A 124,360-nucleotide genomic window follows, 5' to 3' on the forward strand; every position below is an offset into this window, starting at 1 on the left:
GAGCCAGTCAAGGGCAAGAAACTTGAAAATCCTCCTTCTCCCTGCTTGGCTGTTTCTTTTTGCTTCACTGTTTCCATTCTGTTCCGACCACGAAGCATGGCCTCTTGAACAGCGTGGGAGCCCACTAGAGAGAGAAGGTGAGACCAAAGGAGGGGAGCAGGCCCGGCCAGGGAGGGTGCACCCGAAGCGGGTTCCCAACAGGAAAGAAGAGAACATCAGGGAGATTTTCAGAGAGAACGAGTGAAGATTTGAATGTAGATCTGAATACAGTTTAAAACAGCCTCCAACCACTTCTACATATAAGTCAAAGCCACTGCAGCTGGCAGCCCTGGCAGCCCAGCCGACAGCCGGCATATTTGGGGGTTGATGTGAATCTTTATCATTGCCAATCTCATTCTGACTGGCTTTGCAGAGCCATCCCATGGTTTGATTGGCAGGACAGTAGAGTCCCTTATCATCCAAATACATCGAGGGGGTGTGCGTGAGCGTGCGTGTGCATACACAAATGGAGAAGATGGAAATCCAGTCCATTCAGATTCGGCCTTCAACGTTATTTTACTTTAGTTGGTGGAACAAGGTTCATTTCTTTATTTCTTTAATTTTCATTTTTTGTTTTTGTTTTGTTGTGACAAATGTGACACAGCCTTGAAAGCAACAGTATGCTGAAGATGAGGCGTGGGATGTCATGGAAGTTGGGGTGTGTGACCCCCGGATGGCTCTGCGTATCTCCTTCTCATATACGTATCTCTGCCCACAGGTCTCTGGGCCTGGGCACGTCTTCTGCTTTTCCCTCTGTATTACTTCTCTTGTGAACCATCTGTCTCCTTCTATTTCTCTCCTCTGTTTTTCGCCACTTTTCCCCCACACTTTCCTGTTCTTTTCTTCCCATTCATGTATTCAAAGTGGGACTGACTGCCAGCCACTGTATATCGTCTCCAGAAATTATAAAACTCCCCCTCCCCGCAACTCTGAATCCAGTAGCTTTTTCATGCAGGCACTTCGATTGATCTTATTTTCAAAAGTCAGTGACATTTGAGGAGAAAGAAAATGTTTTGACCATTTTCCTGACCTGTGATGGAGTTTTCTAGGGATATACATCATATCAATCCTCTGTTAGTCTACACAGAATCTTGATACCCTTCAAGGCCAGTTAAACGTAAGTTGATAAAAGGAGAACTAGAGCTCTCAGGCATAGAGAGAAATGAGACAATAATTTCTGTAAAAATGGAACATTTAATTAAGCTGCTTTTAAACTTTTAAAAACATTTTCAAACATAAAACACATGGCTCTGTAAAGCATGGAACAGGAACTGCAAATGTGCATTTTTTTCAAATCTATAAACAAGGCTTTTCAATCTTAAAACAATTCAGACTTGTGCCTGGGACGCTTGCTGATTTATTTCTCAGAAAACAGATGTCCAAAGGGCCTTAGCCCTGAGTACTTCCAGAATCCTGAACACAGTGAAGCCCCCATGATCACCTTGCAGGTAGTTGGTACTAAATACATGTGGGTTCAAATTCATTAGAGAAAAGTAAATATGCTGGAAATTACTTTTCCCCTGGAATATGACGCTATTGCACTTTCTAAGAATCTCTCAAGTGCCTATAACTACTGAAGGCCTCATGTTTCACACCAATAATTCCAGTGTAGTGGGAAACTCAGAAGACAGGAGGGAAGACAGTATTCATTATTAATGAAAGGACCGTGCCCTCTAAGGAAACACAGTGCACTTAATGTTCAGCTACCTCATCTTTCCATCAATAAATCCATGCTCCCTAATTGTTTATGGCATCCCTTGGTAGGCTCACTGCAGAGGATGACTGCTAATTAACAAACACACTTTGGCCCTAATTAAGCTGCCCTTTCCTGTCTATGATCTTACTTCAATATAAATGAAGACTGTTCCTGCTTTATTTTACTCCCATTATAGAACTGAATTCCAGATTAATTTGCTTAAAGCATGATCCAATTAGGCTTCATTTAACTAACGAAATGTACATATTTTGTATTTTAAATAAGGACGGGAGTTCACTTAAAAGATTAATTTCTATTTTGCCTCCGCCTTCTGCTGCCACTTCTTAGCTGGCGGTCCATGAGGGTACGGCTTGCTAGGGCTGCAGTAACAAAATGCCACAGATCGCATGGCTTACACAACAGAAATTTGTTTTCTTAGAGTTTTGAAGGCTAGAAGGTCAAGATCAAGGTGTTTGGCAGGGCTGGTTTCTTCTGAAGCCTTTCTCCTTGGCTTATAGGGGGTCTTCTCTCCCTGTGTCTTCACACCATCTTCCCTCTCTGCGTATCTGTGTGAAAATCCCCTCTTCTCATAAGGCCCCTGGTCGGAGTGGATTAGAGCCCACCCAAATGGACTCATTTTAGCATAATCACCCCTTTCAAGGCCCTTTCTCCAAATACAATCATATCCTGAGGTACAGAGGTTAGGGATTCAACATATCATTTTGAGGGAACACAATTCAGCTCACAACAGGGAAGAAGAGGTGGCATTTCCAAGGGGAGGGAGTAGAGTGTGAGGGTAAGGGCACCACTTCTGGTTCAGACCATCTGCGTTCAGATCTTGGCTTCCCCATCGGCCCCCTATGTGACCTTGGGCAAGTCACTTAAGTTCTCTGCCCTTCAGTTCTTTCATCTATGAAATGGGTTAATAATCATGCCTATCTCAGAGGGCTTTTATAAAGATTAAATAAGTGCTTTATACTTTTGAAAGCCCTCTGTAAAATTGTTTGTATAATTATTTCAAGTTTTTTTCTTACAATGTTTGAAAAGTGCTTATACATTTTTCTCATGGGGAAACGAATGCTGTGTCAATATACCATAAAAATGTGAAGAACATCTTGAGGTTAGTGAATTGAGATGATTATCTTTTTAATTTATTTTATAATCATAATTTTCTTTTATACTTAAAACATAATGACCCTTGCATTAGGGCATGAAGTGGACTTGGGCCATATGTCACAGATTTCAGTCAAGACTATACCCTGCCACCCTCCTCGCCTCTGCCTTATATCTCCTCCCTCACTGAACCAAAGGCAGGTTGCACTTGCATGCCTGGTTATACCTGAGCAAACCTGGTCGAAGATCAGGGGTTCCAAATTCAGATGTCTGCATTCATTTTCATAACAAAATCCCAGTTCTGGACCAATGTCCTTCTTCCTGCCATACACTGGTACCTAAATATTTCTGGAGAAAATCTGATGACCCTGTGGGCTGGTTCCACTAAAATATCATGGTATCCAGCCTCTCCTGGGCCCTCTGCACCCCTGAATCTTTTTCTTTATCCCTGGTCCACACTGTCCCCCATCCTTCTACGTAGCTATTCCCCACTCTAACCTCACATTCAGTACTGTAACCATGACAACTTTCATATTTTTCACAGGGAATATAGTGGTTCTAGCAATACCAACCTGTGTAATTCCACACACCCCATGTTGAATCTCTCCTCTGGGCGTGTGCTCTTGCACAAGGGAATGCCTTTTTTCCTCCTAGGCTCCTCTGCATTGGTCTGACTTACATTTATTTTTCTTTGAAGATTTGGCTCAAACATGGCATCCTCTTCTCCAAAGCCTCCTTCAATCAGCATTCCCACCTGCTCTCAGCTGGGCTGTGTCCCTCCTTGGTGCTTCCATCACACCCTGTGCACGTCTCTAGCTCTGTCTTTATGACATTGCTGTGCCATTATCTATTGATGAAGCCATCTCTCCCAATAGACCGAATTCCTTGTGGTAAGCAGCCCCTTGTGTTCATTACTGATTTGCACTGTCCAGTATAGTAGATATCCCCAATGTCCTATCTTTCCTCCATTCCACAGACTGTATTGAAATCATTCGTATGTGGAGCTCCTAAGAGACAGGTCAGAATCATACTCGTTTTCCCTCCTGGGTCAGTTGGGGTTCTTAGCTGCGTGGGACAACATCTATTTGTGTTGATTTAAGTAGACAAGGATTTTGCTAAAAGCAATTGGATAGGTCGCTGAACCAGTAGGAAGATCAGAAAGTTGAGCTTGGAAACAGGTGTGAAGAACGGACATTAAAAGCAGCTATGGCCACATCCAAAGCCACACTACGAAATAGGCCACTTGACACCAAAATGCCCTGCTTTCCCACTGGCATTGCCAGTTGCTAGAAACTGTTGCAGCATCTGCCATAGCCCTCCCCCTTAGTGGATGAGCCACCCTCCCTATTCCTTCCTGCTTCCTTTGAGCCCTCTCGGCTCCCAGATCACCCTGCGGTACATGCCTCTGGTTGGCTAAGCCTCAAAGTACCAATACTCTGAGTGCAGGAGAAACTGGGAAGGTGAGTTGTTGATGTTTTCAGCCTGGTCAGAGAAGGTGGGGAAATTTCTCAAATAAGGAAGGTGAATCAGATAATGGTGGCCAGAAAAAAATGACAAATATCTACTACAGATCCCTCAAGATTAGCACAACCTGGCAAATGGTAAGTGCTAAGTAAAGGCAGATAAAAAGTAAAGTATGAATGAATTTCTTCTGTGTTTCTAGAAACCCACATTGCCAAGGAAATCTTGACCTGGTCTTACAGTCTATATTTTTGAGGAGGAAGAGACAAGCAGGGAAAGGATGGGAGAAAATGAGTAACATGTGTGGAGTGCTGGGATGTGCTGGGCACTGTGCAGTCACATCAGATAAGTTCCTGCTGGTGATATGACCCTCACTACAATGCGATGTGCAAGAGGCAGGGGCCAACCGTGGCTGTATTATCATCCTCAGGGCCTAGCACAATGCTGGCACACAGCAGGTCTTGATAAATATTTGTTGGTGTTGAGCAGGCCTACAGAGGAGACACTCTGCCATTTTGTGGATGTTCGGATTAAGTACTCTGGCAGTCACAAAGCCAGAGAGCAGCAGCTTGTCCAGCACCCAATCCCATGCTCCTTTCATCATCACACCGCAGTGGATGCTAAACTATGGGTCAGCCAGTATGCAGGCTATTGGGAGGAGTGGCATCAGCAACATGGCAGCTTAAGATGTCTCTCATTATTGTCCCCTTTAGCATCTTACATTTGGCACTATCCACAGACGGAAGGGCTTCTGTGGGGGATGTGGGGCCCAGCGTCATACACCAAGGGACCCGGGAGAGTCTCCCCCACCCGTGCATTGGGCAATCGGCAGACAGACCCTAGTATGGGTGGTGGGACTGCCAGCAGCCTGTAAACTGGCTCCAACTCCTTTCAGCTTGCCGTAGTCCAGGAGCACCTGGAAAATGCTGACTTGGGCAGCCACCCCAGACAAGGGAGACTGTGTGGAAGTCCAAGTGTCCAGAGAAGAAGTTCCAGCACTCTGTTGGAGCAAAAACAAAACAAAAACAAAAACCAAGAAAAGAAAAAGAGTTTGCATGCATTTGAGTGGGTAAGAGGAATTTGGCCCACATTACCCTTCCCTGCTAAGACAGCACAGCTTAAAGAAAGAGGAGGCCAAGGATCCTTCCCTTGGGAGATAGGGAGAGCAGTGAGTGAGCACCTGGGATGGGCTGGGGCAGTGGGCACAATAAATGAAAGGGATTAGAAGCATAAACTTCCAATTATAAAATGAGTAAGCCATGGTGATGTAATGCATGGCAGAGTGAATACAGTCAGTAATATTGTAATAACTTTGGTGACAGATGGTAACTAGACTTATTGTGGGGATCATTTCATAATGTAAAAAAAGAAAAAAAACAATCTGATTAAAAAATGGCCAGAGGAACAGAATAGATATTTTTCCAAAGAAGACACACAAATGGCCACAAGTACATGAAAAGGTGTTCAACATCACTAATCATCAGGGAAATGCAAATCAAAACCATAATGAGATATCATTTCACATCTGTTAGAATGGCTGTTCTCAAAAAGGCAAGAAATAAATGTTGGCGAGGATGTGGAGAAAAAGGAACATTTGTGCACTATTGGCAGGAATGTAAATTGGTTCAGCCACTGTAGAAAACAGTACGGAGGTTCCTCAAAAAATTAAAAAATTAAAAATCCATATGATCCAGCAATTCCACTTGGGTATACACCAGAGGAAATGAGAACAGAATCTTGGAGCGATATCTGCGTTCTTCACTGCAGCATTATTCAAAATAGCCAAGATATGGAAACAACCAAAATGTCCATCAACAGAGGAATGGATAAAGATGTAAGATGTTATATGTATATATAAAATGATGTAAGATGTTTATACATATAGTGGAATGTTTTTTGGCCATGAGGAAGGAGGACATCCTGCTGTTTGTGACAACATGGATAGATATTTGAGGGCATTACACTGAGATAAGGCGGACAGAGAAAGACAAATATTGTAATGGTATTCCTTATATGTGAAATCTAAAAAATCTGAACTCATAGAAATAGGGAGTTGAATGGTGGTCACCAGGGGCTGGGGGGCTGGGTGAATTGGAGAGATGTCGGTCAAAAGGTACAAACTTGCAGTAAGAAGATGAATAAATTCTAGAGATCTAATGCACAGCATGATGATTAATAACACTGTATTCGATACTTGAAAGTTGCTAAGAGACTAGATCTTAATTGTTCTCATCATAAAAAAGAAGTCATAATTATACGACATGATGGAGGTGTTAGCTAGAGGTACAGTGGCAATCTTATTGCAATATATCAATTATCCAACCAACATGCTATACGTTTTAAACTTATACAACATTATATGTCAATTATATCTCAATAAAATATGCAAGCTATTGCTCGTGTGAAATTCTGGGAATTTTTTTAAGCTTCTGATTAGCGAAATCTTTCTGAGGATCTTGTGGAATTGGAACCTGACTGCTTGCTCCCCACCTCCCAAAGAAATGACATTATTAAGTGCATATTCTTTCAGGTTATAGGCTTTTTTGAAATGGATTCTGATCTCATGGCTCACAGGGTTTCAAAGCTCAGTTCCGTCCTGGCTTTTTAGGTAGGCATTTTCAGAGTCTTCAGAAGACGGAGCAGGTTTTCTGTAATGACCAAATGGCGTGCCCCTTGCGTCACCGTCGCCAGTCTCCTGACTCACTACTCACTTGGCCTGTATTGCTGGAAGCGCCCAAGTGAGACTGGGTTTGGAAGGCATGTTTTCATCACCAGAGTTGAATGCACGCAAGCCTCAGCCTTCGCTGGACATTTTACACGGTCCAGCCTTTTTAGTTCCTCTCTCAGAGAAGCTTCATGCCCCCTAGTGGTGTGAGCAGCAGGAAGAACAAGCTGGCCTAGATTCCCTTGTTAGAGCCATCATTGTGCAGAGCAAGCAAGTGCACGAAACCAACCAAAACCGCCCCCCCCCACTACCACCCAGCACGGTTGTCCAGGGCCCAGCAATTGAAAACGTTTTAATGAGGGAAATTTCTCCATGGACAAAAAAAGTATTTGCGCACATTTGATGAAAATAAAAAGGCAACTTTGGCCGGGCTGCGCCTTGCCATCCATATGTGGACGGTGCCCGGAGTCCCACACGCTGTGAATGGCCTCGCCCGGCGCGGCGCGGTACAGCCCCCTTGCGGTGTTCCCGCATCTCCCGAGGTGCTGAGCCAAGGCCAGGCCATTGAGGGTTTCCCTGCTTCGGGGTGGGCTTGGAGAGGAAAGGACACCCGCTCTCAGCCAGGCACTGTTGCCACAGCTCAGTGACCATCAGGAAAGGGCTGTGCCATGCTTTTCTTCCTGAAAGCCCACAACTCAGTGGGAGATGACTTTGGCCTGGCCCTGATACAGTCACGTTTCTTGTGGGAGCTGTCCTGATACAGTTGATGGCTTTGAAATCGAATAGTTCCTCCCCCACCAGATACCACTGGTTAGCTGTGTGCTCGTGAAAAATTAACATAGTCCCTCTGATCATGTGTCATCTGTAACAGGGTTAATGATACCTTTCTCACCGAATTCCTGTGAGAACTAAATATCTATCTATCTATCTATCTATCTATCTATCTATCTATCTATCTATCTATCTATCTCATATAGACTCACACACATATATAAAGTGTCTAATATTATGCCTAACACCTAGTAGGTGCTCGATGCCAGGCAGTTACTTCATCCCCCCACATCTGCACGATCGTATATGCTCTTCTCAGATCTCCGTGCTAGAGCAGATAGCAGTCCGTACACGTCATCGGTGGGACCCCATCAACATTCCTGCAGTCTGCATGTATGGCTCTTGCTCCACAGAGGGACAAGTAACCAGACTCAGTTCACCTTCTTACGAAATTTCTTAGGTCTATTTTTTTTTAATTCCAGTATAGTTAAATGCAGCGTTATATTAGCTTCCGGTATACAATATGGTGATTTAACAATTCTATATACTACTCAGTACTCATCGTGGTAAGTGTGCTCTTAATCCCCTTTATCAGGTCTAAATTTGTATTTGGCAGGCTTTTGTTTTGATTTGTTTTGAAACGACAATGGAGATCTGAGGCTTGGGATTTCTTCTGTAATCCTGCCTTGGTAGGACACAATCTCATTTTTCTGTGGCGAATATGAGTTGCCCTTAACACCCTAAGATTCTTATCTGACCCAGACTCCCAAGTTCCCGTCACTGGCTAAAAAGAAGTTAGAATTGGTTGTGGGTGCAAAACGGGTTGGGAGTGGTGACAGCAGGCCCTGCAGTGAGGAGGGGACCTACTAGAGTCAGTGCCCAGCTGCTCTGGCCACATGCTCTCCAGCATCCTGTGCAAAGCTGCCAGCTAGCCCACACCCAGAGGGTTCTCTCCACGGACGCACACCGACCTCAGGATCCTGACAGGTCTCCCGCGGACAGAGCACAGGGGAGGTGGGCTGCCTGCTGCCCATTATACTTGCGCCTCTGCCTCAAGTTTTTCTGTTCAACTTTTGGTCCTGGAATTCTAAATCCATCTGTACTTGGAAGGCAGGGCAATTTCCTAGAATCAACAGAGCAGTTTCTGAAAACCGTTTCTCATAATTATGCAAGCTGACAACGAAGAGTGTGGTTAGTACCATGACATGCACTACATATATCCCTTAGATGTGATGATGAAATCAATTACGAAAATATTTTTAAACACCTCACAATTGACCTTTGTAATGAAATGCATCCTATTTTTGTCAGGTGCTTTCCCTAAGTTGTGCCTAACTACCCCCAAGTGTCCTGGCTCGAAGGAGAAGGCAGCCTCCTGTGTGCCGTCAACACTAGCGAACAAACACTGGGGAGGAAAAAAAGAGCGGCAGAAATGTGGAAATGTAGAATAAATGGTCATTTTTCTCTCAAGTGTCTTAAGTGTCTCATTCAATAAGTATTTATTCGACATCCACTATGTGCCCGGCACTCTTCTAAAATACTGCGGGCCCATCAGTGAGTAAGAGACAAAACCCCTGCTTCCCTCATGGAGCGTGCATGCTAGTGAGGGAGGACGGTGCCATGCTGAGCCATATCGGAGCCCAGGGCAAAGGAGAAATCAGTAACGTTGATCCTGCCTTTAGTGTTATACACAACTAATGAATCATCGAGCCTTACATCGAAAACCGGGGAGGTACTGTATGGTGACTAACATAATAAAAAATCATTATAAAAAAAATGTTGCTATTTTGCTCATATCATGGATTTTTTTTTTTTGCATTTTCATTTTTTTAAAATACTGCATCAAAATATTTACCTTGGTTATTTTTTTGGTGTCCCTTAAATGTTGTGCCTGAGCAAATCTCACTCCCCTCATCAGCCCTGGCCATGAGACGGATGCAGGTAAGAAGCATGGTAGGGTCTGAAGGGCACCACCCACATTTCCCCTTCCGGACCTCTGTATGCAATGTCTCCAGCTGCTGAGAGTAATGACCCCTCACAGCTGAATCCCTGCCCCCCAGAGAGGCCAAATGACAATGCTCACCCGTCAGAAGCAAGGTGAGAGCGGGTACTTCAGTGAGCCCCAAGTCAGAGCCGCAGGCAGAGAGACAGATGCACAGAGAGCTGGGGAAAGGGCTGGAGTCCCTAGATGCAGGATCAGTCTGTGCCAGTGATTCTCAAAGTGTGGTCCCTGACCAGCGGCATCAGCATCACCTGAAAATTTGTTAGAAACATCAATTCTCATGCTCCAGTCCAGACCTCCTTGATGAGAAACTCTGGGGATGGGGACCAGCCATCTACAGTGTCACAAGGCCTCCAGGTGATTGTGATGCGCTGATCTGTACAGTCAAGAGAAAGGATCACAAGGACGCTAAAGGCAGCTATGCCAACAAGAAGTCAAAATTTTTTGACAAGCTTTGGATCTGAACTAATTTTTGGACTCAGAGCCCACCAACTGAAGAAAGGCCCTGTCCTCAGGAAGAAGTACCCTGCAACACCTTGGCATGTCTGCATGACAATGACTACCCCAGTCCTTCCCTAAAGGGACCAACAGATACTTACCTGGGTAACCATACCCTGAGGAAAGGAAATAGCCCAGGATTTTCAGAACTGTTGGACAACAGGTCTTAGCTGACAGTGGGAACCGGTATGATACAAATCATGGTTCTCTGGCGGAGGAGACGTGTATGGGGGCCAGATAATAACTGGACTCACGGCCCAGGATCACCTCACAGTGGGTCTAGTCAGTCCAGGGACCAACCCGTGGTTGTGTCCCTGGTCCTTGATTATTGAAATAGTTCTTGGAAGTTGACAGAATGCCCACATGCATACATTGGTTCTTGGCCTGTGAACAAAAGCTCTCATAGTGGGGAAGGACAGGTGGGAGGCTCTGAAGCTTCCCCCGTACCCCTCCTGTGGGCAAGACTGAAAATTACAAACATCCCAAGGCAAATAGCAGAAATTAGTGCCATCCTTAAAGACTTAAAGGAAGCAGAGGGATAGTTCCCATTGTATCTCTATTTAACTCATCAGTCTGGCCCCGACACAAATGAGCTCCTGGAAGATATCAGCAGCGTATCCCAAGCTCCGTCAGCGAGCAGTGCCGATTGTAGCTGTTGTGGTACGATCTACAGCCACCGCCCCCCCCACCCGCAGCTGATCTAGAGACCTGAAACTCATGGTCTCTTTCTTCTACTATCCGTTCTAGATTTCCCTCACCCTTGGTTAGCACCTGTGACAGGCTATACAATAAATGAGTAAATGATATAGTATGTTAATGATGAAAATGCTATGGAAAATTGGGTAAGGGGAGAAATGTTTTGCAGTTTTGCATAGGATATGGTAGGCTTCACTGAAATCACATTTGAACAAAATCTTGAAGAAGGTGAGGGCGACCATCTTCAGGGGATGGGCACTCCACAGATAGCGCAGTAAGGGAAAAGGCCAGGAGGCTGGTTCATGTCTGGAGAATTACAGGAACAGCAAGGTTTGTGGTAGCATGTGGCCACATGTGTAGGGCTTTAGAGGTCATTATTTTTTTTAAAGATTTTTTATTTTATTTATTTATTTGAAAGAGGGAGAGAGAACAAGCAGGGGGGCAGGGCAGGGGAGAGGGAGAAGCAGGGAGCCCGATGCAGGACTCAATTCCAGGACCCTGGGATCATGACCTGAGCCGAAGTCAGACACTTAACCGACTGAGCCATCGAGGCGCCCCTAGAGGTCATTATTATAAGTATGATTTTGGCTTTTACCCGCAATGGGATGCGGAGCTACTGGAGAGTCTGGGGTTAAGAGTTATCATGATCTGACTGTATTGATTAACAGGACTGCTCTGATTACGGTGCTGAGAACAGCCTGTAGAGAGTCAAGGAGGGTAGCAAGGCAAGAGACAATAGTGGCTTGGATGGGGGGGTGGTGTGGATAGCAGCAAATTTGGCGAGAAGTGTCTAGATTCTGGATATATTTTTAATAGAGAGTCCATAGGATTTGCCGATAGGTGGGGTGTGAGATACAAGAGAAAGTAAATTGTCAAGTGGTTGACCCAAGCATTGGAAGGCTAGAGTATTCATTTAATCTACCAAGATGGATAAATTTGGGCAAGGAGCAAGTTAGGGGATAAGATCAGGAGTATAATTTGGAACACGTTGAGGTTCAGATGTCCTTTAGATAACCAAGGAGATATACTGAATAGCAGTTTGATCCTGGCATCTGGAGCTCAGGAAAAGCATCATCAGCTAATAGGTAGGTTCTGAGAGCGCTAAGATTCCATGAAAATAACACACATAGAAAAGAGCCCCAGGCCACTCAACATTAAAGGTCTGCAAGAAGAGGAGGAACTGGGTAAGTTGCAAAAAGGCTGAGGCTGGAAGAGGTTAGTAAGGAAAACCACAGACATGTGCTGTCCAGGAGGACAAGTGACAAAGGATTTCAGGGAGGGGAGAGAAATCAGCTCCATCAAATCAAGTAAGTTCAGGACAGAGAATGAGCAATGAAGGTCACCTTGATAAGGGGGCTTAGATGCAGTGATGAGTCCAAAAATTTCACCGGAGCAGGCTCAGCAGAAGGGATGAGACCTGGAGATGGGGGAATAGACAACTCTCTCAGAAAGTTTTTGCTAAGAGGGGAAACACAGACATAGTGAGGAAATAGGGTCATGTGAGGTGTTCTTGTGTTTTTTTGAACCAATGGTGGAAATGATACAGTAGGGAGGGGGCCTGGGGAGGAGTGCTGGGGCCGTGTCCAGAAGACGCAGGAGGGGTGGGATCTGGCACATGGGCGGAAGGGCATAGCAGTGTGGACAGTCCCTCTGTCACAGCGGAGAGAAGATGGTGCGTGTGCTGGCAAAGGCGTACGGATGCTGCAGGTGGACTAAGAGCATGGCAAAGCGAGGAGTTTCTTCTGGGTGATACTTTCCTCTCTCATTTTAGGAATTAATATAGGCATCGCATCACTAACTACTGTGAAAGGATTTCAGTCTAAAGTGGCAAGGAGGATATGAAATGGAGAATCTCATTCAAGTGCCTCAGAAGAACGGAACTTAAGAACCGAGGGCCTGATTTCCTGGAAATGCCTGATTTACAGAAGACAGCTTTACCTTCTGACCAGGGAACATCTGCCAAGTCTCTCCCCATCCTCAAGCCAATGACCTTACTTTTTGAACTCTGCCTGGATGTCCCTCTCTTTGTACTCCTTGCCCATAAATACAGCCATCCCAAACCCTCACCAGACTCCCTGGGGCTTGCAATAGCATGCGTTTTCCAACTTGCAATTCCTCTGCTATTTCCAAGTAAACTAGGTTTCTGGTAATTCAAGATTGCCTCAGTTTACCTTTTCATTTAAGCTGGCACTAAAAATGTAACTTTGGTCAGCTTATTTAGTATCTCTAGGCTACAGTTACCTAATTTATGAAACGTGAACAATACTACCTATGTTAGAGAATGCTGGGAGTATTAAATGAGTTAATAATAAATACTTTCATCTGAATATTGAAAAGTGCTTAAGGCATAACTAGCACATAGTAAGCAATCTAAATAGATAACTTTAACCTTGTATCAACAGATATTTTTAATGGAGCAATAAAAAGTGAGGGGAGTTGAGATGCTCCAGAACCTAATCTTTCAAATAGGGTACGTTAAAGACAGTCTTTAAAAAAACTACTTTGGGGTGCCTGGCTGGCTTGGTTGAGAGAACATGCAACTGTTGATATCGGGGTCGTGAGTTCAAGCCCCATGTTGGATGCAGAGATTAAATAAATAGACTTAAAAAGAAAGAAAAATAACATTCTGTAAAAAAAGAAACAAACATCTCTTCTTTAAAAAAATTACTTAAATGTCTGAGCTTTTCCCCCATTTGTAAAAGTGGGTATCACCTGAATTATGAATAGTATTGATGTGAAAATCAAGTGTCATATATTAAATGTTTTGAAAAGTAAGTACTAATATTATGATGATTGATACTGTTATGTTGTAATTAAAATTTCATCAGGGCAAGTAAGTACTTAAAACCAATTTAGAAAAATTTCAATTGCTATGAATTTAATTTTGGCTCAGTTTCCTTGAAATTTAGTTTATTGTAGTATTTTTGGGGAAAATTATTATAACATTCACATATCTAATTATAATGAAATTAAAATTTCACAGCTTTTGTAATCTTCATGAACACATAATGATATTGGAAGAAAAACAACTGGACAGTGTCTGGCAGCTGACTTTCCATTCAAGGATGGATTGTGTTATATAGATACTTTACGTTTTTCCATCCTTACTAGTTCTTAGGGGCAAAGTCTGTTAAATAAAGGAGTCTCTCCAGGGGTTTACTGTGCTCCAGGCAACAGTGTCATCCCCCTTTCACACTGAGTCCTCTCAAAGGCAGCAAATCAAAGGTGTCTGATGTGCCGGAGCCCTCAAGGCAGCTTTGGGTTTCCCTTCTTACAAAGCAGTTTGATTTTCCAACAATAATAAAATAAGATCATTAAAGATCAATGTTATGTGAATCCTCAACTTAAAGTTATCCTGGACTATCTGTAATTCTAGAAGGACTAAAGTAGGCCTAAGACACACGTATCTTCCTCCCATCACAGTGGATCTACTCCCTGCCTTGTTGGCAATTATGAAGTAGAACATTTGGAAAATGTTAACGTATATGTAAACTGCAGAGATTATTCCTAAAGAATAGTTTCAGAGTAATATCCTTCACATACTCCCATCTATTTTGGTTTCCGTCCAAGTGTTTCTAAAACCTTTAATAGTTAGGTTGAGAAATTGATGCACAGGAAAATGGAAGCTTGATAATCGGTGACACAGCAAACAGCCCCCTCTGTGGCCGGCAGCCTGAACTGCACTTCCATCACACCCAGACTGGTTTGCAATCCTTGGAAAAGCCCTGGCTGTTGTCAGGTCAGGAATTTACATGGCTCTCTTAGGAAAGACAATCCAAGTACCTTTAGAGACATGCTGTCTCAACTCAGTAACTGTAATAGAAACAACGAAGGTTATAGAATCATAGAACCTATAACCCCAAGCCCTGTGAAGACAGAAGTGTGCCAGACTGGCCCACCCGGGCCTCCCAGCCCATTGCTGGAGACTGACCCCGCCCGCAGCTCTGGGGGCTGTGCTGGCACCAGGTGGCGGCTCACTCCCACACCCTCCACATTCTCTTGAACCAACTGAACACTGACTCCGAATCTGTAAGGTGAAGATGGGTGAATCGTCTGGAAAGATCAGAAAAAGGCACAGCTGGGAGCCAGGCCCCAAGGTAGATCAAAATCTATAAGGCACCTGGAGCACAGTAATCCCGAGTTAGCACAGAAAACAGGGCCGCAGAGAGGGACAGTAAATGGGTGCACTCTCACCAAGAGAAGCAGAGACGCGGGACCCTGAGGACCCCAGAGAGGCTGAGAGAACTTTCCAGTTCTAGGATCACGTAGCCTGGTTAGACTTTGTTTCCTGCCCTTAATGAGATTCCCCGCTACACTCTTACAGGGAACCTTTTTTTTTTTTTTTTACGATTATTTGTTTATTTATTTGAGAGAGAGAAAGAGAGAGAGTGGGCAGGAATCGGGGAGTAGAGGGGAGGGAGAAAGAATCTCAAGCAGACTCCACACCCAGCACAAGCCCAACTCGGGGTCGATCCCAGGATCAAGAAACCACCATCTGAATGGAAACCAGGAGTTGGGCCTTCAACCAACTGCACCACCCAGGCACCCTCTCACTGAACCTTTTATTTCAGTTAGCCTCTGAAGTTTTCCCTTTCTGTAACTCAGTAATACCCAAATCAGAAATGCCTAATCCTCTGCTTCTATGGAACGATCCTTGAAGACAGCACGGTCACATTGCCGGCTAGTGATCATTCAGTTCTAGAATCCGATTTGCCTGATTCCCAATTTGCTAGGCTATCTGGTCTCCTTTATGTATCAGTAGGCACTGAAAAAGTTAGATCTCAAGTATTAAGCAATATTTCAATACCGGCTTGCTTTATTATGACAGTCTTAAACCATGATAGCCCCCACATAAAAATGCACCTGGTACAAATGTTTGACTTCCAGTGGCTCAACTTGGCCAAAGCTTAATTAAGGTTCTAACCATATGCAGAGAAGAGTGGCCTAAAAACCATTTGTGCTCACAAGCTAAACAACTCATACCCTAATTCTTGGGGACATCAGGCCCAGTGTGTATATCCTATTTCCCTTCTGGGACTGTATCCTGAATCAGCATATTTACATAGACACATCAACAATTTAGTTAAGCCTAACATAACGTTTCTGTCAAGTTCACTTTAAAGTATTAAGTACAATATTTAATACATGATTAATACTAATATTTAATACAAATAGTACATTTAGATGCATTTTTAAGCCTTTAAGAGGAGAGAGAGTGGAAGCGATAGAAAACAACAGAAAAGTGCGTCATAGGGAGCAATTACCACAGCTTCCTGTATAGGTCTTCTGAGGAACAGTGAAGGTCATGTGTGGGCAATGGCTCCCCATATACCTGGGGGGCTAGGGCACTTGTCGCATGGGACATGGACGGCAAAACCCCTATTGGAGTGAGTACTTATATGTGAGCCAGGAGCCTTCTTTTATCCTTCTTGAATGTTAACAATATGGAAAGCAGACATGGAAGAGGTGATTCTGAACACTGAGGAATATGCAGCGGCCTAGCCTGCCACACTCTGAGTTTGTTAAATTTGGAACTAGGCTGTCTGATAAACTGCATCTGAAAAGTTAACCTGGCCGCAGGTAGTCCCTAGTGACCTAGACTTCAGTGTAGGTTGGTTCTGAATTCCTAAGTGTTGTGGATTGGCTAAAAGTGAGTTCTAGGTCTCCTCTTTGTGGTTGACCTAAGATTTTCTCTAGAATTGGTCTTCCAGTCATTCTATCAGCCAGGTGGGTTTAGCACTTGAGGAAGGTATTAGAAGTACAGTGTTTGTTAGAATTAAAATTCTTCAACCAAGAGTAGATATCTAATATTAAAGTTTTGGTATACCTTCAGAATAAGTTTAAAGTTTAAATTAAGCCGAACAGTTTAAGGTTATCAGAATAATAAGCTTATTCTGTCTGTATCTCTAAGAAACACTAAAAATTACATAATAAAATCCCTATCATAAATTTTAGACTATCACATATACATTGAAGACACTACCTTTTACAGTGTCAGAAAACTCATTTCTTTTATATAATTATAATAGAGTTAAAATTCTGGTTGGGGTCTCACAAAGAAAATTAGGTATAATTTTTATTGTGTTTAAATAATTTTTCATTATTGGGGCACCTGGGCGGTTCAGTTAGGGTTAAGTGTCGGACTCTTGATTTCAGCTCAGGTCATGATCTCAGGGTTGTGGGATCCACCCCTGCGTGGGCTCTGTACTCACCCTGGGGTCTGCTTGAGATTCTCTCTCTCCCTCTCCATCTGTCCTTCTACCCCCCTTTCTCTCTCTCTCAAATAAATAAATCTTTAAAAAAATAATTTTGCATTATTAAAATGATTTCAAGGACTTCACTGGCCTGAAATAAAAATATTCTGACATGTTGATTCAGAATTAAAGGTTACTCTTACACTTTCCTTTTTTGACCAGAAATATGATTTTTGAGACTGTACTTATTTCCCCCAGGATGCCTATGTGCTTCTTTGGTACACGCTAAATACCACATAGGAGAAAGTCTTGTGAAATCACATAATGTAAGAAAAGCAGGACACAGCAGAATAAAATGTGACCTCAGGACATTAGTCATTTTCAGATCTGAAACTACTACAGGGAGCCAACAGCAGCAGTAGTCCTCCTGCCCACGGCTGACTCCCCTGTGCATCCTTGAGATGGTGAGTTTGGCCTGTAATACCAACAGCCCGGAAAGGGAATAGATTGTCTTAGGGGGTAACTGATTCTAAGACTTGAGGCAGGAAAAATATCAAAATGTGTCTGGAGCATGCTGTTGTTTTCAGATACTATGGCTACTTTTAGAAATGTCAGAGTCCTGAAAGGACATTAGCATCAACATAATGGGACTTCCTATTGATCAAGTTGTGAGACTTTGACCATCAAATACAAGCACAGCAAGGTAGTCATAACAAAATGTAGACTGTGATGCAAGTTTAAATTGTTTAGTAAGTAGGGGAGTGTTCATATTGAGTATTTTATTTTTTAAAAGATTCTATTTATTTGAGAGAGAGAGAGTGCACAAGTTGGGGGGAGGGGCAGAGGGAGAGGGAGAAGCAGACTCCCCATTGAGCAGGGAGCCTGATGCAATGCGGGGCTCAGGCTCGATCCCAGGACTCCAGGATCATGACCCAAGCCAAAGGCAGCCGCTTAACAGACTGAGTCACCCAGATGCCCCCATACTGAGTATTTTATTCCTTCTAATAATTTTGTCTGTTTACAATATTTATATATATAGTTATTTCCAACCACGTAAGCATCAAAGAAAAAATATATGGAACTAGGAATTTGGTCAAATGATCCTGGTAGAAGAAGGTACTAAAATAAAAAACAGGGTGGATTTATTAGCGTAAACAATAGGATGTAAGGTGAGCAAAAATAATAACCAGGTAGCAGCAGGTGGCACAGGGTGTCATATACAATAATTAAGGAAGAGAGACAATTCAACACCATATTTTAAAACATGAATTTAAATGTCCTGAAGAGATACGTTAACTACACAAACTAAATCCCTCATCACCAAGAAATGAAAGCTCTGGAATCAAGATTCCCAATAAGGAATATCGCCATTTTAAATAATGAAGACAGAACAGATCAAAATACCCGAATGACAAGCCAACAGGTTAGGTACTACCAGCCATCCAAAGATTAGTGCATCATAACTGCAAAAGATACCAAGTCTCAAAGACAAACATTTATAAGAAGACGAATTAAAAGCTTACCACAAAAACACCCCCACAAAAAACAGCTTGGCATGGTGACTCACGATTGAATTACCTCGGTCTACTATACAATCAGGCCAGACTATGTCTAGACCAAGATTCACCTGGTCAATAACCCAGATCCTCTCTTTCTCCCTCATTTCTGGCAGACCACTGAAACTCAGGGAAAGTACTAATACCGAGACTTTAGGAATAAATCACATTAAGAATCATATTATACTGGGAAGTTATTAAGTATGGAAATAACAAGAAATTACCTAAACCATGGTCCTAATGTTTTAGAATAGGTTGAAGTGAATGTGCAATAAAACATTTATAATCACTGTTTAAGGTGTTATTTCATAAGACTCATCCATACTAAATTTGTACTCACAGTTTAAAATTTTTCAGAAAATTTAATTAGTCAATTTTGCATTCAACGTTTAAATGTGCAATAAAACATTTATAATCACTGTTTAAGGTGTTATTTCATAAGACTCATCCATACTAAATTTGTACTCACAGTTTAAAATTTTTCAGAAAATTTAATTAGTCAATTTTGCATTCAACGTTTAAATGCTCAAGAAAATTTAGGGTTCCTTAATTTTTTTTTGGTATGAATTTAATGAAGGAATCCTTAAATGAAGTACATATAATTTTGGGTATTCTTCACATCTAAAAGTGCCTCAGACAATGAAAGCCTCTATTAATTATTACTTTAAAAATTCATAATTCAGAAGAGAAAGTCTATAATTATGGAATCCTAACAGCCCCTGCTAGAATCCAAAGGAAGAAGTGATTTCAAAAGGACTTAAGAAAGACAAAGCTTAAGTTGTCTATTTCTACCAAACAGTCATCATTTGCTTGGTTTTGAAGGACAAATGAATCATAACTTAGTAGGAATCACATTTCCATATTAACCACTTGGGTAGATGCCATGATATACGATTGAGATTACTGCACATTCTCCTTCTAACTACAGGATTTAAGTTGTGTTGAAGGTAGGTCCCCCAACGATACAAAGAATCTGAAACACAAAATGTTAGCTCAAGAAAACAGGGAAAACTCAAAAGGTCAATATTTGAGAAAGCTACAGTTAGACCAGCTGCGAGATCTTGAGGAATACCATGCAATTGTAAGGATGCCTCTCAAAGAAGGAAAAGCATTAGTCACATCTGATCTGACACATGAGAACAAACACAGAAATAATATTAGAAAAATCACATGATTTTGGCAAATCATAATAAATATTCACCACACTTTGCACATCTTAGGTGAAGGAAAAAAAGTAGGAAAAAAAACAGAAAGGAGTTAATCTAACTTGCTAGCTTTATGAGGGCTACCTTTCTGGCATCTGTTTCTGGGTGAAGGGGAGAAGCAATCTCAGGAAGACCCAACCCCTAATAAAAGAGAGAGAGAGAGAGAGAACAAAACCAACAAAAAACCAAACCCAAACAAACAGAAACATCTTTGGGAATACAAGTATTCCGTTTGCAAAATTAATTGCACAATGTCAATTAATTCAAGTGCTGGTATCACACTGCCCGGCATTGATTATACACCTTTGCAAGTCACCAAGATAAAACCTGTCAGGGGAGCTGGTATTCAGCATGGTACTCGATATGGCCAATAGTTCTGTACATGTATAAACACATGTCGATATCCCGAAGGTGCTGTGTGGGGTGGGGGAGGCTGAAATTTGACCAGAAAGCTTTTCATGATTATGGCTTCTTTCTCATTTCTTCATCCCAATCAAAATCCAATGCTTCATCATCTAGTTCTGATAAAGTAAAGAGAGATTTTTTGGAAAGAAGCAATCTCTCAGTGGACCCCTCCAGCTGAAAAGTTTTCCTTTTCCTGCCAAGCACTGTAGCTGCGGCCCCGGGAGGAGGGCTGGGGCCTCTCTCCCCCTGGTTCTTACTTTCAGGGGGAGGAGGGGATCCTGATTTGGATTCAGAGGAGGAAGTAAAGGAGAAGTTTGCCAATCTGGCTAATGTGCAAGCATGAACCTTGCTGCTTTTGTTACTACATGAGACCTCTTCCTTTCTTTGACAAGTAAGAAGAGAATGCCCAGTCTGTTTCCCAAGCTCAAATTCAGGCCAGGTAACTCTTCCTTCAGGGCCATGTTCACTTTTCTCTCTTGATCTGTCTTCCTCCGGTGCCTTCTGGGGCACCTCCTTTGCCTGACCCTGTGGCTGATTTGAGTTTCTGCTTCCTGAGGGGGAGGCCAACTTTTGTGGACCCTTCCCAGGCAGAGCTGCTTTTCTTCTCGCTCTCTGGAGAGTTCTAGGACTTGGAACTGCTACTCTGGTTGTGCCAGGAGACACAGGACTGTGGTCTTCAGGGGAGTGGGTCAGTTTTGACTTCTGTTTGAAAGTAAATTTTGCCAGTTTGGCCAGTGGGGGACCTGGACTCTCCACACTTCCAAGTTCAGGCTCTTCCACCTGAGTAAGGGGTTTCTGTCTCTTTCTTTTGGGAGTCTGCAATGTTCCTTCGGGGCCACGGACAGGACTGGACCGAGGATGAGAAGGGCCTGGCTGTAAAGGCACCTCAGCGGGGTTTCTGCACAACTCCTGGGCGCTGGCCTTGCGCAGCTGCTGCAGCTTCCTGGAGACGCGGTGAGTCAGCACCGAGTCTGGTTCGGCGGCAGACACCGCCGTCTCCGAAACGACTGCTGCCTTTTTTGCCTCTTTACCTTCAACACGGTCTGGCCTCCACGGAGCTTCTGTCTCTCCTGGTGCTGGAAGCTGTCCAGTTTCCAGTTTGCTCCTTTCGCCTGGCTCCCTCTTTTCTTTACCCTGAGATTTGTTCCTGAAGGTTTGCAAAGCCATTTTTCCCCCAGCTGTTTTGGGAGATACAGGCACAGCGTTTTTAGGTTCAAGCTGATGAGTTGCTATGGAGTCAAACCAGTCCAAACTGTCATCTTTGCTATTTTTGTGCTCAGCGGAATGTTTTCTATTTGTTGATCCGTTAGGCCCCTGATGGGATGGGGGATCAGGAAGTGGGCTTCCCTCAGGACTGCCTCCAGGAGAGGACGTCAGCATGCTAGAGTTCACTTCCTGCTGTGCCGACCAGATTCTGGACTTTGATGTTTCTCCTGGATCATTGTTTGAGGGTCCTGGGTTAGTCTCGGCCTCCACTGCCTGTGTCTGGGATTGGCGCACACTCTGATTCTGTAACCTGTAGCAGAGATAAATAAGGAAAACGAAGAGAAGAGAATTTGCTTTAACGTTTCCATTTCTTTAGCCTCCGAGACGCCATCTAAAGGGCTTGAGTCCAACATAACTCCAAGTTAATACCAAATATAGTCTCTTAGAGCAGCAGGAGGAAATCATCCTTTCTCATCAGTATAGAATTTAAGTGCTCTGATAATCATTTTAAAACTTAGTGAAACCAAGGAAATGAAGTAGCAGGCTTGTCTACTTTTAAGCTCTCCCTACAAGTCCATTTAAGTTACTTAAGACTGTTGGAAGGTCAGTGTAAAATGCTCATTCTTATCTCTCTTGTTAAATGTTCCCCTCCAAGACAGGCTTATCGCTACTTGCAGTGGCCAGTTGCGGATCAAGTGGTTGTTTCACAGCCGGTTTGCAGATCAGAAACAAAGTGGAAGAGCAGAAATTATGATCCCCTCACATCTCTTCACCTGAGTACTGGTGTTAGTGCACCTAAAAGTCACCTTCCTTGGGAGTAGAGACCGTGATTCCTCTGCGCTGTGGCTCACACTGCCCCTGGGGCATCACGCTCACGGCACACCGCCCCCAGGCAACTGGGACATCTTTCCTGCAAGGCTCAGCCCATTTTCTGACATGTGCTCTGGGCAGCTACTCTCCATCAGGCTGACACCGAGGTGAACCTACTGACCTCCCGGAATGAAGGATCTGATCGTGATAATCATTTTTTTTTAAATTTTATTTATTTATTTGACAGAGACAGCCAGCGAGAGAGGGAACACCAGCAGGGGGAGTGGGAGAGGAAGAAGCAGGCTCCCAGCGGAAGAGCCTGATGTGGGGCTCGATCCCAGAATGCTGGGATCACGCCCTGAGCCAAAGGCAGACGCTTAACGACTTCGCCACCCAGGCACCCCTGTGATAATCATTTTTAATCTTGGGGATATTAGAAACTGAAATAACGCCAGAGGACCAATTTGTAACAGAGATGGTAGTTTCTCAAAAGGAGGTCCTTCAGAAAGCCCTTCCTAACAACCCAGAAATAGCTTCTCAGTATAAGGGGCAACATGACCCAGCTTTCATGTGTTAAATTTGAAAAGGAATTAAACAAAAAAGCAGATGAGTAAATTATTCTAAGAATCATGTGTAATCATAGAAAAAGGCGTAGAAGAAAAGATATTAAATTTAAATGAATTTTAAATTTAAATATATTTAAATACATTACAATGTTAATGGTAGGCCTCTCTGGGAAATAAGATTATATGTGATTTTTGCTTTCTTAATTTATTACTGTTACTTTCCAAAATACTCTATAAAGAAAAGTATTACCTTTTATGATCAGGAAAAAAACCCACAAAAATTATTGTAAAAATACTGGGTTATATTCACTCACCCATAGATTTGGACACATCAATAGAGCAAAATCCATATTCATTGTAGTCATAACCAAATAAACAAAAAAAGAAATAGCTTTCAAAATTACTACTATCTAATATACATCAAATTGAGGTCAGGGATATTCATAATTGTTAAAGCTCCATAAAAATGTTCTAAAAGATAGGGAATTTTAAAGGGCTGTAGAATAATTTAGCCCTACCATTTTAGTCTAATTGTGACTTTGGGAATTAAATTCTTCCCGACATAAAATGTCTGCAGTTTTACTACACCTTCCTAAAACACAGCTTTTGGGCATTCTGTTTTCAGGTGAATACAATGGCCACCATTTGAGGCTGGCTGTCACTAGTAAGCATTTTCCAGAAGAAAAGTGTGATCAAAATACGAATAGTTGTTTTACTCACGTAGGACCCCTCTAAGGGTTAGAGAACTCTTTCCTAAGGGGATAAACCCATATTCTACTTGGGCTTGTCTCACATGGTAAGACTGGCTTTAGATGTGACTTGGAGGTCATTCACTTTCATTGCGGGGCACCTGGTTTTACAGCTTTGAGGATCAACACCCAGAACATGGCCCTGCATATCAAAGACGTCTATACCAGAAGAAAAGAATATGTGAAGGTAGAATCCTTTTTTTTAGATCATTACCTATTCTTCTTTCCCTCCAGGAGGGTCATTTTGAATTTGGTAAGTCCAACTGCTATTTTTCTATCACATAACACCGATTCTGAGCTTCATACTCCTTTCCTTCCTGAATCCAGCAATGACAGCTTCTGGTCCACGTGACCAGTTTCTGGTCAGTCAAAATGAGCAGCCTCTCCAAAAGCCAAGCCAGGCCCAGGGCAGGCCTGAAAAGGATCCGCTACATCAAACCATAAAAGAACCAAAGGAATAGCTTTCATCTCAACACCAGGCTCTGGATCATTAAAAAGCCAGACCAAAAGAAAAGGGGGTTGATTTTATACAAAGGGCAAGATTACTGCAGGCTGGCACCTGGTATTAGCAACACAAAGCTAGTCCCCACACTCCCCCAGGAAGGTTGTGCTGGCATTTCAGGAGTTTAAGAGACAATGCTACTGGATGAAGACAGTGAGTGAAAGGAGAAAAGCCAAGAAGAAAGTTCTCAGGGTTTTACTTATTCAGTCAACAGTTCCACTGCAGTCCCCAAATTCTCCTTCAGCAGCTGCCCTGCTTCCACATGTCTCCGCTCACCAGCCCCCAGCTTTGAGGTCGATGCCACCAGCCAGACTCAGGGCGGTTCTGAGCCGCTTGCACTGATCACGAAGATACCCAAATGGACACCCCTGCCGTTGCTCACTCGTGTTTCACAGGTACACACTCGGAAGTCTAGCTTTTTAGAAGCTCACGTATGCAGGGAGCATGCAAACATTAAAGAGGGGGCAAAAATTCTTTAGGTAATGCACGTGACGCATTCCTTCCCATGTGTCCACATTTTAACAAATCATTAGAAAGTGGCGTTTTGCAACATTGCTTTTGTCATTCTTGAGTTGTTACCCTATGGGATGAGAAACAGATTTTCCTCTTTAATAAAATACATCGTTCTCACTGGGGATTTTTTTTTTTAGTCTGTTAAATATGTAAAATTTTAAAAGTCATGACTTTGGGCATGGAGGGAAGGAAAATCATGATGCTGAAGGGAGGGTCAGATCTGTTGCTAATGAACCAAGAGGGCCTTTCCCAGGTGAAAGTCAGTACTAGTTATCTCGACTTCTCTAACTTTCCGCACATGCTAGCTTCCGCTGGCCTAAAAGCAGTCTGGGCCTCAGTCTTCTGTGATTTTCTTTCACCAGGGTTATATAAAGATCGAATATTCGTTACGCTTGGAAGAAAGCTTTAAAAACATTAAGAATAAAATTAAAATATTAATAAATACTAAGATTCTTTATGTAAACTCCCTTGCACATGTCCTTTCCTGGCAAGGAAAAATGATAAAGCCAAATTATTAAAATATTTTGTGTCTGGGTCTGGCCTGGGGTAGATCACTTTCCTGGAGTCCAATTTCTTCTTTCTTAACAGCATTCCCAGACATTTCTCTGAATAGCACTGCTCTACTTCTATTGAACCAAAGAAAAGAAGAGGAAGAAGTAGTGGCAGTAAACAGAATGAAGCCTATTTACCAAGATTTCTTGATTCCATGGAAACTGTGTGTCTTGAGTGTAAACTATGAGTCGCCAACCTTGGTGTTTCTCATGTAATTGGGGCCCAGGGGTATAAACTCAGTAAATTAATATACAGTTTGCTATATACAGGAAAGGACCAGCCGTTGTTCTCTATAAGGCTCACCAAACCAGCAAACCAAGGAAATGTAGCTATGGAAGGTGGTCTCCAAAGATGGCAGCCATCAATTCCCCCATTCTTGTATGTCTATGTCACTCCTCCCATCAAGAGGTGGTGTGTCTATGTCCCTCTACCTTGCATGGGGCCTGATCTTGTAACTTGCTCAGACCTATAAAATGTGGCAGAAATGATGTTGTACCAGTTCTAGCCCAGCTCGTAAGAGGCGTGCTGTTCTGTTGGAGCCTTAAGCTATTGAGAGCCCAGCCAGCCCCCGGCCATTTAAGCCATCCCAGCTAAGGCACCATACGTGTGAGGCAAGCTATTCTGGAAGTTCCAGTCCCACCTGGAACTCCCAGCTAAATGTAGGAGTGATCCCAGCCAACACAATGTGGAGTGGAGATAAGCGTTCCCACTGAGCCCTCCTGAATTTCTGACTCTCAGAAAAGTGAGCACTACAACGGTGGTGGTGGTGTTTTTTGTTTGTATTTTAAGCCACTGAGCTTTTCGGTAGTTGACTATACAGCAACAGATAACTGAGCCAATCCCCTACAGATATTACAGACAGATTTTTCCACTTAATTTCCACTTCCTTCGTTTCACTAAATGTCAAACAAGGATTTTCCATTATAAGCCTTTCTTGGATTTCTTTTCTCACCTTTCAAGTCTACTTAGCTCTTCCCTCAAGAGGTTGTGCAGCTCCAGCTTTTCCAGAATAAGCTCACACTGCCTCCGGTACTGCTGCAGAGGGTTTTCAGGAAAGGAAGTGTGGAGTGCATTCACACCTCCTAGCAGGGCACCTCCCTGCAGGGGCGAAGAAAATGGAAAATATTGGGGGGAGTCACCAGGTCAACCTGAAATGAGGAAGCACCTACTAGAGACCACTGCTCCCAAATCAGCTTTCTCCACCCCCATCTTGGGTATCAGAGTCACCTGGGGGCCTTTTACGAATTTCAGCAGTTCTCTCCCCCAATTCCTGGTAGCAAGCATTGCTCCAAGAAGCACACTGCCGCTAGTGAGACCATGAGCATCCACCAGATATGCGGAGGAAAAAAAAGAGTTGAGACCCACTACTGTACACCAGTGGGCAAAAGCAATGCTACTGATGCAAAGGATATTTCCATGACATTTTTTTCCCCTTCTTTTAAATGGTTTCCTTTGGATCTATATCTAGAAAATGATCATTTTTATAACTCATGATATGCTATAAACTGTCTTTTATTTTTTTACATGCTTATAATTAGGGTTCAAATATTAGGTGCAAAATACCCTCACCTGCATTGAGGATTCCATGACTGACACCGCTGTAACAGCATCTTCCAGAGTCACAGTGTCACGAAACATCAGGCGAGCATGAGCTAAGAAAATTATGAAGACAGAAATTCTTAATGAGTACTTGAGGTGATTTTTGTAATACTTTAACTCCCCTGAAAAATTATATTTAATGAATGAGCTACTAATAACAAATTCATTTTACTAAAACAAGCACAAAAGTCTCATTTCAACTAGCTTTAAAGTTGTTTCTCTAATAATGGGGCTAATCTTGCATAGCCCATGATGATTCTGGGTATTTATATGAAAAAGTACTCTGGGTTCCACAAAGAAAGGGGTTATAGAAGCATATATCTAATACTCAACAACTTTTAATCCTCATTCTCTTGTTCCTTATAGAAATTTACAATATCAAACTCATTTCTCATCTCTGGCACTTCTCTTTATCTGTGGGCTTTTCAAAACTACCAAACTCACCAGCCTGCATTTGGGGTACTTCTTGTCTTAATATTAGCTATAAATCCTTGACAAAGTGAAGTGCATTGGTTTTACAGAACTTTTTATTAAGCAGATATTCTGTCATCATATGATACATTCAGTTCAAGTGGAACTTTTTTTAGAGTTATTTTAACAAGAGCTAAGTGTAAAAGTCACTATTAGGAAAAAAGTCTTGAGATGCATGTTACTTGTATGTATACATGTAAGTCTCATGCCTTTGGGATGGGCTAGTTTCCTGTGTCAGTGGTGGGGTGCAAATGGTAATTAGTGAGGAAAAAAACAGAGATGCTATATAGGAAACAACTCTAAGCAAGAAAGTGTTCCACCCCAAATGCTAACAGACTGCCATTGAGAAACAAACATTAGTAAATAAGACTTTCTAAATGAATGATGTCACCAAGATTCCTCTTTCTTAATGATGCTACATTCTACTCCATACCCATAATCTGTCCCCAGAAGAAGTGGCTTCATGGCTCAGAGCCTTTACTTTTTAAGTGACTATGAGCACCTTAGAGTAGAGAGTCTTCCTTTTCATCTTTGAATTCATGGTGCCAAGCTCCATGCCTTGCACAGATTGGGCACCCAACAGAAGTATTATTTGTTGAATGAAATAAACCTTCTGCTAATCGGATCAAGCTTTCCAACAGGCGGATGGTGGTCCGGGCAGCGTTCCGGGAATCACTCTGCCTCTGCATCTGGTAGTACCGGAGAAGGACTTGATTACCCACGTCAGACAGCGTGGGCTGTAGATTCCTAATCAGGCAGAAGTAGGTTTTCATCTTTTCCATGCTCCAGAGCTTCTCTGATTTGCTTGGATAACCTGTATATATCAGGTGCTAGGTCAGTAATTTCTAAGAACAGGCAAACATCTCGCTTCAAGGGTTTTGATAAAGTTCTTACACTCATTTTAACAAAGATAACCTTCAGGTTTGTGGCCACTGAAGCCTAGATCTGACTCTGCACAGCATATAGCTCAAGAATAAGTAGCCATAGGATCTAAGCTCGACAAAGGTAAACTTCCTACAGGGGCTAAAATTATTCATAATAATTCTGGTCTGTCCTACAGTAATTGACATAGTATTTGACTAAATCTAATTTAAAGAGAAGCTTACATTTAGAGATTTCTGTTTCATAATTCAGTCCAGTTTTCTTTGCATGCAGCGCAAGAGGTGAGTGGTAATTACATATCATAAGGTTGCCCCCTTTCATCACAAAGAACATATTTACCGACTGTAATATCATCCATAGGCCCTTTTTCTTCTGCTCATTATTCTGGGTGGACTAACCGGCTCCTCTGACTGCCTTCTGTGCAAGCATCTCTCTAATGCCAATAAGGTAGGGTACCTTGGGTATTTACTTCAGTTTCTTCAAAGAGGATTTCATTTGGTCACGTCTACTTTTTCTTGGTCAACTTGAATGATTTATCTCCACGTACCTTTGTTTTCTAAGATAAAGGAGGAAATTATACGATCCCAGTCTTCATTCTTGGTATCAAGCAAAACCAGGATCAGATCAAATCGACTTAACAGGGGGCTGCCGAGGGCGATGTTCACAGACACGGACTCGTGGGGGTCATACTGGCCTTTGGGGTTAGTGGCTGCCAGGATGGTGGTCCTTGTGTTCAGCTTGCACACGAGGCTATTAAAAGAGATGGTATAATTCACTGACAGTTGAGATTCAAATAAAAAGCAAAATTAAACTTGTTAATAAAAAGGGGCTGCTCTTGTACCTTGAAAATCTAGAGAGACTTGTGTGAAAGAGGATGTGGAATGATACGAGGACATATCACAAACATCAAGCTCGAAAGAAGGACATTTACAGTAGTCTATCCTGAAGGGAAGTTATTATTGAATTAATACTTCTTATGCCCCTACTATGAGAGACCCCTCTGCTGGGTGCTAAGAAGTATACAAAATTAACTCAACATGGATACTGCTCTTAAGGAGCTTGTAATCTATGAGCTATAATGGTAAGAGAGGAAAGACTATGGTAAGTTCTACTTCCACTTCCAGGGGAAGTAAAGATGATGTATATTCATATATGTGGATGGAAGAGATGATTAGAGAAACATTACCAAGTAGATTTTGAACTGGACTCTTCGTAACATCTGGACTTTTTTTAAGTGGAGGGAGATAAGTGTGTGCATATACACATATCTATATGTATACACACACATAGATAGATGGATAGATAGATAGATAGATAGATGTATATGTGTATGTATATGCACACACACCTACATACAAATATACACACCTACATGCACACACATATTTGTGAGAGTGAAGGTGAGGGATAGGGGTGACTTAGGAGAACGGTAAGTGGTTGAAGCAAAAACTTCCTGTGTGCTCACTTCTTTTGGTTTTTCTAAAAGTGAAAGAAACAAGAGTCAGAAAGAGAAAGAGAGAGAGAGGGAAGGAGGGAGGGAGGGAAACAAAGGGAGGAAAAGAGGGGGAGGGGGAAAAGGAAATTGGGAAAAATAAGGACTGATTAGCATCATGTCTTCTGTTTGTTTTGAATATAGCTGACACAAAATGTTATATTAGTTTCAGGTGTATAACTTGAGTGATTTGACAAGTTTATACATTATTCTATGTTTACCACAAGTATAGCTATTACCTGTCCCATTACACAGCTACTACAGTATCATTGACTGTATTCCTTATGCTCTACTTTTTATTTCCATCACTTACTCATTCAAAACTGAACTCATTCCCTCTCCCTTTCACCTATTTTCCCCAAACTCCCATCCCCCCTTCCCTTTGGCAACCATCAGTTTGTTCTTTGTATTTATAGTTCTGATTCTGCTTCATTTTTTTTTAGATTTCATTTATGAGTGGAATCATATGGTATTTGTCTTTCTCAGCCTGACTTATTTTACTCAGCATAATATCCTCTAGGTCCATCCATGTTGTCTCAAATAGCATGATCTCATCCCTTTTTATGGTTGTGTAATATTCCTCCCCCACCCCGTGTGTGTGTGTGTGTGTGTGTGTGTGTGTGTGTGTGTGTGTGAGAGAGAGAGAGAGAGAGAGAAAGAGAGAGAGAAAGAGTGAGTTTGTGTGTATACACATCACATTTTCCTTACCCATTTGTCTAATGATGGACACTTAGGTTGCTTCCATGTCTTGGCTATTGTAAATAATGCTTCAATAAACATAAAAGTGCATATATCTTTTTGAGTTAGTGTTTTTGTTTTCCAAAGTGGAATTATTGGACCATATGGTATTTCTATTTTCAATTTTTTGAGGAACCTCCATACTGCTTTCTACAATGGTTATACCATAAATTTACATTCCCACTAACAGCGCATGAGTGTTCCTTTTTTCTCCATATCCTCACTAACATTTGTTGTTTCTTATCTTTTTGATTTTAGCCATTCTAACAGGTGGTATCTCACTATAGTTTTGATTTGCATCTGACATCAACAATAGCAAGACTTTCCTTTCTTCTTCTTCTTTTTAAAATAGATTTTATTTATTTATTTATTTATTTATTTATTTATTTATTTATTTGAAAGAGAGAGACAGAGTGTGTGTGCTTGCACAAGCAGGGAGGAGGGGCAGAAGTCAGACAAGGAGATTCCATGCTGAGCTCCCAAAGTGGGGCTCAATTTTAGGACCCTGAGATCATGACCTGAGCTGAAACCAAGATTTAGATGCTTAACCAACTGAGCCACCCAGGTGCCCCATATAGCAACATTTTTCTAGATATATCTTCTAAGACAAGGGAAGTAGAAGCAAAAATAAACTATTGGGAATACATCAAAATAAAAAGCTTCTTCACAGCAAAGGAAACCATCAAGAAAACAAAAGACAACTTACTGAACGGGAGAAGATGATTGTAAATGGTAACTTTAATAAGGGGTTAATATCCAAAATATATAAAGAACTTAAACAATTCAGCACCAAAAAAACCAAATAATCCAATTAAAAAAATGGGCAGAGGACCTGAACAGTTATTTTTCCAAAGAAGACATACAGACAGCCAATAGACACATGAAAAGCATCACGTTTTTACGGAGCGACAGTGAAGGGCAGACTGAGGAGGCCTGGGTGCCATGGGCAGGTTAGATGGGGAACACTGTGGCCAGGACCCATGGAGGAGGTGGGGCCATGGTAGGGGGAGAGGCACACGAGGCTTGAACAGAGCAGTGGCGCCATGGGTATGGCTCTGCCATAACTTAGAGACTGTTTTTAAACTTATTAATGATGGAAAGTCCCCAAAATAACATGGCATATTCATTAACAATAACAAACATAGATTGTTTTCTCTCTGTAAATTTGTACGCTCTCCATTCAATGGCCGTTTTTAGTTATAGCGCACGTCTGCCTCTCAGCAGTCACAGCCCGGTGACATCAGCAAACATGTGCTACATCTGTTAATGTCTGATCTATTTCCAGTTGGCTCTAGCGGTCAGCCCATGCCCTAAGACTGAAAAAGTCTGAGAATCTTTATTTGTGGTAAATGGCACAAGAAGACGCTCATCAAAGAACGACAAACAAGGCCCTAAATCCCCCTTTAAAACCCAATTCCCTTTTAAAAAATTACTGAAAGGGAAAAATTCTGAACAGATGGCCTATATCTTATAATTTATGTGCCAAAACGGCTTTGTAAAGGCAGTTGTTTAGAACTTGGAATCCAGTTTGCCAAAAAGAATGTAGTAAATTGTTCCTAACGAATCCCACAAAACATATTTAATCCATACTGAAGTGAGGCTGTTTGCATTTATCATACAGAAGGAATATTGCTGGAATACTGGCAATGAAACACAATACAACTGCATATAAAGTGATTTGTTAAAGAAATTATTTTTAGTGTGAGGTAAAATGGACTGTTCTTCCTCTCTGATCAATACACAATTTTAAGACATTTCCTGTGTGCAAAGGACTGGACTGAGAATTCGAGAAGGTACACGGAGGCCCCTGCCGTCAGTCAGTTTACAACAGAACTGCTGCAGGACAGGAGGCTCTACACGGCGCCTGCCAAGCAACGGACGATGGCATCCGTGTCAGCATCAGCACCGGCAAAGAGACACTGCTGCGGAGACCCCTGCGTGTCTATAAGGTGTATCATCTTAAAGCTATCCATGACGTGAAAAGAAAAATGAACAGAAAGAAGGTAGTGAATGATTCCTATTTGGGACAAAATGAAACAAACTTAAGGGAGGGGGCTAACGACAATTTATACGTGAAGAAAAAGGACAGCCTGATGGGCAGTGAGTGGAAATGTGAGCAATGAAAATAGAGGAGTGGTCATCTGAAAGACGGGAAGGCAGTACACAGGCCTGGTGGTTGCAGATCTGTGACGCAAACAAACATTACTGCACTTACAACTGAATGGGGTTTTAGAAAACGCAGAACACACGTACACAGTGGAATCCTGAGTACTTGGTGCGTAGTGGTGGCTCACTGAATAGCTACTGAATGAACTCACGAATTAGTGTAAGGTAATGGTCATTTTTCTAACCCCAGCAGGACCTCCACCTTCTTCCATAACAATAATAAAGGTAACTATCATATCTGTAATAGGAAGCATTGTGCTAGGCTTTATGTATACATACTCTCTCTAATATGCACGATCACCTGAAAGGTAGGTAGCATATCACCAACCTGGAAATACGGAAAGTAGAAGTTGAAAGATGTTAGTAACTCCCCCACAGGCGACAGAGAGCAGCAGAGCTGCCATTCAAACCCAGACCGGCCTGCTCCACAAGCAGTGCCCTTTTACCTGCAGACTGCCCCCCGCCCCCCGTGTACCATCTGAAACCATTCCTGTGGTTGGAAAGAACCTGCCTGATGCTTTAGGTATTCACTGACTTGCCTTATCTTTTTCCTACTCAATTCGGTCCTCCTTGAAGGACTGTGACTTATTGTTATCTTCACATGCTTGTCACATATTAAATGCTCATAAACGTTCACTAAATACATGACAAATAAAAAATAAATCTTTACTTAGTTCAGTATTTCTAAAATGCAATGCCATTCTATACTTACAGGCTTCAACAGTCATAAGATAATCATGCTAATATATATTTTTTTCTACATTAACTTCAAAGAATGAAAACATTCCAGTTTCTGGAAAAGCTACTTTAAAAAAATTTCAGTTAATTAACATACAGTGTATTTTTAGTTTCAGAGGTAGAGTTCAGTGATTCATCAGTTGCATATAACACCCAGGGCTCATTACATCACGTGCCCTCCTTAATGCCCATCACCCAGTTACCCCATCCTCCACTCCCCTCCCCTCCAGCAAGTCTGTTTGTTTCCTATAGTTAAGAGTCTCTTATGGTTTGTCTCCCTCTCTAATTTCATCTTATTTTCTTTTTTCCTCCTTTCCCCTATGGTCCTCTGTTTTATTTCTTAAATTCCACATATCAGTGAAATCATATGATAATTTTTCTATTTTTAGTTGACATGTTTACACTTTCCTAAAAACATAGTAATAACTTTTCTAAACATCGTAAAGTCAGGTTACATAAATTATTTTTACTATTACAGGCCCTCCGGAAAGTGCTCTTGTTTTTGCAATGCTCTCCCAGTACTCTCAGTACATCGTTTACAGGGTGATCCCCATCTCCACTCATGCCTTTAATCACCATCCATAAGCTGGTACCCCTAAATTCAGTTCTCGCTTTGTGACAGTGGCTGCTATGTGTTCACCAAACTTTGTTTCCCTTTCTCCCTAGGAGCAGAGCCCGACCGTGTTTCCCACCCTTTTTTATAGTTGAGCAGGAGGATTGCAGTGAGTGAGTGTTGCCAATGGAATGGGGTGGAAGAGCACAGGCCATTTCCAGGTGGGTCCCTAAAAGCCTTCCCGCGCAGCCCTCCTTGTCCTCTCTCTCTCTCTGAAGGTATAGACAATGATAAGGCCATGGAGTCCGAGAGCCACCTGAGGGAGGAAGCCTGGGCCCTGGATGATTGTGCAGAGCACAGCACCCCACCCTCAACCCACATCAGACTGACATGAACCAAGAACAACGTCCTTTGGCAAAATATTGCAGGAAGGAGATGAGCATAGGAGAGACCTGACCAGCTCTCAAGCAGTAATGAAAGACAACAGACATCTCAGAAATGTGAAGTTTTGAAAGTTTGTAAAACACAACTGCTTCTAGACCCCAGAGAGTAAGAGCAAGACTGAAAAGGCTTTGAACAACAAAGCCCCATGGGGCACCTGGGTGGCTCAGTTGTTAAGCGTCTGCCTTTGGCTCAGGGCGTGATCCCGGAGTTCTGTGATCGAGCCCCACATCAGGGTCTTCCACTGGGAGCCTGCTTCTTCCTCTCCCACTCCCCCTGCCTATGTTCCCTCTCTCGCTGGCTGCCTCTCTCTCTCTGTCAAATAAATAAAATAAAATCTTGAACAACAAAGCCCCAGTAAATTTTCTCAGTTGCACAAAATGACCCAGGTTAAGTAAGGGTGAAGCCTTCAGTTTTAGATGGATGGCCTTAAGGCAGCCACCATTATGAAGAGTAAAAGAGGAATGGAGGTCACATCCATGTTCACAGCAATATTATTCACAATGGCCAAGAAGTGGAAGCAACACAAGTGTCCACAGTATGTAGACGAATAAACAAAATGTGATACACACACACACACACACACACGTACACACATACACAATGAAATATTATTCAGCTTTAAGAAGAAAGGAAATTCTATTTACTACAACAGGGATGAAACTCGAGGACATTAGTATATAAGGGAAATAAGTCAGTCACAAAAGATAAATATGGAATGATTACACTTATATGGGATTTCTAGAGTAGTCAAATTCATAGCGACAGAAAGTAAAATGGTGATTTCCAGGGACTGGGGAGAGGGGAAAATAGGGAGTTGTGGTTTAATGGGTACAGAGTTTCAGTTCTGCAAGATGAAAATAGTTTTGAAGATTAGTTGTACAGCAGTGTGAATATTAATGTACTTAACACCACTGAACAGTACACTTAGAATAATTAGGGTGGTAAATTTCATGTTATGTATTTTTTTTACCACAATGAAAAAAATGGAAGCTATTATGGACTGAATGTTTGTGACTCCCCCAAATCCACATGCTGAAGCCCTAACCCCCAATGTGATGACGCTGAGTTGGGGCCTTAGGGAGGTTAGTGCCCCCATAATGGGATTAATGTCCTTGTGGGAAGTGGAGGAGAGATCAGACCTCTCTCTCTGTCTCTCTCTCTCTCTCTCTCTCCACACACACACACACACACACACACACACACACAGAGCAAGGAAAGACCACGTGAGCCCTGAGAGAAGGCAGCTGTATACAAGCCAGGAAGAGGGTTCTCACTAGGAACCAAACCTGCCAGCACTCTGACCTTGTACTTCCAGCTTCCAGAACTGTGAGAAATAAATGCCTGCTGTTGAAACCACCCAGTCGATGGTATTTTGTTACAGCAGCCCAAACAGACATAGGCAAAGAAGGGAAAAAACCAAAAACCCAACAAACCAGACTCGAGAAAGATATGAAGAAAAGAACTCTGGATCCTGGCACATACAACTGATGGGAAGCAGAGATGAGAGGCTTGTTTCCGGGGGATCTGTGCTGCCCAAGAAACCACTACCTCACTCTAAAGAAAGCCTTTGTTGCTTTTAAGCTGTAAAACAACCTGGGGCAGATAAGACACCAGAAGTACAAGCAAAAAAAGACAAAACAGATAAAATGGATTTCATTAAAATTAAAAACTTTGTGTTTCAAAGAATGCCATCAAAAGTGAAAAAAACCCACAGAATGAAATTATTTGCATATATCTATGAAAGGACTTATATCCAGAACATACAAATAACTCATAAAACTCAACAATAAAAGGACAAGTAGCCTAGTTCAAAAATGGGCAAAGGATTTGAATAGATATTTCTCCAATAAGTTAACACAAATGGCCAATAAGCATGTGAAAAGATGCTCAGTAATTTAGTCATTAGGGAAATGCAAATCAAGACCACAGGTGAGATACTACTTTAGACACACCAGGATTGTTATCATCACAAAGACAACAACAAGTGTTGGCAAGGATGTACAGAAATGAGAACCTTCTTGCACAGCTCTAGGGACTGTAAGTTGGTACAGTGGCGATGGAAAACAGTTTGAGAGTTCCTTAAAAAGTTAAATATAGTTACCATATGAGCCAGCAATCTCTCCTATTACATACCCGAGAGCAATGAAAACATATCCACTGAAAACCTGTATGTAAGTCTTCTTAGTAGCATTATTCATAATAGCCAAAAAGTGGAAGGAGCCCAAAGCCCCATCAACTGATGAGTGATAAACAAACTGCCGTATATTCATATAATGGAATACTATTAGGCCACGAAAAGGAACAAACTATTGGTCCATGCAACGACTTGGATGAACCTTGGGAACATTATGTGAGTGTTCTTCAGGGCCTGTCCCGAAAGCTAAAAAGCTCTAGGACGGAAGGGACCAGGGCCCCTGAATGATTTCGTGGGCTAGAACAACTCCTTTCCCACACACAGATGCGCTAGACACAACTTAGATTGTGTTAAGCCACTATAACTGCCACAGTGGTTAGCCTACCCTGAATAATACATGACAAATCTCCCTAATAAGCACCAGATCCTTTGGCTGCAGCAAAAACTACTCCAATGTTTGAGAGGTCTCCTCGCCAAAAGAATCAGGCCAAATAGCCTGCATAGTCACATATGTTTCTAGATCGTCCAACATTTCTAGAATAGGGCCTCAATTAAAAAAAAACAAAAACAAAAAAACACAAAACTTAGCACCCAAAAAATGGGGTAAAAGCCTCACAAAAATATATAAAACAAAAATATGTTAATGATATTCTCACAATCCATTATATTCATGTTTGGTAATCTTCAATGTTAGATATACGTACCCTCTCCTGCTTTTTCACAAGGTTGATAAAGTTAACAAATTGTCTTTTACTCTAGATTGATTCAGTGAAGGGTAACAAGCAAGTCACAAGCCAGGACGGGAGTCAAAGTACTGCTCACATACAGCATCTAGAAAGAACAGACACTCTCAAGTACATGATGTGAACTTACATTTTCACATGCTGGTGGCACACTTGGATGCCTCTAAGGGACACTTCTCAACCTGTTCCAGAGCCTCCTCAGTCCCCTAGGAGTCAGAGCCCTCTCAGTGGGGTTGGGTGGAAGGACGTGTTCCCACCTCTCCCTGTCTCCCCACCTTAACTGGAGGATCATGCGAGGAGTCCGCCACCGGAGACGCAGCGTCACGGGATCCGGAGGAAGAGGCAGACAGGCTGCCCGGTGTGAACAGCAATCTTGCCTGGGAGCAGGGGTTCCTAAGCCTGGCTCATCAATGAGAACCAAGGTGGGTTTTAATAATATAGATTCCCAGGTCCCACCTCTGAGAGTCTGATGCGTAGGCTTGGTGTGGCCTAGAAAATTGAACATCAGCTGAGTGGGACGGATGCCGTGGCTCTTCTGTGACTGCTAGACTCGCACGAACAATAAATGTCCACTTCTCTGTCTTGCTACAAAGTTCCGAGCATCTTGACAACGAAGGCCTTGTCTTTTCATCTTTGTGGTGTGAGTAGCTAGCAGACAGCATGATGTTGCTTAGCACTCAAGATAGGTTTATCGAGCAAAACAATAAATTGCCAACATGCTTGTTTTTAAAATTTAGACTGTATTTCCTACCTAGCCTTGTGAGTATAATTTAGTAGCACCAAATATATAATTATGATATCAGATTTTTTTCTACAATGTCCTTAGCAAATAGCAAAGGTACCCTCTATTTTAAGAGTCTACGGACACCCCGCCCCGGAATTCTAACTCTGTGCAGTGTGCACAAAAGGACACATTAAAAAAAAAACAAAAGCTGAGAAATTCCCTGCAGCCTTAGAGGGCAGCCAGATATTCTGACTCAGTGATTCATACTAATATTCTTAAAGGATATTATAATTCCAATTAAAAAATCCTTCACAGAACAGACTTTATTCACTTGAAATATGAGAGAAAGAAAGAAAGCAAAAGCAGACATATTTAAGAATTCCTAAATATGATGTTTTAGTGTTCTCAGAAAAAAGGGCATCTAGATGATGATGGCTTTTGTATTGCTGGCCAAATGAAGAAGTCTTTGAACTGAGTGAGGAGTGAGGAGTAGGTCGGGTCTTTTAAGGGAATTCAGAGAATCTTTATTTTACTTCAGTAGAATACATGATTAAGTATTCCCTTTTCACACTTAACCCTTCTAATCTGCTTACTAATTAACAACTTGATATGCTTTATGTCCCTAGAGACATTTTCTCAAGAGCTCAGCATTTGGCAAATAACTGTATACTTTGCATCAGGAAGATTAACAGGCTTCTAATTCGGGAAAGAATGAACTAAGATTCTGAAGACTGTTAGTCAAGAAGTTAGAAGAGCTACTGTTGGAGGCAGATACAACTCTCTCATAAATTGTAGAGTGACACACGGATTAAGTGGTATGAAAAATGAGCATGATGGACACCTGGGTGGCGCAGTTGGTTAAGCATCTGCCTTCAGTTCAGGTCGTGATCCTGGGGTCCCAGGATGGAGCCCCGCGTTGGGCTCCCTGCTCTGTGGGGAGTCTGCTTCTCCCTCTGCCTCTGCCCCTGCCTCGTATGTGTGCTCTCTCTCTCACTCTCTCTCAAATAAATAAAATCTTAAAAAAAAAAAGAAAGAAAGAAAAGAAAAATGAGCATGAGCTACAGGGGATCTTAAAGATGTTTCCGTTGTTCCCGCCACCGAGCAGATGATACATGCACACTGTGCACTGAAGGCACACTTGACAGCCATGCCAAGAGCAAAACCAGTATGTGCTATTCTTGCACTGTTCTCTAAGTGACATTATGTCAAAGGACAGTTCCTCCAGCTGGAGGAAAAATGTCACATAATTGGTGGTAGATGTGATCTGGGGACAAACTAAAAACTACTACAGGGCTTGACCAGGTGTGACTAAGTAGTGTCTTTACCAACCCCACCACCCTTTTTATCCAGCTCTTTGAGACCCACTGAGCTCAAGACCCTCCCCATCCAGAAGCACCTCCTATTCAGATGGAGTCACCAGGCTATTCTGGCTACACACGGCTCCCCAGCACTGACAAGCCTACCAGCACGGACAACTGCTGTATGACATGCTCTTCAGTATATTCCTTAATTGATTTTTTTGTCCTCAGTATACGGAAGTTCTGGACAGGCCAGCCACTGGAATGTCCACCAAGCCTATAACTCCACAGTCCCTTCTTTGCGAACTGCCATGCGGGAACAGTGGGCTAGGCCAGAGACGGGAAACTGACTAAGGGCAGTCACTCCCTAAGTCACCCAGAGGCCTCGGGGCTGCTGTGGCATGAATCTACTAGGGACAATTTAATTGGCCCTCTTCTGAGGGTACCTGAAATGGACACAAGAGGGAGAACTGAACTACTGATGAGAGCTGAACGAGTCTGAAAAACCCACAAATACACACACACAGAAACAGTCACAGGAAAGTATCTGAGTCACAATAATGGGAGAGCTGGAATGGCTGCTGTTTTATATCTACTTTGCACAAACTCCCATTCCCCAAATTATGTTCTAGTCACCAAAAGCAGCAGCTTCTTTTTTTCTGTTCCTCAGTTTCCACATTTGTAAAAAGGGGGTTATAATGATAGGAGTCTGATACAGAACTATTGTGAGAAAGAACTGGGTTATTACATGTACAATACTTAGAATAGAGCCTGGCATCTAATAAGTACTAGATAAATACAGATATCCCTTATTATCCAAACTCCTCCTTTCTGAAAATAGGAATTTGAATATAGTAAGATAAATTTGCTGATGAATTCCTTGCTACCCAAATTCAGGAACAACATAGATTTGGCTAGAGATACTTGTGTTACTTATTATAGTTAAGTACCTCATCATGTGTCAGATACCATGCTGTGTGATTTACATGTAAGAGTAAACCAACCTTTTTTATTTATTGACTTCTATTTGACATGTAACATTATATAAACTCAAGGTATACAACATACTGATTTGATACACTTATATACTGTAATATGGTTGCCACTGTAGTGAAAGTTAGCACTTCCATGTTATGTTAATTATCATTTATTTCTTTTTTATAGTGGGAGTGATTAAGATCTAGTCTCAGGGCGCCTGAGTGGCTCAGTCAGTTAAGCTTTTGACTCTTAAGTTTTGCCTCAGGTCATGATCTCAGGGTTATGAGATCGAGCCCCACGTCGGGCTCTGTGCTCAGTGCGGAGTCTGCTTAAGGCTTTCTCTCCCCCTCCCTCTCCCCACTCCCCAAAATAAATAAATCTTAAAAAAAAACCTAATCTCTTAGCAAGTTTGATGATTAAAATATAATACTGTTGTTTATATTCACTATACTGTGCATTAGCTCTCCAGGACTAGCCTACCAGCTGCAAGTTTGCACCCTTAAAAAAACAACTTTCCTTCTCCCCCCACTTCCAGGTCCTGCCACCCACTATTTTACTCTCTGTTTCAATGAGTTTGATTTCTTTAAATGCTATATATAAGTGATATCATACAGTATTTGCCTTTCTGTCTGACTCATTTTACTTAATTAGCAATAATGTCCTCAAGGTCCATCCTTGTCATAAATGGCAGATTTCCTTCTTTCTCATGGCTGAATGTATTCCATTGTATATACACATACCACATCTTCTTTATCCATTCATCTGTTGGTAGGTACTTGGGTTGTTTCCATATCTTGGCTATTGTGAAGAATGCCGCAGTAAACATGGGAGTGCAGGATATCTTCTTGATATCCCATTTTCATTTCTTCTAGTGTATACCAGAAATGGGATTGCTGGATCATGTAGTAGTTCTTTTTAAATTTTTTGAGGAACCTCCATACTATTTTCCACAGCAGCTGAACCAATAACACATTCCTACCAATAGTGTACAAGGGTTTTGTTTTCTCCACATCTTCTCCAGCACTTGTTATCTCTTGTCTTCTTGATGAAAGCCATTCTAACAGGTATGAGATGGTATCTCATTGTGGTTTTGATTTGCATTTCCCTAATGGTTAATGATGTCGAGTACCTTTTCATGTACCTGTTGGCTATTTGTATGTCTTCTTTGGAAAAACGTCTATTTAGTTGTCTGCCCGTTTTTTTTTGTAAAGATTTTATTTATTTATTTGACAGAGATAGAGACAGCCAGCGAGAGAGGGAACACAAGCAGGGGGAGTGGGAGAGGAAGAAGCAGGCTCATAGCGGAGAAGCCTGATGTGGGGCTCGATCCCATAACGCCGGGATCACACTCTGAGCCGAAGGCAGACACTTAACCGCTGTGCCACCCAGGCGTCCCTGTCTGCCCGTTTTTTAATCCGATTGTTTGTTGTAGGAGTTCTGCATATCTTTTGGATATTAACCCTTTATCCAATACATGGTTGGCAAATATTGTCTCCCATTCCGTAGGCTGCCTCTTGAAGATACTGTTGCAGCAGGACATGATCTACATGATTGAGCTGGAAACAGGCATGCAGTCCCAGACCAAATAGAGGCACGTGTTCCTCTTCGAGCAAACTGTCACCTTTAGCAAACTACTCAGGAAGGGGTCCTTCACCCTGGACTACATGTTTGCAAGGAGAATCACGATGAACTACCTGGTCCTGGATGAGAACGTGGACAGTGACCCCGCAAGTCTGCACTCGTGAATGGGGAGACTTCTGAGCAGATCACTCTGCAAGCCACCAACACTGGTATCCAGCAAGCCTGGGCACAGGACACTAATCACGTCTTAGAAACCCAGTGAGACTCCTTAAATGCTGCCGTGGGACCTCGTTCATCAAAGAATACCACGTGCTGAAGGCGAACGACCTCTGCGTGAACCACGGTGAGGTGGTCCCAGTCCTCACTGTCAAGGAGCAGAGCATGTGCCTGATGTTTTCATCCCCCCACAGCTGAGGCCTGGGTCCTGGCGCCCCTCAGCAAAGCCAGAGTGGCAGCAAAAACCAGGGACAAGAGCATGAAATAAGTGCCTCATTGCCTTCCTGAGGAGAGGAGTGAGTGGATTTAGAAAACTGAAAAACCACCCAAAAATATGAACACATGGCAGGGAATTACTGCTGCTTATTCTCAGTGGTGTCACTGGAGCTGATGTTTTGAGCACTGGAACCACATGCAGTGTTGTCATCCAGCCTCAACCTTTCCGATTTTTGTTTGGTAGTGGTGGTGGTGGTGGTTTTTCTTTCCTTTTTCTTTATAAATCTCTGTTCATTTTTTTCCTTTTTTTCCCCTCATTTCATTAAGAAACTTCCTGAAACCCTAGGCCATGCAAGGCCGGCCTTCTATTGCTCCATTTGTCCACAGGAGTCACTGCATTGGACTTTTTTTCTTGTAGTAAGTTACCCACATAAATATACACCTGAAGGTGATTTTTTCCCCTTTAAAACAAGGAGTTTAGATATCAACTAAAGAAGAAGTAAAATGAATCACAGAGCTTTAAGCATCAGCAAGAGCATTTACATAGGAGAATTATGGTTAGCGAGTACTAACCACTAAAGAGAGCTGAATGAGGCTGAAAGACCCACAGACACACACAGAAAATCAGCCAGAGAAAGTATCTGAGTCATGATAATGGGAGAGCAGGTTTCAAAGTGAATACCCTTCTGATGCTAAGACGGCAATGAAACAAGACAGCTGCTATTTTATATCTACTTTGAACAAACTCCCATTTTCCAAATTATGTTCCAGTCATCAAAAGATGCAGCTTTTGCTGCCTGGGGTACCCTAGGCTTAAGGTGCGCTTCAGGTAACATGAGCTCTTCTCATTATAACTTTAAAAGTCCTTTCTAGTTATCATCTGCCCTGTAGCACTCGATATTTCATCCTGGAGCAGAATCATGTTTTGACTGACTGATCAAAGTTCCTGGACAGATGGAGGAGCCTAATGATGATGGTGACAATGGTCCATATTCACTTATCGCAATCTCAAAATCCAAAGAGTTCTGGAAAAGCAAGTTGTTCATAGTTAATTTGGCAGGAGAATCTGACCTAAATTGATGCGTTTTTATTCCATTTAGTGTGAAGTTTCATAAGCTTCACTGCAATAGAATGAAAATGTTTGATTACAGGTACTGCTGGTAGGTTTCATAATATAGAACATACGCACTGTGTTACTTTCCGAAAATGAAGACAAAAAAAATCCGAATTTCGACATGTATTTGGCCTCACGGGATTCTAAAAAGAATTGTAGGTCTATAACAATAACACTTAACTAGCATTTATTATAGGTCAGGTTATATCAGAAGCACTTTATATAGATTAACTCATTTAATTTTCACAGTAGCCCTTTGAAATGGAGTAATTCTCACCATCTTACCAGTGAGAAAGCCAAGGCAGAGAAGTCCAGTAAAATGTCAGTAATTAGCTAGTACACAGTAGAGCCGAAACCTCAACCCAACCAGACTAGCTCTGAGACTTTCTCTTAATTATTATAATTCTTTCAATACCCAATGTGTTCTTGTAGTCACTAAAAAAAAAAAAAAAGGTGGAGCTCTTGATGAAGCTTCCTGAACTTATTCCATGTCTAGCATAGATCACATGCAATATTTCATGATATAACTTGAAACCATATTTTATATATGTACATATTCTGCAATCAACCAGCAAGCAGCTGAATTCATTTGTCATGGCTGAGGTTTCAGCATCTCATAGGTGGTACCTGAAATGTTATCTATTTACTCATTAGATGCCTGAATTCCTTTTTTTAAGATTTCATTTATTTATTTGAAAGAGAGAGAGACAGCCAGATAGAGAGGGAACACAGGCAGGGGGAGTGGGAGAGGAAGAAGCAGGCTCCCAGTGGAGGAGCCTGATGTGGGGCTCGATCCCAGGACCCTGGGATCACGCCCTGAGCCGAAGGCAGACGCTTAACAACTGAGGCACCCAGGTGCCCCAATGCCTGAATTGCTAATACAAATTTTTTCTACTCTACACTGGAAGGACCCCCCAACTGTACAGGCAGCCTACTTGACCTCTAGGCAGCTCTAACCACTAAGAGGTCTTCCTTGTACTGATTCTAAAATGTTTCCCTAAACTTTCTGGCCATTGATTCTAAGGGATACAGACAAGCTTAATTCCATTTCTATATATCTGAATCTTTTAAAATAATTATAGATAACTATTTCTCCAATTACTCTTTCTAGAAATGGTTCAAAGAAAACATGGGTAATATTTTAAAAATACATAGCAAAAGTTGGTATGAGTTAAACGAGAAAGAATAACTTAAAAAATAAAATGCTGATTTCCAGGTTTCCAGAGGATGATGCAGCTGCTTATATCCAAATTTCTCCACATATCCTTCAGAGATCTTACAGATAAACAAAGGAGCAAATAAACCCATAAAACAAAACTAAAAAATAAAAGAAAGAATACTGCAAACTTCAATTTACATGGGAAATCAACAAATAGACATTAAAAACTGGAAAAGCTAATTTAGAGCCCACAATGGAATAGAAAGATCAATGGAGACTAAGTGAAAAGGAGAAGAGACCAATGGGTTCTTCATTATGGTGGAACACAGCTAACATCACCCTTAGAAGGATAGAGTCCCACATGGAATAGGGAAATATGAGAAAAGGTTTGAAAACTTGTGGATCAAAGCAGTGACTACTGGGGACCAGAAAGAGGGACCTGAAAGTTCTTGAGAGCAGAGGTGGCCTTGGGAAAGCTCCTGGAATAGATGGCAGTGACCAGCAAGGGGCAGGAGTCCCTTGAAATCTTGGTGATCAGGGGAAGGGGGAGACAAGCAGTGAATATTAAAGATCCTACTAAACAAATAAGAAACAGAATCAGAAGAAACATCAACCACCCCCTTAACCTTCAGAAAAAACACTATTTGTTAAGTAATATGCACTTGGCTGAGATTTACTCTGAACTAAAAACTAGTACATCCTCCAAACTTCTCACCATCACCATAACAGAATAATAATTGTTATTATTTTTTAAAGATTTTATTTATTTATTTGACAGAGATAGAGACAGCCAGCGAGAGAGGGAATACAAGCAGGGGGAGTGGGAGAGGAAGAAGCAGGCTCCCAGCAGAGGAACCTGATGTGGGGCTCGATCCCAGGACCCTGGGATCACGCGCTGAGCCAAAGGCAGACGCTTAACGACTGAGCCACCCAGGCACCCCCAGAATAACTATTATTGATTTAGAAAAAGATAAGACATTTTAAAAGTAATGGAAATAACATGCAACATCCATATACAATTTTTGATAAGAACCAAAATACCTCAGGTGATAAAACCCCGTATCTGATATCCTGCCATAAAACCCACAAAGCAGAAGAAATCTGTATATAATCTGCTCACTTTAATATCCTTAAACAAACATTTGTACATGTGAAAAAACACTCCAAATCAGATATTCAAAAACTCAAAACAGAGAAGTACAAAAAAGAAGATGTATATCCAGAGATGACTCAGGGAAGAAAAGGGAGAGAGAAGACAAAATAATTTCAGAAATGAACATTCAAATCTGAGATGCCAAAGAGACAAGACTGGAAATATAATAAAGGGTGCTATGAAGAGGAATAAAAACACCAAGAGAATAAAAACAAAACACAAAAGAGCTAAAAAGTCTAAGACACAAATTGGTTGCTACAGAATCTAGGCAAAGAAGATCTAAACTATATGTGATTAGAATTTCTGAAAAGTAGGGGCGCCTGGGTAGTGCAGTCATTAAGCGTCTGCCTTCGGCTCAGGGCGTGATCCCAGCGTTATGGGATCGAGCCCCACATCAGGCTCCTCCGCTGGAAGCCTGCTTCTTCCTCTCCCACTCCCCCTGCTTGTGTTCCCTCTCTCGCTGGCTGTCTCTGTCAAATAAATAAATAAAATCTTAAAAAAAAAAAAAAAGAATTTCTGGAAAGTAAAAACAAAGGACAGAACTTATATATATAAAACTATAATTCAAGGAAAATTTTCAGAAGGAATTCTATATTTCAAAGGGCTCGCTAACATCTTGACAAACCGACCAAGAATAATCACCTGAGACAGAGCCTAGTAAAAATATTGCATTTAAAACAAAAGAAAAAAAATCCTTCTGGGGCTTCAGGCCAGAAAATCAAACTACCTACAAAGCAAAGGATATCATAATGGCATTTTGTTTGTCAACAGCAACACACATAGCAAGCCTACAGGAAAGAAAGTGTAAGGCTAGGTCTTTATATCCAGCCAAGCTGTTTTCAAGTATCGAAGCTATGAAAAATAGTTTGAAATCTGCACCAACTCAGTATAGCCCTTTCCAAGAACTCTCTTAAGAGTATGAGCTTCATTTAAGTAAGAGATGTCAGTGATGCTCTGGATTGACGGTGAGCACTGAAGACATTTAATTTTAGATAAAGACGAAAACACAGGAAGGGATACAAGTAGAAGAGTATGTATTATCTATCCTATCAAAGTATAAATAATACAATCTTTTTTGTTTTTTTTAATAGCAAAGAGAAGGGAGGAGGGGGAAAGTAGAATAAGCTCACTGGTTACCACATGGGTAACAAAGTCAAAGGTATTACTTAAAGCTCCCAAGTGAGGATAAAGGGGCTGCTGGCATTATCAAAGGTATTTTTTTTAAAGGCAAGTCCTAGAACAGGTGTTGGCAAACTTTAGGTGGCAGGTCAAATCCAGTTCACCTGTTTTTGTAAATAAAGTTTCAATGAATCACAGCCAATTCCATCCAGTTACATATTGTCTCTGACTTCTTTTGCTCTGTCTACATCATAGCCATTAATGTAGTCATACTGTCCAAATCAACAGAGGTGAGTGGTTGTAAAAGACAGTATGGTCCACAAAGCCTTAAATATTTACTATCTGGGCCTTTATATAAAAAGTTTGCCAACCCTGAATGTATAACAAAAATACAAACCTTCCCAAATGCCAAACACATAGAAAAAGAAATATAGTAAGTTTTTAAAAAATGAAACCGTTAACACCAATATATTGGTAATACCAATAAATGTAAATGTGCTTAATTCATATATTACAAGAAAAAGATTTTCAGATCATTCATAAAGCAAAATAAAATAAAACCAACTGTGTGCTTTATATAAGAGAACAAACAGTCTTTTCTGCTCACAGGTCCTGTCCCCATGATATAATAAAAGCACCTCAAAAATAAAAATAATTTTTTTTAATTTAAAAAAGAACACACTGAAATCTAAAGGTTAATCACAAAGGAATGAGCAAAGATATATTAGTCAAATGCAAATAATATGAAATCAGGAGTTGTGATCTTGATACCAGGCAAGGCAACATTCAGACCAAAAAGCATGAAGACAGAGAAGTACAAATATCAAAGCCAGAGCAGCTACCTTCAGAAAGTAGAAGCTTTGAGAGATGCAAAGAGAACACGGCAGACACAGAATGATAAGAGACTAACACACCATTCTCAGTCTAAGATATGTCAAACATACAAAAGGTAAGTAAATTATTTAGGGGACCTAAACAACATCATTTATAAGCTTATATGTGTGTATATTACATTCTGATTATAGAGAATAGAATTTCTCAAGCATACATGGGCCAGTCATGAAAGTATCTTTATATGAGGCCACAAAAAAACGAAAACAAAAAACAAAACAAAACAAAAACAAACCAAAACCAAAACCAACCAAAACAAACAAACTTTATGAAGTTCCTTAAGGTACAAATAATACAAACAAGATTTTCTGGCCACAATGCCATAGAACAAGAAGTTAATAACAACATCAAAACACAAGTAAATTTAAAAAGGTTCTTCTACCTGAACATTAAAAAACTCTTTAAAGCAAACTCTTAGGAGAAAGGGGATATACAAATCCAGACCACAGAATTCTAAAAAAAACCTATGAAAAGATGATAATGAGAATACTACATATAATAATTATTCAAGCAGTACCAAAGAGTATATATATACTATCTTTTGCATAACAGAATAGATGCAAACACATGCACACGCAACCCCCCCCATGTATTTTTGCTTATTTTTGGAAAAAAAGAAACATAGGAAGGATAAATCAGAAACCAATGAAAAAGATATCTGTAAAGGACAGGAAAAAGTAGAATGGAAGAGGTAGGGATAAGAGTGTGATATCTTTGGTATATCTTTTTCCATAGTTTTGACTTTTGAAACACATTTTACAAATTCAGAAAATAAAATTTAAAAAAGACTGAAGGGGCGCCTGGGTGGTACAGCGGTTAAGCGGCTGCCTTCGGCTCAGGGCGTGATCCCGGCGTTATGGGATCAAGCCCCACATTGGGCTCCTCCAATGGGAGCCTGCTTCTTCCTCTCCCACTCCCCCTGCTTGTGTTCCCTCTCTCGCTGGCTGTCTCTATCTCTGTCAAATAAATAAAATCTTTAAAAAAGACTGAAAAAAGCAAACCCTAAAAGTGAACAAGAGCATAAATTTCAAACCCTATTTCCTAACTATCAAGTCAATACTATAACCACACAAAGAAAATAATTAATTCAAATAACCTTTGAATATGCACTCTGACCAAATATGACCTTAGTGGGATATATTTTAAGCACAAGAAAAACTGCAAAGAAAGCTTGAATATTAGTTTTTATTGTGGTTGTTGTTACCGGCAATAGCATTGGTATAATAATTCTGAAACTATTTTGCAGACTCGAGTTCAGAAACACAAGGAGTTCTGTGAACTTTCATATACATATGAAATAAAATAATTTTGGAGAGTCGTTAAGTATCTTCTCACCCTAACCTAACAAGACTAGTTAGAAAACACAGTTTTTTCAAAAGTACATAAATAGTTGCACAATAATTTAAATGTACTTAATATTGCTGAGCTGTATGCTTAAAAATGGTTAAGATGGTAAGTTTCATGTTTGTGAATTTTACCATACAGTAGGCGTAGAACCAGGATATTGACATCTATCAACCCTAAACTGAGACTATCCCTGGGAGAAGGGTATTGTAATTGTCCTTTCACAGATGACTAAATTGAGGCCCAGAAGCGGCAATTATGTCGCATAAGACTAGAAAGTAGTAACAGAGACTAGAATGGACTGTGGGTTTCTCTGACCCCAAAGCTCATGCTCTTTCCACCATAACCAATCAATATTTCGAAAAGAATATTAACAATTTAGTTTTGCTTTATTTTTAAATTTAATTTTATTTTTAAAAAGATTTTATTTATTTATTTATTTATTTGTTTGTTTGTTTGAGAGAGAGAGAGAGTGAGAGAGCACGTGCATGCGTGTGCCGGCAGGGGAGGAGCAGAGGAGGAGGGAGAGGAAGAGGGAAAGAATCTCAAGCCCACTCTGCACTGAGCATGGAACCGACTTGGGCTCAATCTCACAACCCTGAGATCATGACCTTAGCCTAAACCAAGAGTCGGACTCAACGGATTGAGCCATCCAGGTGCCCCATACTTTTGCTTTATTTTAAATGAAGGGACACTCACTGCTTTTGTTATTGTTGGATATTTCTTGTTACTGAGTAGTGATAGTGGCAGTTTTAAGGACTTTTACCAAGAATTCACAAAGAGGGAAATAATTCCAGAGGAAAGGTGTTTGGTCTCTTGGACAGTAACATCTGCCCTTCCTGAGTGTTTCAAGTCATATCCTCTGCCTGAAAAATATGGAGCCTTACAACTCAAGGTGGAAGAGATTCAAATCCAACTTATTTGCCTAATCTGTTTTTAAACACAATTTTAAATTTTTGAACGGTGTAAAAAATGTGACGTCTGGTTGAAATGCATGGTCAGGCCAGCATGCATTAGAAACATTATGTTCAGAAGCAAAAGGAGCAACTGCTAAGTGCTCATCCACATGTGGTGGCCCTGTTACCCCTGGGAATTGGCTGTTCAGTAAGTTCAGAGACCACAGGAACCTAAGCTCTGTTAGTACAAGGTAATTAAAAAATATCTTCACTAAATTGCTCAAGAAGCCCTTTCACGATGGAAAAATTTAAAAATCAAACCATTACATAATAATACAGTTATGCAACATTACAAACTGTGTCTTAAAATGCATGATAAAAAGTTAAATAGTATGAATGTCTTTATGAATCCAGAAATAGTTATGTAGGGTGTGGAACAAATCAGAATGCCATCAACATCCACAACTGGATGAACAAGAACTAGTGTAATGATAATAACTAGAAGAGAATAAAGATCCTATAATTCCTGGAATGTGGTAAATTATAGTAATCTTTAAATGAAATAGATATGCCAAAAGGCTTTAACAAATAAAAATTCTTACATAAATGTAAAGAAGTAGAAAGGCTAAAATATCAAGTCTGATCCATGCCACAGTTCAAAGAGGTATTAAAGTCTGGATAGTAGCCAAGACAAAATAGAAACATTTGAAGAATTTTATCTTGAAAAGATAATCATACAAATGTTTACCATAATAATAACCATAATATCAGTATCTACTGCGGTACAATGGTCAAAAAAGTAAGCCCTTAAGAAAAGTTCCTAAGATCAAAGCATTCAAAGAGCGTCTCATGCAAAACTCCTTTCCGTACATATTATATATTTAACAAATGGTTTAAAGGAGAAACAATTTAAAACTGACTGTAAATTTGAGTGGCACATGTCTTCTAGCTGTAAATTGTCTCCTTTCTCAACAAAGAAATCCAATTTGAAAATTATTCATTAAAATTATTTCCTTTAGAAGATCTCACTAAAAGTTAAAAAACGGGTTTTACTGATGATGAATGTATCATCTCTCCTTGGCACTGCTGTTCCTTTCCATTCCCTTCATCTGTCCTTATGTGGTAGATTACTATCCAAGTCTATCACCAGCAGTCAAAGCTTGGGCCATGAACTTGTACCTGTCCATACACTGTTACCAATCAGGGAAGAAATAAGTACAAAAATAGTGTTTAGAAATTTCAATAGCAATTTGACAGAGTGATTTCATGTCTGTTGAATCTAAAAATAAAATATATGGAAAAAATAAAAATTAAAAACATGGGTTTATGTATTATTTATTTATTTATTTATTTTAAAGAAGCACAGAGCTTTCTTTTTTTTTAATTTATTTTAAAGATTTTATTTATTCGACAGAGATAGAAACAGCCAGCGAGAGAGGGAACACAAGCAAGGGGAGTGGGAGAGGAAGAAGCAGGCTCACAGCGGAGGAGCCTGATGTGGGGCTCGATCCCATAACGCCGGGATCACGCCCTGAGCCGAAGGCAGACGCTCAACCGCTGTGCCACCCAGGCGCCCCTATGTATTTTTTAAAGTAGGGATTATTGTAGTATAATTTACATATAGTAAAATCCAACTTTTTAAGGTGCCCCTCTGCAGTCAATCTCTTCTTCTATTGCCCAATCCTTGGCAACCATTGATCTGATTTCTCTTACAATTTTGCCTTTTCTAGAATTTCATATAAATGGAATCATAAACTAAGTAGTCATTGTGCCAGGCATCTTTCACTTCACATAGAGCTTTTAAGATTTAATCATGTTGTTGCATGTATCAATAGTTTGTTCTTTTATCTTTCCAGTAGTATTCTACTCTATGAATTTATCAAAATGTTTATCCATTCACCAGTTGATGGATTTCTGGGTTATTTTCAATCTTGGGTGATTATGAATAAAGCTGCTATAAGCATTTATGTGCAAGTCATTTTTGTAAATGAATATCCAAGTGTTCCAGCACCATTTTTTAAAAATGACTATCCTATTTCTATTGAACTATCTTGGCATTGTTCTTGAAAATCAACTAACTTTATACCTGTGAGTCTATTTCGACCTGTATTCTCTTCCATTGATCTACATCAATCTTTACACCAATACTACACTATCTTGATTATTGTAGCTTTATAGTAAATCTTGAAATAAAGTAAGTCCTCCAGATTTGTTCTTTTTCAAAATTGTCTTGGCTATTCTAGTTCCTGTCTCTTCCATATAAAATTTAAAGTCAGCTTGTCGATTTCTGCAAAAGGCTTGCTGGGATTTTATTTGAAATTGCACAGATTCTACAGATCACTTTGAAGAAAACATATTTTAACAACATTGTCTTCTGATGAATGAAACTTAGTATATATCTCCAATTCTTAGGTCTCCTTTAATTTCTTTCACCAATGTTCTACAGTTTTCACTGTAAAAATCTAGAATGTATTTTGCTAGATTTATCCCTAAATATTTCATATTTGTGGATACTATTGTAAGTGGTATGTTTTACTTGTAAGAGGTATGTTTCTAATTGTTCATTGGTAGCATACAGAAGTACAATTAATTTTTATACATCCATCTTGCATCCTGTGACTTTTTAAAACTCGTTTATTAGTTCTAATACATTTTTCATTGATTCTTTTGAGATTTTCTATGGAGACAATCATGTCACATAGACATATTTTAACTTCTTCCTTTCCAAACTGAATGTTTTTTATTTCTTTTTCTTGCACTACTAAACTGACTAGGACTTCCACTACAATACTGACCAGAAGCAGTAAAATTGGACATCCTTGACTTGCTCCCAATCTTAAATGGAAAACATTTCACTTCATCATAAAGTATGAAATGTTTCTTTTAGGTTTTCCATAGATGACAGTTAAACAGGCAGATGGACTTCTCTTCCTATTTGCTGAGAATGTTTATCATTATTGGGTATTTAATTTTGTCTGATATGTTTTCTGCATCTATTGAGATGTTTTCTTTTTTATTCTGTTAATATTATGAATTTACATTGATTGATTTTCAAATATTACATCAACTTTGCATTCCTGGAAGATCCCCACTTGGTTATAATGTATAATCTTTTACTGCTGGATTTAATTTAGTAAAGTATTATTAAGAATTCTCATGTCATGGGGCACCTGGCTGGTCAGTCAGTAGAGCATGTACTCATCATCTCAGAGCTGTGAGTTCAAGCCCCATACTGGGTGTAGAATCTACTTTAAAAAAAAAAAAAAGAAAGAAAAAAGAAAAGAAAAGAAAAGAAAAAGAAAGAAAAGAATTTTCATGTCTTATGTTCATGGGGGATATCATTCTGTAGTTTTATATTCTTGTAACGTCTTGGTCAGGTTTTGGTGTTTCCATGGAATATTTTTTTCCCATCCTTTTAACTTAACTATGAGTTTGAATTTAAAGTCAGTTTCTCGAAGGCAGCATTTAGTTGGGTCTTGCTTTTCTATCCAATCTGACAACCGCTGCCTTTTAATTGTTTACAAGATTAATATAATTACTGATATGGCTGAATTTGTATCTACCATCTTACTAATTGCATTCTATTTGTCCCATCTATTCTTTGTTCCCCTTTTCTTCTCTTCCTGCATTCTTTTGTGTTATTTTTTATGATTCCGTTTTATCTCTATCACTGGTTTGTTAGTTCGCCACTCTTATTTTCTAGTAGTTGTTCTAGAGTTTCCATCTATAACTTCTTACAATCTACCTTCAAATAATATTATACCACTTCATGTATAGCATTAAGGCCATTAGTGTGTGTAAGGCCATGATAGTTGATCTGGGTATTGGCATTGTTGTTATCTTTACCCTCAAAGCACCAGAGATTTTGAATTCTTTCACTGTTGAGCTGCCGTTACTTTGCACATCTAGATGGGGGTTGTAGCACAATACTGGAAGATCATTCTCAGTGTTTCTACTCTACCTTCAGCTTTCAGCAGTTACTGCACACCTGCACTACAGTGGGGGTCTCTTTCCATATTCTCATCTTCCCCACTAACAGACTGCTTGTTACTAGGTGTTACGCTTATCTGAGGGTAAGTTTGGTTTTTGGTTTCCGGGTCTGAGGCAGGGTCTGTGAGCCTGCTTTTGGATGGGATGGGCTAGAAAGTTATAAACCTTTCTGTCCCTCCCACCTGGTAGTCCCAGAACCCTGCCATGTATCTGTGGTGGTCCTTGGGCAGGAGGAGTTGTTCTATCCCTTTCCCCATGGTACAGATCTCTGTTTTTCCTTGGTTCAGGATCCTGGACCTTAAGAGTGTTTCCAGCCCTTCCCTCAGAAGGCTTTTGCTTCTGCCCTTCTCCCGGAAGGACCATTTTGCCTAGCTCCTGTGTGACAGAAGGAAGATGCTCTAACCTCTTCCTGAAGTAGAAAGGTTTTGGGTTTTTTTTTGCCTCTACCCTTCCGCCAAAAGGCCATGGGCTGGAGACCTGTGGAGAAGGGCCTGCAAGTGGGAGCTCCCCTTGAGTTTGGTGCTCCCAGTTACTTCAAACTAACATGCTAGCTCATGCTTAGACATCAGGAATTTAAACATTTTTTGTTGTTTTATCTTATTTGCTTCTACAGCAGCCACCTCTTCCTCTCATGCTCTGTCACAGGTGAATAATTTGTGTGTCTTATCTCTCCTCAGATGGGCTTGTCACACTTTAAAATTAAGTTCCCTTGATTTCCTTGTAAACTCAGCTCTCTGATACACTCAAGGAAAGTTATGATTTTTGCGGGTTATTTGGATTTTTCTTGTTAGGATGGGAGTGACATGCTCTTACAGCTTTCCACACCCTGGAAATGGAAGAAGAACTTAGGCTTATGTTTTGTATGTCCTTGCTTTTTAATTTCATTTTCTAAAATAATTTTTATTGTATTTTATAAAAATACTGCTTTGTGATGGATTGAAAAAGAGAACAAAACTGGTCCCTCATCAGTGTAACAAGCATGGTTCCAAATGCAAGTAGTTATAGTTATGACAAGATTGTCCAATGTATGGGTGCCAAAAGTGAACTATTTAGCTATAGAACATTTCTTTTGGAGCTTATATTTACAGATATCAAAAAAGGTTCATACTAATTCACACCTAGCGGAGAGTAAGGTACTAGGTGTGGTTAACCAAATATCTTCACTTTAAAAAACTTATTCTGTAGCCTATCGTACAACATAGCATTGCATTGCTAATTTTTTCCCTTTCTAAAATAGATGTGTAGCATTTGTCCCAATTTTCCCTGATGTAAGGGTTAATTTATTAGCAATATTTCAAAACGTCCCAGATTTTCTCTGGAAAAGGCATATCAAAATAAACTGCAAATTTTACCAACCAGCAAAGGTGCTAATTAAATGGAGACATAAGAAGAGAAAGTAGCCTTGAAGATATTTAGGAAACTATACCTCTAATTTCCCCTGATAAAAAGGTTAGAAGCAATAATTATTTTAAAGTATGTTCTCATAACACTTTTATTATGAACCTATCACTTTGGTGCTCTTTTGTCTATCTTCCCCAACAAAACAGCCAACACCTCAAGAATAGTGCTATATTCATCTTCATTCTTTTCAGTAACTAGCACAGTGCCTGGTATATAGCAGGATCTTAATGAATGAACACTGAGTCAATGTATATTGAATGAAATGAATAGATCTGGTCATTGTTCTGCCTAGCTTTTTCTTGTGTTTTTTTCCTATGGGCTCTATCACTCCACCCCCTTTTCCTTTCCAAGTGTATATAATTAGATCTCAGAGAATCTATATACACCAGCATCCCTTTTCATGCCCACTACTGTTTGAAGACTCTGCTGGCAGCCCTATCTGCCTAATCAGCTGGCCTCACACCTGTAATAGTAGCATTAGGGATGAGATAGTTCTCGCTCTGTCCTTTATTGGGATAACCCAGCAGACTATCTGGTGGTCAGCCTTTCGAGCCAGATAAGTTTCTCATAACCACCTCAGAGCCTGGGTGAATAGATTTCTATCTGACCTGCCTATTTTATCTCCTCAGTGGTCATGTTTGCAAGTGACTCACATACCTCAACCCCTAAACCTCCTTGAGTCACAACAAGCACTTCATTTTAGCTAATATATTTTATTATTTAGTTTTCCACATGCTGTGATCAACATTCTGTTAGGATAGATAAGGAGAATGCCACTGAAAGCAGAAATTATGTTATTTCTTTTTGAATCTTTAAAAATTTCTAACATAGGGGCGCCTGGGTGGCACAGCGGTTAAGCGTCTGCCTTCGGCTCAGGGCGTGATCCCGGCGTTATGGGATCGAGCCCCACATCAGGCTCCTCCACTATGAGCCTGCTTCTTCCTCTCCCACTCCCCCTGCTTGTGTTCCCTCTCTCGCTGGCTGTCTCTATCTCTGTCGAATAAATAAAATCTTTTAAAAAAAATTTCTACCATAGTAATATGCCCACAGTAGATATACATTATTGAATGAGAGAATAAGTTGGATCCTGCATTGAAAGCTCTTCTTAAGTCCCCTCCATGAATTAACTTACACTTATACTTTAGTTTTTCCTTTCTTTGTTCCAACAACTCATTTTTACTTCCTCATACACCTCCACGGGAATACTAATGTGTGTTTGATGAATGTAAGTGATAATCCCTGCTAAGACCAAACATACCTTGCAGTTCAATAAGGTTCACATTTTTCTATAATCATATTATTAGCTAATCTCACTATTCCCAGAGATTTTAAAGAAAAGAAACTCTTACCCAGCCTTAGCAACACTTATGGTTTGTTGCTCCATTGCCTCATGGATACTGGTTCTATCATGCTCTTTGAGGCTGTTAAACTCATCGATACAGCAAAGGCCCGCATCTGCAAGTACTAATGCCCCAGCCTCCAAATTCCATTCTCCTGAGTCTTTCACAGCAGTTACCGTCAGACCTAAGGAAACAAGCAAGCTATGTTAGTTTTTATTTTCAAAAGCATATCTTATACCTATGAGGGGAAAGTACCTACATTTTAAATGGAAAAGAGTCAACGCTTTTATTTCTAATCTGTGGAGAATGAATGGCATCAGACAGAGAACTGGTGGTTCCCAAGGGGAGGAGGAATGGGAGGATGGGCAAAATAAGTGAAGGGAATTAAGAAGCACAAACTTATAAATGAGTCATAGGGATGTAAATACAGTCAATAATATCATAATAACTTTGTATGGTGACAGATGGTAACTAGACTGATCATGGTGAGCATTTCATAATGTATATAAATGTTGAGTCACTATGTTGTATACCTGAAATGAACATAATATTGTATGGCAACTACTTCAATTAAAAAAAAATGAATGAGGGGCGCCTGGGTGGCACAGCAGTTAAGCGTCTGCCTTCGGCTCAGGGCGTGATCCCGGCGTTATGGGATCGAGCCCCACATCAGGCTCCTCCACTGTGAGCCTGCTTCTTCCTCTCCCACTCTCCCTGCTGTGTTCCCTCTCTCGCTGGCTGTCTCTATCTCTGTTAAATAAATAAATAAAATCTTTAAAAAAAAAAAAATGAATGGCATCAGGACAACTATTTCTGGTGTCCAGGCACTGGAAGGCCTCAGAAGATCCTATGTTCTGAAAATATAAGATGTGTCATTGAGTATTTTATAGCAACTAGAAGTCCCCAAATATTCGCTTTCCTTGGTTGGTATCCTCACTGAATAGAGGGAGCAAACAGATCTCCAGAGATCTTCTGACAAGAGGTTTGGTATTATATGCTGTTTATAGAGAAGGGTCCAAAGACAGAAAATGGTAGATATTAGAGTCCAATAATGAAAATGAAAAGTTTGCTCCTAGTCACAGTGTGAGAAAGAAGATTCCCTGGTATGTCTTTTCTGGTTTTGATTCATCCTTTATACCAGTGGTCAAAAGCAAAGGCATCAGGGGAGCCTGGCTGGCTCCATCAGTTAAGCATCTGACTCTTGGTTCAGCCTAGGTCATGATCTTGGGGTCATGAGAGTGAGCCTCGCAGCGGGCTCTGCGCTCAGTGCAGAGTCTGTTTGAGATTCTCTCCTTCCCCCTTTCCCTCTGGCCCTCCCCAACTTGCACGCATGTGCACACACTCTCTCTCATAAATAAATAAAATCTTAAAAAAAAAAAAAAAAAGGGGCAAAGGCTTTGGAGCCACACAGGCTTGGATCCTGAATCCGGGATCTGTCATTCTGGTTGTCATACTGTAGGCAAGTTTCCTAATATGTTTATTCATTTATAAAAGGGGATAACAATGGAATGTATCTTACTGAGTCTTGGATATTCAAATAGAATATAATACAATTCTTTAAAAGGTGTATGACACATACTGAGTACTTGTAACACCTACTGTGGATAAAAATTGATAAGCTAGACTGACCATGAAAAAGAGGAGAAACAAGTTACAAATATCAGGAACAAAAGGGGGATATCACTATAAACCCTACAGACACTTAACTAATAGTAAGGGAATACAATGAACAACTCTATGCCCTAAGTTTGATAACTTAGATGAAATGGTCAAATTCTTTGAAATATATAAACTGTGAAAGTTTATCTAAAAAGGAACAGATAGCTTGCATACTCTTATATCTATTTTGAAAATTGGTTATGTAGTTAAAAACCCTGCAACACAAAAATCTACAAACTAAGATGACTTCATGGTGAATTCTACCAAACATTTATGAAAAAGATAATTCTAATTCTAAAAAAAATTTTCAAAAATACAGAAAAACAAGGAACACTTCCCAACTCATTTACTATAGCCAGCATTAAGATACCAAAGCCAGATAAAGATATATTAAAAGAAAACTACAGACCAGTATCTCTTATAAACACAGATGCAAAAATCCTCAAAAAAAAGAAGCAAATCAAACAATACATAAAATAATAGATTATAACCAAGTAGGGTTTATCTTGGGAATGCAAGGCTAATTCAACACTCAAAAATTAACCAATATAATTCACCATATCAATAAACTAAGGAAGAAAAAGCAAATGACCAACTCAATATATTCAGAACACCTGACAAAACTCAACAATTATTCATGATATAAAAGTCTCTCAGAAGCCAAGAATAGAGGGAACTTCTTCAGTCTTATAAAGGGTATATACAAAAATCATGCAGTTAACATATTTAATCATAAAAGACTGAATGCTTACCCCCACCCCCACCCTCATCCCCAAGATCAGAACAAGGCAAGAAGATTAGCTCTCATCATTCTCATTCAAAATCTTGGTGGAGGTTCTAGCCAGTAAAATAAATGAAGAGAAATTAACAACCGTCAGATCAAAAAGGAAAAAATAAAACTGTTTATATTTTCAGACAATATGATTATGTATAAAATTCCAAATAATGTACAAAAAAGCTACTAGAACTGAGTATAGCAAGGCTGCAGGATGCAAGTCAATATACAACAATCAGTCATATCTCTATATATTAGAAAAAAATAAAAAACTGCAATTAAAAAATAACACAATTTGGGGGGCCTGGGTGGCTCAGTTGGTTAAGTGTTTCCTGCTTAGTGTTATCTTGAGCCTTTGGCTCAGGTCATGATCTCCCAGTGGAGCACCGCTGTCTGGCTCCCTGCTCAGCAGGAAGTCTGCTTCTCCCTCTGCCCCTCTCCCTGCTCACACTCTCTTTCACATTTTCGTTCTCTCAAATAAAATCTTTAAATAAATTTAAAAATAAAATGATACAATTTATAATAGCACCTGAAAATATGAAATACCTGGGTATAAATCTTTAAAAATGTGCAAGATCTGGGCCGTGAGTTCAAGCCCCACACTGGGTGCAGAGATTACTAAAAAAAAATTAATTAAATTAAAAAAATGTGGAAGATCTGTATGTAAAAATTATAAAACACTAATGAAGGAAATCAAAGATAACTAATGAAATCAAGAGATATTCCATGTTCATGAAATGAATCGAAAAACTCAGTATTTTTTTTTAAGATTTTATTTATTTATTTGTCAGAGAGAGAGTGAGCACAAGCTGGGGGGAGTGGCAGGCAGAGGGAGAAGCAGGCTCCCCACTGAGCATGGAGCCCAAAGCAGGACTTGATCCCAGGGCCCTGATATCAGGCCTCCCCACTGAGCAAGGAGCCCAAAGCAGGACTTGATCCCAGGGCCCTGATATCATGACCTGAGCTGAAGGCAGACACTCAACTGACTGAGCCACCCAGGCATTCCTGAAAAACTTAGTATTTTAAAGATGCTTCCCCAAATTCCTCTATAATTCTCCCTAAATTGGTCTATAGATTCAATGCAACTCCAAATACAAATTTTTAAAAAAGATTTACTTATTTATTTGAGAGAGAGAGCAAGCAGGGGTGGGGGGGTGGGTGCAGAGGAAGAGTCTTAAGCAGACTGTGCACTAGGCACAGAGCCTGATGAGGGCTCAATCTCACCACCCTGAGGTCACAACATGAGCAGAAACCAAGAGTCAGACACTTAACCGACTGAGCCACCCAGGCGCCCCCCAAACAAAATTCTAATGGGATTTTTCTTCTCATAGAAATTGACAAACCGATTCCAAAATTTATATGGAGAAGCAAAGGAAATAGAAGAATCAAACCAAAAAACAAAGTAGGAGGTCATGATTTAATTTCCACATTTACTACAAAGCTACAGTAATCAACTCAGTGTAGTACTAGAAAAAGAAGAGACAGAGAGAACAATAGAATAGAGTCCAATAATAGACCCACACATATCTAGTCAAGTGATTTTTTTGATAAAAATGCAAAAGCAATTCAATGAAGAAAAGATAATCTGTTCTATAAATGGTGCTACAATAACTGGATAGCCTAATGCAAAAAGGAAAAAAAAATCAGTCTTGATCCATACCTCAAGTCTGATACAAAAATTAACTCAATGAATGAAAAGATCTAAATGAAAAATGTAAAACTTATAGATGAAAACTCATAGAAGAAAATACAAGAGAAAACCTATGTGAGTTCTTCTGTTTTCCAGTTCAGCATTTAAGGAGCTCAGAAGTTGCCACAAGTTGCCACTTGTTTAACAATAAGTAAAAACCTGAACAAACTGAAAAATCAGTAATTCTCCTAAGGCGCATTAGAGAAACGAGGTCACAGGGCAAACCAATGCTCCCCAAATTAGAAAGATAGACAGAGAATCACAACTTACCAGAGCTATTGTTACATATATGGAAACCGGTAATGGTATAAGAAAACCTGAACTGTAATTGATGAATTTCTGGAGGCTCAATGTGGACAACTCTGAGAATTAAAATCTCCATTCATAGGGGACCCTCATACTTTTGTGAGTTTTACCTCCATGAGCCGTCCCAGGTTCTCACATTAAATATTGGCAATTTTTCTCTGATACTGTAAGCAAAGAGATGGAAAGTCTAAGAAAAACATTAAAATTCTAGAGATCAAAAACACTGTAAAAGAAAGGAAGAATGCCTTTAATGGGCTCATTAGTGGACTGGACATGGCTGAGTAAAGAATCTCTGAATGTAAAGGTAGTGTAAGTTTCAATGGAAACTTCCAAAACTGAAAAGAAAATAGGAGACAAGGTGAAAAATAACACAATTGAGTATCCAGGAACTGTGGGACAACTACAAAAGGTGTAACATAAATGTAATGGGAAACCAGAATGAGAAGAAAGAGAGAAAGGAACAGAAGCAATATCTGAAGCAATAATGACTGAGAATTAGTCATTAATTGATTAATGTCAGACACCAAACCATGGATCCAGAAAACTCAAGATAACACTAAGTAGGAAAAATGTTTAAAAAAAAAACTACAGGTAGGCATGTCATATTTAAATGTCAGAAAATCAAACATAAAGAAAAAAATCTTGAAAGAAATCAAAGGAAAAATGCAACTTACCTGTAGAGAAGCAAAGATGAGAATTATACCCAACCTCCCCTCAGAAACCACGCAAGTAACAAGAGTAGAATGAAATATTCAAAGTATTGAGAGAAAAAGCTTGCCAGCCTAGAATTCTGTACCTTTCATGAAATTATCTTCAAAAGTGAAAAAGAAAAAAAATTTTTTTGAGGTAATTTGTTGCCAGGAGACCTGCCTTGCAAGAAATGTTAAAGTTCTTTAGAGAGAAGGAAAATGACATAGGTCAGAAACTCAGATCTACACAAAGGGACCTGGTTGGCTCAGTTGGAAAAGCATACAACTCTTGGTCTTGCGGTTGTGAGTTTGAGCCCCACACAGGGTATAGAGATTACCTATATAAACAAACAAACTTAAAAAAAAAAAAAACTCAGATCTACATAAAGTAAGGAGGAATGAAGAAAGACTAGGTAAAATAAAAACTTCTGTTTTCGTTATTCTTAATTCATCTAAAGTAGTTTGTTAAAAATAACAGCAATAATATATTCAAATATGTATGCTTATATGTGTTTATGTTCAAGTGAAATGATTGAGAGAAATAATAAAAAGGATAAGAGGGAGGAATTAGAAATATCTTGCTAGTTATAAGGTACTATGCTACCCATGAAGTGTTTTTTAGTGTTATCTGAAAGTGGACTTGGATTAATTGTAAATGTATATTGCAAACTCTAAAGCAACCATTATAAAAGTTAAAAAGAAGCATAACTGATATCCTAAGAAAGGAGAAAAACTGGAATCATATAAAATGCTCAGTTAAAACCATAACAGGCAGAAAAAGAGTGGAAGATAAAAACAGGAACAAAGAACAAGGGCAACAAATAGAAAAAGCTAACAAATATGGCAAGTATAATCCAGCTATATCAATAATCACTTCGAACATTTATAGTCTAAATACACCAATCAAAAGACAGATTATCAGAGTTGATAAAAAAAGACCCAACTATACATTATCTATAAGAAACCCACTTAACTTTTACTCTTTTTTGAAACTCACTTTAAATATAAAGACATATAGATTAAAAGTAAAGACAGAGAAAGATATACTATGCTAACACTAATCCAAAAAAATATGGGAGTAGCTATATTAATTTCAGACAGAACAGATGTCAGGGCAAGAAAAATTATCAGGGAGACAGAGGAGTATTACATAATGATAAAAGGGGGTCAACACTCCAAGATGACATAACAATCCTTAATATTTATGGGCCTCAGAATATGTGAGGTGAAAACTAGTTGAAGTCAAAGGAGAAGTACATGAATTTATATTCTAGTTGGAGACTTCACCACCCTCTCTGGGAAATGGACATAACCAGCAGGCAGAAAATCCGTAAGGCCATAACTGAACTCAAAAGTACCATCAATCAACTGAATATATCAAGCATCTATAAACAACTTCATCCAGCAACAGCAGAATGTATTTTTTTCTCCAGATCCCATGGAATATTCGCCAAGATAGACCATACGCTGGACAATAAAACACACTTTAGCAAATTTAGAAAAGAAATCATAAATCTTCTCTCAGACCACAGTGTAATTAAACTAGAAAGCAATAACAGAAAGAGAACTAGAAAATCCCAAATTATGTGGAGATTAAACAACATACTTCTAAATAACACATGGGACAAGGAAGAAATCTCAAGAGAAATTTAAAAATGTTTTGAACTAAATCAAAATGAAAACATAACTTTTCAAAATGTGTGGGATGCAGTGAAAGCAGTGCTTAGAAACTGATAGCGCTAAGTGCATGTATTAGAAGAGAAGAAAGATCTAAAATCAATAATATAAGCTTCCACTTTAGGAAACTAGAAAAAGAAGAGCAAATTAAATCCAAAGCAAGCAGAAGGAAGGAAATAATAAAAATTACAGCAGAAATCAATGAAATTGAAAGCAGGAAATCAATAAAGAAAATCACTGAAACCAAAATGTGTTCTTTGATAAGATCAATAAAATTGATAAGCTAAGAAAAAATGGGAAAAGAGACAAATTACTAATATCAGAAATGAAGAGGGGACATCACTACTGATCCTGTTGACATTAAGCAGATAAAGAATTATTACAAACAACTTTATTTATTTTTTTTTTTTGAAGGAAGAAATAAAACTGTCTTTATTTGCAGATGACATGATTATCTATAGAGAAAATCTGAAAGACTCAGCAAAACCTCCTGGGTCTAACAAACAAGTACAGCAAGGTTGCAGGATACAAGGTCAATATATAAATAAACAAAATATAAAATATACAAAAGTCAATTGCTTTTCCTATACACCAGCAATGAACAAGCAGAATTTGACATTAAAAACAAAATGCAACTTACATTAGCGCCCCAAGAATGAAATACTAAGGTATAAATCTAAAAACATATGGACAAGATATTTATGAGAAAAACTATAAAACTCGGATATAACTTTATGCCCACAAATTTGATAACCCAGATGAAACAGACCAATTCCTTGAAAGACACAAGCTGTCAACTCATGTAAGAAGAAACAGACAATCTGAATAGGCCCATATCCATTAAAGAAACTGAATCAATAATTAATAACCTTCTAAAATAGAAAGTACCAGGTCCAGATGGCTTCACTGGTGAATTCTACTAAATATTTAAGGAAGAAATGATACCCATCCTCTACCGTTTTTGTAGAAGAAATAAGTAGAGGTAATACTTCCTAACTCATTCTATGCCAGCATTACCTTAATACCAAAACCCAACAAAGACATTACAAGAAAACTACAGCCTACATCTCTCATGAACATAGATGCAAAAATCTTCGGTAAAATATTAGCAAACTTGTGCTCACTTCGGCAGCACATATACTAAAATATTAGCAAACTAAATCCAACAACGTATAAAAAGAATTATACACCATGACCTAGTGGGATTTATCTGAGTTATGTAAGGCTGGTTTAACAAGCAAAAAATCAACTGATGTTATGTATCACATCAACAGACTAAAGAAGAAAAAAACCCCACAGAACAGACACAAAAGTCCATTAACAGTAGAACAGATAGAGAAATTGTTGTATATTCATACTGTGGAATAAGACAGCAATAAAAAATGAAGTGCAGCTAAACACAATATAGGTGAAATATTAAAACACAATATTGAGCAAAAGAATACACACTCTACAATTTAATTACTGTCAAGTAAAAATACCAGGCAAAACCAAATTAGTGCTAATAGACCTGACCTAAAAGAAATACTAGGGGACTCTTTCAAGCTGAAATGAAAGAACACTAAGACAGCAACTCAAGTACATATAAAGAAATAAAAAACACCAGTAAAGTTAACTACATAGGTAAATATTAAAGATGGTATCAATGTAATTTTGTGTCTCTTTTCTTCTCTTTTCTTTTCTACTTAAGAAAAAACTGCAGAAAGCAAAAATTATAAAACTGTGTTGATCAGCTTATAATGTATAAAGATGAAATTTGTGTGACAATAAAAGCACAAAAGAAGGTGGAGGGAACAGAACTATACTGGAACAAAATTTTTATATACTATCAAATTAGTATTAATATGAATTAGATTGGTTTTACATTAAGATGTTATAAGCCCCGGGGCGCCTGGGTGGTACAGCGGTTAAGCGGCTGCCTTCGGCTCAGGGCGTGATCCCGGCGTTATGGGATCAAGCCCCACATTGGGCTCCTCCAATGGGAGCCTGCTTCTTCCTCTCCCACTCCCCCTGCTTGTGTTCCCTCTCTCGCTGGCTGTCTCTATCTCTGTCAAATAAATAAAATCTTTAAAAAAAAAAAAGATGTTATAAGCCCCAAGATAATCACTAAGAAAATAACTTAATACAGTAAAAGAAGCAAAAGGGTATTAAAATGATACACTAGAAATTACATCAAGCACAAAAGAAGGCAGTAATGGAGAATATCGCAACAAAGAAGACATAAGCCGTGTAGAAAACAGAGTGGAAAATAGCATTCATAAATCCTACCTTATCAGGTAAGTACATTAAATGTAAACAAACACTTTAATAAAAAGCAGTTTGTCGAATGAATACAAAGACATGATCCAACTATGTGTTGTCTACAAGAGACATACTTTAGACAGCAACCAGAAGAGGGATGCAGTGGCTATGCTAATATCAGAGAAGTATTTTAATACAATTACAAAAATATGTTAATGTGAGAATAGCATTTACAAGTGAAGATACAATCACACTGGCTTCTGCACTAGTTAGATAACATCTAGAGCAGAAGTCAGCAAACTATGATCTGTGGGCAAAATCTGTCCCAACCACTTGTTTTTGTAAAAACAGTTTTTTTGGAACACAGTCATGGTCATCATTTACTTATTGGCAATAGCTACTTTCACACTACAATGGCAGAGGTAAGTAGTTGTGACAAATACTGTATGGCCCTCAAAATCTATGGGGCCCTGGGTGGCTGAGTCCTTAAGAGTCTGCCTTTGGCTCAGGTCATGATCTCAGGGTCTTGGGATTGAGCCCCGCATCAGGCTTCCTGCTCAGCGGGAGGCCTGCTTCTCCCTCTCCCACTCTCCTTGCTTGTGTTCCCTCTCTTGCGGTCTCTCTCTCTCTGTCAAATAAATAAATAAAATCTTTTTAAAAAAATCTAAAATATTTATTGCTGGCCTTTTACAGAAAAAGGTTGCCGACTGTTGATTTAGAGTATTAATGTTTACTTCTGGGACATCAAATTTTAAAAGAAATACTAATAAAAAAGAGAAGGGTAAACAGATAATAAAGGACAAGGAAATAATGCAATTTAAAGGATAGTTTATGGTACAGGGTATGATTAGCATGAAAGAAAGATTTAGAGAAGAGAAAATAATTTTTACATATTTAGAGAACTAATCCTTTGGAAGAGAAATTAGACTAATTGGGGGCAGCTTCAAAAGAAATAACAGAGACCATCATGCTGAATTTTATAGGGAACTACTGGAAAACTTGAGGTGCTTAAAATGGAATGGGGCTATTTTACAAAGCAGTAACTTTTCATCAAAGTAATTATGTAAGCAAATGTGGAATGTCCATTTGTCAGAGGTAGTATAAAAAGACACCCATGCAATTAATAGGTAGCTGTGTAAAAAGGTAATTAGACCGGACATTGGGTGTCGAAATTACTTTTAATAAGTTAATAAAATATGAAAAAGGAATTAGGAAATACTTTGAGAAGAAAGAAAACGAGGACACAACTTACCATAACTTATGGGACGCAGCTAAAGCAGTTCTTAGAGAATAACTTACAGCCATAAATGCCTACATTTAAAAAGAAGAAAAATCTGAAATCAATAACCTATACTTCCACCTAAGACACTGGAAAAAGAAAAGAAAGAAAAAAGAAAAGCAAACTAAATGCAAAGCCAGCAGAAAGAAGGAAATAATAAATATTAGAGCAGAAACTGAAATAGACAATATAAAAATGATAGAGAAAATAAAACCAAAACTGACAAGTCTTTTAGGTACCTGACCAAGCCAATAAAAGAGAAGAATCAAATTACTAAAATCAGGACTCAAAGATGAGACATTATTACTAACATTAGAGAAATAAAAAGGATTATTATAAGGGAATACAATGAACAACTGTATGTTAACTACTTCAACAACCTGGATGAAAAGGACAAATTCCTAGAAAGACACTAACTACCAAAACTGACTCAAGAAAAAAAGAAAATCTGAATAGAACTTTAACAAGAGATTGAATTAGTAGTAAAAATAAACTACTCACGAAGAAAAATCCACACACAGATAGCTTCACTGGTGAATTCTACCAAACTTCTAAAAAATCAAATAACAATTCTTCACAACTCTTCTTTAGAAGTTGAAGAGGAGGGAACACTTCCTAACTCATTCTATGAGGCCAGTATTACCCACATACTTTGGTTAAAGCAAAGACATCACTAGAATACTAAAGACCAATAGCTCTTATAACTACAAATACAAAAATCCTCAACAAAATATTAGGAAACCAAATCCGACAATATGTAAAAAGAATTATACATCACAACCAAGTGGGGTTTATCTCAGAAATATAAGATTGATGTACATCTGGAAACCAATTTATGAAGCATTCTCATATCAACAGAATAAAGAACAAAAAGCACATGACCATCTCAATAGAGGCAGCAAAAGCATTTGACAAAATTCATTACTCTTTCATGTAAAAACACTCAACAAACTAGGAACAGAAGGGGAATTCCTCAACCTGATAAAGGGCATCTATAGAAAATCCACAGCTAAACATCATTCTTAATGGTGTAAGACTAAATGCTTTCCTGCTAAGATTAGAAACAAGATAGGGATGTTCACTCTCACTATTTCTTTCTTTCTTTCTTTCTTTCTTTCTTTCTTTCTTTTTTTTTTTAAGATTTATCTATTTATTTGAGAGAGAGAGCACATGGCAGGGGAGAGGGGCACAAGGAGAGGAAGAGGAGAAGCATACTCTCCGCTAAGCACAGCGCTCCATCCTGGTTTGATCCTAGGACTCAACCACCTGAGCCACCGAGGTACCCCACTCTCAGTATTTCTATTAAACACTGTACTGGAGATTCTGGAAAGGGCAACTAGGCCAAAAATGAAATAACAGGCATCCAGAGGGGGAAATGAAGAAGTAAGACTATCTCTATTTGCAGATAACATAATCTTGCATACAAAAATCCTAAGGAATCCACTAAAAATTTATTACAACTAATAAATGAGTTCAGCAAGGTTGAAGAATACAAAATCAACTTTAAAAAAATCAGTTATATGCCTATACACTTAATTTTTTTAAAGATTTTATTAAGTTTTTTGAGAAAGAGAGAGAGTATGAGAGAGCACGAGCAGGCGGAGAGTGAGAAGCAAACTCCCCACTGAGCAGGGAGCCCGACTTGGGGCTTGATCCCATGATCCTGAGACCATGACCTGAACTGAAGGCAGGGGCTTAACTGACTTAGCCACCCAGGTGCCCCTACACTTTCAATGAAGAATACAAAAATGTAATTAAGAAAATAATTCCATTTACAATAGCATCAAAAAGAATAAAATACTTAGGAATAAATTTAACAAACAAACAAAAAAGAACAAAATTTACACCCTGAAAATTATCTGTCAAAAGAAATTAAGGATGACTTAAATAAATGAAAGGATATCCATGTTCGCTGACTGGAAGACTTAATATTGTTAAGATGACAATATAAGCCAAAGGGTTCTACAGATTCAATGCTATCCATATCAAAATCTCAACTATCTTCTTTGCAGAAATTGACAAAATGATACTAAAATTCATTTGGAAATTCAATTAATCCCAAATAGCCAACATAATCTTGAAAAAGAACAAAGTTGGAAGACTCATACTTCCTGATTTCAAAACTTACTACAAAGCTACAATAATCAAGACAATATGGTAATGGCATAAGGATACAGACCAACAGAACAGACTTGATTGTCCAGAAATAAACCCATACATTTACGGTCAATTCATTCTTGGGGGAAAGAATAGTCTTTTCAAGTGACACTTCTGGGAAATTGGACATCCACATGCAAAAATATGAATTTGGATCCCTACTTCACATCATATACAAAAAATAATTCAAACTGGATCAAAGGCTTAAATATAAGCTGTTAAAAGTATAAAACTCTTAGAGGAAAATCATCCAACAATTCCACTTTGGTATTTATCTGAAGAAAACAAAACATTAACTAGAAAAGATAAATGCACTCCTATGTTCACTGCAGCATTATTTACAATAGCCAAGGCATAAAAACAACCTGAGTGTTGATGGATGAATAAAGAAATTGTGGTATATATACACAATGGAATATTATCGAGCCATAAAAAAGAATGAAATCTTCCATTCACAACAACATGGATAAATCTTGAGGACACTATGTTAAGCAAAATAGGTCAGACAGAGAAAGACAAATACTGCATGATCTCTCTTACATGTGAAATCTAAAAAAGCTCATAGATATAGATAATCAAGCTCATAGAAACAAAAGATAGATTGGTGGTTGCCAATCTATTGGTAGGGAGGGAGAAATGGATGAACTGTTATTTGTTTTTTAGTTTAAATACATTGAATATAATAAAAAACTTTAAAAAATGAAACTATTAAAACCCTCAAAGAAAACAAAAATAAAGCAAACGTATAAAATGCTTAAAAGAAAACACAGGTGTAAATCTTCATAATCTTTGATTATAATGGCAGCGTTTTCAAGAAGTGACACCGAAAGGACAAGCAAGAAAACCAAAATAGATAAACTGGACTTCATCTAAATTAAAAGCTTTTGGGCAGCAAAGTCCACTACCAAAAAAAAAAAAAAAAAAAAAAAAAAAAAGGAAAAGGAAAAAAAAAAAAAAACCCTCGCAGGAGAATATTTTTCTGAACCTGAGATATACAAGTCTCTGAAAGTCTCTGATATTTAGAATATATAAAGAACATGTGCTCGCTTTAGCAGCACATATACTAGAATGTGTCAAGAACTCTTACAACTCAATAAGAAAAAAACAAAAACCGAATTGTTTAAATGACCAAAGGATCTGAATAGACATTTCTCCACAGAAGATACAAAAATGGCTAATAAGCAAATAAAAAATGCTAACACCTTAAGCCTTCAGGGAAATAGAAGTCAAAACACAATGAGATACCACTTCACATATCACCCATGGCTATCATCAAAAAGATGTAATAACACGCACTGGTGAGGATGTGGAGAAATTGGAACGCTCACAAATTGCTGGTGGGAATGTAAAATGGCACAGCCACTTTGGAAAACAGCCTTGTAGTTCTTCAAAAGGAGTTACCATATGACCCAGCAATTCCACTCTTAATTAAGCATATAACCAAAGGAAAAGAAACACAGGTCCTGCACAATAATTTGTACACAAATGTTCATAGCAGCATAGCTGTTATTAAAAAAAAAATTACTGTGTAATCATACTGGGTTCCTTAGAAGTAGATTCTTTATACACTGGATTCAAGGCTTTGGCAGGCACAGATTGTACCAACCTAAAATCTATCAATTAGTTACCTATTAGCTCATTTGTGAAAACTTTCCCCTTCCTACCCTTTCCAGTTTTTGGCCTTTTCCACATGACCCTGCATATAAGGCCTCCAATCTCACGAAGCCTCCTTGCCTAGCTTCCATCAAGCGAGGCTCCATCTAATGCTGATGGTCTCTATAGTAACCAACTAGAAACGCTGCTATGCTTAGCAGTGGCTTTGTGCGAGCAATGCTCTAGCCTAGACAGGCTTTAAAGATTTGAGTCCCTTCTCTACTTACCAACATTTCTCCTGATATTGGGAAAAGAGAGCATCTGATGAAGACAGAGGTGGAGGGTTAAAGAGAAAAGGACTGAATGTAAAACATGAAGGAAGATGGATGAGTAGAGACTGAGTTCAAGAGGAAGATGAATTTAGAAGGAGCTTCGTTTATTTAGAGGGGTAAGAACACATGGTAAAAAGCTAGATAGAAATAGAAAATAATTATTAAGCATTTCCATTCATATTCTTCTGGTGAGAAACACTATAATGATACTAACTTCAACAAACTGTCAACAACAAACATAATTATGTTGCTTCAGAAAGCTGACTGATGTCACTGACGGCTATCCAAAGGGTGTTCTAGAGTGGAGTCCAGTCATGGATAAGGGATCAGACAGTTTGTATCTTCGACAAATTTGTAACCTAATGATGGGTAGCGATAAACACAAAACAGTGAAAATGTTATTAATGAGGTGGAACACCGAATGGGGGAGGGAGTCATACTTTATGTAACAGTATGGAAACCTCTTAAAAAGTACAGCAAGGCATTCTAGGATGCATAGCTCCATCCTCCCCCAGACATCCCTTCTGCAGCAGGGGGCGTGACCTCTGTAGTGCCTCAAGGGGAAGACTCCCATAGCTTTGCCTTGGCTGAGCCTCCTCTCACTCCCAGTATATACCTGCGCTAACCTCATTCATAGAGCTGTGTTCCTCAAGAGTTCATTAATCAAGACATTACTCCCATGTCTGCCAGCCTGTGGATTCTTCCAGGAAATGATACCAATTGCTTTTCCTATACATAAAGACCACTTTAAATATCTGACAGAGGAGAGGGAGTAGAGAAGCGCTAGGTCAGCAATGAAAGGAACGGGTTTCTGAGCGCCAGTGTCTTCATTTGTAATGTGGGAATGATAACACCTTACCCTCCTACCATACAGGATGCTTCGAGGCTTAAAAGCAGGTTATTTAAAAGTTCTTTACAAATGATAAAGAAAGCATAATACCATATATATGCATATATACCATATATGTGCATAAACTATACACACATGCACACACATACACACATAGCCTTTATTGTGATACCCTATTTTGCCTCCCACAGAACTTTAACAAGTGGTTAAAGTTGCATCTAACACATTCTATTCTGTACCATACTTACTTGATTATATAGTTATTTTCCCAATAAAGTCTATGTATGTTCTGTCTTTGAATATTCCACAGAGCCTAGTACAATTTCACATAATAAATGCTCTCTCTATATAATGAGTTATTAAAATCATTATTGTAGGATTTATTCCTTTTAGAAATGTAAACTCCAGCAAATCTTGACATTCTACATTTATATAGAAAATCTTATTTAAAACTATCATTAAGGGATGCCTGGCTGGGTGGTTAAGCGTCTGCCTTCAGCTCAGGTCATGATCCCAGGGACCTGGGATTAAGTCCCACATCAGGCTCCTTGCTCAGCAGGGAGCCTGCTTCTCCCTCTGCCTGCTGCTCCCCTTTCTTGTGCTCTCTCTCTCTGACAAATAAATAAATAAAATCTTTAAAAAAAAGGATGAAAACTATAATTAAATTTTGACATCCTATAACTGATAAATAATTGGGAACCCTTTAACTAAAGATACTACAACAAGCCTTACAAGAGAATTTTTTTAAAAGATGAGGACAATAATGCAAATGTCTCTTTAAAGAGAATTACACATAGGGCTACTATAATTACCCCAGGTGGAAATTCAGGATTTGAAAAAAAAAAAAAAGAGGTTAGCATTCCCATTCCTATGATAACTTCTGCAGCAGGCAGGAGCTGAGACTTGATTCAAATCTTGGTTATAATACATTTTAATTCAATGTATTTTAATTTAATTCAATTTAATTCTAGTTCATTTTAATTCACTCTTTCATCTTGTTTTGTGTGTGACCTCAATTTAACTTCAAGTTTAAGATTCTTAGAAGCCCTCTGCAGAGGAGCTTTGGAGCAAGGAAGCAAGCTGCGTCTTGTCCCTTCAGATTTCAAGTTGTAGGCAACACCAGTAGGTACTTTCTCTAAATAGCTACTGCACACCACTTCACACCCTGCCACAACCTACTGGCATGGCTAAATGACCACCTCATTTCACATCACAGAAAGCACTTGATAACAGACAAATAACTGGATTAAATACACTTAGATTACCAAATAAGCCTAACTGTGAGGGAAAATAATTATAGCTGTATTCTTTTGCTAGGGCCTCTATAACAAAATACCAGCCTGGGTAGCTTAAACAATATAAACGTATTTTCTCACAGTTTTGGAGGCTAGAAGTACAAGATTAAGGTGTCAGCAGGGTTAGTTTCTTGCAAATAGCTGCTTTCTTGTTGTGACCTTGCATGGTCTTTTCTCTGTGTATGCTACCCTTGGTGTCTCTTTTTATGTCCATATTCCCTCCTCACATAGGGACACCAGTTAGATTGGATTAGGACCCACTTTAAGGAACTCATTTTAACTTAACCACTTCTTTAAAGGCCTTATCACCAAATACGGTCACATTCTAAAGTACTGGAGAATTAGGGCTTCAACAAAATGAATGGGGTGGGGGGACACAATTCAGCCTATAACAATAGTTTACTAGGTTCATTTATCTCTGTCTGAGAGGCACTAGTTTAGGCTTTGCTCATCTTTGAACCCAAATGATCTCTTTCAGCCATCCTTCCCCCATGTAATCTGCACAGCGAGAAGCAATTTTGGAGACTGTATTCTATGCAGCCCTCTAAGCATCACATGGGTCCCCTTGGGTACTTAATAAATGAAGTCACTCATGGTGCCCCATCTGTTACAATATGGTTAGCTGTTTGAGAGTCACCAAAAAGTTGTCCAGCAAGAGATCTTATAGATTGTCTCTGAAACCAGAGTGATGCTTTTACAATTTTTTCCCCTCTATGAGACACCAGCTCACTTTGAAATATGCGATGGCACATCTGGGAATCCCTTTGACCTTTCTTGTAAAGTATTGACAACAGTGAAGAAAGAAACTATTGGAGAAAGTGCTCAAGGCTCTTTAATGTTTTTGAGGAGCAATAATAAAGAGTTAGGACAGGAAACATGAGAGGCTGGAGCCAGTACTTGTGGCTTCCAATGGACTATTAAGGAGGGTCAGTTTTCCCTTAAATACTGCTGTATATGACATGTTAAACAAAAGGTTTTAAAGAAAATAAGCCAAATTGGTGGTATCCAGGTAGATCTTTTCAGTTCTTGATGCATCAAGTTTTACGGAACATGTACCTTATTATGACATACCTATGTCAGACTGCAAAATACAATTTATTTTACCAAGCTTATAATGTCATTTTTTTTTTAAGATTTTATTTACTTATTTGACAGAGATAGAGACAGCCAGCGAGAGAGGGAACACAAGCAGGGGGAATGGGAGAGGAAGAAGCAGGCTCCCAGCGGAAGAGCCTGATGTGGGGCTTGATCCCAGAACGCTGGGATCATGCCCTGAGCCGAAGGCAGACGCTTAATGACTGCACCACCCAGGCGCCCCATAATGTCATTTTTATAAAGCAACTGAATTAGAATATCCTTTTAAGAGTGTCTCCAATAATCAGAAAACTATATGCACCATTCTCAAGGGAGTCCTGTTTTAATCTTCAAATGGCCATTTATCTTACATATCTAGTGTATCTTAATGATACATGTAGCAGGTAGCAATTAACACTTTATCTTGGCTAGTGTTAGGACCAGCACTACTACGAGTGAGAAGAGAATACAGTTTATCAGTCACAGTAATCTGCATCTATCACCACACTAAGATTCAGTCTAATACACATAAACAACTGGACTTGAGGAAACCTTTTCTGGTAGGTCCTAGTTTACTGTTTCATCCACTGCCAAAAAAATGAGAACCCCCGCTCTAAGTAGTTTTCCTAAATTTGGGGGAGGCCTGGTATTATCTATGCCATATTAACTTTCAAAAGACCAGCAGATAAAAAAGCCACATTAATAGCAACCTACTTAAGTATGAACAATGTCCAAAGAATGACAACTCAAAACCCTGGGCACTATACTAAGAAACAACTCTTTCAGCACAGATAATACTTAAGAAATAATATTTTCTCTGAATTTAATTAACCAAGCTCAGTTGTTTCACTCAAAACACCAAAGGAAAAAAAATGGTTTATGAACAGCAGGTAATAAATGAAAGCTTTATAGCACTCTTACTAGGTAAACAAAAATGGCTCAACAACCCCACAAATGTGTTAAAACCTCTCCCTTTCCCCACAATGGTAGCCAAACAGCATAAATGAATCGACATGAATGCAGATGAATCAAGCAAAGACTCCTCAAAACTTGTTTGTAGTGCCACAAATATTTATTTACTAACAGTTTAGGTCATAATTTTTTGAAAATCACATGTCCTGGTATGCTGCTGTGTTCTTTACTCTTCCTTTCCCTTTCTTACCATATTTTCTGCCCTTTGGTTTCCTGACACTTCCATTTTCTCTTTTTATGTTCCTGTTATGCTTGCCAAACGGCAGAAACCTGGGGTGTAACTGATCACATCTCTAGAAATCTTTTTCTTATTCTAGGGCTTTCCAAATTAGAACGCGAGACCCAGGTACAGCCCAAATATTACCTCTTCAGATTTTCCAAGCAAAGTATGCGTGGAAAAGCCTCTATTCACCTTTCATTTTGTCTAACTAACGGCGCCGTAGTGCCCAAACGCAGATATTGACCAAAAACTAGACTTCCAAAATGGCTTTGCTCCTTTCGAGCGGGCATGAGGTCTACAACATACAATTTATTTCCACTGCAACCAACCCTTCTCTCTACCCCAAAATGTTACCCTGTACGTAGACAGTTGAACCTAACCCAGCGTAGACAGCCGAATCACAGCTGCTAAATTCAGTAGAGAGACGGCACAGCCGTTGGACTAATGTAAAAAGAGCGTTAAAAGAAAAAAAAAAGAAAAAAAAAAAAAGCCCAAGCACAAACCACACGAAGCAAAAACCGGAGAGGCGGGCGTCGCCCAGAATCGCGCCCTCCCGCCGCCTCGCCGGCCGCGAGCACGCCTCCCCGCCGCGGCCACGCCTCCTCCGACCCCGCCCCGCCCCGCCGCGGCCACGCCCGACGTGAGGCGCGGGAGCCGCCGGGCCGGGGGCGGGGCCTGCGCCGCCCTCCCCCCGCCCCGCCGCCGCCGGCGGCCTCCGCGCGGGCCTCCCAGCCCGTATTCCACTCACTTTGTTCTCCGCCTTTGTCCTAATCCACACCAGCAGGTGGAGCCGCAGTTAAAGTTTCCGAGTCCATTCCGGGAGCGGGAGCCCATCTTGCTCGCCGCCGAGGCCCTCGCTGGAGGAGGAGGGTCAGAGCTCGGGTGCAGCCAATCGCGGGCAACGCTGCTAGTTATCAGAGCAGAATGGGCTGTAGTTTAGTGAAATAGGAAAGCTGCAAAACACTGTGGAGTGCTCCCGTGTAAATAAAAAGAGGAAAAAAAAGTTTCTCAAGTCGCCGCTGCACGACGTCGGGCAGGCGCCGGGGCGGGGGTCTGCGCTCTCCCGAGCGGCCGCGCGCTGGACTTTATTGTGCCGCAACAAGCCCCCGTTCCCATTGTTTGTGTTTTTTTCAAAATATGGCAAAGGTTCAGGTGAACAATGTAGTGGTGCTGGATAACCCCTCTCCTTTCTACAACCCGTTCCAGTTCGAGATCACCTTCGAGTGCATCGAGGACCTGTCTGAAGGTGAGTCGGGCGCCCGCCCGCCGCCGGGCTGTCAGTTGCGGGCTGCAGACGTTGAAAGTTTCCCGGGCCCGGCCTCGCGCGGGCGGCCGGTGCTCGGCGCCGGACGGGCGGCGGGCTCGGCTCTGCGGAGGGAAACTTGAAGTTGATGGACGACGGCCGCCGAGGCGCGCGCGGCGTTCGGCCGCAGCCGGGGCGCTTGCCGTGGCTCAACTTGCGAGGAACTTGTTCGAGCGGAGGTAGCCATGTTGTCAGCTTTGTCTGGCGGGCGGGCGGTTCGCGAGACCCGCACTCGCGCCCGCGGCGCCGGCCGGGGGTCGCGCCGGGCTGGCCCTGCGCCGCGAACGGCCTCCGCGGCCCCGGCACAGAGGCTGGGAAGGGAGAGGCATGTGTGTGGTCGCGCCGGCGAGTTAGCAGCGGAGCCATCTTACCAAGAGTAGAGAATTGGGCCACCGACCCCGGCGTCACGACGCCTCCTCTCCGCGGGTGACGAACACGGCGCCCCGCCTGCCCACCTTCCTGCCCCCGAGCGAGAGGCAAATCCATTTTTAGAGCTTACACTGGAGTTGCCCTACTCTCTGGGGTGGCCGTGCCCGGCCGCTCTGGGGAGGAGAGCTAGGCTGTCCTCGCGCGGATTTCTGGCTCCCTGGACCAACCAGCGGGGGAGGCGGGCGCAGGCTCGGCCCCTCGGCGCCGCGGGCCGGGCGCCGGCGCTCCCCGGGGACGGCGGGTGCTCCCCCGCGGCATTCCCGGGTCGGCGCCCGGGATGCTCGGGGCGCCCGGCATGCTCGGGGCGCCCGGGGATGCTGGCGCGCAGGCTCGCCCCGACTGGCGTGGACTCCTGTTCCGTAATGACGGAAACCTTCTGTCCTCTCTCTCAGGAAGAAAAATACTGCTAGGCTAGAAAGTTACATTTAACCCAAGAGCAGAAATAAGTAAAACACTGAGATAATTTCCAGGACTTAATCACTGGCTTCTCAGTAGTCTGAGAAAAGACTTTACTTCAGGAACGTGTTGAAATCTAATTAAAATAACTCCACATCCAAACACCCACAGCATAATACATAAAAGTGGGCTAGGAAATAAAAGGTAAAGTCCTGATAGCAATGCAAAAATCACTGCAATTTTTTCTAAGTTTGTTTTAAGGTCTCCAAAGGTATTTTTATTATGTACATTAATACATATTTAGAAAGCTTAAACTTACCAAGGTTTTTATCTTTGCTGTTAGATTTTATTAAAATAATCCAGTGCTTCCCTTTCAAAATTTGAGGAGAAAAAATTTAACTTCATCAATGGTAATTTTACAATTTAATAGGCGACATACGTATTTGAACTTACAAGTATATTTAACAAAAAATGCACTTAAAATTATGCCAATCATGGTATATAAAGCATTTCACTTAAAAATTAGTTTTTAATCTCCACAAAACGTATTTTATGTAGGATGTTAAAGTTTTCAAATTATAAAAGCGATACATGCTCACTGGAATAAACTTTTTAAAAGTTGTACGTACATATATAAATAGTCCTCTGTACTCAAATGCCTTCCACCATCTCCTGTTAATTATAATTAACACTTTAATCTACACTCTTCCAATAAGTATTAATGCATACGTAAAGCATATATGCATGCATATATACATACGTGTATATATATATATATATATATATATATACACACACATATATATAAAATATGTAGGTCACATTTTGAAAGACCATTCATTTATTAAACTAATTTCTAATAGGCCACTGATAATAAAATTAAAGAGGATTTTTCTTATTACTCTGAAACCATTTGATTACTTTCCCAGAGTACTACTATAATCATTTCAGCTACCAGGCCAATTTTTCATACCCAACAGTAAGTTTTCCTTTTTATTGCCAATTGCATATAAAAATGGGCAAATGCAAGAGAAACCATTGATTAGTCCATTCCAAAGTACTGTATGTCTTAAGCTTTAGAAGTTCTTCAAATTATAGGTATTTCTCAAGTGAGGCCTTCCATTTTAAGAGCCAGTTTTGGACAAGGATGATAGATGATTCAGGATGTTACAGGGCTTTGACATTGGATTGTTGAAACCCACCATTCACGGAAGCAGAATTATGTTCCATTTTTAACTGGCATCTATTCAGAACTCACCTGAATCACGTCAGAGTTTTTATGATACCAGTATCAACAATACACTTACTTCCACTTGTACACCTCTTCCTAGGGCACTTATACTGGTCATTTAGCATTTTTCAAAAGAGTTTAAGCTGAGTCATACTGAAGCTGCAAAGGAATCTTTCAAAAAGGTGCCATGCTTGTATACTCCATCTAGAGGCTATGTGGATTAAGGAAATTGAGTTTATTTAGCAAAAGCTTCTTATAAGTTCCATACTTTTATATTACAGTTCTTTTAAAAAATCTATTCTTAAAATGAAACTACAGAATATTCTGAAGAGAAATTTTCACTTCATAATTTTGTCTTAAATCCCAAGCCACAGGTTGGCCACCATTTTTCATACTTGACAGGAGACCAGGATGTGTTTGATCTGATGGTTCCCAAGCTTGTACAAGTTTTGATTGACCTACCTACCTGCTAATCTTATGCCCTCTGTAGACGGCTGATTCTTTGTTTCTCTAACAGAATGGAGCCATTTTTTTTTTTAAGTTGGTCAATATCAATAATTACAAGCTACTGTCAGTTGAACCTTCACAGTGTACCAGAATTGAACATGGTGATTCTGCTTTTAAACTTCAGGCTTGTTCTAAATCCCAAAGATTACATATTTTACACACTAATCACAGATCTTCCCAAGTAGGGTAATTAGTTTAAAATTCCCTTGGTGACTTCCCTCACTCCTGACCATAAATGCAGATACTTGCAGACTGGGGTTACCATGATTAAATGAAACAATTAGTTAAGTTTTTAAATAAATGAATAAACTCCAACAGAGAACCTGTGCATCTGATTCTATCGCTTCCTCCTTCGAATACAGAGGACAGGGGAATGAAAGCGGCGTTAAAAAAAAAAATACTAAGAATAAGACAACTGATGCTAATTATCAATAAGTTACTGAGCATTTTAAACTCAGTAGCTACAGCAAGGATCCCATTAGCATAAAAATTAAGGTACAGGTGTTCACTGAGTTACAGCCTGTGCTCCTTAAGGGTAGATTATCTTTCCATGGCCTCTGTCCTCATCAATCTCCCTCCACCCCCCCTCCATTAAGTTCCTTTATTCCACTACTCATTTGAGAGCCAGAAACGGAAGAATTACCTTCCTAGTTTCGGTTTTGGAAAGAGCCCAGGCTTTGGAGTTGCAGAAACATAGCTTGGGTTCCGATTCTTTGGTTTGCTAGCTCTGTGAATTAGGGTAGATTACTTAGCCTCTTGGAGCCTCAGCTTTCTTGTTTGCATAATAGTATAATTAAATCCGTATGGTAAAGCTGTTGAGATTTAAGTAACAGGTGTGATATTGGCAAGACCAATGCCCAGCACAAAGTAGGTATAAGTTTATAACTCCTGACTATGTTCCTACGCCAGACCACAAATGCCACCTTACCTTATACCAATTAGGAGGCCAAGAGCACTATATGTATTGGTACAAATAAATACATAAGAAATGAACAAAATGTGAAAAGTCCACGTGACAATTACCAGACTTACCCTCACCTGGCTAGTTTAGTAGGCTTTACACTCCTGTCTAAAGTTTCTCCACTTAGCTTTTGGGTTTCCTATGTCATTGATATTTATCTAGTAGATATCTCAAACTTAATATGTCCAAAACTAATCCCCTACCCCTTGCAAAAAAGGTGACTCTTGCTGCCTTTATCTTCAAGATTTATCCAGAGTGTGACTGCTTCTCATCCCCATAGCTACATGTGGTCCAAGCTACCATCAGTTCTTGCCTCATGCCTTAAAATATCCACCTGTTTTTCCCCTCATCGTCTTACAGTCCATACTGAACACAGGATCCAAAAAGATCCTTCTAAAATGCAATTTGGATGTTACCCTCCCAATCAGAACCCTCCCAATGGCTTCACATGCCACTCAGTATAAAAGTCAGAAGTCTTTAATGATGGTCTTTAAAACTTTGCATAATCTGGCCATGCCCCTCACACCCAATCTAATGGTCAGTTCTTTTCCCCTTTATTCAATTTGCACCAGCCCTGGCCTCCTTGCTTTTTCTTGCGCAAGCTAAGCATGCCCTACTTCTAGATACTTGCTATTCCTTCTAACTAGATATTCAGTATTGCTCCTTTCCTCTTTTAATCTTCATCAACAAATAGATGATCTCGTGAGATGACAGATGCAGGGAACTTGCATCTGGAAATGTGCTAGAAGATGGAAATATAAGTGGTCTAGGACAGAGCCATGAAATAAATACATAATAGGTCCTCAGAAAATGACTGCTGACTTAGAGAATAAATCTAAAGCTTTTCAGTAAATTGCAGTTTATCATACAGAATGAATAAGTAGTACCTATACTATTTCTTATCTATTTAGGGAACAAAAATATCTACGCAATCACATAGAAATGGGAATACGATGGTAGCACTAAGTAGATTCTCAACGCATGACTTAGAAACAACCCTCTGGGAGTGCAGCCGTAGCCCTGGTGTAGTGAATCCAAGAGGCAGGCTGCACAGTCCTAAACACCTTAGGAGGACCAGAAGGTCTCAGAGGTGATCTGTATTTGCAGTTGTCTTCCTCCCCCTACTAAATTGGTGGTGGCTCCTTTGAAAGAGCAGTCGTTTTACTCATCTCTGGGCTCTTGTAGCAGAGCCCTCTGTAAAAGGTGCTTAATGAAAGCTGAATTACATATAACAATTAAATTGCATAGAATGTCTTGGGTTGCACTTTAGTGTATCTTATTCCTCCTCATGCCTGTTCCCACCACCTATACTCCTGTATCAAGCGGTTATAAGGATCCTTGGTTTCCTCACCTACGACATGAAGAGGTGTCATGAGGAAAAAACCTGACTGTGGTCCCTTTGACAGTTGATGAGCTGAAGCCCCTTATTTGTGAGCCACAAGGGAAGTTTGCTAATAATGATTTTCCCCACTTTGGAGCCCTCTGATAATCTGGATCATAATATGGGGCAGCCCTTCCAAAGTGTGCTAGTAGCTTGTTAAAAGATGACATGTAAAAAGGGGAGGGATTTCACAGTGAACAAACTTAGGAAATGCTGGATTAATGTTACTGGTGTTCTTTACTGAAGAAGTCTCAGAACACTTACTCTGCCAGTGTGCTTTATGTATCCTCAAGACAAGGTTGTAGCATTTCCCAAGTTTTTGGCCATGTTGTTTTGTTTGTGAGGAGCCCTGCCCAGGGACTAGTGTTTCACAAACGAACATTTTGAGAAACTCCGGTAAGAAATGTAAGAATTTTATAAGGAGCAATTCAATACCTTTCTGGATCTTCTGCCATGAGAAGCCAATTTTAGCAGCCACTACATGGCTTAAGTGGACATTAAAAGGGTTTTTGAGATCATCTCATAATGTAATTATTGAATATGAAATAATGTTTTGGTTTTTAACCCTAGACTTGGAATGGAAAATTATCTATGTGGGCTCTGCAGAAAGTGAAGAATACGACCAAGTTTTAGACTCTGTTTTAGTGGGCCCTGTTCCCGCAGGAAGGCATATGTTTGTATTTCAGGTAAGATTATTCTTGGTAAATATGTATGCCAAATATGTTTCTAAACTATTATCTCATGGTCCTTATCCATTTCCTTTTGGGTTAAATCACTCTGCTTCTGCTGTATGCTGTGAAAGGTTAACGTGATGTTTACTCCAGAGTTTGCACAGCATGCAGTAAAGCTTACAGTGTCATGGCACACATGGTGGTTAATTTGGGGCTCTTCCTGTGAATAGTCCTATAGTATCAGACTTTCAGGGTGGCTGTCCAGCAGCCCAATACAGGGAGTCAGTGTATACTACTAACTGGTATAGTTAGTAATAGGCATCTTCAGTTTATCGTTTCAGCCATTAGGAGTAATGATCACACAACTTTATTTCAGCATAATCAGTAATTGAGCTAGGTTAATAAGTATGCTGCTTGAATAATTGGAACTAAGGTCCAGTGGTTTACTAAAGCATCTAATCTACACATACTATAGAGGATTACTGTTACAAATCTACTGCTCTATTATTTGTTAGGGGAAATTCTAATACAAATTATGTTCTTGGATATCACTGACAGTATTTGGGTCTGTGCCAAGGCTTTAGACACTGTCTTCTGTATTCAAAGTGTTACTTCTTTTAATCCATGTTAAATTGTTTTATAAAGCTATTCAGTCACTTCTCAATTATCCATGCTTATTATAGGGAGATATTTATAAGTAGCCCAAAGAGTATCCATAGGTTTAAAACAAAACAAAACAATTAATTTTGTTACAAGTATTTCTATACAACAGAGCCTAGTTGAGTAGAACCTACTGAAAAGACTTCACTTCATCAGGAAAGAAAATTACCTCTTCTATCCCCGACTCCCTTTTTTCTCATTTCACAGATGGGACCAATTTAAATGAATACTGTTGGTCAGCTAATCCCATCAGATATGGGCCAGGAATTATAAACATATGGTATCTCTAGAGCTGCTACCCATCCATCCCCTCTCCTAAACACAGATTTCGGAATCCTGGTCTCCTAGTCTTAGTGCTTTTTATTAAAAACCGACAAATAATTTACTATGTTTAAACAAATGGTTAAGAAAAGCTCAAATATATTAGTTCAAATCTACTCATTAAAAGTGCTATTAACATGAGTTGTGTGAGTGCATAACCTTGGTGAAAGATGTGGGTACCAGAGAATGTGTAGAGGAAAGCACTGCAGTTAAAGACCTGCTTCATTCACATCCTGGCTCTGTTGCTTATTAGACACATGTGACGTTAGGCTCCCTAGCCTCCCTTAGTCACTCCAGTCATCTATAAAATGTGGATAATACCTCATCAGAATGTTATGAGGATTAAATGAGGAATAAAGCAGTTAAGTGTCATCACTGACAAATAGCGCCCTACTTCTATAATTAGAACTAAATTTTTATTCCCTTACGTTCTTGAAATTATTACAAAAAAGCAGCATTTGCTTTGACCCACAAGTTTGGAAAACCCATACTTCACTGATGATAATTCACGATGTGGTAAGAAACATGGATTGACATGTAGTGATACACCTTTTTATGCTACTATAAAACCCACAAATAAATCCTTTGACTTTGAAACAAATCCTTAAAATGTCTTTTCTGTGTGTTTACGTTGTTAAGAACACTCTTAAGCTTTTGGCTTAGAGTGAATAATTTATTCAAAAATATTTCCCTCCAGTGATTTTCCAGTAGTTTTACCTTGGTATCAGTGTTCATGTTGCCAAAAAGGACAGAGAAAGCACCATGCGATTTAAATCAGATGGTCACCCTGTACATTTTACAAAATTCACCATTATCAACAAAAAGGGACTAAAATACAGTTTTTGTTTTGTGCTTTAAACAAACTGCCATAGTATTTTCTTGGTCTGCCATGAATAAGCACGCCTTTCTCCTGAGTGTGTCAAAGGCTAGCAGGAAGATGTCCAGACATCTGCCTAGTACTGCCGGTTGAAGTTAAAAATCTCTACCTATCACTTCATCCGAAGTGATGTGAGAGGCCTATGAGTTTTTCTACTTGAATGTGAATTTGCTCAAGTTGAATCCTTTGGCAAACAAATTTTAAAACACAAACATGGATAGAACCAATTTACTGAGAGGATGGGAAGCACTATGGGGGCAAGGTTTCCACAGCAGTACTGAACTACCTCTGTTTCCAGTTCTCCACTCATTTCCAGAACATTAGAATCTCTTTGGGTAACCTGGAAGTAACCTGACCCCTCTGGGGGGAGGGGTTGCACAGGATCTATAAGACAAACAGCATACTCTCAGGCCCTCAGTCTTCCTGTTGATCTCTCTCCGATTACTCAAATTATTTCATGTCAGGAATTGAGTTATGAATGAATTTCAAAATACTACAGATGTACTGTGTGCCCAGAGCTGTGCCAGACATGAGATTATAAAGATGAAATGGACAGAACTTCTGTCCAGGAAAAAGCTTAGAATCCCAGCAAAGACTGAAGGGTAAACATATTTATTTATATTATTGGACATATATTAGTAGAGGATGGGTGTCAAGTAATTTTAAGTGCAAAAACAGTATTATTAATTCTACCTTCTGAATCAGAAAGGGGTTCACTGGAGTCACCTCTATGGCTCAGTTGGTTAAGTGTCCAACTCTTGATCTCAGCTCAGGTCTTGATCTCAGGGTTTTGAGTTCAAGCCCCATGTTAGGCTCCACACTGGGCATGGAGTCTACTTAAAAAAGAAAGGGCTTCACTAAGGATACATTTCATGCAAATTTAGAAATATGAATTTTTTAGGATGTTAGGGAAGAACGATACAGGCCAAGAGAATGGTATATGCAAGGCACAGAGGCATGAAAGATTACCACTACATTTTAAAGAACTCTAATCCTAGAATAAGACTAAGAGGTGTAGAATTAAAGGGAATGTGAATGGTTGAAGACAAATTGTGAAGGGCCTTATAAATGAAATTAAAGAACAGATTTTCATCTAAGAAATGGAGTAATCATCTGGAGTTTTTAAAAACTGGTGAAGGAACAGGAATGGATCTTTGCCCAGCTAACGTTGGCAGTGGTGCAAATAGCAAGCGAGCTGTGGGATCCTAGTTAGAAAGTTTCAGCAGTATTCCAGATAAGAGAAGACATGAGCTGAATCTTCAGAGATGAGAAATGTTGAGACTGGCTGGATATGGGAGGTAGGGAAGAAAGGGTACTGAAATTTTTAGCCTAGGTTGATGTTTTAGACTAGATGGATATTGTGTACCTTTTTGTACCATCTACATGTGGTAGGTACACAATAATCATTAGTCTTTGATGATAACGGCCTGATTGAGAATGTCAGCCAGAGGTGTTCCCAAGCTATGGCACTGGCTGAAGTATTCACTCAGGCCCAGGGATGTTCTTTAGTGTCCTGGCAAGAAGAGTAAGCTAATCTGCTGGGAATGAGCTTCATCCATTCACCACTCAGAATGGCTGCCTCAGGTCACACTCAGATACTGTCACTCTCCCTCAGCCCATGACTCCTTGCAACCAGTTTCCTTACTGCCTCGCGCACTGCCATGGAGAGGACCCTAGCCTTTGCTCAAGCTGTTAGCCTTCTCCAGCTCACTTGCTTCACCTTCTGCATTCCTCAAGATTCAGCAGCTTGATTCAAAACAATGTCATTAAGTGTATCTGCTTAAACCAATCTTTACCTTCATTGTATTTCCATAGTATGTGTGGTTTAAGTAGTATACTATATTTTAGTGCCTATCAAAGTCATTCACAATAGACGATTAATATTTTTGAAAATCTGCTGTAGAGCTATTTCTGTTCCATTTTCAGTCTTGTATTAACTTACTATTAGACTATCTGTGCAGGGTGGGAGAGTGGGTGTGAGAATATGTGTCCTGAGTATAAGAAACTAATATAATAAATGTTTGCTGCCAACAGGCTGTGTGGAGATCATTGAATACTTACTAATTTAGGTTTGAAAATTATGACTGGAAATTATGACTGGAATCAATTAGATTATGGCTCAATTGTTTGCTATATTTTATAAAAGGTTTTATAATTGAACATTGTATAATCCCTCATGAACTATCACACAGTCTGGCTAGACTTACCTTCCTATAAAAAGTAGTGACGTTTTTAGGTGCACAGAGTAATTAGGTATACTGTGGAGAAATTTTTGAACTCTATTTTCTGACTATAAGTCAATCTCAAAAATGAGCATTTGCCTTCCCAGTATGATTTCCAAGTTTTTCTTGCTCTGCCCTTAACTGATGGTGCTCAAGGTAACCAAAACTCCAGTCTTGCTTGCAGTTAACAGCCTTTTGTGATGTGTTTCTTTTCTTTTTAAATTATTCTAGGCTGATGCACCTAATCCAGGACTCATTCCAGATGCAGATGCAGTAGGTGTAACAGTTGTGCTAATTACATGCACCTATCGAGGTCAAGAATTTATTAGAGTTGGCTATTATGTAAATAATGAATATACTGAGACAGAACTAAGGGAAAATCCGCCAGTAAAACCGGACTTTTCTAAGGTAATGTTCTGACTATTCCTTTTTCATTACTTTTACTATACTTTATTTAAGTAGGTACCATTTCATAATATATTATGAAAATAGTTTGGAGACAAAATCAATTTGAGGTCCTTGTGCCAACTGGGGAAACTAACCATTCTGTTCCCATACTTGACCTCAGACCCTACCTCCTGACGAATCATTAGTCATTAATGTTGGTCAGGCACCTTCATTCTCTGATGGTTTAGAAAGTTGAAAGTGCCTCCTATAAGAAACAGATAGTTGTTTACAACTTTCCCTATGGCATTTCCCATACATGATTATGTCTTAGAGGTTAAATCAAAGGTCTTAAGTATTTCTGGATATGGAAAACAGCTTCTGAGTGAGAAGTTGAAACCTGTGCTTCAGAAATACAGATTCTCAGAAATACTTCCTATTTTATGATTTTTCACTGGGACCTGTAACAGTTTAGTAACTGGTGACTTAATGTGAGATTGAACACTCCATCTGCCCGATCATGCAAGAAAAATTACATGGGAGTAGAATGGAATGTTCTTTCTGAAAATTAGGCTGGAATATTTAATCCCAGTATGGAACCTTCCAGTGACTCAGTGTATTAGTTACCTACATGGCACCTTGTATAGCAAAAAACAAACAAAAAACTAGAATACTGTTTCTGAGAATGAACCATAATAATTAAAAGGTAGGAAACCACTAATAATAAGAAGTTATATTTGGGGAGATTTTTATTTTCTTTGAAAATATTACTGAAGAGACACCACATCAATCTAAAAAGCATACTAGTTAGATAAAGTGTCCTGTGAAGAATTCACCCTCAAAAAAGAAAAGATTCCTTTTAGGAAACAGAAGTATAAAGGGGGTTAGTATTTTGTCGGTTAGTAAATGATCTGGATGAATTCCCTCAGATTTTCCATATCCTATTTCCATTAGGCTAAAATAATTTTTTTTGCTGTAGCCCTAGTCCTTGTGCATTAGTTATGTTAAAGGTGCTTTACTTAATTTTATGCCTTTGTGTATGAACTTAGCCATTTAGGAGTACTGATTTAAAGAACCATTTTATTAAGCTCCTATTTGTATGTGGTATCTAACTTTCTTAATGTTTTCTATTTATATATTTCCTTCTTCCTTTAGCTTCAAAGGAACATTTTGGCATCTAATCCCAGAGTCACAAGATTCCACATTAATTGGGAAGATAACACAGAGAAACTGGAAGATGCAGAGAGCAGTAATCCAAATCTACAATCACTTCTTTCAACAGATGCATTACCTTCAGCATCAAAGGGATGGTCCACGTCAGAAAACTCACTAAATGTCATGTTAGAATCCCATATGGACTGCATGTGACCACCTGCCATCCCTTTAGTACAAATTAAGCTATAAAAACACACAGAACTATTTCCCTGAAATTCCGTAAGTACATAGTCAAGACACAATGTGAAGAATTTGTTTAAAAACATCCTGTAGAAAGTTTATAAGAAAACCAGTATTTGAGCAAATTGTGGAATATAAATACAACTATTTTTAAGTAATTTTTTTCTCTAATGTGTTATTTTATTTGTTCTGAAACTAATCTGATTAAAACATATATATTATTTTCTTCTCCTCTATATGTAATTAAAGCACTTATAAAGAAAAATATAAATCATTAGACCAGGTTGTAAAGCTGTCTTAGCCTTTTGGATAATAATCTTTGGACCACTACTTTACTGGCCTTCAGAAAAACAAACTTCTGACTTCAACTAAAATGTTTCTTCCTGTGATAAATAGTTTGGTTTAATGTGAAGGGCAAATTTCCATTCTTTTTTTGTCATGTCCTTAAAGAAGGGATTTGAAGTCAACTATATGCTACCGTGAACTTTAGGACCTGATTTTCTAGGCCACCTTGAAGCCTCTCATGGCTGCTATTACATGGAAGGTTAGACAGCATTCAGTTTGGTTTCTAAGATGATAACAAATGTGGTTAATTGTTCTTAGGTCCTTTCGCTATGGTTTTTGTTTTATAACAGTTTAGGACATAAGAGTACTCTTTGAATCATACATCATTTTTAGCCAGTGAATTCAACATGTCAAGAGTAGATATAAACTCGCTAAGTTTAAGAATAGGATATTATAATGACTTAGACCTATTCGTGAGATTTGTAAAAATACTATGAACTTAACTCTTCAAAATTGACTTGGTAGATCATCTGTTGTTGGCAGCATTTATTAAAAAAACAGTGGATTTGGGAAGGTGTATTTAGCTTTATCATAATAGATAAGTCACTATTTTGGAAATATATATATTTTCACACATGTGGTACTCTTCTCCATATCCCTTGACACTCATGCAGAATAAGATTAGGCATATTTGTGGTTGATATATTTTAGATAGTCTTTCCAGATAAGTTTTTTAAAAGCAATCTTGGAAAGGAATCCATTAACTAAGTGGGCCAAAAGGTTCTTTTTCTTTGATGAGAGCTAGGTCCTTCCTCAAAGTTTCTTATGCTTCATTAAATTAAGTGTAGAATATTCTCATTACTCTTGCTGCTAAGCAAGACATTAGCCATATGATGCAGTTATGCAGTGCCTTCATATCTAAAACTTTTATACTGCACTTTTTAAAGCTATTATTTTGAGGAAGGGAAAAGGGCATTTGTTTGAATATGGATTCTAAGTTGTATATATTTCCTGTCATTCTAAAAAAGAATTTGTGAAGCAAAATTTTGCTAAATGTTGAACTTTAAAATTTAATATACCAGATTATTAAAATACTGTCCACTAACTAGTTCACAGATTTTTAAAATAAAATACATCCAACTGTTAAAACTATATGAAGAAAATTTCATTTTTGTCTAATTGCAATTAAAGGAAAATGTTAAAATATTAAAATGAAAATAAAAATAAAATTTTCCAACAAAGAGCTCAGTGGTTAATATAACAAGAACAAGATATGTGCTTATTAGAAATAAAGCATATATAAGCCAAATTACCAAATAAAGCAATTTACTGCTGAGTTTTTATTCTAATTATAATGACTGATTTGTACTGACACAGGGTTAGGTTTTTACATCAATTTGTAAACGGATAGGTAATTTTCACAAAAGGATAAGACTTAGTTTTTAAGTCATCTCTTAAAATTTTTATGATTCTATAAGATTTAGAATTCAGACATTAGGGGCTAAGAAGCTATAGCACGGGGGTTTTATTTTCCCTGTTTAGCTTCATTTATAGACACTATCTGAATTATAGCTAAAATATTTGGAAGAGTTTTTCTCCTTTTTGATCATAGTAAATAGCTCTGTCATGAAAAGATAAACTCGAACCAATTACCTATGCCACAGAAGAGAGAAGCAAGTAGGCTGGAAGGAGTGAGGATATCAGTTGCTAAGAAAACATTCAGGAAATCTGAGGAACATGCATGCATTTGTTCATTTATAACCTTAGGCTTCCATGTGGTCTTATTTGGTTTTAAGATGTGGGGTTTCTAATTTTACCAAGAAAGTCTATGGGAGCAATTTTCAAAACTTTTTACTGTAATCCCTGATTTAAGGGGGGAAAAAGTATGACCCTGTAACACAAGTATTTATGTTAATTTTCATGAAAATGCACCCATATAGTGCATCTTTAATATGTGCAGTATATTTTGGTATCTTTCATTGTATTTCACTTTTAAAGTGCTGGTTTTGACGCCCTGAACTGGCACGGATGATTCTAAGGGGTTGCGATACACAGTTTGAAGAAAGGCTAGTCTGGCCTTTGGAGTAGATGAGACTTAGCAATAACTTTTGTATCATTCTAAAATTTATATTCCCTGTACCTGTCTCTTCTATTTGGATTATGATCTTGACATTAAAAAAAGAGGGAAAAGTGCTAGTGTAGTGAATCAGCAGCCACTCACTTGAAAACTGTCCAGCTATTCTGAAATTACTAGTAGCCCACCAGATAGCCTGGACTCATTTCTTGGCCCTCCATATAATTCTTAGGAACATTCCACATAATTCTTGGCAAACAATTTTACTTGTTTGTTATTGGTATCATTTTATACAGAACTCTAGAACAGGGGGTCATAAGAATTTTTAAGTGCTCATAAAGTGTTCTTTATATATTCTTGCCTACTACCCTTCCAGTATGCTGAACCTTGTCTATCTACGCCTCTGCATTCACAAATCCCTTCTCAGCAATGCTTAATGTACTATTCAGTTATATTTCAAAATCCGAGTTCCTTAGAATGGGGCTTTCCTTATATAGGACCATTAATGCAGCATTTGCTGCTTTATGAGAAATTTTATATTATAAGTTTCTCATAAGAAATTTCAGCACAGGCTTCCCTTAATAAGTAGCAAAGAACATTTGTAAAATGTGTGAAACCAAAGGCCTATTACAGACAGAAGAATAGGAGAAATATTTCCCCATTCAAAACTGTAATATGGAATCAAGACATGTTTTCTAAAAATTTTCCTAAAATTACTTTATAATCAACTCCTGACGTTCTGTCTGCAAAGGCTTTTAAATGTATTTGTTGAAGAATCATCACAACATATGAATGAAGCTCCACCATGTAATGAAAGTATGCTTTCCACGTATTAAGACAATTTTCTACCTAAGAATTTTCAGTAGGAGCTACTATTGCCTCTGAGATCTCTAAGCACAAAAATGCCTCAAGCCCTACGCCATTGATCTACTTTGGTAAAGTGAGATTTTTTCCCATTTATCTCAACTTTCTGTTTACTAGGTCCTCATAAAATGCCAGATGGTGCATGCTTTTTCCACATTAAATAGGATCTTTCAAAACTAAGATGCAAATAGATATATGGGATAAGTTTTAGGAAAATAAGTGAAAGTGGAACTTTTAAAATATTTTCTTAGAGCTACAAAAGTACTGCTACATATTTTCTTTGATTTTTGGCAGTAACTTAAAAATTAGCTTGAAATTTATCCTATGTTAGGTACTTTTTCATCAGAAAAACATTGTTAGCATCTGTAGTACAGTTAAATTAACTGAAATTATCATGTAAAATACCTGCACTAGTAGATCCAATTCCTGTGGTGAGCACAGATCGTGGTGTAATCTTTGCTGCATACTTGAGGAACTGAGATTTCCCTGTGCCAGGATCCCCAACCAATAAAAGATGAGATTCACCTAGAAAAAAGTTAATAAAGTTTTAAATTTTTATAAAAAGACCCATGAATAAGTGTAATTAATCAAGAAGAAAATGGTCTACTTGGAATGCCAACACAATTTATATTTTATGCTTTTGCTGTATACTTAAGGTCATTTAAGGACAGGCTTAACCAGATAGCCTTAGAAAAGCTAACTATCACCATAAATAACAATCTAAGTGATTTCTGAATGTGACATTTAAAATCTAAGTTAATAGACTTTGTGCTGTTTCCAGATGTTCAGGCATATGTTTAACATTTAAAAATTTTTTGGCTTATAAAGTTTCTGATTTTATTTAAATCTATTTTTATTTCTTATTTTATTTAAAGATTTTATTTATTTATTTGAGAAAGAGAGAGAGAGCACACAAGCAGGGGGAGGGGCAGAGAGAGAGGGAGAAGCAGGCTCCACACTGACCAGGGAGCCCAATGCGGGGCTCCATTCCAGGACCCCGGAATCATGACCTGAGCTGAAGGCAGACACTTAACTGACTGAGCCAGCCAGGTGCCCCTTAATCTATTTTTAAATACCAAACTACTTAAGTCTTTCCATACAAGCCATACAAATATTTTATTCCATTTTTATTTAAGTATTTGTAAGTGTTCAGGACTTTATAAGTGCTTTATAAGTATCAAATCGCTTATGATAACAGTTAAATGACCTTTTTATGAAAATTTTAGTAATTTAATGAAATATCTACCTTAAAGTACTTATTTTCAAATGTAACAAATGAACATGAGTATCTTGTGGTATGTATTATCTCACTGATCAAATTTATTCAGTAATATTCAAGTATTTCCTAAATACATTAATAGGAAACTCCTATTTAAGCTCAAGATTTAGCAAGGTGCCTTGCAATGAGTAGGTAATCAAAACATACAATACACATAAACTTTATTATACTTACTATTCTATACTCTACCATATGGTTTTAGAAATCTTACTAACAGCCTTGTTTATAACAATGTCCTTTTAGTCTTTGGTTATTATGACCCTCGGGTGGCCTATATTAGGGCCATAATAAACCTACTCTATGCCAGATTCAGGTCAGTTAAATGTGTTAGCCACAAAAGAGCTTTCTGCCATTTGAACATAATTATACACTTAGAGTAATCTTTGCTTGAACGTGTGACCTACAGCAGCACCTCATGGCAGATGGCACTTTTGCTACCTACCAGCAGAAGGGGAATCAGCAGGCAGATGACTGAGAGCAGCAGTCTGAGAGCAACACACTGACAGTCACAGACGGAGAGATGCTGACTTGGAGACCTTAAAAAGCACTATTCCTAATCTTTTTCCCTTGAAGACAGACTGGAGATCCAATGAAAAACAGTAATCAAAATGTAAAGACTTTATCTTGTGGCACCCTTACAGATTGGAGCAAAGATTATGGTTAGAAAATAAAGCTCAAGAAGTCATTTTTATTCAGGAAAGAAAAATTCTGGCTTCTCACCTTGTATGTATTAACATTTCTCAAAAAGTTTTAGGTAGGTACTAACCTCTGACCCGTGTTCCTGTAGCATCAGTCCTTTGAATCCCACCAGCCAGCACCATGGCCACAGCAAGCTTTACTAGATACATCCCAAAAACTTGAGGGCACAAGCTGGCCAATATTTCATTCCTTCCTAGGAAAGGCAGAAAGGTCAGATGTTAACAGTTTTCAAGAAATCCTATCTGAAATTTCCTTTCTTTTCCTAACTTCCTAGAAATATACTCTGCCATCTAAAATGATCAAGAGGACCATTTCCAAATGCCTAAAAGGAATAAATAACTGTTTTGGTCCTAAAATTCCTTCTCTTATTAATGCCATGATATAAGAAAAGTCTGCTTTTTATTCCTTGCTTTTTATTTTTATACCTGCTTAAGTTTCCATAAATTTATCATACTTTATAAGGGACAGAAAGGAATCGCTTTTATTCCCTCATTAAGCCAACATTATCCCTTTAAAATACCACTGTACTTTACTCCACTGCCTAAATGAAATGAAGGTGTTCGATCTCCAGCAGTAAGTCAGATTGCAGGAGCCAGTAATCTTTAAATACAAGAGGTCCTTGGAGCTCCAGAGGTATAAGAGAAGTAAAATCAATCTACCCTGTGAGTCAGTTTAGCATTTGCTCTGAACAATTTGGTACAATCTGTTTTACCTAGAATAAGTTACCAGGGTATCAGAGTATTAAAAAGATCATTATAAACTACAATTCTAGCAATGAAGCTAGAAGTCTTGGATTCCCCTGATCATGTGTTGTTGCTTCTTCTTAAGATTTTATTTTAGAGAGAGAGAGCAGGAGGGGCAGAGGGAGAGAGAGAGAATCTCAAGCAGACTCTGCGCCGAGCACAGAGCCCATCTCGGGGCTTGATCCCAGGACCCTGAGATAATGACCTGAGCTGAAAACAAGAGTCAGAGGCTTAACCCACTGTGCCACCCAGGCACTTCTTTTTTTTTTTTTTTTTTTTATTTGACAGAGATAGAGACAGCCAGCGAGAGAGGGAACACAAGCAGGGGGAGTGGGAGAGGAAGAAGCAGAGGAGCCTGATGTGGGGCTCGATCCCATAACGCCAGGATCACGCCCTGAGCCGAAGGCAGACGCTTAACCGCTGTGCCACCCAGTCGCCCCCACCCAGGCACTTGTGATCATGTGCTTTATTTTTTTTTTAAGATTTATTTATTTATTTGACAGAGCACGCGCACACGCACAGGTAGGGGGAACAACAGGCAGAGGGAGAAGGAGAAGCAGGCTCCCTGCTGAGCAGGGAGCCCGATGCAGGGCTGGATCCTAGGACCCTGGGATCATGACCTGAGCCAAAGGCAGACACTTAACAACAGAGCCACCCAGGCACCCCTGATCCTGTGCTTTAAATAAGAGAATATCACTGGGTTTCTGTTTTCAGAAATGTCAAAACACCACATCTGAGAATCTGTCTATCCCACATATAAATAAAATAGGTATTTCATTCAATCACCGGCCTAATTAACCAGCAGAGGCTCTTAGAACCTATGACATCCTAACAAGCCTGTCTTGAGTTTGTCTTAACTTATATGGAATCCACTACTGTGACGGTACTCTGTCTACATGCTGGCAACTAATTTGCATGTTTTAGGACTTCCATGTTTGTGCTCATGTTTCAGAGGTAGCTCTTTTGAGGAGGAAAATAAGCTTGTAAATATTTAGCTGATTATTCCAGTTTCAGAAGCTTTTCTGCCAAAGCATTAAGGGAAAGGAAAGGGGCTTCCCCCAGAATTTACGGCCTTATACACAAAGGCTACTTTTTGTAATGAATCAGAATTGATCCAATTGCAATGTAGGGTGATATGACCTGGGATGGCAGAAATGGTGAAGAAAGAAAACCTTTTAGTAAAATGAGGATCAGAAAAAAGGATTAATAAATCCTAGAAGGCAGTTCATTAACTGCCAGAGGGAATCCCTCCCTTTCCTGAGGTAAAAGCCCAGAGGAAAAAAGATAAAGAAGGTTTGGGATCTAAGCAAATAAGACCTTTCAATAGGTAGGTAAATTCTGACCAGAATTACACATACAAAGAAGGAATAGCCCCAACAAGCAGATTTAGGAGTAGGCAAACTGACCTGGGAGACTTCTATACCAGCTTTGCTGAATGAAGGTGGATTCAGTGACTGATGTGCTGACAGGAAACATACCCCAGTGGTAAAGAGCACAGGCTCTGGGGTCAGAGGCCTGGATTCACATCCCAGTGCTACTACTTACTACCCGTCTAACCTTGGGCAAGTTTCTTAACCTCTCTGCCTCTATTTTCTTATCTTTAAAATGGAATGATAATGGTATCTTGTAGAACTGTTGAGGACAAAGGACATAATTAGTGTGTGGCACACAGAATAAACAATACCTGACACACTTAACTGTTAAACTATTATATTACCTGTATTACTTGTGCTTATTTCTGATCTCAAGATTTCCTCACAATGTAGTTAACACAAAAGATATACTATAAAGTCAGGTCTGAAGTACCAGAGAAAAATAAAGGGGAAGAACCATTCCCTTAAACTTGTTGTCTAAAGTTCCTTGAATCATGGCAAGAGATGCTCCCAATGGCTGTATCATGGAAGAGAATGCATTAGAGTGAATACTCCCCCAACCCTATCTCCTCCCAAATTTCTGATTCTAGACCATGTTAATAGTGTGTCTATGGCTTATTAGCCCACTCTTGTGGCATGGACCTCAGTTACCCCAACGAAGAGGACTTCCTAGATCTAAGGTAACTAAGTCATCCCAGAATGGGTTCAGATGGCCCAAAAGACCCCAGTCCCTACATCTGGGTTTCTATTCAGCATCTAAGCATGAGGGTCAGAGGATCCCTTACATTACTATAGACTGGAATAAAGGCTTCAGCTTCTAGACAGTACCCACAGTATGAGATCTTAATGGAGCAGATCAACCTCCAAGAGCTGAGCAGTAAAGTAATCTCTGGCTTTAGACTAGCAAAATGAAGACCTCCTTCTGGATACAGCTCCCCACCTTCACCACCCCTTCCCTTATTCCCCTCAACGAGCACACATACACTTGGAATTGGTAAAGTACATGTACTGGTACTGGGTATTTGGGAAACTAAGAAAGCAGAATCCCTTCAGACTAAAAAGAAAAATGTTGCCTCATTTTCTTTCTTTCCTTACTTACGTTTCTTACAAGGTCATTATATTTACGTCTTCCTTTTATCCAGTAAATGAGTTGTACATCCATAACCTTCTAATTAAAATACTCTCTTAATTGCCAGCACAAAGCACTTCTCATGGTCTGTTTAGAACACTATATGATGCCCTTCCTTCACTGTTACAGGAAGAGCTGAGCTGTGGCACTGCAATTAATAAGAAATGACTGCGGTCCAAGGAAGAGTTATAGATTTTTGTGAGGCCCTGACCGTAAGAAACAATTTTAAATACAAAAATTCATTTAAAAATATGTATGGTTCTTAAAGGGCTTGCTTAATAAAGCTACAATGTGGAGAACTTTAGTTCCTTCTGTACCGATTAGATAAAAGAATGATCAGGAACCACTACATACGTGCCATATGCAGAAGCAAAAGAAAAATATCATCACACAAAATAAAAGCAAAGTACCTATAGTTAGGCAAATAAGAACCTTATTTTGTGAATTGGTATCTGTCCAGTTCAGTATTTGATTTTTTTTTTTTTTAAGATTTTGTTTATTTTAGAGAGAGAGACACCTCATAAGCAGGAGGGGCACAGGGAGAGGGAGAGTGAATCTCAAGCAAACTCTGTGCTGAGCATTGAGCCTGACGCAAGGCTCAGTCCCATGACCCTGAGATCATGACCTGAGCCGAAACCAAGAGTCAGACACTTAAGCGACTGTGCCACCCAGGCACCCTTCAGTATTTAAGAATAAAATAATATGTATAAGACTTGAGATGAAGTTTATTAGAAATAGTCTATCACTGGCTTCAGTTTATTTTTCTCAGAAGATGCCTCCAAGGAAGAATGAAAACAGGCATTTGAAGATTTAACTGGTGTTTTATACCTTTGGAATTTTTAAATAAAAAATACTCTATGAACCCAAAGGCTTTGATGTTTTAGTCTACATATCTTAGTGCCACAGTCCAAAGCTTTTGCTGTGATGACAAAGCTTATTTTTTGCATCTTTCTATCTCTCATCATCTCTTTCCTACTGACTGCATGTTTAAAAATCTTTAGCTGAAACCGCGTGAAGTTGTCTTTATTACCTAAGGTACATCAGAAAAGAAATAAGGCTCTCATAGGATGAGGTTTCATAGTAGGATGCATTTTGTCTATTTAAGGAGGAACTGTATATATATGCTTGGTAAAGAAGGGAGAAAACTGGTAGTACAAGAGATGTCTAAAATAATAGAAATGGAAAATTTCTTGTAATCCACCCTTGATTTTCCACAAAGATCTCTGAATAGAAAAGATTCCGCCAGAAAAGGGCTCTTCAAAAGGAAACTACGGCTAGAAGTACTGACAAATGCTATCACCGTTTCAATTCAGCCATTGAGTTTTGCAGCATGTAAGGCTCCTCCTAATCACAGACCTCATATTTAACTACTTAATGAAATGTCATTAATAATTATCAGATTTATACCCTTAATCACAAACCTGCAAAGGGATCACTCTTATAGGACTCCCAAAAATCTTCAAATTCCTTTTGGATCTCCTCATCCATGGTCATCCCTGCAGACTGCTCATTATTTACTTGGACATAATTGGCTTTCAGGACTATCTCCACTTCACAGCGCACACCTTGCTGAAAGGGCTTCCACCGTTGCATTACAACTCCGTAAACAGTGAGGTCATCACCTAGGAGAGAGCACCAAGTAGCAGTGAAGTCCAGGAGGAGCACACTGCTTGCTGGGCACAGACTTGCATGACACAGGTCCAGAAATAAATAAACCACTCTCCCACCAGGTTTAGAATGGTAAACACTCGCCCAGAAAACACTATGGAGGCAAAGGAACACCACAAGGTTCCTACTTTTCCTTTCTTCTGTTTTGTTTCGTTTTTGTTTTTTGTGTTATTTTTTACAAACGCTTATATCTTTAGCTAAAAGCTAAAGTCAGCATTTTTATTTTTCTTAATCTGCCACATGATAATCACACCAAATTATTACCCTTCACTGGAAAAATAGCTTAACAGATGATTTATTCATTGTTATTATATGGGGTGAAATGTTCATCCTGTCATAATTCCTAATCATACAGTTCTCATTTAAAGAATAGGTGGGAACTGCAGCAGGAAGGTTAAGCTGTAATCAATTTGGTGTCAGGAAAGGAGACGATCTTGTGATAACTGACACTAGTTTTAGTTTCTTATATATTAATTTTTATGTATCACTTTTATTGATATTTTACTTACTGCCTTAAAAAAACGGATGAATGAACTAAGAAATAAGTGAATGCCGTTTTACTTCAAAGCCCTTTTCCATCAACTATGAAAGCACAAGGTAAATCCTGCTTGTTCCTTCTTGGTTGCTTCCTTCCCACGTGAGAAAACTCTCCTATTCCTGGTGAGCAGAATATTAAACTTCTACAGGTTTTCCTAAGAGGCCCTGGGTCATTCATTCATGGGCACATTCTCCAAACACTGCCATCTGTGCTTATTATTACATACAATTCAATGCATCAATTAACAGGTACATATGAATGAATGGTTGGCACTCAGTATTTTAGTACGAGAGAAAAGGGGCCAGAAGAAGAAAAGATGGGCCTAGTCCTCAAAATCTTGTTAAATATAAGATTTTGGACACACCTCAAATCCAACCTGGTATTTAAAATTTGCACAACAAATAGCATCTCTGAACTAACTGGCAAGTCTTCAATTCCAAGCCTGTGTCAAATATACAGTATCTGCTAATGCAAAATGCCTTTTGCTCTCTAAATTTCAATGTGTAATGTGTAATCTGCAGAGCTTTTGATTTTCTGAAGAAAGTGTTCTATAAATGCTAAATGAATGGAACTAGTGATAGCAATTACACAATAGAGAGCATAGTTCTAGCCAAAGGCAACTTCATAATAAATGATGACAAACACATTCAATAGGTGCTTTGCATGTGTTTCCAAGATCTTTTGAAGCCACTGCTTAGATGGTTTTCAAACCGAATCTAGAATAATGATCATTTACTATATTTTTTAGATGAAAATCACTGAGGTAACTTTATATGAGCACTTGGAACAGTCCTTTACTGTCATTTTAATGGATTATACTTAGGTTGTTTCTAAATTAGTCAAATAAGAAACTTAACTTTTAGATACAGCACCTACAAGTAATCGGACTTCAATAAGCAGTGATAACGTGGAAAACGTAGCGTCCTGAAAAATGACCAAGAGCACTGATTTTGTCAGATTTGGGTTCAAATCCCAGCTCCCTCACTCACTGGTTATGTCCTTGGGCAAATTACCTAACTTTGCTGAACCAATGTTTTGACCTACAAAATGGGAATAGTTGTATTTATATCACAGGACCACAGTGAAAATTAAGTCAGATAACATTTGTAAATTACTTCATACAATATCTAGACTATAACAAGCGTTCAACAGCTAAGTATTAGCTATTACTATACTAAACCTTGTTATTATATTTAACTTTTGTGTCGTAAAAGTTGTAAACAGTGTTATTTGCAGGAAACTACCATGCTTACTTTTATATAATCCTCTCTCCTTGTGCCGCTGTCTTCTGTAGCCTATTTACCACTGTAGCCACCCCCAGTCGGACCCATCTCTGATCTCCTGCTGCACTGGCACTTATTAGGACACAACCTCCAACTTTATTATTCTGCATGTGTCAGATTGGGGTTCCCAACCAGACTGTAAATTCCTGAAGGGCAAGGATTAGGCCATTTATCTTCTGATTACTGCAGAGATTTGTAGCTATGGATAAATGAAAAAAGCACTGTTGATGGACTGCTTCCATCCATTATTATTAGTGACATATGAAAGAAAAATAGCTTTAGATTTTTTCAATGCAGAAAGAATTCAGTTTAGATGGACGCATGAAAACATCTTATTTTCTACCAAAGTATACTTTCATGTTTAGGCTAAGCTTAGATAAGCACTACTTTGCTGATCCAGATATTACAGGTTTTGGTTAAAATCTAGAGTCCTATATGAAAAAAAGTACTTTGACACATCCTGGTCCACTTAGCAGGCAATCCATGATCAAAGTTGTTATTTCCATGGAGTACTGTTTAGACAACTATAAACTGTTAATATATTTGACACAAATTTCAAACTATAGATTAGTGATTCTTGGGTGGATGGAGGTGGTCTTTTTACAAAGAATTACTCTTGACTCTAGATACCGAACCCTTTTATTTCCATGGTTGTTTGCCTCATCGTTTTAATAAAATGGCAGCTCGGTAAATATTTTATAAATGAAGCATTTAGAGAAATCTAGGGTTAAAAAAAAGAGAGAAATGATGGAATTTGGAGAAATGAGGCAGTTTTGATCTGTCTGGTAGGGGAGAACAGGGATGTAGAATAAGAGGTTAGGGCACATTTGTGCTATGTCTTTTCTCTACAGACTAAGGGTGAGTGAAATTAAGGTTTGGGTGAGAACAGGATATACTTAAAAAGGGAATGTTGAGGTACATTAAGAAGCAACTGTTGATACCCAACTCAAGTTTACCAACCATTTCCATTTTCTAACCCACCTTCAATGTAACTTATATGTTAAAAAGCAAGTGGAAATTCCTAGGCAAATAGTAAAAGCAACAGTTTTAAAGTTATTTGGAATAAGAAGAGAAAAGAGAAAGAATAAGCTCTCATACCTTGTTCACAGACAAAGGTCTGGTCAAGGCCTGGGAATGTGTATAGGGAGCAGAAGATGCAAGCTTTAGGGGAACAGGTTGCCATCTGCCTTTTCTAGGACTGCAAATAGTAGCCTCAGAGAAGCTGATAAAAGTTTCACAGTTCTAGGATAACTTTTTTAGGGATCAAAATTCTGTAAATCCAAAAGACTTTTAAACTCCATACTAGAGTCTTTAGTGCCTATCAGGTCTGGTAAAAGTTTCTGAAAAAAACTTTCAAATTATCCCTTTGTAGGCAGTCCACTTGGTGTCTGAGATCTTCACCTTTAGCTGACCAGTGCCATGTAAATTTTACAGCCCTAGCTTCTACCAACAACTGAAAAAAGCTCTCTTTATTCTCTTATTCTTTCTTTTTGCATTACATATGTAAAATAATACATTTGTTTTAAAAACATAAACATACCAAATTTTATTATGAATATCTTATGATATTTAAATGTGGTTACTGCAGAAGACAGAATAGGATTTACTCTCTTGAGCAACACTGCTGATTTACAAAACCTCCTAACATCTTAATTTTTCCAATAAAACTCTACCCTACCATTTATTCTTTATAAAAACAATAATTTTAAAATTCAATGTAGAATACTTCCATTCTATACATGTGGGCCGATATTAATCCTTGCCCTTCCACAAATACTTTTTAAGATTTCATTTATTTAGAGAAAGAGAGAGTACAAGCAGTGGGAGAAGCAGAGGGGGGGAAGGGAAGGGAGAAGATAATCTCCAGCAGACTCTGTCCTGAGCACAGAGCCTGACGTGGGGCTCAATCGCACGACCCTGAGATCATGACCTGAGCCAGACACTCAACTGACCAAGCCACCCAGGTGCCCCTTTCCACAAACACTTTAAAGTTTGATTCTTCCCAGGCTCCCCAGTGAGGAGAATAGGAGGGGCAAGATGAGTCGAGATAGACAAAAAAGATCTTATGAGTGGTCTGGTTAGCCTCAAGATCAAAATATAACCAAGATGACATTGCAACAACCCCTTCTGGAGCCCTCAGATTTCCAGAACAGCTCTGAGGCTCAGAGTCTTTGATTTGCCTGGAACACTGTAGATCATCCAGACCAACTGCCATCATGAGGCCTAAGTCACTAACAAGATGCTGTACACCCTATGCTTGATTGTCTCTGAGAAAAGAGACTCACCATCCTCTGAGTCCCATGGTGGACAACTTATATTATTAGATATTGAGTCAAAAATCTACGTTCCTGGAGCTTCAGCCTACTGAAAGCCAATAGTATCTTCTGTAACTATAATTCCATTTCTGTACGACAACCTTCCAATTAATGAAAAGTTGGCTATCATGTCCTTCCTGAGGCTTCTCTATGCTAAACACCCACAGTTCTTTTCAGTATGGTTTTGAGTTCCTTCCCAATTCAGGCAATCAGCCAATAGAAACACTCAGCTCCCTCAAAGGACAAAATCAATGTGACTCCTATGGTGGTGTCACCAGCACAGAGGACAGAGGAACAATCACCTCCTTTCTTCTAGATAGCAATAAGAGTACAGTGGCATCTGACAGAATCATACTGTCTGGTGCATTTTATTTAATTGAATGCTAAATCTGCTACAACTTTTAAAGTTACTGCTGTTAAGCAAGGATATACTGAAGAGACTACTGGACGAAAAAGTCAGGGGATCTGGGTTCATGTTCTAGTTCTGCCACTTAACTCTCCATGTGACTTTGGGCACATCGGGTTCTTCATTTATAAAACAAGCGGCTGGACTGGACTGCTAAGCTTCTTTCCTGTTATGTATCACCTCCCACCTCCATGCCAGTTTCTATTCTCAAAGTGAGCAATTAAGCCCTCACACTCACTTCCCAGTACTCGGGAAAATGAAAAGTGGCTTTTTCCTAATCAGTACTTTAGGACATCTCATATAAGCTAGCAAAAGTTAATTCTCACCAGATTTGCAACTGTCTACTAAGTCATCTTCCAGGATAACCTTCATAGATCGTGGAATACTTCCAACAGATAGCCTTTGCACCTAGCAAGGAAAAGGAGACACATACTGAGTATGCTTAAATACATGCTAAGTATTCAGAAGCCTAGCAATCCTTGAAATTACTGTTTCTATTTCCCTGGTATTAACATACAATTTAATTACGATGGGGATTTATAGAATTTTCTTGAAAACTGTGCCTACTATCCATTTACAAACTCACTAAAACCAGAGTAAAATAAAAACACCATTATGGAAAATATCTCCAAATATAATCTGCCTTGTGGATGGTCAAAATAAACATATGCTCCAACTATTAAACATAACAAAGTAACTTACCTAGAAAAGACATGCAGTGCCTTCCTGACCTCCAGTCCTAAGACCTGGGGCAAATCACTGTTCCTTTGATTATTCCTTAGTGATAGAACCCTGGTTTTATTCCACATGGACATATATCCAGTAAAAAACAAACTGTATTTCCCAGCTCTCCTGCACCTGGGCATGGTCACATGACTAAGCTCTGGCCAATGAAATACAAGCAGATATGCCATGGGAAACTTAGAGGAAGAGGACTCAAATGGAGACTTGGGGTAGATGCTGATGCTGTTGTCTATCCCTCCCTTTCCCTCCTCCCTGACTAGCATACAGCAGTGACAGAGCTGTAACTACCATCCTGGACAGAGAATAGAGGCCATGTATTAAGAATGGTGCAGAAAGAAGAAAGAAAGACAGGAGTTTGAGTCTTCAACACTAAATATGCCTTTGTGTTTCAGCAGCAAGTAAATGAAAACCTGGCACACTCTGACATGTTAAAGAGTGTCTATCTATGCCTTATTGGACACAGCAAATAAAATCAGGCCTAAACCCCAAATCCTGACCTCTCCAATGTTTAACAATCACCTAAACCCATTTGATTTTCTCCTATTCCTTAAATACAGCTTGTTCGAACTTCTTAAATATTCACTTAATTTTAACATAATTATTAAGTCATTCCACAACCCTCTGTCAATGCTCTCTATACAGAGATGATTATTGTATGGTCTCTAAAGACCGTATTCTGATACATGTGCAACTATACTGTGTGATGACGTAAGCTCCATTTGTCATCCTGTATGTGTTCCCTAGTCCTGGTAATTTGCCCACAGCTGAAAAAAACCTTCTTCAAAGTTGTTATTTCTCTCATTTATTTGATTTGTTGTTATTTCTCTCATTTACCTGTTCCTGAATTTTGATTTCCTGATAATCTCTACACCTAGTTGGAGACGAAGACAAGCCTGAGAGGCAAGTGAATTTTGAAGAATCACAGCTCTCCAAGCTGGGACAGGAGGATGGCCGGCAGAAGGTATAGTACTGCTCAAAGTCAGCCTTGACCACAAATACATGTTTGCATTTGTTACACATGTAATCGCGCTCAAACTCCAGGATCTTTACCAGACTTGTTCGAATCACTGTCCCAGTGACAGATAAAAAGTGTCCCACGTCCTTGGTCTTAGGGATGTGCTCCCTCACCAGCTCAGGACAAACAGGCAAACCTGATGGAAAGAAATAACAAAACACACATCAACTTATATCTTGGGATTTGACTCCATGGAATATATTCTTCTCATATATCCTGGGGGATAAGGTATAATTTCAGAACAAAAATTTGAGTTTTACTTAAGGAAAAAAAAAAATCAGATCAACTCAATTAAGAGAATAGTAAAGGATTATTTTAAATAATAATGATCAGTGGACTCTATCTAAAAGTACATAGCCAGGGGTGCCTGGATGGCTTGGTCGGTTAAGCATCTGCCTTCAGCTCAGGTCATGATTCCAGAGTTCTGGGATGGAGCTCTGCCATCAGGCTCTCTGCTCAGTAGGGAGTCTGCTTCTCCCTCTCACTCTCCCTCTGTGCTCTCCCTCTCTCAAACAAATAACTAAAAGCGTTAAAAAAAAAAAATAAAAGTATATATCCAGATGACATAACAACCAGGATTTCAAAAAGGATTGATTTTCATAAGAGGGCCATCACAGTAGAATCTAAATACAGTATGTAATTGTAACTTCATTCAACAAAAAACATACTGCCACAGGCAACACATAAAATCAACTTATGACTGAGTAAACCAAAGCTGAGTGATAAAGGGAGGGAAGCATAATGACCAGAGTCCCACAGTGCTAGAAGGCTATTGCTTTTTTTAGTTATGTTCAGAATTCATCAATACAGAAATCTGTTTTCAAGCCTTAAATTACCTAGAGGTTTACCCACAGCAGCACCATTTTATTCCTTAAAAAACCTGTGTTTTTCACCATTAATAAACTGGCAATTTTTTAAAAGGTACAAAATGCCAAAGAAAATCCTTTTTTGTTTTTTAAAGATTTTATTTATTTATTTATTTGAGAGAGAGAGAGCACAAGCAGGGGGAGCGGCAGGCAGAGGGAGAGGGAGAAGCAGACTCCCGCTGAGCGGGGAGCCCAATATGAGGCTCAATCCCAGGACCCTGATATCATGACCTGAGCTGAAGGCAGACGCTTACCAACTGAGCCACCCAGGTGCCCCGCCAAAGAAAATTCTTAGTAGAAATGCCTACTTTCTCATGTTTGGCTACCATGCACCACTGGAGTAGAGAGATGCTTGCTGGCTGTGATGGTCAAAGGCTGCCTTCTAACAGGTTTATCAAGGTAGCCTTTATTACACTGGTTCGTGCCCCATGGTCCATTGTCTTGTACTCAGAATTTAGCAGCTCCGAAATATGGTAAATGTGCACACTGAAGACGGATCTATTAGATTTGCCAAGCTCTGAGAAAGAACCATAATAATTATGATTATACTTTAAGTTTCTATGGTCAGCACATTTTCTTACTATTGATAGATCTACTCTGAAAGCCAAATAATAATAATAAGGTAGTTTCGGAATTATGAAATTTTTTTAAAAAAGCAAATCAGTTACATGAACTGTATGCTTAAGGCACCAGACTACATTAATCTGGTGTTACAGGTTACAAGTCTACAGACTTAAATTTTCTCTGTTGCTGGCTGAGACTCTCTGTATACGGTGTATTATATTAACAAGGTAGGCACTGCTAACATTTGCCATTATAACTTCTTTTCTTATCCAAGGCTGACCCCAGGGCTAACAAGTGTGGTATCACGTGCACAAGAATAGATAGGTTGGAGCTGGATTAAAATGGTATTTTAGCCATGAAAAAATATTCATTCTATTCACTTCTCATTGATTTCAGGCATCTGTTAATTCAGCTGTGTGTAGCTAAATATTGAGTTATCAAGAATATATTGCTATTTCTACGGGGCTCCTGGGTGGCTCAGTCGGTCAAGCGTCTGCTTTCAGCTCAGGTCATGATCTCAGGGTCCTGGGACTGAGCCCCGCATCAGGCTCTCTGCTCAGCAGGGAGTCTGCTTCTCCCTTTCCTTCTGTCCCCCACCTCTGGTCATGCTCTCTCGCTCTCTCTCTCTCAAATAAATAAAATCTTAAAAAAAAAAAAGAATATACTGATATTTCTAGTAAGCCAAGTAAAAGCCATACCAACAACCAAAGTCTCTCATTAAGAACAGGTCTTGTTCTCATGTCCAACATTGCTTATGTTGGTACCATGTCCTTTTTTAGTTTATATCCTATAAGAAAGAAATGACCAAATGGAGGTCTCTCTTCTTATTTGGCCTTAACTGGAATGTACATTATGGCAACCCTTAACACTTCTTTAGAGAATCTCAGTTACCTTTCTATTTCTGGCTTACAAATTTTGGTTTGAAAACAGTGATAAATATAATTTTATTATAGCTTTTTCCTAGAAAGCAGTCTTTAATTTGATGGTGTCTTTTTGTAAATAGTATCTTAGAATAGAAGAATAAAATACCATACCTCCATTCCTTCTACAATAATCCAAGAAAGAAATAATGAAGACTTAAGTTCAAATCTCCTCCACTTATAACCCTTCCATGGCTGCTCACAGATCTAAGAATAAGGAACCAAATCTGGACTGGGCCACAGGGTTTTCCTCTCATACCAAGTCCTCTAAGCACACACTCAGACACTTACATATAGTGTCCCCTTTACCTTGACACTCTCCTCCCAACCTGCTCCTCAAAAATGTCCACAAAAAGAAGCAACATAAGGTTAAGAAACAGATTCTGGAACCAGAACGTCTGGATTTGAGTCACAGCTCTACTACTTACTAGATCTGTGACCTTGGCCAAATCACCACCTCTCAGATTTCCCTTCCGTAAAATGGCAATAACTACAAAACCTACCTCATGGGGTTTTTATTATTAAAAATAATATTTATTATAATTATTAAAATAATTCATAAATGTAAGCTTCTTAGAACAGTACCTTGCATATAGCAAACACTATTTGAACATTAGTTCTTAATACATAATATTATCATTTTTCCTCCTTAAATATAATTTTCTTAGTAAAATCGTCCTTACCCCACCCCAGATTAAATGTTCTTTTATGTGCTTTAATGCACTGTTCCTCTCTTTCATACCACTTACTGCAATTTAAATAAAAGAGTTATTACGCTTCCACACTAGAATATAAATTCCACAGGAACAAGATTGTGGTAGATTTTATTCACGATTATATTACCAGAGCAAGCACCATGCTTTATAAATAGTAAACAACATTCAAAACATACTTGAAAGAAAGATGAAAGGCAAGGCTGGGAAGTGGGGGGATGGATATAAGAAATAATAAGGATCCTGTGTTAGCTTTGAGATCAACTAGAGATAGGGGATGAGGAAGAGGGTGAAATTTAGAGTGACTCCCAGTTCTCTGGTTCCATTAACAGGGAATTCTGCAAGGTACATGCTAATCAATCAGTAAATATCTATTGAAAGAATAAGGAAATACCACTTTCAGTTGGAGTGGGGCACAGAGAGTGGAGAAAAATCATAAGTACAGTTTTTGATACACTGAGTTTGCAAGAAGATATCTACTATGAGACATTTAATAAGCATGGTCATATTTGGATACAGAGCTTAAGAGACAGATTCTGGCTAAAATTAAGAAAAAAAAAATAGAGTTAGCATTTGTTTCTATATAGGAGGCAGCTAACGCTCAGATTCGGGATACAGACCACCCTATGAGAGTGCAGGATCCAGGAGAATATGGCCACATTTGAATCCTGAGGACTCAGCACCTACAGGTCAGGTCAAGGAAGAGGCTCCTACGAGGAGGGAGAGAAGCTCCAGCCAGAGAGGGAGGAGAGAGCAAGAGAGTGCTATCAGTGGAGCCAAGGCTAGAATCTCTTAGGTGGGAAGAGTCAACAGTATCAAACAGCAGGAAAATGAAGAAGAAAAACACTGAGAAGTGACGCTGAGAGGCTGTCCCTAGTAAGGCTGGTGAGGCTGGTTTCAGTGTGGTGGAGGTGAAAGGATGAACAGGAGATTATACTGAAGAAGGGGTGTATCTGTCAGAACATTTACTTATGAAAAGGAGAGTGGATGGAGGATGAAGGGGGACACAGAGTTCAAAGAGGGGTCTTTCTCCTTCTACAAAATGGGAGAAACCTGAATGAGAGAGAAAATTCAGATATAATTGCCAAAAACGATTCACGGTCTAACGTGCCACACTCCCACAGAGTCCATGCTTCCTCAGGAGTTTGGCCTGACTGGGTGACTGACTTTACAGCACACGGTTTACCCATCTCCCTTCCCTTGTCACTTACTCCATCCTAACTGACCGCAGGATGCAGGTTAATGTCTCATCTAAATCAAGGCTCTTGACTAGGGGACATGGCTGGACTTTAAGAAAGCTCTAAACCTCTTGGAATTCAGGCAAAATACTATGTATATACACATACCTGCACTTTCTGGAGAGGGTTCATAACTTTCTCAACATACAATCCTGAAGAACTTATTTAAATCCTCAGTCCCTAAGTTCTATTGGCTTGCATATGATTCTAAGAATAGAAGGAACTTACATTGTGGGAAGAGCCACCAAATCTTCTTCCCCTCCCCTAATTTAATAGTAATGCCCTAACCTCTTGTATTTCCTACGCATGCCCTTGGTCTTAGCTCACATTCTACAAGGCCTCCTCCAAATGCTATTACAACATGACAGTGACCTTCATAATCACTTACTGACTGTACCACTCATTTAGGGCCTTAATCACATACTGCTTTGGATTGTTCCTTAAACATTTTATATGTGGAGGGGAGACTCATTTCTTGAGATCCTTTTTATGCCCAGTGCTTTAATAAGTACTTTTCCATAAGGAGAAAATTAATGAATAAAAAAGAAGGGGGAATGGGCTTTTCCTCTCTCTCTAGCCTCACCTTTGCCAAATGTGGCCCCAAATTTCCCAGTCCAGAACAAAATACTTGAGTTTTTCTGTGCGTAGAGGGGCTTTACACCTCTGTATCTTTCCTTAGGCATTTTATTCAGTATGGCACTCTCCCCAGTTCACTCAGCTAGGAAGAGTGCATTCAAGTTTTCCCTTCTGCAAGAAAATTTCCCTAAATCCAGGCTAGCACCAGCAAGTGAAACAAATGGAATAGGTAAGCAAAATGGTCAAATGAATGCACCATGTATAAACAACGCCTTTTATGTCTAGAGAAATCTTCTCCAGAGTAAAAAGGAAGATTCCAGAGACACCTTCCATTCCTTGCAAATGATAACCCACGCCTATGCATGTTGGGTCATAAGTCTACACAAACTGGTTTTATTTCAGTTAGCATAAGGAGTTGTTGGAGAGAATTACACAGTTGGGAAGAAGGCAGGTGGAAGGTGGAGGGAGACAGGGCTCAATTCCAAAAGTCCTGCATATGCTCACCAGCCCTTTCTGTGTTCTTCTAGAAGTGTAGCCAGGATGAGTGAATTCCCTGCTGCTCACCCCCAGCAAGGGTCTTAGGTCTAACACAATTACAATGTCTCTGAAGAAAAAACTACGTAAAAGTTACAACCAAATTTTCTAAGAAAATTAGCTCTCAATTATCCTCTACACTTTTACAATACAGGGCAATATGGCATTTTTAATGTTCTTGCACTGGAAACAAAAGAGCAGTTTACATTTTACTGAATCATGTATATGGGACCTGTTAGGAGAAATTTGGGTTTTTTTGGAATTGAGCATATTTGTCTAAAATATGACCAATTGATTATTTTGTAAAGTAACTGTATCATTTTAAGAAAAAGATAATAAGGTAAGTATATTTCTGGATCTTCAGATTCTTTCCATTTCAGATTATTATGATTTTTAAATAAAAATTTTTTAAAGATTTTATTTATTTTAGAAAGAGCGTGCGAGAGAAAAAGAAACCACAAGCAGGGGGAGGTGCAGAGGGAGAGAGAGAAGCAGACTCCCCGCTGAGCAGGGAACCTGATGCGGGGCTCAATCCCAGGACCCCAGGATCAGGACCTGAGCTGAAGGCAGACACTTAACTGACCCAGGCACCCCTATGATTTTTAAATGAATTTAAAATATAAAGACAACATAATGTTAAGCAAAACTGACCACATACAATCAAAATCTTAATATTAAAAAAGATGCTAAGAGGCAGTGTTTTGATACAAATGTCAAATTATTGTAATCTTTCTGTCTTCCTATATATGTTACTAAGTATGTTCTTCAACTAGAACCAGTGAAGGGATGGGGGGGTGTGTGTGGTGTACATCAAGCACTAAGCCACGGTTAATGCTGAACACAAAAACCTTTATCATTCCCTGATTCACTCAATGATCAAGAACAAAAGGAAATTTTGGAAATAGATTCTGAGCTGTCCATATCTATGCTAGGGATTATGTCCATATCAATTACTTCAGGCCTCTGGTTTTTAGCATGTGGTTCCTGGAACAGCAGTATCACCTAGGATCTGTTAGAAAAGCAAATTTTGGGGTCTCAATTGGAAAAGCAAATTCTGGGGTCTCAATTAGAAACTGTGGGTGGGGCCTTGCCTGGAGTCCAAGATGAAGCTGCAATACACCTAAAACCAGACTATTTCCATCCCTGGTTCATTCTGCTTGGGACACCTCGGTCCCCACCTTACTTACCTTCTCTTCTTGACATCTCCAGTGAATCTGCTAGAATTCACTGCCTGTTCTGTGGGCTAATATATCTTGCACCTACCTTGAGTGAGGCATGCATCACATAACATAAAAGCTGCCACTAAGCTCCTTTACAATTATGTTTAACATGCACATGGGCATGTCTCTTTGGGCACATATACACCATCTGGTAAATATTTGATTACACAGTTATTTCCCCTACAGCCTTAAGCTTCTTTAGATGAGGGACTATACCATATTATTTGGGTTTCCCAGGAGACTAGCAAATGCCTACACTTAATACATTTGTAGAATGAATGCACCATGGTAATAACATAATTTGCAATTTACTTTTTCAGAGAATTAGAAAAAAAAAAAAAAGCTAAATTTACCTGAAACCAATAGGGTCACCTAGGCAGACAAAATTTTGGTATTTAAACTAAGCATGGAAGCATATCTAAACATAAGGACAGCCTAAAACCATTCCTAAATACCATTTCAGTAACATTAACTAAAGTCCCTTTTAACAATCTTCTCTGGGGCACCTGGGTGGCTAAGTCTGTTAAACCTCTGCCTTAGGCTCAGGTCATGATCTCAGAATCCTGGATTCAAGCCCCATGTCAGGCTCCCTGCCCTCGGGGAGTCTACTTCTCCCTCTCCCTCTGCCCCTCCCCTGCTCATGCTCCTTGTCTCTCTCTCTCTCTCTCTCTCAAATAAATAAAATCTTTAAAAAACAACAACAAAAAACAAAACATCTTTTTGCAACATTATTATAAGGAAACATTTGTTCTTGATCCTACCAAGAGATTATCTAGTGTCCTATGCTTAAAGATTTATAATATTCATAATTCTATTCTAGATAAAATACTATTTTTTCAATTAAATCAAAGGTATTGTCTTTGGGGGGGGATCTTAATTTATCTCCAAAGAGTTCTACTAAATTGACTCATCTTTTTGGAATCATAGCAAGCATTTTTGTTGATTATAAATCCACACCTTTCTGAAATGTACTATAAAGTATTTATTTCTAAACAAAATGGTACGTGTGTTCTCCAACTTAACCTGCAGTAATTCAAAGATACAGCTTTGCCACAAGCTGATTGCTCCACTGCAGCTTCTTAAAAATTAAGATACTTAATCTGCCATTCATTTGATAAAAACTGAGTGCCTAATAAGTGGGCAGCATAATGCTAAAGTTGAGATATAAAAATAATAAATTTCCTGAAATAGTTTTGAAGATCACAGGGTAGAATCTACCACTTTTCTAATTCTTGGTATTATCAATTCTTTCATTAGTAGTCACAAAAACTCATAAGCCTGCTTTGAATTACAATTTTATACACACATATCTGTGTGTGTATGTACACACTAACATACTGTTGTTTCCAAACATTCTCCTTCCCCTCAGTTGGCCTGGCTAGTACCCCAGCCTTCCAAATGTCCAGAGGAAATAGTATAAAATCATTATTCTGCTCTAAAAGTTACCATCAACTACACAATAGATATATTTTTAAGCAAAAATATCAATTATTTCTTAGTGCTCTGAATTCGATATGTGTTAGAATTTCTCAAAACATTCCTAGATAATAAGTGGCAGTAAAATCCTTTAGTGATTCACCTGATATCCTGGCATGAAGATTCTGCTTCATAGAGGCACCCTCAGGTTGAGAAAGGGACTGGAGAATTGTCAAGGCTGATCTTCGCAGAGCACTATCAAAAACTGTTAGTACTTCATTTGGGAATGCGTTGAAATATTCCCCAATTTCCATGTTGGTCTCAAAAAGGGTCATGGCATTAACCACAACTGGGTAATGGGCATCTTCATCACTTTCCTTCAAGATTAGAAGAATATCATTCTTATGGTATTCCGAAACATAGGATTCAAACACTTGACCAACCAGTGTAACTTGCTCACTATTCATCTTGAATCTAGGTGACTAAAGAAAAAGACCATATTATACCTTTGATATTGCAGATATAGACACAAGCTAACAACAACAAAAAAATGGTTGTAAATTGTTATGGGCCGCACTATCAACTCAAAATATTACCCGTATTAAAATCTTAATTAGATCTGAATTACCTGTTATAGTCATTTAGTAAGTGTATTTTTTAAGAAACTGAAGCTAAACCAAAGTTAAAGAATTCGGTTTGTACTGATCACTGAAATCCAAATGGTCCAATGGCTTTCCCGTATCTTTTCCTCAAACTGCCTCCTCATTAACCCTATGATATGCTATTAAAGGCCCTTTCCTTTTCTTTAACCACATTCCATATACACATTTGCTCTCAGGTATAAAATCTTAAACAGCAGTCTTTTGGCTAAAGTTACTTCTGGCAGTGTTCTTTGCATGTGTCCTGGTTCTAAGACATATCCTCCTTTCTCTTTCACTCTCTCTCATTATACACACATTCACTTTCTGCTACGTAAATGGAACATACATGGATAGCCAGTTCTGACTTGAATAAGTAACAGATTTGCTTCAGAAATTTACATTTTGAGGTGAATTTGCTTATTTTCTCTTCCTAACTAGGAAACTTATTGGTCTCAGCAAACATAGCTGTCAAGAGTATAAAGAAACTAAATAAACTGAGGAAAGGAAAATTGGTCTTTAAATGATAAATAACTAGATTGAAAATAAATATACTATATTACATTACTTCATCTATCTCATTCCCCTGGCAATATATATTTTTTTAAATTTGTATCTGGAGATTAAAAGAGCCTACCCCCATTCTATTTTCATGTATACAGACAGATATCTATCATGTTCATGATCCTATGCTGGGAAATAAGCATCCTCAGTGCCCTTAGAGAACCAAGGCACAGACCAAACGAAAACAGTGCCCTAACTGTGGTAAAAATGCAATATGAAGGAGAGAAGGATTAAATTTAAATGGAGTGACAATCCCAGACGTGGCAATGGGCAGTTCCAAATAAACTGTTGAAATCAATCATCTAAGAAACTCTTATTTGGTTTGGAAACAGAGAACTGGAAGACCAATGCACCTTAACTTGACATTTCATTCACCCACCATTTACCGTATTGAGTTCAACAAATAGATGATAAAAGATGACTTATGAAGTTCACATTTCAGCATCCTATATGTTACACAGGCTACTTATTAGCAATATTTTGCCTTTTCTAGGAATCTATTCTAGAAGGTGTGGAAGGAGTAAAGGGGGTATGTGTCATAGGCCAAGAATTCTCACAATTACAAGATACCAGTGTGAAGATGACAGATGGGTATGTGTATATCCAGGAGAATGAGTGAGAGCAAATGATGGCCGCTACATTGATAAGTAATTTGTTTTGATTTGGTAATATAAATTCAGCCAAGTGTAAACCAGAAATAGCGCTTGGAAATAACTAATCATATAGTATTTCCAGAATGTGGCCTTTGCTTAAGACAAACAAACTGGACTCCCAAGAGTTCCTACAAATGAATCTATAAGATTCTATAAATGCATATTAAATTTGGAGCCACAAGTTTAGCAATTTATAAGACAGTTCCACATAGGGCAGAAAGGGGGTAGCTGCAGAATTCACGGTTCATCTTTTGAAAAGAATTCATCTTTTTAAAAAAAACATAGCATTCCCTTTCAAAATCTGCAAAACTTGTTCGACTGTTTCTAAGCAGTTTGCTAACCCTATAAACATGCCCACCCTTATCGTTCTACAACTTTCAAGTTCCCTTTCTTTTTACTTATTGAGTGTCTGAGGTCAAACTACAAAGATGTGCTGCTTCATTCTCTGGATCACGCGAAGCGCCGACAAGAGCCAGGAGGGCTAATAAGCCGCGACTTCCATCTGGACCACTGGGAATCCCCGCCCAGCTGCCGCACCGCACCCACCGGGAACCACGCCCCCTGGCCGGTCCCCGCGGCGCGGCGTCCTAAGACCCGCCCCTCTCGCCGGCTACCCGCGTCTTCCAGGCGCCTCCTCCCCGCCCGCGCGCTCGGCTTCCCGCGGGCGCTCGGCAAACGTGGAGTCGGGCTGTACTCAGAGGGCTGCTTTCCACACTTCCGTCTCTGGACGCAGCCCCTGCCCTACAATACCTCAGCAGGACTCTGACACTACCCGGGCTCGGCAACCGGGCAGTTCGGTCGCCCGACCAATCCTGGAGTTGAATAGTTTGGGAACTAACCAGCTGTGGGCGAGACTTAGGACGAACTGCGGGAGAAAAAAAATAATAGTAACGGTGAAACGATGCTGCGGCTGTCACTTACTGGCGGATACGCGGTGTCACAAGTCACCGGGGACACGCTGCTCCCGAGGCTAAGGGACGCGGAGAGCTCGGGCCTGGCGGCGGGGGTTCGAGGAGGCCGCTGGGGGCGGGGCGGGGCGCGTGCGCCGGCCGCTCGAGGCGCCGCCGGCCGCGGGGGCGCGCAGTCTCCGACGGATCCGCCTCGCGCCTGGGCGAAATAGGCGCTGCGCCGGCTCCTCGGCCGGGCCCGCGCACCCGACGGACGCCGAGCCGCGCACCGCCTCAACTTCACCGTGCAGGTGGCTCTTCCGGGTGGAGAAGCTGGCGGGCGCGCGCCCCGCCTGGTGCCGCGGGACGCGAGAAGGTGGAGCGGGGCGGGGTGGGAGGGGCTAGGAGGGCCGGGGCAGGGCCCGAGAAGTTCCAGGGCGGGGCCGGGCTGAGCCTCCCGCCCCAGGTGGAATGTGGAGAGCAGGGTTGTGCGGTGGCTCGAGTGGCCAGTGTGGTTCGCACTCCTGAACTAAGAATTATGGCAAACGCAAGGTCACAAAGATTTCCTGCAGTGTTTTCTTCTTAAAGTTTTAGGATGAAGATACAGAGTTCCCATATAACCGTCCCCCTCACGTGCAGTATTCCCCACACACCCACAACCTCAGCTACTGTCAACATATTCTCACCAGAGTGGTGCCATTTGTTACAATCGGTGAGCATACATTGAAACATCATCATCACCCAAAGTACATAGTTTACAGTCTTGTTTGCTCTTGGTGGTGTACATTCTATGGGTTTTAACAGATGTAGTATAATAACATGTATCCACTATTGTATATACAGAATAGTTCACTGCTCTGAAAGTCTGTGCTCTCTTCATCCCTCCCTCCCACTTAATCTCTAGCAACAACTAATCTTTTTACTGTCTCCATAGTTTTTCCTTTTCCAGGATGTCATATATAATTGACTCTTAAATAACACAGGTTTGAACTGTATGGGTCCACTTATACAGGGGTTTTTTACAGTACTGTAAATATATTTTCTCTTCCTTATGATTTTCTCTTTTTTTCCCTAAAGATTTATTTAGGTAATCTCTATACCCCACATGGGGCTTGAACTCATGACCCTGAGGTCAAGCATGGCACGCTCTTCTGACTGAGCCAGCCGGGCGTCCCTCCTTATGATTTTTTTAAGTAACATTTTTTTTCTCTAACTCACTTTACTGTAATAATACAGTATATATTATGTATATAAATATGTATTAATCAATTGTTTACATTATCTGTAAGGCTTCTTGTCAACAGGCCATTAGTAGTTAACCTTTTGAGGAGTCAAACGTTATGTGTGGATTTTTAATGTGTGAGGGGGTCATCCCCAACCCCTGTGTTGTTCAGGGGTCACCTGTAGTTGAAATCATACAGTATGTAGCTTTTTTAGGTTGTCTTCTCTCACTTAGTAATATATATTTAAATTTCCTCCATGTCTTTTCATGGCTTGATAGCTCATTTCTTTTTGATGCTAAATAATAATCCATTATCTGGATATGCCACGCTTTATTTCCAGTTACCTACTGAAGGATTCTTGGTTGCTTCCAAGTTTTTCCAATTATGGGTAAAGCCAGTATATTTATCCATGTACAGGTTTTTGTGTGGGTGTAAGTTTTCAGCTCCTTTGGGTAAATACCGAGGAGCATGATTACTTCTTGAATGAATCATATGGTAAGGGTATGTTTAGTTTTGTAAGAAACCACTAAAATGTCTTCCAAAGAAGTATAATTTTGCATTCCTGACAGCAGTGAGAGTTTCTGTTGCCCCACGTCCTCTCCAGCATTTGATGATGTCAGTATTTTGGATTTTGGCTACTCTAATAGGTGTGTAGTGGTATCTCATTATTATGTTAATTTGCAGTTCCCTGATAACCTATGATGGTGGACATTTTTTCATATGCTTACTTTTCATCTGTATATCTTCTTTGGTGAGGTATCTGTTTAGGTCTTTTGTTTTATCTTTAAATCAGGTTGTTTTCTTATTTTCTAGTTTTAAGAGTCCTTTATCAGATGTGTCTTGGAAATACTTCCGGCCTGTGGCTTATCTTCTCTTTCTTATAACATTGTCTCTCACTGAGCAGATTTTTAGTTTTAATTATATCCAACTTATCAATTGTTTCTTTCATGGATTGTGTTTTTGATGTTGTATTTGAAAAGTCATCACCATTCCCAAAGTCATCTGGATTTTCTCCTATGTTTTAGGACTTTTGTAGTTTTGTGTTTTACACTTACTTCTGTGCTCTACTCTGAGTTAATTTTTGTGAAGGGTGTTAAGATCTCTGTCTAGATTGTGGGTGCACACATGGGTACGCACATATGTGGATGTTCAGTTGTTCCAGTACTATTTGTTGAAAAGACTATTTTTGCTCCATTTGTCAAAGATCTGTATTGACTTTTGCTCCCTTATCAAAGGTCAGTTGACTATCTATATTTATGTGGTCTATTTGTGGGCTCTCTATTCTGTTCTATTAATCTACTAGTCTGTTCTTTCACTAATACCACACTGTCTTGATTATTGTACCTTTATAGTGAGTCCTGAAGTCAGATAGTGTGAGTCCTCCAAATTTGTTCTCTTTCAATATTGAGTTGGCTATTCTGGGTCTTTTGCTTCTCTGTATAAACTTTATTTTTTTTAAGATTTTTATTTATTTATTTGGCAGAGACAGACAGCCAGCAAGAGAGAACACAAGCAGGGGGAGTGGGAGAGGAAGAAGCAGGCTTCCAGTGGAGAAGCCTGATGTGGGGCTCGATCCCGGAACGCCGGGATCACGCCCTGAGCTGAAGGCAGACGCTTAACGACTGGGCTACCCAGGCACCCCTCTGTATAAACTTTAGAATCCTTTTATCAACATCCATAAAATAACTTGCTGGGATTTTGATTGGGATGAGGTGAAACTATAGGTCAAGTTGGGAAGAACTAATGTTTTGACAATATTGAGTCTTCCTGTCTGGGAATATGGAATATCTATCGCTCCACTAATTTAGTTCTTTGATATATTTCATCAGAGCCTTGTAGTTTTCCTCATATAGATTCTGTACATATCTTTTTAGATTTATACCTAAGTATTCCCTTTTGTGTGTGGAGGGGTGCTAATGTAAATGGTAATAAGTTTTTCATTTCAAATTCCACTTGTTCATTGCTTGTATATAAGAAAGCAATTGACTACTACGTATTTGTATCCTGCAGTCTTGCCGTAATCACTTATTAGTTCTAGAATTTTTATATGTAGATTCTTTCTGATTTTTCTAGATAGATGATCATATCATCTGCACATAGTTTTATTTCTTCCTTCCCAATCTCTGTGATTTTTATTTTCTTTTTATTGCATTAACTGGGACTTCTAGTGTGAAGTTGAAAAGCAGTGATGAAAGGGGATGCCTTTGACTTGTTTCTGATCTTAGTGGGAAAGCAATTTTCTCACTCATAAATATGATGTTAGCTGCCAGGATTTTTGGTAGGTGTTCTTTATCAAGTTGAGGAAGTTCTCTTCTATTTCTAGTTTGTTGGGAGTTTTTATCAGGAATGAGTGTTAGATTTTTGTCAAATGCTTTTTCTGCTTCTCTTTATATTATCCCATGATTTTCCTTCATTCTGTTGTTAGGATTCATCACAGTAACTGATTTTCAAATGTTGGAACAGCCGTGCCTACCTTGGATAAATCCCACTTGGGTGTGGAGCCTAATTCTTTTTATACATTACAGATTCAATTTGCTAATATTTTGTTGAGGATTTTTGCATCTATGTTCATGAGAGATATTGGTCTCTATTTTTTTTTTTTTTGTAATGTCTCTGTCAGATTTTGGCACTAGGGTACTGCTGGCCTGAAAGACTGAGTTAGGAAATAGTCCTTCTGCTTCTGTGTTCTAGAAGAGATTGTAGAGAATTGGTATAGTTTCTTTCTTAAATGTTTGGTAGAATTCACGGGTAAGCTAAAGTAAAGCATGGTTCTTTCTGTTTTGGAAGGTTATTAATTATTGATTCAATTTCTTTGATATAGACCAATTCAGATCGTCTATTTCTTCATCTGTGAATTTTGACAGTTTGTATCTTTCAAGGAATTGGTCCATTTTATCTAGGTTATCATATGTATGGGCATAAAGTTGTTCATGATATTTCATTATTATCCTTTTAATGTCTAGGGGATCAGTAATGATACCCTCTGTTTCATTTTTTATATTAGTAATTTGTGTCTTCTCTCTTTTTTTCTTTAGTTAGTCTGGCTAGAGGCTTATTGATTTTATTAATCCTTTTAAAGAAAGGACATTAGGTGTTGTTGACTTTCTTTACTGACTTCCTATTTTTAGTTTCAATGATATGTGCTCTAATTGCTATTATTTATGTTCTTTTGTTTGCTTTGGATTCAATTTCCTCTTTCCCTGTTTACCTAAGTTTGAAGCTTAGATGATTGGTATTAGATCTTTCTTCTTTTCTAATATATGCATTCAATGCTATAAATTTTGCTGTAAGCACTTTTTCTGCTGCATCTGACAAATTTTGATAAGCTGTGTTTTCATTTAGTTCAAAGTACTTTTTTCTAGTTCAAAGTATTTTTAAAAATTCTCTTAAGATTTCTTCTTTGACCCATGTGTTGTTTAGAAGTGTGTTGCTTGATGTCCAAGTATTTTGTGATTTTCCAGTCTTTGTTCTGTTATGAATTTCTAGTTTATTTCCATTGTGCTCTAAGAGCAGACATTGTATTATATCCATTCTTTTAAATATGTTAAAGTTTGTTTTATGGCTCAGAATGTTGTCTGTCTTAGTGAATGTTTCATGTAAGTTTGAGAAGAATGTAATCTGCTGCTGTTGGATGAAGTAGTCTATAGATGTTCATCATATCCAGTTGATTGTTGGTGTTGTTGAGTTCAACTCTGGCCTTAAATGATTTTTTGTCTGCTGGATCTGTCCATTTCCCTAGAGGGGTGTTGAAGTCTGCAATAGGATACGTCTATTCCTCTTTGCAGTTCTATCAATTTTTGCTTCACATATACTGAGGCCCATAAACATTAAGGATTGTTATGTCTTCTTGGAGGGTTGACCCCTTTATCATTATCTAATGCCTCTCTCTATCCCTGATATCTTCCCTTGCTTTGAAGTCCACTCTGAGATTAATATAGCTACTCCTGCTTTGTTTTGCTTACTGTTAGCATGATATATCTTTCTCCATCTCTTTACTTTTAATCTTACATGTCTTTATTTAAAGTAGATTTATTGTAGATAACATATAGCTGAATCTTGTTTTTTTTAATCTGCTCTGACAATCTCTGCCTTTTAGTCACATATTTATTTATTTATTTTAAAATTTTTTATTATGTTATGTTAGTCACACTACAGTACATCATTGGTTTTTGATGTAGTGTTCCATGATTCATTGTTTGTGTATAACACCTAGTGCTCCATGCAATATGTGTCATCCCTAATACCCATCACCGGGCTAACACATCCCCCCCACCCCCCTCCCCTCTGAAACCCTCAGTTTGTTTCCCAGAATCCATACTCTCTTGTGGTTCATTCTTCGCTTCAGTCTCCTACCGATCTCCCTGCTATTCCTTATGTTCCACAAATGAATGAAACCATATGATAATTATCTTTCTCTGCTTGACTTATTTCACTTAACATAATCTCCTCCAGTCCCATCCATGTTACTGCAAATGTTGGGTAATCGTTCTTTCTGATGGCTGACTAATATTCCATTGTATATATGGACCACATCTTCTTTATCCATTCATCTGTTGAAGGGCATCTTGGCTCCTTCCACAGTTTAGCTATAGTGGACAATACTGCTATGAACATTGGGGTGCATATGGCCCTTCTCTTCACTAGGTCTGTATCTTTGGGGTAAATACCCAGTAGCGCAATTCCTGGGTCATAGGGTAGCTCTATTTTTAACTTTTTGAGGGACCTCCATGCTGTTTTCCAAAGTGGCTGTACCAACTTGCATCCCCACCAACAGTGTAAGAGGATTCACCTTTCTCCACATCCTCTCCAACATTTGTTGTTCCTTGCCTTCTCAATTTTTGCCATTCTAACTGGCGTAAGGTGGTATCTCAATGTGATTTTGATTTGAATTTCTCTAATGGCTAATGCTTTTGAACATTTTTTAATGTGTCTGTTAGCCATTTGTATGTCTTCATTGGAAAAGTGTCTGTTCATATATTCTGCCCATTTTTTGATTTGATTATTTGTTTCACATGTATTGAGTTTGAGAAGTTCTTTGTAGATCTTGGATACTACTAGTCTTTTATCTGTAGTGTCATTTGCAAATATCTTCTCCCATTCTGTGGGTTGCCTCTTAGCTTTTTTGACTGTTTCCATGGCTGTGCAGAAGCTTTTTATCTTGATGAAGTCCCAAAAGTTCATTTTTTCTTTTGTTTCCCTTGCCTTTGGAGACATGTCATGAAAGAAGTTGCTGTGGCCGATGTCAAAGAGGTTGCAGCCTATGTTCTCCTCTATGATTTTGATGGATTCTTGTCTCACATCGAGGTCTTTCATCCATTTGGAGTTTATCTTTGTGTATGGTGTGAGAGAGTGGACAAGTTTCATTCTTTTGTATATAGCTGTCCAATTTTCCCAGCACCATTTATTGAAGAGACTGTCTTTTTTCCACTGGATGTTTTTTCCTGCTTTGTCAAAGATGAGTTGCCCAAAGAGCCGAAGGTCCATTTCTGGGTTCTCTATTCTGTTCTATGGGTCTATGTGTCTGTTCTTGTGCCAGTACCATGCTGTCTTTGTGATCACAGCTTTGTAGTATAGCTTGAAATCTGGCAACGTGATGCCCCCAGCTTTGTTTTTCCTTTTCAGCAATTCCTTGGCAATTCGGGGCCTTTTCTGGTTCCGCACAAATTTAAGGATTGTTTGTTCCAGCACTTTGAAAAATGTCATTGGTATTTTGATTGAGATGGCATTGAAAGTATAGATTGCTATGGGTAGCATAGACATTTTAATGATATTTATTCTTCCAACCCATGAGCATGGCATATTTTCCCATCTTTTTCTGTCTTCTTCACTGTCTTTCATCAGTGTTCTGTAGTTTCTAGAGTATAGATCCTTTACCTCTCTGGTTAGGTTTATTCCAAGATGCCTTATGGTTTTTGGTGCTATTGTAAATGGAATTGATTCCCTAATTTCTCTTTCTTCAGTCTCATTGTTCATGTATAGAAATGCAACTGATTTCTGAGCATTGATTTTGTATCCCGCCACATTACTGAATTGCTCTATAAGTTCTAGTAGTTTGGGGGTGGAGTCTTTTGGGTTTTCCATATAGAGTATCATGTCATCTGTGAAGAGAGACAGTTTACCTTCTTCTTTGCCAATTTGGATACCTTTTATCCCTTTTTGTTGTCTGATTGCTGTTGCAAGGACTTCTAGTACTATGTTGAATAATAGTGGCGAGAGTGGGCATCCTTGTCGTGTTCCTGATCTTAAGAGAAAGGCTTTCAGCTTTTCCCCGTTGAGAATGATATTTGCTGTAGGCTTTTCATAGATGGTTTTTATGAAATTAAGGAATTTACCCTCTATCCCTACAGTCTGAAGGGTTTTAATCAGGAAAAGATGCTGTATTTTGTCAAATGCTTTTTCTGCATCAATTGAGAGGATCATATGGTTCTTGACTCTTTTCTTATTGATATGATCTATCACACTGATCGATTTGCAAATGTCAAACCACCCTTGCATCCCAGGGATGAATCCCACTTGGTCTTGATGGATAATCCTTTTAATGTACTGTTGGATCCTATTAGCTAGGATCTTGTTGAGAATTTTGGCATCCATATTCATCAGGGATATTGGTCTTTAATTCTCCTTTTTGATGGAGTCTTTGCCTGGTTTGGGGATCAAGGTAATACTGCCTCATAGAAGGAGTTTGTTAGTTTTCTTTCTGTTTCTATTTTTTTTGAAACAGCTTCAGGAGAATAGGTATTATTTCTTCTTTGAATGTTTGGTAGAATTCCCCGGGGAATCCATCAGGCCCTGGACTCTTGTTTTTGGGGAGGTTTCTGATCACTGCTTCAATCTCTTCATAATTAATTGGGTCTGTTTAAATAATCAGTTTCTTCCTGTTTCAGTCTTGGTAGTTTATAGGTTTTCAGGAAGGCATCCATTTCTTCCAGGTTGTTTAATTTATTGGCATAAAGCTGTTGATAAAAGTTTCTAACAGTTCTTCAATTTTCATTAAGTTGGTTGTGATCTCTCCCCTTTCATTCATAATTTTATCAATTTGGGTCCTTTCTCTATTCTTTTGAATAAGTCTGGCCAGTGGCTTATCGATCTTATTAATTCTTTCGAAGAACCAGCTTCTAGTTTTGTTGATCTGCTCTACTGTGCTCCTGGTTTCTAATTCATTGATCTCTGCTCTAATCTTAATCAATTGTCTTCTCGTGCGTGGGTTTGGCCTGTTCTTTTGTTTCATCTCCAGCTGTTTAAGGTGTGAGTATAGTGTCTGTATTTTAGATTTTTCTGTTCTTTTGAGTGAGGCTTGAATCACTATGTGTTTCCTCCTTAGGACCGCCTTTGCAGTATCTCATAGGTTTTGGATCGATGTGTTTTCATTCTCATTGGTTTCCATATATTGCATAAGTTCTTCTTTAATTTCCTGGTTTACCCAAACATTCTTAAGCAGGATGGTCCTTAGCTTCCCAGAGTTTCTTCCAAATTTTTTCTTGTGATTGAGTTCCAGTTTCCATTGTCTGAGAATATGCAGGGAATAATCTCAATCTTTTGGTGTCGGTTGAGACCTGTTTTGTGACCCAGTATATGGTCTATTCTACAGAAAGTTCCATGGGTGGTCCAAAAGAATGAGTATTCTCTTGTTTTAGGGTGGAATGTTTTGTATATCTAGGAGGTCCATCTGGGCCAGGGTGTCATTCAAAGCTCTTATTTCTTTGTTGATTTTCTGCTTAGATGATCTGTCTATTGCTGAGAGCGGAGTGTTGAGGTCCCCTACTATTAAACATATTATTATCTATATGTCTCATTATTCTGGTTAAGA

At 39.3% G+C, this 124,360-nt stretch overlaps 2 protein-coding genes across 5 annotated transcripts; one reads left to right on the forward strand and one right to left on the reverse strand.

The window, feature by feature from the left end:
• Positions 1-15,734: 15,734 nt before the first annotated feature.
• MCM9 (minichromosome maintenance 9 homologous recombination repair factor) lies at positions 15,735-115,676 on the reverse strand. Of its 3 annotated transcripts, XM_045798552.2 has the most exons (13): positions 115,365-115,675; positions 112,752-113,070; positions 104,361-104,677; positions 103,109-103,190; positions 97,994-98,194; positions 93,395-93,520; positions 91,755-91,874; positions 56,589-56,763; positions 28,699-28,901; positions 27,880-28,083; positions 26,769-26,851; positions 26,152-26,297; positions 15,735-21,817 (listed from the first exon to the last, which is right to left on the reverse strand). In XM_045798552.2, exons 2-13 carry the CDS (start codon positions 113,053-113,055, stop codon positions 20,359-20,361), a joined length of 3,420 nt encoding a protein of 1,139 aa, XP_045654508.2. In that variant the 5' UTR covers positions 113,056-113,070; positions 115,365-115,675; the 3' UTR covers positions 15,735-20,358. The 3 variants fall into 3 exon arrangements, with proteins under 3 accessions (XP_045654508.2, XP_087721548.1, XP_045654509.2); XM_087865422.1 differs by lacking the exon at positions 97,994-98,194 and having other exon boundaries at positions 115,365-115,676; XM_045798553.2 differs by lacking the exon at positions 112,752-113,070.
• On the forward strand, positions 76,174-88,984 carry ASF1A (anti-silencing function 1A histone chaperone). Of its 2 annotated transcripts, none has more exons than XM_045798557.2 (4): positions 76,174-76,634; positions 82,167-82,282; positions 86,579-86,755; positions 87,887-88,984. In XM_045798557.2, the coding sequence occupies exons 1-4, from the start codon at positions 76,526-76,528 to the stop codon at positions 88,097-88,099; spliced, it is 615 nt and encodes a 204-aa protein (XP_045654513.1). In that variant the 5' UTR covers positions 76,174-76,525; the 3' UTR covers positions 88,100-88,984. The 2 variants fall into 2 exon arrangements, with proteins under 2 accessions (XP_045654513.1, XP_087721549.1); XM_087865423.1 differs by lacking the exon at positions 76,174-76,634 and adding an exon at positions 76,669-76,870.
• Positions 115,677-124,360: the final 8,684 nt, after the last annotated feature.

This window comes from Ursus americanus, chromosome 11 (assembly GCF_024610735.1).
Source record: "Ursus americanus isolate L20-20 chromosome 11, mUrsAme1.1.p, whole genome shotgun sequence".
Lineage (NCBI taxonomy): Eukaryota > Metazoa > Chordata > Mammalia > Carnivora > Ursidae > Ursus > Ursus americanus.

Bases quoted from the DNA above. Each gene is read 5' to 3' on its own strand.
- ASF1A (XM_045798557.2), top strand. From the start codon at position 76,526: ATGGCAAAGGTTCAGGTGAACAATGTAGTGGTGCTGGATAACCCCTCT. The intron at 76,635-82,166 runs GTGAGTCGGGCG...TTTTAACCCTAG, and splicing joins CATCGAGGACCTGTCTGAAG to ACTTGGAATGGAAAATTATC. The intron at 82,283-86,578 runs GTAAGATTATTC...AAATTATTCTAG, and splicing joins GGCATATGTTTGTATTTCAG to GCTGATGCACCTAATCCAGG.
- MCM9 (XM_045798552.2), bottom strand. From the start codon at position 113,055: ATGAATAGTGAGCAAGTTACACTGGTTGGTCAAGTGTTTGAATCCTAT. The intron at 103,191-104,360 runs GTAAATGAGAGA...TTTCCTTGCTAG, and splicing joins AAATCAAAATTCAGGAACAG to GTGCAAAGGCTATCTGTTGG. The intron at 28,902-56,588 runs GTAAGAGTTTCT...CTCTTTTAATAG, and splicing joins ATAAGTGTTGCTAAGGCTGG to CCTCGTGTGCAAGCTGAACA.